At 36.9% G+C, this 144,179-nt stretch overlaps 1 long non-coding RNA gene across 3 annotated transcripts; it reads left to right on the top strand.

The window, feature by feature from the left end:
• The first annotated feature begins 76,493 nt into the window (after positions 1-76,493).
• Positions 76,494-142,513, top strand: LOC311435092. Of its 3 annotated transcripts, XR_014691930.1 has the most exons (5): positions 76,494-76,579; positions 83,539-83,589; positions 95,190-95,227; positions 95,265-95,304; positions 112,401-112,493. It is a non-coding gene; the product is annotated as an uncharacterized lncRNA (long non-coding RNA). The 3 variants fall into 3 exon arrangements; XR_014691928.1 differs by lacking the exons at positions 76,494-76,579; positions 83,539-83,589; positions 95,190-95,227; positions 112,401-112,493 and adding exons at positions 116,920-117,078; positions 142,280-142,513 and having other exon boundaries at positions 95,269-95,304; XR_014691929.1 differs by lacking the exons at positions 76,494-76,579; positions 83,539-83,589; positions 95,190-95,227; positions 112,401-112,493 and adding exons at positions 116,920-117,078; positions 119,542-119,719 and having other exon boundaries at positions 95,269-95,304.
• The last annotated feature ends 1,666 nt before the right edge of the window (positions 142,514-144,179 follow it).

Genomic DNA, 144,179 nt, shown 5'->3' with positions numbered 1-144,179 from the left:
TTTAGGGAGCTTGAGGTCTGTTCCAACCTAGAAATTCTGTGATTCTGTGAAAATAAATAAATAAATAAAATAAAATAAAAAATGAAGCCATGGAATTGCCTTTTTAGAAACAAAAATTAGAGTTTAAATTCAATTGAATATACATGTATATATATATATTTTTCTGCAGTTACTCAGAAATGAAACCCAATATATGTATTATTATTATTATTATTTCCTTTTCCTTCACAGAGCAGAGAAGTCCTAAATACTAGTAATTCAAGTAATTCAATGCTGTTCTTGTTAGTATCTTGAACTGTGACCTGGGCTCACTTTCTGAACTGAAGTATACTGCTACCATGACTACCGCTGACGTTATCTGCCAGGCAAGATTGGGTTTTGAATATCAATTTTAGTGACAATAAAAAAGATTAGGCTCCAAATGTGATGAAGTGTTTATATATTAAGTATAGAAGTGGTTAGTATGAAATAAGGATCAAGACAGAAACCTCAACTGGGAAATACAGCTTTCACTGGAAAGTACATCTTTCATTGTTTTGTGGGCAGTACTTTTGACATTTGACAAAGGAGAATTCTGCCAGCACTCCCCTTCTGTCACAGCTTCAGATGCTACCCAGACCAGCTCTGTTTCTCCCCACAAATACCCAGTTTGGAACTGCTGTATCTGAGGTTGTGCTGTAGTACTTCATGGTCACTGGGTTTTGAAGCTGGTTCGTTTAGAGCTACTGCTTCTTTCTGGGCTCATAAGACTAGTCAGAATGTCGTGTGCTCTTCTCATTGACTAATGGAGATGGTCTGGACTTCTATCTTTTGTCTGTGCACTCCCAATAGAAAATAATTTGGACAAGTCAATATTTGAAGAGATTTTTAAAAACATGTTTTTTAAAAATTTGGTTACATAAAATAAAATAAAATAAAATAAAATAAAATAAAATAAAATAAAATAAAATAAAATAAAATAAAATAAAATAAATCTATATAAAAAAAGAGCTAATCTCATGCCATTCACTTTTGCATATCCATGTGCTATTAGCTATCTGAATTACTGGCTTTGACAAAGCTAAGTGCAGATCTCTATTTTTAATTGTGTGGATATATACAGATTAACCTGTGATATTATGTTTCACATAGACTAGAGAATAAAATAAACTGATAAGTTTCACCGCTGTTTGACAAAATTGGTATTTTAGTGACTTCTCTGGTACTTCTCTGGTGATGAAATTCTAAGGTGTCTTCAATATCTTCCAGAAATTAGAGCATTCTTTTCAGTATGATCAGTAATAGATCCCCATGACCTCTCACTGCACATGTGGTAGTCAGGCTTCTTCTCTGTTAAACTGATACTCTACCTAGATTTATCCACTAACATTCAGCATACTTTATGCACATAATACCCATGCTCTACAGAGTGCCAGGAAGATACCTGGAATGTACTTAATTGAAATAAATTCTTTTTGCTAAAATTATCATTGGGTGTAACATTTTCTCCGAGTCTCTTTTACTAAAGAAAGTGAGGATTTCTAAAACCTGATGGGTTTATTTTGCCATATAGATTATTTATATATATTTTTAATTGCTTTCAATTTAACTTATGTTTAGAGCTCACTGCAATGCATCCATATTGTAAGCAACTTTTGTACAACTTTGCTCTGAAGTTATGCATTTAGAAATGTTCCAGCTGACAGACAGAGGCTTTTGAACCTTCGGCAGGATTCAACCTAAGCAGAACCTCAGTGGTATAACATTGGAGTAGTGGAAGTGGAATGCATCTTTTTCCAACTAATTAATAGATTTCAGAAGATTTCATCTGAGAATTCATGTCAGAATAAGAAAGTCAGAGTCTAAAATTGCTGTAATGCTCTGTGTGCTTATGACAAAAAGATTAAAAAATAAATAAAATAAATCTGAATGAGAGTAAGCACAGCCATTTAAGACATACAATTTATACTTCATGAAGGGAGAGCAGCTCTGCTGTACAAGTGCATTGAGTTTGGATTCTCAGATCTTTGGACTCACTGTAGAGGCAATATAGAATCAATACATCCATGAACATATGTTGCTACTCAAGTGCAGTAGAAAAAAGGAAGATTTAGTTAAATCTCCTTTTTATGAAGTTAGAAGTCATGGCAGACAGCAGTTATTTTCAATAATGAAGCTTTTTCTCATGTCCTTTAATATGGTAAACAAAATGTTAATTTTTAGACAGGTTTGAGTATATATTTTTCTTCAAAGGAAATATGTGAGAGGAAGAACTTAATTCTTACATTACAGAGTTTTTATTCTTGAACATGTGTCCTGGTTTCAGTTAGAACAGAATTAATTTTCTTCCTAGTAGCTGGTGGAATGCTGTGTTTTGGCTTAGGATGAGAAGAGTGCTGATAACACCCCGATGTTTTAATTGTTGCAGAGCAGTGCTTATACCAAGCCAAGGACACCTCAGACTTTTGCTCTGTCCTGCCAACAGGCAGGCTGGGGGTGCAGTAAGAGCTGGGAGGGGACAGACCCAGGACAGGTGACCCAAACTAGCCAAAGGGGTATTCCATACCATCTGACGTCATGCTAAACAATATATAGGGGTGGCTAGCCGGGGGGAGGGGGCCGGACTGCTCGGGGTTAGGCTGGGCATCGGTCAGTGGGTGGTGAGCAATTGCATTGTGCATCACTTGTTTGTACATATTATTATTATTTTCCTATTATCACCATTGTAACATTATTGTTATTATTGTTATTATTATTTTGTTATTATTATTTTCCTGTCTTATTAAACTGTCTTTATCTCAACTCACGGGCTTCACTTTCCATTTCTCTCCCCCGTCCCAGAGAGGGAGGGGGGAGGGTGAGCGAACGGCTGCGTGGTATTTAGCTGCCAGCTGGGTTAAACCACGACAACATGTCAAAAAGATGTTAAAAATGCATGATACAGAAATCCTTCCTTTGGTTTTCTTGCAAAGACAACCCAAAAACCTAAAAACTACCTCTAGTATTTACAGACAGTAAGTGTAAAATATTAGCAAGGAAAGGAAAGCTTTCTACACTGATGAGAAGCAAAGGTTTCTTTTTATATATACACATGCTCAGAAACTCATCTAGTTGCTGTTCTTCCTGCTGATTGTCTCATTGTAAAGGCCCTGGAACATAGCCTCAAGCAAAAGTCTCAAGTTGGGGATCTTCTACCAGATTTTGAAGGCATCAGAACATGTTCTGGTGCTGGAGGGTGGAGGACAAGATGTTGTTGGGAATTGTATGCATGTCAGAGTGGAAGCTGTGCCATCTGGCTACTCTGGGTGCCCCTGAGATTTCTGATGATCTCTGCCTCTCTGGTGGGACTGCAGGGGCAGACTGCCCTCGGGGAAACACAGATCTAGTCTTGCTTGTTGATTTCTGGCTGCACATTTGGTTCTTTTTCTTTGCAGAGATGTCAGACCTTCTGGTGGCTCCTGGTGGCTTCTTTCCTATCTAGTTTGTGTCTTGAGGCAAAGGGAAGAGCATAAAACTTCTACTTCCATGTTTTGTCCTGTAAATGGGTATTTCTGGCTGAATATCATGAATGTGACTTGCTCTTCCTCCAGATAAATAGATTTGTTTTAGAGTAAAGCTCTGTTTTATATTATTATATTATATTATATTATATTACATTATATTATGTTATGTTATGTTATGTTATGCTATGTTATACTATGTTATATTATATTATGTTATGTTTAGTTTAGTTTAGTTTTATTTATTTTATGCTATTTTATGTTTACATTTATGTTTATGTTTATGTTTATGTTTATTTTATTTTATTTTATTTTATTTTATTTTAGAGTTTCCAAGAGATCTTGAATTAATGTTCAATCAGAATTATCTGGGACATTTAAAGTATTCACCTAACTGTAATAATTGCAAAAAAAATAAAATTAAATGATGTTTCAGAATATAAAAGTCTGAAACAATATGTTCCAGTTCAAGATACGCTTTTGGTTTTATCTTTCTCTTGTGTAATGGAGGAAAAAAAACAGAAGATCTAATTTCTTATATGAGCTGAAATATTGGTTTCTTTTTTTCTGGCATTCCTTTAGCTTTGGATACAGTAGCCATGGCAAGTAATCTTTTCTTTTATCCTTCAATAGCCTCAGACTAACATATGTGTCCCAGAGTGGTGGCTTCATTCTGCCAGCACAGTTGTTGGTGGTAGACAGAATCAATTCTCAACAGCGCTAAGTTATTAGTATTTAACATATATTAACATTTAATTTATTAATGAAAACATAGAATATTAACATTTTTACCACTTTTTAAGGCTTGAAGAGAAAGGTTAACTTTTACTGAAGACTGCTTCTGCTACGTAGTTTGGCATTTCCTCAGAAATCTAAACATTGAGATTTCCCATGGCATTGAATGCTCAAGCTACAGGGTCACAATTTTTAGGATATTAAGCAGTTTTCCTACATGCTGTCAGAAGAATCTTTACTGTTTTCTGTTTTGGGACTGAACTCTAACATATGGATCAAAACACCATATAGGTATAACTGCAAGATTGTGACAGATAACTGAAGATGACAGGATAATTGTACTGTGGTTTTATGCCCTCTAGCTGGTGAATTTGTCCATTTCTTTCATGTTTCATCAATTTGCAAATTCCAGGATCACCTTACCATCTTATCCTCTATTTTGTGTACAACATTTTTGCTGATTCTCTTCCATGTTGTTGAGGCTATTGTTCACTAGCAGAATAATAATAATAATAATAATAATAATAATAATAATAATAATAATAATAATAAAACAACCAAACAACAACAACAACAAAACATCAAAAGAAAGCCAAAAAACAAACTTGCTGGTTAAGATAAATTTATGGGACAAGATAGACCTTGATTCAAATTTCTGTTGTGTATCAAGACAACATGGATTTAAGCCCAGATTTGACACCTTCCTGGAAAATGCTTTAAGAGCTTTCCCTTCTCACTAGATTAATGAATATTTAAGTAGTTCATAAAAACAGAATCAGTGGGAGAGACTGTGAACAAACCCCTCAGGAATAATACCTTACTATGTTGTAACTACTTTGCTTTAGAGGAGACATGGTTTCAGATCTTCTCAGGAAACAGAAAACAATTGTCTCTGTCTCAAATAATTTGGATTTGGGTGAATAAGTTTTTGTGCCTCTTTTTTTTTTTTTTTTTTTTTTTTTTTTTTTTTTTAATATAGTGAAACAAGTAGCTTTGTTAAAATGATTTTTTTGGGGGGATATTTAAAAACATCTGAAACAAAATTCAACACCAATTTGCAACTAGCTTGGCTATTGTGGAAATAAACTATTTGTTTCTTTGTTTGGCATATAAATAATCTGCTAAAAAGAAGCTATTTAACCAAAGTATCTGCTTTGGTCTATAAAAAAAATGCAACATGCATCTTGCTACTGCTATGGAAGTTTCATCTGCATTCACTCGAAGGATGAGTGAAGCAGTATGGCTAATATGTTTCCCTATAATAGTTTGTGACATGTTAGTTTGTGAGATATTAGATTACGCTTGAAAAGGTGATTTTTGTAATTCTTGGACGTAGAAGGTGAGCTTAGTTTTTCTAAATGGCCCAAAAGCGTGAAACAGCTTGACATTTCTGGGCAGTTTAAGCTGACACAAGGCTACACTGGTTGAATCATAGAATCACAGTACCACTAAGTTTGGAAAAGACCTCTAAATCATCTGGTCCAATCGTACACCTGCCACCAATATTACCCACTAAACCATGTCCCTAAGTACCACAATCCAACTTTTAACACCTCCAGGGACGATGACTCCATCACCTTCCTGGGCAACACATCTAATGCCTGACTGTTCTTTGTGAGAAGAAATTTCTCCTAATTTCTAACCTGAACCTCCCCTGGCACAACTTGAAGCTATTCCCCCTTGGCAGTTCCATCTTCATCTAGACTTGTCATGATATTCCCACTTTTTTTCTTGCTCTGATACATCCACAAAATAGTTTGACTGACTGGTCTGACAACCCTCTCCCCCTGCCCTTTTTTTTTTTTTTTTTTTTTTTTTTTTTTTCCCTTTCTTTCTCTCTTGGCTACTTCTGTGTTGGTTTTCCAGTCTGGTCTACTATTGTCTGTAATTCCTAGAACCTTTTGGAAGATGTACTGTCATGGACATACTTCAGCAAGCCATAAAACTAGAATGGAAAGGAGAAAAAAAAAAGTCTTTTATTGAGGAATGAATGGAGACCAAATATGGGCCTGGCAGAGCTAATACTAGTAGAATTGCACGGTGGAGCAGGGGCACAGTTTCCTTGGTGCATCTTTCTGTCTCCAAATTAGGTAGCATATCTCATTTATGTCATAACAAAGTAGCTGGTTGTGTTTACATAACCCACAACTCAGACTAAAAGTAGATATTATTATTCCTTAGTAGATACAGTTCTGGGTATTTGTTAAAATGCTACAGTTCTGCCTGAGTATTTCTCATTACAAATGTGGAAATATGTTCTCCAAACCCCTGGGATAAGCTGACAAATAGCAAATTTACTTTTCACATCCCAGTTCACTATAGTGGAGTCATTCAGACTTTCTTGTCATATCAGGTAGGTCCTGCAGGAGCACTTATGAAAGAGTCAAACTTACTTTATAACCTTGTATAATTAATGCCCCTCACTACAATGCTTCTTAGGATTCATAGTTTTTGCAGTTGAAGCATCTTTAGAAACATAAATGTAACATTTCACTGTCTCTGTCCACACATTTTTAGAGCTTAATCAGTGATGGATGATGTTTGATGCATAATATTTCTAATACTTAAATTATTCAATGTATTATTTTTCACATTCATACAGTACTTATTGTGAGCAGACTAGAAGATTATACCCAAACAATAGCAACTGTTGCTATGGTATAGTTCTTACTTATGGAGGGACATTTTCAACCATAAACTCTGTTTCAACCCTTTTCAACTACTAAGGAGAAAACACTTTTATTTTTTTATTTATTTTTTTTTATTTTGTGTGTGTGTGTGTGTAAATGCATTATATTTGTTAATGGATATTGTTAATTTGATTTATAGGGCTAGAGTAGTTCCAGAACTGATGAATACATTTGCATAAAAATTCAGTCTTCTGTCTGTCATGGATGGGCTGTGTTCATTATTAAAATAATGAGTTCTTGCAAAATCACTCAGCCTGTTAAAGAATCTCTCCCTATACACTTTCTGCCATATTTATCTGTTATTTGTATTCTAGTGGCAGGCATAACAAGTTGGATGCTGACTGCACATTCAGGATGAGTCTTTGTAAAGGAGATGATCAGACTCTGTGCATTGGCATTTCGAGTATATATATTTCAAGTATAATTTCGAGTATTCATCCAGCCATTTTGAAGTCAAGGCTTTGATTTAAAATTCTGAGCTAAAAAATCTTCTTTGCAATGGAAAGTGATAAACAAATTTCAGAAATGTTAACCTTAAGAAAAAAAAAATATATATATATATATGTATTCCCAATTTTAACTCTTTTCATATTCTTCTTGAAGACTTCATTTTGCAGAAGTGACAAGTATAACAATGAAATCTCTGACTTAGAGAAGTTTCTGTTTTCTTCCTATAGTAAGTGTCCTTTCTCAATGCATTCAGTAATGAAGTAGAAAGTAGATCATCATCTAAAAGGTCAAAATAACTTTCCTATTTTTGGATTTCATACCTCAGAAGACAGAAGACAATGACCAAAAAAAAAAAAAAAGGTTTATAAATTATTAAAACTTGGGACCAAATTGGTTAGGTATACCAACATAACTCTGGAGTTATGCTCTCAGGAGTGATTAGATTACTCTAGATTTATACTTTTATTTATACCTGAGATTATGGCCAACGATTTTATTTTTTCTTTTTTTTCCCTATTATCACATTTTTGTAATTGGCACTGTCAAAAAGAAGAAATATGGAAAAAAGAAAACATTAGGTTGTCCAGGTTTTGACAAAAACGTTGAGAGACTGTGTATCTTTTTATCAGCAATTCTTTGTTTTAAATTAAGTGGGACAGAGACCCATGGCAGACTTGTCTGCAATTGATTTTCTTTTAGGCTAGATCATAAACATTGAAGCAGTGCTTTAAAATTACACCTGTTCTTGAGTTAGAAACTTCCACTCTCCTTTCCCCATCATGATACTTTGTATCATATATGCACAAAATGTGGAGGAGAAGTTGCACAAAGATTAACATCTAAAGAAGTCAGAGATGCACTTTTTCTATAACAAGCCATTCTGTGTGAACAATTTTTACTGGATTAATCTACTAATGTGTCTGCACCATCATCAGGGATATGGTTTAGTGGGGACTGCTAGCGTTAGGTCAGAGGTTGGACTCGATGATCTTGAGGTCTCTTCCAACCTAGAAATTCTGTGATTCTGTGATTCTGTGATCATGTCTGAAGTGGTTTCTTCAATAGCTTGGCAGAAAAATACAGCAATTTACTTGCTGTGTTTCTAGATCCTCTGTATGTGGTCATTTATATTGCATCATTATAAATTTCCAATGCTGGACTCTCATACCAACCAATTCATATTTGCATCTGCATTTTTTGTTGGACAGATCTTTTTTTCCTCAAGCTGATAAATGTTTCCATGGTCACTTTATTCTCCCTTTATTCGACATTAGAATATGTGTTTAATTCATCTGTGTTCAGGAATTGACCACAGTCCTGCAGCCATTTTCTTCCTAATTCAAACATTCTGCTTCCTAAAAGTCTGAGCATTGTCACAGGCATTACATTTCTTCTTTTTGGATATATTATATAAATATATATATATATATATGTATATATATTATTATACATTATATATATATATATATATTATATATATTATATTATATATTATATTATACATATATATTATATGTATATAATATATATATAATATATATACATATAATATATGTATACATTATATATTATATTACATATTACATATTACATTATATTGCATAAATTATATACATGTTATACATATAATACATATTATATGTATTATATATTATTTTGTATGTATAAATGAATCATATCTAAAGCAAAAGAAAATGAAATGTCCTGATGGTTGGATTTTAAAGGGGACCTGGAGACTGGAATGAGAGTTGCTCCAGTAGAGCAGAAATATTGGAAGCTAGGCTGGAAGATAACCAGCTGCACAAAAGGAAGTTGGTGCATTTGTTGTAGGTAATATACCACATGATTTCAGAAATCAGGAGAAACAGCTAGAATGGGACCAGGAATTGGAAAGTAGTGCAGAAATGAAGGTATTTTCTGAAATGACTGAATTTTGTGCAAGAGAAAAAGGTACTGTAGGTCAGTGAGACACTGAGAAGAATGGTATTGGAAGGGAGCAATACAGAAACAAGAGAAGTTAAGAGGCAGAACTGATGACTTCGGCAAACGAAAGGGTTAAATATCTAGCATAGAGCTGAAAAGAACAACCCTGCCAGGGCATGTCTGAAACATATGGTGTTCCCAACAACTTGAGTTGAAGGAGCAGCTCCTTAGGTTTGCCAGTTTACACTAAGAAGATCAGCTCTCAAGTTTATTATTATCATCATGACAGAGGTTTTTAAGAGTCGGTGTTTCTGTTAAAGATACAATCACAGAGGAATTAATTAGCTCTGACAGAAGTCAGTTTGACAGTGGTACTCAAGAGATTATGATAGTCAAAAGGGAACAATGACAGCAGACGCATCAAGATTATCCCTTCTGCAAAGCATAAGAAAAACATGTTCATTGGCACATACAATGAATCACAAAGTCTTCAAAACCTCTTGGATGCAAAAGCTAAGCATATAATGTCTATTGCCATTCAGAGCAAAATCTGAATATTTTAATAGTTTGTTCACAACAAATGGATTAGTGATTGGCAGAGAAACAAGGAACACAGAAAAATAATTCAGAGAATTAAAGGATCAAAGCTATTTGGCTCTGGTGAGGCAAACAAGTCATTTAAAATTTGAAGGGGAAATGGGGGTTATGAAATAAGGACAGATGCAAACACTAACTTGAGGCAAAACTAGTAAAATATGCTTTTTCTTTCCTTGTTCTTTTCTCGCTTTAATGTGAAATGGATGGAAGGAAACTTCAAAGTTTATTTAATTTATCTTGGCTTTCCAAGACAAATCAAGGATGCTATACAAATGAAATATTTTTCATGTGTTGTTGTTTTGTATCTACAAATGATTGTTTTGGTACATGTGATGATTGAAATACACTGTGTGTGCAATGAAACTGAAAGTACAATCCAAATCTCTTACATATGTAATAACTAGATTTTAACAAGTCAGTCTCAAGAAGTTTCAAGAAGGAATAGCAGCTGTTTATGGCACAGAAAATATTCCCAAATTTGCTTTCTGGCAAAGGGTGCACATATGACATTGTAAATAAAAACTCATGTATTTCTGTGATAGCCTTGTGCTCTGTTTACAAATGATATGCAATTCATATAAGAGAGAGACATGCAGGAGGTCTTCAAATATTAGCTAATGCAGAGCTCACTCTAGAAACGAGTCCCTTTCAACAGTGATGTGTGTCACACAGTTCATGCCCTCAAGCTTCCCTCAATGTGGGGGCATTGAGAGAGAGTTTTGTCCTGCCATCCTTCAGTTTCATCTTAATGCCTGGCATGGGAAATAGGCCTGAAGAGCCATTGATATTTCCTATATTTCTGTCCAGAGATCTGCTTTCCTATCATTGCTTCCTTACATTACTAGATTGAGCCTTACAAAAATTGCTGCTTTCAGTTCTGTGCTACTGGGATATTTCCAAGTAAACAATGCTTTCTAATTTTAAGCTCTCACTGCTTTGCAATGGCCTTATTTTGTTAACTGCTCCTTTAGCTCTTATGTGTTTTGTGCTGGGAGGAATGCATACAGTACATTATGGGTCACCTGTCCTTACGGTATCAGTCTTGAAACTGTGACTTTTCAGCATTTGTGGATCACCACTACAACCTCAGTAAGCCTGATCCTTGCCACAAGTTGTGCCGTGTCAAGAGAGATTAAAAAAAAAAAAAAGGTCATAGAAGAGCAAGCCAAAATAGCAAAATAGATAGCTTCCCTTCCCTTCCCTTCCCTTCCCTTCCCTTCCCTTCCCTTCCCTTCCCTTCCCTTCCCTTCCCTTCCCTTCCCTTCCCTTCCCTTCCCTTCCCTTCCCTTCCCTTCCCTTCCCTTCCCTTCCCTTCCCTTCCCTTCCCTTCCCTTCCCTTCCCTTCCCTTCCCTTCCCTTCCCTTCCCTTCCCTTCCCTTCCCTTCCCTTCCCTTCCCTTCCCTTCCCTTCCCTTCCCTTCCCTTCCCTTCCCTTCCCTTCCCTTCCCTTCCCTTCCCTTCCCTTCCCTTCCCTTCCCTTCCCTTCCCTTCCCTTCCCTTCCCTTCCCTTCCCTTCCCTTCCCTTCCCTTCCCTTCCCCTCCCCTCCCCTCCCCTCCCCTCCCCTCCCCTCCCCTCCCCTCCCCTCCCCTCCCCTCCCTTTCCTCCTCCTCTTCTTCTCTCTTTTCTTCTATATTAAAATGACTGCTAGATGTTAGTTTCTCTCTCACTATGTGTTTTTGTTAATTACATGTAGAAATTGGTTTGCAGACAGAAGCTGTTAAAAAGGTTGGTAATACTGATCATAAAAAAATGAATTTCTCAAATATATAGAGTGGCTAAGGTCCAAAAACCAAATTGAAAATTAAATTATAGAATGTAGTAGTAAAACAAGGTGATTTCCAATATATTTAGGTGAGATAGCAGATAAAAGTATTCAGTAAGAAAATGACAATATTATGCAGCAAACAATTTTTAAAAAGTCAGAGTTTTTTATTGTCTACAGGGAATAAAAACATCTTTCAAGAAAATTACCATTTTTTTTTCTGGCATAAAAATGAAATAACTGCTAGATAACAAAAGCCACACATTAAGAATTACTTTAAAATCCTACTACACAGAGAAAAAAATACATATATTACTCTCATCCACAAAGCTAAAAAAGATTATTTTTGTTCCTAATTTTAGCAAAGATGCCTTAAATTACAATTTAATATTTTCATCATATTTTTTTCTTCTAAAACATGGAAGGAGATGCAAATGGGAAAAAAGGTCATCTTCTTGGGAGATCCCAAGATGGGGTCGAATCCAGGCATGGCGAAAGAATGGTGAAGGTTGCAGCTATAACAGGTTGAAGCCATGTAGCTGAGATTGACTGTCTCCTGGAATGGACCTGCAGATCTGAAAACATTGGAACTGTAACTCTTCATTGCAGATACAGCCACTTGTAACTTCAGCCTCTGCAATAGGACTTATCTCTTTCACCTCACCTTGTAGCACTTGCGTTGCTGTGCAACTCTGCACTGATGTTGGGGTTGCAACTATAGTGGAGGCTAGGGTTGGAAAAAAAGGGCAAGAAAAGCTGTATCACTCCCTGCAGCTGTAAATCTGCCTGTGACACCATGGCCAGGTGAGTTTAAGACATCTGAAAGTAAGTACCTACATGGATGCTAAATGTCTAAGCATCTTGTGTAGTCAGTGGAGATACAGGCAGCATTCAGCAGCATATCTGCCTAGGCTTAGCTGGCTGCACTAGGTTTCCACTGTATGGACTATAGTATGCAATAGCCTTAACAAAGGGTCTTCTAGGGTTGTTTTGCATGCTGTGTAAACCTCTGTATGTCAGTTTTATCAAATAAGCTTTAATGCATGTAAAGAGACTGTAAACATGGCAAAAAAAAAAAAAAAAAAAAAAACACTTAAAAGTGTTTTTAACTGGTCTTCTGGGTTTTTGCACACTTCTGAAAAGGAACTGTAAGGCCAGAAGGGATGTTGAACATGGATTTAGATGCCAAGGTTGAAGACCACAGAATCATGCTCTCTATAAGGTAGATGTAAATGTCTAGTACACTTATATGTGGATGCTTAAATGTGGGCATCTTAATCTTGAACTGAATCTTGCCCTAGATGCTTAGTTTAGAAGAACCACCCAGCTGCTCAACGGTAAGAATTGCCAAGATGAATTTGGGCCATAGAGACTACAATGTTGTTCTGAAGAGCCTTTACTCCAAAACCATTGTCTCAATCCAAATGCATCCCAACTTGTCTGTCACATTAGGCTTTGTTTTACTTAATGTGTGTCATGTTCTGTGCCTATTTCATTTATTCTGGACATGTTGGTTATTCATATGTTGAAGTAACATTTGCACAAGCTTTCTAGGATAATGCAGAGTGATTCCACTCTAGGCACTGTAAAATGATCTGACTTTTCTTTCTGACTTTAACAGCTGTTGTTTTTCACAGCTCTGACTTTGCATTTGTTACTAATCATATTGCATTTTCTTTTTCTGTTAGAATGTCTTCTTGTTGTAAGACTATCATTTATGATGCTTCAAACTGGGAGAAGGTTCTCTAGGCATTAAAAATCTATATCCAATAAGATGCTGGGTGTAATGGATGTAGACAAAACATGCAAGATAGACATTGTGGATATGGTAATTGCATTTCATCCCTAATATAAATGCACTTTTTCATCAGAAAACTATATCAGTGTGGTAGGTCTCTATGACTGTGCTGTTCTGTGTATATTCACAGGGAACATGTGATATGCAATCACACATGCAATAAGGCTCAATGAATATTTGTACTGAGTTGAGAAGAGACTGCTGAACAGTACATATTAAACTTGACTGACTTTAAGGACTGCTTTAGACAAGGGCTGATTTCTTTGCCAAATAAAATATTGATTTAAATATAACTATCTGTGTTTGCTAGCTTGAATACCCGAAGTGAACCTTTTAATTGTTTTGTACAGATTGCTTGGATACTAATAAAGCTCTCTGGCATAGCTACAGACTCCTTTTTCTTGGAATTGAGTGGACAACAGCAGGTACTTAGACAAAACTGCTGGGCTTCTTATGCTTAAGAATATGTCAAAACAAACAAACAAAAAATCAGAGCCCTGTCATTAGTTCTGCTGACTGCTAACAAGAAGTAAATGGAATTATACATGCTCAGATAAGGCACAATATAAAAAAATACAATGTTAACTAAAACTGAAACATTTTAAAAATTCTCAGGAAATTTCAATGGTGCAGGCACCAGCTGTCTGAACCTCTTGTAGGTTTTATTCTTTTCCAGCTTTTCCTTTCAACTGCCCGAGGGGTTGTTAGCAACCCCAGTGCTGGGGTTGTTTGTCTGCCTGAGATTCTCTGAGCTATAGATACAATCAGTTCCTCAGCTGTCTGCAGGTCATAGCATTATGATGCTAGGGACAAAGGACAGACCTGTATGAGTTTCTTGTGCCTAATTAATTAAAGATTTGCAGAAACATTCACTTTGTTAGCATCGTGTGTATTCATGTGTATTCCCTGGCTCCCCAGGGAAGTGGTCACTGCACCGAGCCTATCTGAATTTAAGAAGAGATTGGACTGTGCACTTAGTCACATGGTCTGAACTTTTGGGTAGACCTGTGCGGTGTCAAGAGTTGGACTTGATGATCCTTGAGGGTCCCTTCCAACTCAGGATATTCTATGATTCTATCATTCTATGATTCTATGTTTATACTGAGTCTGGTATACAGATGTGCCCAGACAGTAGAGTCCATCTGGGAATTTTGGGGTTCAATATCAGTTTGACTAGGTGTTTCATTAGTTTTCAGTAGTCCTTGCTTGGTATTGTCTGTTTTATTATACTGGCAATGGTGTTGTCTGTGACATTTTCTTTTTTTTCACTGCAGCACTGCCTGTATACCCAGATTGCAGGGCACAGAGTCTGTCCTTCAAGATCTTAATGGTTTTTAAATTGTGTCCTCTCTCATATTTCTCATTCATGCCAGAGCACTGTTTACAGTATTTCACCCTTTCTTACTTGTGAACCTGTTTATGTTAGTGATGTAAAGAACAATTAGCAAGAATAGCAAGAATACAACACAACAAGGAAAGAGTTTTTCTGTTCAGAAAGGGTTTTTCTGTCTTTTCTAATTTTCAGGACAAAAATTGCTTGTTTGATGATGGTGTGGAACAGCTTCATTCTAATGAAATCCCTTTAACTTGCTGACTTTTTTTTTTTTTTTTTTTTTTTTATCCTTTTTCTTATTGCTGGCCTACTAAAACATTGATATTCTGGAGACATCTGGAAAGAGATCATAGCATTCCAAGACAGTGTGTAGGATTCTCTGAATCTGTGCAAATGAAATGTTTAAAGAGGCTAACAGAATTCAGGTAAAAGAGGATCTGTCTTATCACAAGGGTGAGTCAGAAGTTGGCTACCCCAGCCAACCTATAGAAAAAAAACTTTTATATGTCCATTTTGAAAGCTCTGCTTTGGAGAAGAATAGCTAAAATCTGAAAATATGGCAGAAGTACAGCTTGACTGCTTAGCTGTAGACCTGCAGCCCTACTGCCCGCCTACCGTGAAGCTCAAGTCCCCCTGAAAAGGAAGACAGGAATGGTGTCACCTTTTCCCCTTTGCATGAATAGACAGTTATCTGACACAGGAACTGTGAAGTATGAGCTGAAGGCTGCTGTTAAAAAGAAAATAAAGGAAACTTATGAAACTCCCTGTCATGCACACTCACTCCCTGTCCTGTCTTCTCCCTCACACACACATTTCTCCAGTGTTTGGTCAAACACTGGAACAGGCTTCCTAAAAGGGTGGTTGGTGCCCTATGCCTGTTCAAGAGACTTTTGGGCAATGCCCTCAATATGCTTTAACTTTTGGTTAGTGCTGAAATGCTCAGGCAGTTGGATTAAATGATCTTTGATGGTCCTTTCCAGATGAATACTCTACCCTGTTCTATTCTATTCTAGAAACATTCTTCTGTTCTATTCTAGAAGCATTCTAGAATCATACTAGAAACATTCTAGAAACATTCTCCCATTTTCAGAAACAACCATGTTTTGGTGCTTTACATTCTTATAAGTGTTGTTTAGTGAAGAAACTATTTTGCTTGTAACAATGACAGAGCACTTGGCTTATATATTTAGACATTTTTCCTTTATATCTCTTATGCTGTGTTCCAGCAGTGAAACTAATATGGTGAATCTCATGAAGAGAATTCAGCAATGCAAATACATTCCAAGTGTAACATAACTGATTTTAGATCCTGGCTGCTATCCAGAAAATCACCATAGCTTGGCAATGAAATGGAAAATTTGCATTCTCTATGACTGAGAGTAAGAAAAAATATTAAGGTTAATTCAAGATCATGCAGATAACTCAGGTGAAATTCTACTTTTGCCTAAAACCACTTTTTTTGAAAGTCAACAATATCAGGTTTTATCAAGAGGTTGTTGTTTTATTTGTTCATTTATTTATTTATTTATTTATTTTCTGTAAAAATCATTGAATGGTCTGTGACTGTAGTAGTTTTGTTGTTAGCTATTTTTTATCAGTCTTATAAAAAGTTGATCTCTAAGTAGTGTATACAGCCCTACCTTTAGCACTGCTAATACTGAATCTATACAGGGAAATTCAGGTTCCATTATGCAGTCAATAATTCATAAACCTCCTTGAATTGAAAATCTAGGCCTTCAGAAGAAATGATATTGCTTTAAAATAACTATCAGAGAATGCCACATGATTAATAATATTATAATGAATATTTATGAGGTATAGTCTGAAAGAAGATCACTTTAATGCAATGCCTCTAATATGCAGTAAATATAGAGTAAATTAAATATTGACCATTAGGTCTAAATCTATATGAAATGAAGAAATTTGTTTGTTACAAAAGAACAATCCACAAATTTATTAATTTGAATGAATAAAGTCATGTTTATGTGTAAGTAGAGTCAGTAAGAGGAAAATTAGTACTTGGTAAGAGGATCCTTAATGTTACAAATAATTTGAATAGACGGCAGAAAATCTGTAGTGACGGCTGAAAAAAAGATGAGGTAATAATGAGAGGAAAAGTTGGTTCTCAGTACAGAAAATCATGAAAATTTTGAGCAAGTATGTTTTCTTAGTATTTGAATGTCAGCAAATGACAGTCATAGAATTACAGATTTTAACAAAATGCTTTTGTCCAGCCAAGAAAATCCGTCCAGTTCAACAATAGCTGAAATGACAGCATAAAGCTGTGATTATTTGTTTCTGGAAAAAGGTATATTTAACTTATAAGTTACTTATATGGACAAGACACCATTACAATGCAAAGGAAGATCTCTCAGCTTGAGGAAAGGTCAGTTCTTGGCAAGTTTATGGAATGCAGCTCACTCAAATGAATTGCTCACAAGTTTCTAAGTACAAATAAAAGCCTAATAAGTATATAATTAGCTGTGCCTTTTAAGTGCCTTGCAGAGGTGACTAGGCATTAGTCACTTTTGATTAGGCAGTATCAATATTGCCTCAGAAAAAAGCTGCCTTTCTGATGGTGTCCACGTGTAATGCAGTCAGATGCAGGGAACTGAGGAGCACCAGCCAGAGAGTTTGTATCCTCAGGACAGCAGATGGCACTTCTTGTTGTGTTACCATTACCTGAGATAACCTGCTCCTTCTTGAAAGCTTTTGCTGTGTTTTTTATTTTTAAAATCTGCATGTGTAGATTTCAAGGCTAAATCTGCAAGTCTTAGGCTTAGTTCATGGCTTTGTAATGCATTAGAGGGAAAGGCAAATGACAGCTAAGTTCACTTCTTTTTGCCCTCTGAAAGCAGGATTAAAAGAGTGACTTTTTTTTTTTTTTTTAATTTTTGTTTTTGTTCCATGAATGTGTGGAAAAATGGGAACGTTTTGTCCCTCTAAACTTGTCATTTGAAGCAAAGGACTGCACACTTTTTCAAAGTTTATCTCCTCTGAGCAAACAAAACCCGTGTAACACATGCAACAAAGTGTCAGATTGCCTTTAAAGACATAATTTTAGACAATTTGAGGAGTATGTTTGTTCATATAACCTTTGACTTTGTCTTTCAGCTGTACTCCACAGCTTAAAGAGTGAAAAAAGTGGAAATTAAAATGTATAATAAAAATGAAAGTTGAATTTCTCTTAAAACTGTTTATTTTATCAGCTGAGTATAAATAAAGTAATTAAGTAATTTCAGTGTTAAAACTAAGGAGTTGAAAATTCTTTATTTTCACTCTTTTTGTTTCCTAAATTACTTTTTTTTTTTTTTTTTGTAGGATCTTTCTTGCCAAGGAATACAAAGGTGATATGAATTCATATTTAGAATTTAGGTTTCATTAAAAAAAAAATAAAAATAAAAATAAAAATAAAAATAAAAATAAAAATAAAAATAAAAATAAAAATAAAAATAAAAATAAAAATAAAAATAAAAATAAAGTTGTTTTACTTTTTTTCCTCACAAAGCGAGAGAAGAGGCAGACTGGCAGTGGAGGTCGTTTCTCTTCTAGATAAATGATTCCTATACAGCAACAAACAAGAAGACAGTCTATTACTCCTCTCAAGCTGAAACTTTAGGATGTATATTACTTACAAAGGAGCAAGAACTAAAAAGTTACAGCTTTAGAGAAGGAAACAATGGTAGTAGCAACAGAATGGGATATCAAAAGCTGTCATCAAAAGAGGGCAGGTAAATGTGCATATACAAATATAAAATATATGAGAGAAAATAGTTTTATTAGACATTTATTAATTTTATGTAATCACATCATATCTTATAGTGTAATAATACATATGTACCCATACACAGTGCTTAGGAAAGACAATATATAATTATAATTTGAAGGCACTGAAATGATTTGCTTTCTGACTATTTTTGGTCAACAGCTGCATTTTTCTTTTAAAGAAATATTAATTCTGACATAATAGCACTTTTTATAACACCTTTAAAACTACAAAGCTCTACTGTTGACTTGCACATATGCTTCTTCACTTTCTCAATATTGATTTTTAAGTTTTAGCTCTGATTCCAGCTTCACTCATCTCTTTTCTGAGGAAGTGCTTCTTCTGCCAGAAAATGCAGATGAGGGAACACATTTGCTCTGCTGGTGCTTCAGTAGAAACAGGTGGTTTTCTAAGCAGTCCTGATGGGCACAACAGTGTCTTGCCAGATACTTTATCTCACCTCTAGGACAGCCCAGGAGGCTTGTATTCTCAAAACTCAACAATTTACTATGAGTTACCCTTACTCAGTATGCAAAGCATGAAATAACATTGCCAAAGTGGCCAGCTGGCTAGTGTTATTTTTAGATGTTCTTTAACTTGCTAGACAAGTGGAAGTCACAGTCTGAGCTTACAGCAGAACCATGCGTGTTCTGACGTCAACAACCTTTCTTTTTTTACAAAAGCTGCAATATATATAGCACTAAGGGAGGACTGTGAATAGAAGTGATCCAGATTATCTCTTTGTGTCATGGAACAGCAGGATAACACAAGAAGTAACAGGCAAGAGAAGACTAGCAAGGACTAATACTCTGCTTTACTGGCACAAGGTTGTGGATTTCAATGGTCTTTGGACACAGCTGCTCCCTCAAGACCACTAGGTAGATCACTGATCCTCTGTAGAAAAAGTACTAAAGGAAAATATTGGTTAACTTTTTATTCTCATTCTGCTAGTGGGCAGCACAAGCCCCTCAAATGCAGAATTTCTGCCATTTCTTCAGGAAAACAGCATAACTCATTGTACAACCCAACTCATTGTACAGTCTAACTCATCATTTGCCATTTCCAGTTCACCAGAAACAAAGACTTAGAAAGGCTAAGTGAGATAAAATTCACTTTACAGAAGTTTTTATTTGCCAGGGAAAAAAAAAAAAAAAAAAAAAGGAATCACATGAGTTAACCATAAATGAATAAATGAGTAGATGGCTTCTGAAGTTCTTGAGAAGTACATGGGGCACAAATCTGCCCCAAAATATAGCACTTTAAGTCACCTAGCTAAAACATATAAAACATATATCAGAGAAATGGTGTTTTATTTGAAATCCTTATTTTGTATTATATGGATATAATTTGCTATTTAACAGTTATATCATTACAGCATCCAGGGGCCTTACGTTCTGTACTAAGTGAGATGTTAACATACAAAGTGCTTCAGGTAGAAGTCTTTTTAGTCCAGTGTTCTATTTGCAAGACTTATTTCAAGGGAAAGGTGTTCTGAGAGAACCCACAATCAGTAAATGTTTTGTATTAAGTACTAGTAGGAAAGAGTTTTTGTGCCTTATATCATGAAGGAATAAGAGTTTATGCTTCCTCCAAAACACTTAAAAAAAAAAAAAAAAAAAGATTTACTGGTACACATCTGATATAGGTGTTACTCAAGTGACTTTCCAATGCATTTTTACTCCTGCTAAATTTATGGTTTTGATAATAACAAGTGACAATAAATTTCACAGTGTGATTATACATTGCATGGAAAATAATTTTCTTATTGATTTTGTGTTTCCTAGCCACATTTCCATTTCTATGACTAGCTGTAAGCAGGGCAAATTTCTGTTCTACCTCATGTGTGGAAATCATAGTTTTGCACATATTACCATGTTTGTTTCTGATCTCATTAGTGAAAATAGTTACAATTTTAATTTAAATATTCAGTCATGTGTCCCTTATAGTTTGCATTGGATGTTCCACAAAACCTCTCCTGCACCATTAATTTTGAATTTAGTTGATGGTCCAATTGAGGGTGAGCCACTGTTTGCTATTACTGTGTTATAACAGTTTTAGTGTTATTTTTTATCCCATTCTTCATTATTCTAGTTATATATTTTGTTTGTTTCAGATTACTGCTGCACACTGGGTGGAAGTCTTAATTAACTAACATGCAATGAGGTTCATATCTACTTTTTAACCTGCAAGCATTACTTTTAAACCTTGTGATGAAAAAGATTTTTCTGTTTCCCCTCTAGCACGTTTGTTTTCATTGGCATGGACTTTGATTTGTCATTATACTTCACTCCACTTGTTCAGATCTTTTGAAGTATTTTCACATCGCCTTCTGATTCTGGCTGACTTATTCTATATGATTATAAATTCAGCTGCCTTGATATTCCCTAGTGCTATATTTCTATATCACATATACATATATTAAAGAATACTGAAGTTGGTACAGAAGGTAAAGATACATCATCATAAAGTTTTAATGATGGTGTTTGATGGTTGAATCCACTACTTTTACCACCAATTCCTATTTAGTCTGATTAATTTGTTGTCTTTTACCTCAGAACTGCCTAGGCTTTCTAGTATCCTTCTATGGGTCACCTATTGAGGTCTACCAGAATAGTAAATATTTCCAAAAGCTTAATGGTACTACAGCATTTGTTTGAGTTTTGGGTCTCCCTTTCTAATTTTACTAATACTGTAGAGCTATTAATCAGTACAATCAGTATGTCAGAGAAGGAAAGGAAAATAGTCTGTTAGATGAATAGGTTTATATACCGGTAAAACATGATTTAAGTAACTAGTAACAAACTGTAACAAATCAGTTGTTCCAACCAGCTTATAAGCGCATATTTAAAATAAGTGTGTGTAGATGGTGAATATCACAGCATATCTAAATTTTCTTGCAAGTATAATTTTGGATATGAAAAAGTATCAGTCTATATTGGAAGTATGCTCATCAAATACATGACTAAGAATTGCATCTATGTTTATACCATAGAGGAAAAAAGAGGTTAGTCAAATTTGTTGATTTCAAATACTTCTGTCCCTGTGCTTCTGTCACTGTTCTAAGAACATGGTAGCTAACATCTTGTGCTCCTTCTTAAAATTACAGCTGAAATCCTGGTACTAATTCAAGCCAGCAAGAGTCAAGTTCGGTTGACTTCAGTTGGGCCAGTGTTTCACCTCTAGGCTTAAAAAGAGTAGTAGCTTCTTATTGTCAGAAATTTTGCTTTTTCTTTTGAGAGGAATAATGTCTGTAGAGTACATAAAAGGAGCATTATCCAATTCTGAAGAGGAGAGAACAGCTAATGAAAACAATAATTGCAGAAGATACCCACCAAGAAAAAAGAATGAGTGAATAAGTACATTTATGTATGCATTTTATATGAGCGTGCATATGTAGTTAGAAGTGTTATTTGTATCTGAAATGTAACAAACACAGTGTGCAAACAAGGCTTAGAAGGCATGTATAATGAGATTCAAGGTGCAAACCTTCCAAAATGTTTATTTTGGAGAAGATGATGAGTAATACAGACAAAAAAAAATACCTCTTGTGCTTTTTCTCATTAGGTACTGCAGAGTGAATAAGATTGTCAGAAGTGGGATGTAGAGAATGTGAGGTCCTTAGCGGATTTTTTTTTTTTCTCTCTCAATGTGGGAAATATCCTTTTATGACACCTTCTGCCCATCTCATATTGTTTCAAAGGGCTACAGTTATGTTGTCTAAATTTATATAATCCCCTGAACTACTCTTTCCTATTGTTTAGAATTGGAAGTAAATTGGTTTTATTGGAGTTTGAGGTACAGGATTGTTAACAAAAGGAGGAAAAGAAAAGGAACAGAATGTATGCTATAATTACTTGAAGCTTGTAGGATAAGATGCAGAATTTGGAAAGAACTGGGAAATGATGAGATACATATGCATTTGTGGAAAAAGAAAAATGAAGAAAGTGTGGAATATTCCAGACTATCACAGAAAAGAGGGGTTGGTAAAGGAAATTAAGGAGTTGCTGCATTTCTTCATACGGGTGTTTTGCAATTTCTGTTAATGTTGACTTGAGATTCTTTTGGTACTGAATGATGTAAAACTTGAAGCCAATGAGAGAATCTCCTTATCTCTTATGCTGGTATGAGTTATAAGAGATAGTGGTGTGTGGCTGAGCTCTACCACAACTGCACTCTCACTTCCACTTCTCAAAGAAGAATGGGGAGAAAATACGATGAAAAGGGCTAAAGGGTTGAGATAAGGACAGGGAGATCACACAGTAGTTATCATGACGGGCAAAACAGACTCAGCATAGGGAGATAGTAAGATTTATTGCTAATTACTAACAAGCTAGAGAAATGAGAAACAAAAGAAAGAAACCAAAAGCACCTTCCCCCCTATCCACCCTCTTCCACCTTCTCCCCCAGAGCAGCATGGGGGAATGGGGGTTATGGTCAGTCTATAGCACTTCTTCTCTGCCGCTCCTTCTCAGTCACTCTCACCCCCTGTGCTGTGGGGTCCCTCCCATGGGATGCAGTCCTTGCTGAACCTGGTGTGGGTTTCCCACAGGCAGCAGCTCTTCAAGAACTGCTCCAGATATGGGTACATACCACAGGGTTCATCTGTCAGAAGCAAACTGCTCCTACCTGGGTCCCTCACAGGCAGCAGCTCCTGCAGGTCACCTGCTCCACCATGGTCTCTTCCATGGGCTGCAGAGTGGAACCCTGCTCCACCGTGGTACTCCTTGGGCTGAAGGGGATACAGCCTGCTTCACCATGGTCCTCACCACAGGCCGCAGGGGACTTCTGCTCCGGCGCCTGGAGCACCTCTCCCCCTCCTTCTTCACTGACCTTGGTGCCTGCAAGGCTGTTCCTCACTCCTCTCACTCTCCCAGCTGCTGTGTGGCAGAGTGATTTTTTTCCCTGTCTTAAATATGCTCTTACAGAGGAGCAAACAACATTGCTTATTGGCCTGTCTCTGATCAGCAGCGGGGCCCTTAATTAACATGGGGCAGCTTCTAGATTCTTCTCACAGAAGCCACCCCTATGACCTCTGGCTACCAAAACCTTGCCACATAAACCCACTACATAGAGCAATACAAATAATAATTTTTTTTTTTTTTTTTCAGGAATTTTCAAATCTAAATAATTCTAATATAACAAAGAACTGGAAAAAGAAAAAAAAAAAGAGAATTATGGCGAAATGGAGCAAAAATAATGGAATAACATTGCAAACTAAAATAGACATGTATGATTAAAATACCTTGACACTAAGCAGCTGTAATATTTTCTATACCTATGAATGTATTTCCTCCATAGCACAATCTCAATGTTTCTTTCCTAATAAAGGGATTTAGGTGAATTGATTAAAATATTGTGTTAATGTCTATTTTCCCTTGTGTATCCACAAGATTCTTGTTATGAACATTAAGTGGATTTTATACATCTTTAATGATGTTCATTTTGATGAAATTCACTTAAAAGTGAGTATACTTTTTGCTTTTCTGGCTTTTTTATTTATTTATTTATTTTTTATTTTTATTTTTTTATGAATACAGTTCCCGAACTCCAGCCTTATCCCACATGCATGTATCTTATAACATGTTTTAAGAGAATTTTCTGATCAGTTCTCATAACTTTTTAAAATGAAACTGATTGACCTTGCCTGCATATTCTCTACTTGTGTACAAATGGGAAATGTTTCACCTGAAGCCCAAACAACTCTTTTTGATGATTTTCCCCCTTCAATATAACCCTATTCTGTGTTGCAGGTTTGCAAATAATGAAAATTTTCATAAATGCTAAGCATTTTCCTGCTCCTAGGGTATTTCTCTTGTCACACCTTCTCCAGGTCATATGTTCTTTAAAGCTAAATAGTATTTGTTGTGAATTGTTCCTGTGTCTGAATTCATAAACTTCTTAAAAATTCTGCAACACTGTGACTGTTAAAAAAAAAAAAAAAAAAGAAAAAGTAAGAGAATTATTTTCATTGGATTGTATTATGTAAACAGTAGTGTTGGGAGAAACCCTGTGACAGCACATATCCCAGAAAGGCAGTAAACTGTAAAGAGTCATGCAGCCCTATTTATTAAATTTATCTAGGACTTAAAAAGAAGAGGGAATCCAGCTTTGCTGGTGATTGACCAAAAATAGAGCATTTATTTGTCTAGAAAAGAAGGTTGCATAAAACAGACTTTCAAGTGAAACTACATTTCAGAGTCTCTCAGATACTCTAAGAAAGCTGCATTTTATCAGAAAGGACCTAAATTGTGTTATCAACTGGGATCACGAAACATTCTTTTTGGTAGATGTTGCAAGTTCTCTAGGAGTGATACAAAGATGTTGTAGGAGTCAAATGTGACTCCTACATCCTACACTTACCTCAGGTCAAAGCTCTGGGAATGTGATATTGTAGCACATTCTGCTATGAGGAACTTGAACTTCAACTAGAGAGACAGAGGGGACACAAGTAAAACCTTCTGCAACACTACAGCAGACCATGGAAAAGCAGGGGTTGGCTCTAAAGGGAAAACCACAATAAGCTACATATTCCCACCTTGCCAGAGAGATGCTATAAATTCTTCTGTGATACTGAGGTGGGTGCAGGAGGTTATCAGAAAAGAGTGGTGGAACTGGGGGAGGAAAAAAAAGAAATTATTGTTGCTACCAGTGACTGATTTATTTATTTATTTGTTTTTGCTTTTGTTTGTATGAATTTATTTATTTATTTTGTAGTGTTTGCATGATTCTGATGACACTGGTTCTGGAATGAAAAGTGATCTTGGATATAAGAAAACCAAAATCATGTTTTTTTTGTAGCTTAGTGCTGTCGATAGGAGAGTCCATTTTATAAGCAAAGAGGACTGACAGAAGTTAGTAGAGGTTTTTCCCCTTTGAAGATTTTTATGGACAAAGCTCATAAGGTCCACAGAGAACAATATGTTAATCAACGATGTGAAATATAAAGCATGCTTGACTTCCTTTCCAACAGCAGAAGTTGTGACAGAAGGTAGACAAAAAATTATCCCTTTTGTTACTGTCTTTTTCCTAGCTGCCTCAGCTACAGATAAACTAGTTTTTAAGATCAAAATGATTGTCCAAGTCTAACAAATGATGTCAAAGATGACACCATTTCATTAAGTGACGCATACTTTTTCTTGGGTTGATAAGGACATCTGACTGTATTCTGATGGACTGTTGAATGATATACTGCAACAAAAGAAGCAAAAAATCACTTTTATTTCATATGGAAGAGTAGAGGGGTGGATGATGACTGGATTTATGCAGGTAATTAACAGAGTAATAAGAAGCTTTGTCAATGTCTCCTCAATGACAGCTGGAGATTTTCTCAAATTCTCTTAAACTTGATGTGTATTGTACTATCTAAATAATTGCTTTTTTCTGACTGTAGAAGTGAGGGGATTTCACTGACTACTGGAACAATGATGAAGTGACAGTAACTAACACTGAAAACAATGGGCAAAAGCCAAATTCCATATTGTGGATGCTGTGAGCATCAATTGTAGCTCTGTTGATAGTGTTGCTTGTCTGATGTTCAGACTGATTTTCCTATGTAAAATATTGTGCCACCATGAACAATCACTTTAGGCTGCTATTTTTGCCCTTTTCATACTACTGTGAAGATGCCTAGTACTGCTGCCAATGATGTTTGTGGTTAATTTTCTAAAAGGAAGACACAACCTGAGTGCAATTAAATGGACACTGCTGATGTATCCTGGAGTGACAGCTGACTGGCAACCTGCTCAGTCTCTAGTTTTCAAGTGCTGTCCACTTCTCTCATACTCACCTGCTAACCATTTTCTTTCCTTTATCGAGGCCTACTGAATCACATAAAAGATCCTGGCTAAAAACATTTCAAGACACATTATTCTGTCATCTTTTTATGACTCTTACACATAAGGCTTATGACAATTTTGATCTATAGACAAAGTCATAAGTAATTATGCATATTACAATTGCTCAGCAAGACACTAGTTGATGTGGGCGTGTTGCAGTTCTACACAAGATTTTATAACTAATATCTAAGCTTTTATGGTTGCTTCCCATAGAAGCTTACATTCCTTTAGAACTAAAATTAAACTAAATTTTATGTTTAAAAATATTAAAAAAAAGTTTAAAGACAAGCACCAAACTTCTTACCTTGCAGCATATGACTCTTTAAATTAACAACTTGCTGCTTCATTGGGAAACTTCTGGTGTATGAAGTTTACACCCTAACTGTAGGTATTAATGCTGTATTATTCAACAGCACTCTAGCCAGCCTAGGAAAATAATTAGACTCTTAAACTGGACCTGGTACACATCTGAATAGTGCTTCTGTTTTTGCATATAGCCCCATCCTACCAAGCAGCAAAATAATTGCCTTTATAAAAACATAGTCTTTTTCCCCCACCTATCTCATGTGAAGGTCCCGTCTCTAATAGACAAGCTCAGAGAACAGCTCTGCTGTGTATGAATGCCATGCCAGGGGTTCAGGTGGTGGAATGGTAAGATAGGGAATACGGTGTGGGTCTAAAAGATACAGAAATGAAAAACAGTTGACATGAATAAAGAAGCAACAGGAAAATCACTAGCAATTCAGCTTTTTTTTTTTTTTTTTCTTTTTTTTTTTTTTTTTCTTCCCCTCATGGTTAAGTCCTTACCTGATTGAGGTTTGAGGATTGATAAATTAATAGTGTTCTATAACTGACTTTATCTCCCAAATCCAGAGGATTGAGGCTACCATAGCACACTGCATGCACCTCACATTTTCTGGAGTGGCAGGATTTAATCTGCTGGCTACTGGAGCTGGCTTCTTTCTCTGCTCACTGGATAGTTCAGGGTCACTTCCAACGTGCTTCCAATAAACTACATAAAATAGGTATAGCATGGGATCCCATGAGTTGCAAGTGATGTGAGTATTATGGCACATAATTTTGTTTCTGCATCTAGAGATCTGGCATACATACAAGAAGCACTGAAGTGATACTACTTCCAAGGAAAAACAAGGAAGCAGTAGGCATTAGTAATCTTGCTGAGTAAAAGAGGACTGGTTTTGTATTCATGGGAGGGAAATGTAACTTTCAATTCCATTAAAAACATAATTCATAAAAACTGAAATTAAGTACATTTGAAGTGCATTCTTTCTGTCTTTTGCACAGATGTGGTGCATCTCTTCAAGTCAAAGTTTTGGCATTATTTTTTTTTGCGAGATTGTTTCCAGCACTGTCTTGGAGACCTCCAAGATCACCTAGTCCAACCTCTGACCTAACACTAACAAGTCCTCCACTAAACCATATCACTAAGCTCTACATGTAAATGTCTTTTAAAGACCTCCAGGGATGGTGACTCCACCACTTCCCTGGGCAGCCCATTCCAATGCCTAACAACCCTTTTAATAAAGAAGTTCTTTCTAATACCCAACCTAAACCTCCCCTGGTGCAACTTTAGCCCATTCTCCCTCATCCTGTCACCAGGCACATGGGAGAATAGACCAATCCCCACCTCGCTACAGCCTCCTTTGAGGTACCTATAGAGAGTGATAAGGTTGCCCCTGAGCCTCCTCTCCTCCAGGCTAAACAACCCCAGCTCCCTCAGCTACTCCTCATAAGACTTGTTCTCCAGGCCCCTCACCAGCTTCATTGCCCTGCTCTGGACTCACTCGAGCACCTTGATGTCCTTCTTGTAGTGAGGGGCCCAAAACTGAACACAGTACTTGAGGTGCGACCTCACCAGAGCTGAGTACAGGGGGACAATCACTTCCCTAGACCTGCTGGCCATGCTGTTTATTATGCAAGCCAGGATGCTGTTGGCCTTCTTGGCCACCTGTGCACACTGCTGGCTCATATTCAGCCGACTATCCACCAATACTTCCAGGTCCTTCTCTGCCAGGCAGCTTTCTAACCACTCATCTCCCATCCTGTAGCTTTGCTTGGGGTTATTGCGCCCCAGGTGCAGGACCCATCACTTGGCCTTGTTGAATTTCATACAGTCAGCCTCCAGCCTATCCAGATCCTCCTGCAGAGCCTTCCTACCCTCAAGCAGATCAACACACAGCTAACTTGGTGTTGTCTGCAAACTTACTGAGGGTGCACTAGATCACTTCATCCAGATCATCGATAAAGATATTAAAGAGGACTGGCCCTAGTACTGAGCCCTGGAGGACTCCACTAGTGACCAGCCTCCAACTGGATTTAACTCCATTCACCATGACTCTTTGGGCCTGGCTACCCAGCCAGTTTCTAACCCAATGAAGTGTACACCAGTCCAAGCCACAAGCAGCCAGTTTCTTGAGGAGAATGCTGTGGGAAACGGAGTCAAAAGCCTTACTGAAGTCAAGGTAGACCACTGTAGTGGGTTTACGTGGCAAGGTTTTGGTAGCAGGGAGCCATAAGGGTGGTTTCTGTGAGAAAGATCTAGAAGCTGCCCCATGTTTGGGAAGGGCCCCATTGTTTTCCAGAGCTGAGCCAATAAGCGATGTTGTTTTGCGCCTCTGTGAGAGCATATTTAAGACGGAAAAAAACGCTGCACCACACAGCAGCTGGGAGAGTCAAGGGAGTGAGAAAACAGCCTTGCAGGTGCCAAGGTCAGTGTAGAAGGAGGGGGAGAAGTGCTCCAGGCGCCGGAGCAGAAGTCCCCTGTGGCCGGTGGTGAGGACCATGGTGAAGCAGGATGTCCCCTTGCAGCCCATGGAGTGCCATGGTGGAGCAGGGTTCCATGCTGCAGCCCGTGGAGGAGACCACGGTGGAGCAGGTGGCCCTGCACTGACGGAGGCTGCTGCCTGTGGAAGACCCCTGCCGGAGCAGATTCCGGGCCAGACCTGTAGCCCGTGGAGAGGAGACCACACAGGAGCAGGTGATCTGGCAGGAGCTGCTGCCCGTGGGGGAGCCAGGTTGGAGCAGTTTTCTCCTGAGGGATGGACCCCATGGTACAGACCCATATCTGGAGCAGTTCTGGAAGAGCTGCTGCCTGTGGGAAGCCCACGCCGGATCAGTTCATCAAGGATTGCATCCCGTGGGTGGGACACCACAGCACAGGGGACGAGAGTGACCGAGAAGGAGCGGCAGAGAAGAAGTGCTGTAGACTGACCATAACCCCCATTCCCCCGTTCACCTGCGCCGCTTGGGGGGAGGAGGTGGAAAAGGGTGGATGGGGGGGAAGGTGCTTTTTTTTTTTTTTTTTTTCCTTTGTTTCTCACTTCTCTCGCTTGTTAGTAATAGGCAATAAATCTTACTATCTCCTTATGCTGAGTCTGTTTTGCCCGTTACAATAATTACTGAGTGATTTTCTCATCCTTGTCTCAACCCTTGAGCCCTTTTCACATATTTTCTCCCCATTCCTCTTTGAGGAGGGGGAGTGAGAGAGTGGCTGTGGTGGAGCTCGGCTGCCCACTCGAGCGGAACCACGACAACCACATCCACAGCCTTTCCCTCATCCACCAAGCATATCACTTTGTCAGACCAGGGCGGTTTAGCTGTAGGTGGACAGCTGGTAGATGAGCTCTTCTCCTGAGTAGGGAGGGATGCTCTGCCCTCTCTAAATGCGAACTGCTACGCAAACTGTTGCCCCATGCCCTGTTTCACCCATCCTGGTTGTCCATGCTCCTGGTTGCTTGCGCTCGCTAGGGGCTGCTTTTGAATGGCTGGGAAGGGGGCACTGTTGGCCCCGCCTATGACTCATCAGCCTCTCTCATGAGGACTGCCAGGCCCTTGTGGCTCCCTCGAATGCCTTGAGTGACCTCAATGCCAGAAAAAAAACCCTGTCCCGGAGCTGATTGCCTCAACAAGTCCCAGTGAATTTGATCTGGGGTACAGACATCTGTAGCTTTCAGATGAAAACAGATTTCTAACTTCCAGTGAGTTTCATGATTCAGGTTAGTAGGCTTATAAAAGCAATGAATGAATTCCCACAGTGGTTAACTGAAAGTAGAATATTGGTAAGTATATGTGTGGAGGTCTGAAGAACAGTGGAGGAAGGTAAGACTTGCAGCCTTGTCTTTCAGTTTGTACTCTAGATTTGTCATTGCCACTGATGTACGCTGAATGACTTCACTCCATCCTCAAGTTTCCCAAATTTTATTCCTAACCTCGAGATCAACCTGAACAGCTTTCAGACAAGTCTTTTGACTCAGCTGATGAGAATAATAATAATATTATTTGATTTTTTTTTTTTTTTAAGAGTGGCTAAGATAAAAAAAAAATATAATCGTAAGATGGATAATTTCTGGGCAATAACAATATCACTTTACTCAACCTGGTAAGACCTTCTGTATACTGCTACAAACAAGACTCTGGGTAAAAAACATGGTTACTAAGATATCAAGGAAAAAAGATCCTAACATGAGGAGATTGAAAGATCTTAGAAAAACATGTACAGAAGTGAAAATGATTGTTCTTTGTGAATACTTTGTAGCATAAACACAAAGAAGAGAAAATAAGTTTTTAAACTGAAAGACAATACTGCCACCAAAACACCAGGTATAAACCAATTATTATTATTGTAGGCTGTTATATCAATATTTCAAATTATTTGAACAATGTGGCTTGAGAACAACTTTCCAAAATAAAAGAAGCAAAACGTAACCAATTTCATAACAGAGCTGGTTGAAATTCTGTAAATGATTATACAGTATGAATTATATATATGATTATATGACTTATACTGTATATATGAGGTATGTTAAGGGATGATATTATATGATATATACTATGTATATGGCATATGTTAAGGTATGAGACATATGTTGTCTACCATTCCTTTATTCTTAACCTTTAATGCTATAGTTAGTACAATTTGAGCACACAAATCTCATTGTGCCTTCAATACTTGCTTAAAAAACTTTGTTAATGTAGTTGTAGTAACCAAATATCAGAGAAACATGCAATCTTCTATTTGTATATTTGACACATACTCAATCTGAATGTCAGATTTGAATATATTTTCACATCAGTGAAAGGAAAATAAGTACACATTGTATCAAAAAATATATAGCAAGGAATTTTTATGGAATACATTTTGAAATTTGACTATACTATAAATGTTATGGTTTCATTTTGTTGAAATTCTTTTTTCTCAATACTCTCTGTAGTTATTAGGGTGTATTGAAAGATCTTTTACAAGATCACTGAAAGGAGTAATTTCATGTGTCAAGGCAAGTGAATCCTGGAGAATGTTATTGATACAACAATTCCTGTAGCAGTCTGCGTGTCCCTTTAGTTTTACAAGGATCTAATGCTTTCTCTGAGTAGAATTTTTAGTTAGTATTTTTTTGTTTGTTTGTTTGTTTGTGTGTTTGTTTTTTAAGCCTCATAGTCAGTGAACTATTCAGCTTCTGAAAACCAGCTGCTGAACCAGTAGATCATCATGACTATTTTCATGTCAATACGTGATTGTTAGCAAAAAATGTCTACATCTGTATTCACAAACTGAGCTCTGGCAAGACCCATCCTTCAGCACTGAGCCCAGCTGGTACAGAATAGTGGATATCTAAGTTAACAACCATTAGCAACCTCTCAGAAAAGACAGACATAACCAAATTTTATAATAAGCATGGTTCCTGGATTGTGCTAACCTTTTAACTATATGAGTTGTTTGGGATTGAAAATAATTTGTCTTTGTCACAGAATGTCCAGGGACCATTCTAAAAATTTAATGGTAAAAGGGATCACATAGCAATGCCAAGGACTGGATCTCAGAGGTTATTAAAGTATTGGTACAATGTGATGCCCATAAGTCCTATTTTAATCAGACATTTCACATCCTATAAGTTATCAAGTAGTGTCTGATTTAAGTGATGCTTATATTGCTGATTACACTACAGCTAAAATTAAGCCATCTCCTTAAGTAGTTTTAAAAGATTGCTTACTTTCACCCTAATGCATCCTCAAGGCTCATTCTCAACTAATACCATTATATTTCATATTAATGATTTTAAATTTTTATAGTAACTGGTTCACTGAAACCTTAGGTCTTCAGTTGCTAATTGTTACACCGTGTTTACTGGAGTAATTGATTGGAAAATATGACTTGATTTCTGCTGCTGACTTACTGCTTTCTGCAAACCTGTACTGATTGAAGTGTAGCTGATGACTTTATTTTCTGATTTGGATAGTGGTATGTTTTCCTTAGGCTGAATTTAACTTTCTTATATGTAAGCAGATGCACTTATTTCACTTGATACTTCTTAGACAGTAACAGTAAAAAAGAAAAAAAGAAAAAACAAGTATGCACTGCAGGAGACTCCAGTACTACAACCAAACCATAGCATACAGTCACATAAATTAACCAGGTGGTAGATACTGTAAGGTGATATCATCATCTAAACTCACTTCATCTATTGTTTTTTCGTCAGAAATTTCCCACAGAGATATTGAAATACACTCCTATCACTGTGTATACAACTGAATTTTTTGGTGTATGCTAAATCTTTCTCCCCTTACTACACTTACAAATGGATTATTTCCCTTTCCTCCCTACAGGTGTGTAATCCTGTCCATCTACTTTCATCTCCTATAACTGTGATCTCTGACATAATAAACTCTAACAAGGGAAACAAAGGACTATTAAGAACCTTAGTTTCTGAGCAACTGGTCAATAGTAATATTTTTTACTGTCAGCAGCCATTTATTAATATAATTATGTTGTTATGCTCATACTCATATTGTGTTCTTGTTATGCTAGGTGGAAGGGTTCTTTTAAAGCAAAAGAAAAAAAAGTTTATAAAAAAAATATTTTTATATATTTATGTCCTGTGAAGCTTCTGAGCCACTGGGAATATGAATGATGCACAAAATTCCGCAAACATATGCAGGAAAGGTATGGGGCAATATGACAGCAGTAATTCCAGGAATGCGATTTTGCTACAGCAAGGAACTTCCTTGAACTTCTTTGTTCAAAACAGGGAATACACTGTCACAGGTTGCCTTGGAGATGTAGAGGGGGGGAAAAAAGGGGACTAAACGCAATAAAGGGCTTAGGTGATTGAATTAAAGTCTGAAGTTATGGTACAAAATGCATGTTACTGCCTAACTGAGAGCTCAGCTTGGCCTCTTTGGTGGCTTACATTTTAATTGCAAAGTTTCCCAAGCAGTTAGAGCTGTGAACTTCTATATGATAATAAATGGTTCAGTCTTTCCTAGGCTGAGCATTTCACACATTCAGACCAAAATCCACACAGCACTCCACCTCCAGTCATTCCTTCATTAAATCCCTCAGAATTGCTTAAGAAAATAGTCCCAATATATCTGAAATTTCTGCAACAGCCTTTTTAAAAAGTAGGAGGGATTGGGATGTTACTGACCTTTGCTTATCTAATAGCTTATTTTTATGGGAAGTGAGAAATCTTGTTTCAGTCCCCTCTTCAGCTTGAGGGGTTACAAAATCATCTGCTTGGAAGAAAGTCTCTTTTCTGTAAGTATCTATACCGAGTGAGGCAGTTAAGGATGAGCACTGAGTATGGCTTATTATGGAGCAAGGGAGGAAATGAGGGTATTACCTCCTCCTTTCTGCTTGTACAATAGCTATGTAGTTTCAGCATTTGTGTAGCCTAGAACATTCATTTCTACTTCCACTGCATTTTATGGTCTCCTTGTTGAATATAATATGCATCTGAATAAACCCAAGAACTACAATTCTCTTGTACTTGAGTTTGCTTGGTGGGAGATGCCTAGATCTGTCATAGTGTCCCACACTAACTGCCCCTACACCCACAACTCCATTTGGCAGTTAGACAGCTTCACTAGGAAGAGATGGATCAACTTGAATTAAGATATGTAATAAATAAATATTAAAAGGGGGAGTGAAAATATTTCAACCTAATATTGTTGCATCTCTGCCATGAAGAAAGGCTGAAAGAGCTGGAGCTGTGCAGCCTAAATTAGAAGAGAAAGCTCCAGGGTGACCTTATTGCAGCCTTTCAGTACTTGAAGGCGACCTTCAAGTACTGGTGTCCATGTGGTTATTTTGCCACAAAAAGGGGCTTATAAAAAAGATGGAGAGCAATTCTTTGCTCAGTCAGATATTGACAGGACAAGGGGGAATGGTTTTAAACTAAAAGAGGGGAGATTTAAATTAGAGGTTAAGAGGAAATTCTTCACTCAGAGGGTGGTGAGGCACTGGAACAGGTTGGCCAAAGATGTTGTGGATGCCCCATCCCTGGAGGTGTTCAGGGCCAGGTTGGATGGGGCTTTGGGCAGCCTGATCTAGTGGGTGGCATCCCTGCCCATGGCAGGGGGGTTGGAACTGGATGATCTTTAATGTCCTTTGCAACCTGAGACATTCTATGATTCTATGATTATGATTGTAAGTCTAATTGCTTCTACTTTATGTGGAATTTATTCTAGTTAGTCTTTTGCCTAATATTTAGGATCTTTAAGCTAATTAAATACCAATATTATTTTTATGATTACCAATCTTATTATATTATTACCAATATTATTATAATCAAATGAATGTAGGGAAGGCTATATTCTCAACCTAGATAATGATTTTGGTATTGATGCAATGGATTTTATTAGGCTTCTGAGGCAGACTACAATTTGATATCTACTTAATCATTATTCTACAGTGATAGGAGAACAGTAATTATTATTTGACTTAAATACAATCAGATTTGTGTAATCCTATTCCATATTGTGGGTGTCAGAGATATTTTACCTCTCTAAATAAACCATCTGAATTATTAGTGACTTTTTTTTTTTTTTTAATTATTATTTAGAGATTATCTACTATGGTTAAATCATATTTTATTATGAAATGATAAAATAAATGGGACAAAAATACATCTTGAAATACTTTGAGAACCTCCTGCTTATAATCTGAGATATTGTTTTTTTTTGAGAAATGGAAATGTTCACCTCATGAAATAGCCAATTCGTGAATATTAGTAGCAACCATCACCTTCTGAAAATCACATGCTGGATAGGCATTTGATTAATAATGCAATAATACAAATCACAATGCAAATTAAATTCAGGAAATAAGATAACAGATGGTAAGCTATTCCTCTCCTCGGCAGACTGGCATTCTGTAGTTGCAGGATATCATAGTTCACATCTCTTTTATCAATATATTTAACTCTACATTTGCAATGAATTTTGGGAATGTAAATATAGTTCCCTGCTTTTAAAAAACAGATGTATGATTTGTCTATGATTGTATTGGCTTACCTATATATGACGGATATATGAATATTCAGAAGATTAAAAATAAATTTTCTTTGGAATTACTGATGCAGCATGAAGAGCATTTGTTGGAGTGATTAGGAATGTTACATACATCATCGTGAACTAACTCAGAATGTATCTAGAACTGTCAATCCCCGACTTTTATGTAATTCACCAGTTAAATAACATTAAAAAACAAAACAAACAAACAAACAAAAAAAACCACAAAACCACTTTAATTCTTTCCTCCTCTTCCCAAACCTATAAACCCCTGTTGTGTTACAGTTCTGTAAACATGCATAGCAATGGAATGTACCTTATTCAGAAGTTTCAGATACTGTTATTACCAAACGTGTACAACAGCCACACTTCAAGGCTTATCAGGTTTTGATTAATTCCCTAATTATTAGGGAATTGCAATATTTTGTTTATTTACCTTAATGCAGTCATCAAGTGCAGACAGCTGTTGTCAGAAAAGGAAACATAATCTTTATGTTTAATTTAGAGTGCAGAGGAAAGTATGGCTTGCTTTCTTTCAAGCTGCCGTAAACATTATGTGTGGGATGACCATTTTTCTAAATGATAAATCCAACAGTGATAATAGATTTAGAAAAGTAGTCACTTCACCTACATATTATATACATATTACATTGGATAATCTAAAAAGTTTTTTCCACATTAGATATTATTCATATCTTCGAAAGGAATACAACTGGCTTTTACAACTGGCTGTTCTTTTACATGTTGATGTTAGTTGAACATCAATTGATTAAGTACTCTTATCTCACAAGAAAACACACAGATCCAGAATCATAAATTCCTTCTTTCTGACAGGATGTTAGGGTTCAAAGTTTAAGAATATATATAATCTGTGTGAGGGGTACAGACTAACATAGAAACCTTAACTTTTCTCTTTCCAGTTCTAATATCTTGGAGAATTTTGGCATGTGCTTACAGACTAGAGCAAGTCCTACAATGGCTATCCATTTCCACTGTTTTAGAGCAATAGCTATTGATCTGTTTTTCCTTTGTCATCAAAGTCCGAAGCTTTAGCTTCTGGTGTGTGCCTGTGAACTTTCTAGTTGCATCCTAAATTGTCTCCCCCAGCTATTTTACTGCAGTCTTTTTTGCTTCCAAAGAATTATTTGACTTATTTTAAACGTAAATATGCATGTAACTAACAAGAATCATCTACTTCCCAGCTTGCTATTCTCATTTCTGTCTTCTTTGGAACATACAAACTGTCACAGAGGATCAGGGTATAGCTAAACATCAGCTGCATCTGAAAGAGGAAGAAGGTTTTTGTAGGTGTTGAATTTAACATACTGCAAGAGAATTTAGCTGGAAATCTTAGTGTGAGGATTCATACACTTTATTAAACTTGTAATATATGTACTGAAACTCCGGATGCTGTTGTCCATTTTTTTTTCTTTTTTCTTTTTAATTATTTTTATCTTTTATTTAAGATTTGATATAGTTAAATATTTGACCTCATGTATATATACATAGTAATAAATACCACACATTAACATTGCGTTACAGGACTCCTTCACTGGTTATTGTTTGCCAACGCATGCTTTATAACAGTTTGTACTACCATCAGGTAAGATTTCTAATATTTCCTCTCTCAGTTTATCTCCTTCCTGTTCTGCTTTATTCCCTTTTAGTAGTTTATGCTGTTTCCCTCCTTTCACTAAGTCTACCTACATGTTTAAACTGGGATGTAAACCTTTTGCTATGGCACAGTGAATTCTGACATGGATTCAGATTTTTTTCTAACGTTATAATTTCTGCATCATAACCAATGACTGCTGTATAAAACGTCTCTTTCTCTGTTGCAAGAGAAAAAAAAAAAAAAAGTGTTCAAATGCTTTAACAAAGTAATTTATTTATTTATTTATTTATTTTGAGCTGGGATAGAAGAGCAGAGAAAGGCACTAGTCTCTAGGGAGGTGACAGACTTGACAGACTTTGTTTTAGGTTGTGCCTAACCTTACCTAACCTCCTGCTTGGAGGTTACACTTACACTTACACTTAGCCTTACACTTACCCAAGGATGATAAGGATTTGGAGACACTAGTGCGGGATTCTGTAATCTAGATTTAAAATATAATCTCACATGTTGCAAGGGGCCTCTAGAGGTCTTCTGATGCAATTGCCTGCCCAAAGCAGGTCTGGTTACAAAAGATACTTAGGGTGAAGCTGCTTCTTTATTTGAATTGTCCTTAGTCTTTCAGCCACCTTTGATACAACACTGTCTGAGATCAAGGCTTAATACTCTTTCCAATGGTTTCTTTAGAAGAGGGTCTGTGGAAAGATAGAAAAGGTGTTACTTGCATTTTTAATCGAGGAAAAAGAATCAGGAAAAAAAATCTAGCATTTTTAGGTGTTCCTCTTCATGCTATAACAGGTAGCTCATGCCAGAATTTTATTAATATTACAGAAACTAGTTAAGTCTGGGAACTCATGACATTCAGAAATCTTGTGGATATGTTGTCCTGCATACAGAAGGCAAAAAAATTAATCCACTTTGGAGGCTCAGCAAGTTTTTCTTGTCTTTTCTGAGCCCTCCTTAGAATGTAGGTCTCATGAATGAAAATTGCATTTGGGTTTTAATGCCATTATAGGCTTCCTCTTAAATTGCTTATGAAGGATACTTATTGCTACTGAAACATTAAAGTAGACTTTTTATTAACAGTTGTGTCAGGTCACCAGTTTTGCATCAGAAGCTCTTTTTCTGTAATGTCAATGCTACATCTTTCATAACAATAAGCTTTCAGAACAGAGTGAGATTTGTATCCAGGATGAAGGCAAGTCACACATAGAGTTGGATGACAGCTTCCTATTTTTGTACTACCAGAAAAACTGCAGCATCCTTTATATACTCAGAATTTTCAAAGTATTTCTATATCTTTATATATCTACACTGTGCAGTTCAGCTGAAAAGGGGGTTGGGGGTTGGGAAGTTTATTAATACTTTATTATACAGCATCAGTAGGAAATTGATGCAAACCCCTCTGATTTCCTAGAGTTAAGATATGGTAAGTCAGGAACATACAAAACCAACAAACCAAACAAAATCAAACAACAACAAAAACTTTAAGCTGTAATACAAGAGATCTGTTATGGTAAAAAGATCATGCATATTATAAGAGAAAGTCAATAAAACAGTCATTTACTCCTTTGTTCATATAATCCCTAAATCTTTCTAGATGGATAACCTTTCATTATTCCCTGCTGAGAATTCCTTCCTGTAGTGACCTATGATGGCACTCTTCTCACCCACTACAGTGGATATGTTTATCCAAGATAGTTGTTATAGAATCATAGAATCATAGAATATCCCAAGTTGTAAGGGACCCACAAGGATCAAGTCCAACTCCTGGCACCACAGAGGTCTACCCAAAAATTCAGACCATATAACTAAGAGAACAGTCCAAATGCTTCTCAAACTCTGACAGGCTTAGTGCCCTGATTATGTCCCTGGTGAGTGTGTTCCAGTACAACAACCCTCTCAGTGAAGAACCTCTTCCTGATATCTAGCCCGAACCTCCCCTGTCGAAGTTTGACACCATTCCCTATTATTGGTCACTAAAGAGAACAGATTGGCACCTGCCCCTTCACTCCCCCTCGTGAGGAAGCTGTAGACTGCGATGAGGTCTCCCCTCAGCCTCATCTTTTCCAGGCTGAACAGGCCAAGTGATCTCAGCCGCTCCTTGTACGTCTTCCCCTCTAGGCCCTTCACCATCTTTGTACATGTAGCCCTTCTCTGGACACTCTCCAACAATTTCACATCCTTTTTGTAACTGGGTGCCCAGAACTGCACACAGCACTCTAGGTGAGTCTGTACCAGCGCAGAGTAAAGTGGGACAATCACTCCCCTCAACTGAGTAGGGATGCCATGCTTGATGCACCTCAGGATACTGTTGACCCTCTTGGCTTGCAGGGCACACTTCTGGCTCATATTCACCTTTCTCCTAACCACAACCCCCAGATCCTTCTCTGTGGGGACACCCTCCAGGGTCTTGTCGCCCAGTCTGTACATATAGCCAGGGTTGCCCCTTCCCAGATGCAGGACCTGGCACTTGCTCTCATTAAACTTTATGTAGTTGGTGATTGCCCAGCTCTCCAATCTGTCCAGATCTCTCTGCAAGACCTTTCTACCCTCAACAGTGTCAACAACTCCTCACAAGTTCTCCCAACAGCTCCTCCTATATGTTCTGTCTATAGTCATAGGAGAGAAATGTGCTTTAAAACGTATTTCATCTGATATATTTTAGGTGAGATAAAACAAATTATTCTTTGGAAGAATTTATTTGTAAAGGAAGTATCAGGCAACAAGTGAAGATGTTCTCTCGGATGAATCCCATCTCTAACTATTACTATGCAATTGTTAATTGCCTTTTCATACATATAGAACTCAGTGGATTTGGATGATGAAAACCTTAATTTCATAGAATTTTAGCTGTCTTTACAAATATAAAATGTCTTACATAATGATTACCTGAAAATTTCCTTTCTTGGAATATTCAGATCCATAAATTCAAACCACCCAGAACATGTTGTTACTTAAAACGACACTAGATGAGTAATTGACACTCAGTTTGCTACTTCTTTTTCATCAAACTTCTCATTTTCATTTTGAGGGAGGTCTCTTTTATTTTATCTTTCTGCCTTTTTTTTTTTTTTTTTTTTTTTTTTTTTTAACAATACTGTTGTTAAAGCTCCCCAAATATATAGTTTTCCCATAAATGGCAGCACCTCAAAAACGAAACTGCCAATCTTTTGCTATTAACTAGTTTGTCCTGCCTTGGGGCTTTGCAGAAGACAATTGACTGTCCTGATATTTCCAGGAGGAAAATTTTCAGGCATGGCACAGAATGGAGTTTTCCCGCTTGCTGAAATGCTAAACAAATATAAGTAGCAATAATGGTGAGTATCTCTTTATTCTCGTAAAAAAAAAAAAAAAATCTATAAGAGGTGTGTATATGTCATTTTAAAAATATGCACAAAATCAGAAAAGGAAAGTCTTTAGACATATCAGATTTTGGTGAACAATCAAAATATTGACTCCACTCTAGGATATTGGTTATGTGACCTCTGTTGTGGAGCACTGAATTGGTGGAAAGGATTTTGATTTAATGAGTGTAATATACTGCTGTGTTCTTGTCAAGGTCTTCTACGTTTCTGTTTACAAACCACTTGCAGATATCTTGGATTTAACATTTTATTTTCTCCTTGTTTTTAGTAATTATTTATTGCTTTAAAGTATCTACAAAACTGAGATGTTCGGGAAAAGACATTGCCTTTGATTAAGTAATAAGAACTCATTACTTACTGAAAGTCCTCTTTATTTTATTATCATTAATATTATCATATAGAAAATATCTATGTTTCTATGTTCTATATTCTGAAGCTTTGAAATTCTTTTCCCCCTTTTCCTTCCCTTTCCCCTTCCTTTTCTGAGCAGTTTAGAAAACTCTATGCCTGGGAAAGTAGAAGTAAAAGATTTCAGGTATTAAAGAGTCTCTCTTGTCGACTCTGTGGACATCTATGAAACAGTCTAAATGGAAACCTGGAGAGCAGTAGAGCAATAGGAGAAGCCAAGCAGAAAAATCAATGGGTCAGGAAGTTAAGCTTCTCTATGCATGCTTCCTTTTATAACAGTTAAGTATGTTGTTTCTTTTCCTCAACCTGCTTGGAAGTGCTCTGGAAATAAAACAAAACCAAAATATTTACACTGTCATTAGCAGGTAGGGTTATCAAGATAGGTTGAACTCTAGTTCTGCATCAGTGAATAATTAAAATGAGGTCCTAGCATGATGAGTGGGGGCAAACAACAGTGGACTGAATCAAGCAGTCAGAGTTTGTTGAGCCCAATAGCTCATTTTGGCCATTACCAGAGAAGGCTGCTCCTTACCCAAGCCAGTTAATATGTGTTTAACTTTCAGTATTCAAACAATATTACCGGAGTTGATGATTGTAAGCAAGATAAGGAAGCTAAAGGATTTTAGAGAATCATAGAATGGCTCGGGTTGGAAGGGACCTTAAAGATCATCCAGTTCCAACCCCCCTGCCATGGGCAGGGGTGCCACCCACTAGATCAGGTTGCTCAGGGCCTCACTCAACCTGGCCTTGAACACTTCCAGGGATGGGGCATCCACAACATCACTGGGCAACCTACCACCCTCTGAGTGAAGAATTTCCTCCCAGCCTCTAATCTAAATCTCTCCTCTTTTAGTTTTAAACCATTCCCCCTTGTCCTGTCAATATCTGACTGAGCAAAGAATTGCTCTCCATCTTTTTTATAAGCTCCCTTTAAGTATTGAAAGGCTGTGGTCAGGTCACCCTGTAGCTTTCTTTTTAGGCTGCACAGCCCCAGTTTTCTTCACAGGAGAGGTGTTTATGCCCTTTGGTCATCTGTGGGGCTCTTCTGGACCTGTTCTAACAGTCCCACGCCCTTCTTGTGCTGGGAGCTTCAGACCTGGATGCAGTACTCCAGGTGGGGCCTCACAAGGGTAGGGCAGAGGGGGGACAATCACCTCCCACCCCTTCTGGCCACTTCTCTTTTGATGCAGCCCAGAATGCAGTTGGCCTTCTGGGCTGCAAGTGTGCACTTCTGGCTCATGTCAAACTTTTTGTCCACCAGAACCGCCAAGTCCCTCTCCTCTGCAGGTCTGCTCTCAAAGAGTTTTTCTCCCTGTCTCTACTCATGCCTGGGATTGGCCAGGTCCAGGTACAACATCTTGCACTTGAACTTGTTGAACCTTGTTTGGTTCACATGGGCCCCCTTCTCAAGCTTGTCCAGGTCTCTTTGGATGGCATCCCTTCCTTTTACTGTATCAAGTGCACCACTCAGATTGGTGTCATCTTCAAATTTGCTGAGTGCACTCGATCACACTTTGTCATTGATGAAGATACTAAACAGTATTGGTGCCAGGACAGACCCCTGAGGGACACCACTCATCACTGGTCTCTACCTGGGCATAGAGTCATTGACCACCACTCTCTGGGTGCAACCTTCAAGCCAACTCCTTATCCACTGAATGGTCCACCCTTCAAATCCATATCTCTTCCATTTGAAGACCAGGATGCTTTGTAGGACCACGTCAAAGACCTTACAGAAGTCCAGGTAGATGACATTGGTCAGTCTTCCCTTGTCAACTGATGCAGTCACTCCACAACAGAAGGCTACTAGATTGGTCAAGCATCATTGTCCTTGGTGAAGCCATGCTGGTTGTCTTGGATCACCTCTTTGTCTTGCATATACCTTGACATTACTTCCAGAAGGATCTTTTCCATGATCTTGCCAGGCATAGAGATTAGGCTTACTAGTGTGTAGTTCTCTGGGTCCTCCTTTCTACCCTCTTTAGAAATGGGAGTGTTGTTTCCCTTTTTCCAGTCACCAGGGACTTTGCCTCACTGCAAGGACTTTTCAAATGAGAGAGAGGCTTGCAACTACATCAGTCAATTCCTTCAGGACCCTAGGATTCATGTCATCAGGCCCCATACACATGTACCTGTTCAGTTTCATCAGATGCTCTTGAACCTGCTTTTTGCTTACAGTAGAGGGAACTTTGCTCACCCAGCCTCCATCTATGGGTTCAGGGAAACAAAAGATGTAGGAAGCCTGACTGGCAGTGAAGAATTTGATTTCCAAACAGACTGCAGGATGGCTGCTGAAGTCTTAATTCATGCCACTTCTTGGGCGGAGTCAGTGAAGAGAGGGACATCTCTGGATCTTCACTTAGATCTCCTGAGGCCCAGCTATTTTTCTGTATTTTCTGTTCTCTTGAATATAAAGACAGACCAGAGTGACTTGGCTTCTAGTGTAGAGAACTGATTCAAATGCTGGAAGATAAGTGGGATAAATCCTAGCCTAAATCATTTATTTGGCTTACTATATAAATGTGCATTTTATGATTCATTGAATTTTGAGGAAAAATGCTATAAAGGAATTTTTCTTAATAGTATGAGGAGCAGAGTAATGAATGAAACATTATCTTGAAGAATTACTTAGAATATGGTTATTTGTCTTCTGGCAGCCTGTGGGCCTTAGTGATGACTTGCATGATGTCCTCATTACTGTTTAGTGGGAAAATGCTAGTAGGCAAGACTGCCCATGCCAGTAAGACAGACAAAGGTAATCTAAAAATGCCTTCAGAAACATCTGGCATGTATGCATGTGTATGTGTCTTTACATCTATAAATAACCATGACAACACTAGTATTTCTGTATTCATTCTATAAGGACTGTATTTCCTGACTGTGGATGCAGAACTCTGGTTTCCATTCAATTAATCAGCATTTGTATATCTCTGTTTTATCTTCTTAGGGTAATCATCATATCATGCAGTTGTGTGTGTAAGCATAGCACAGCATGCTTCACACAGAAACTTTTGAAAAAAAAAAAAAAGGATATCATTGGATAAATACAAAGATACCTGTTTCATCAGCACTAGTTTCCAAATGGATATAACGTTTTTTTTTTTTTTTTTTTTTTTTTCTCCCCTGTATCACAGATTTTTTTTTTGTTTGTTTGTTTTGATTTGATTTTTTTTCTGGAGCCCTATCTTGCTTTAATTATTCTATTCTGGAAACTACATATTTCTTCTGGCATGAATTACAGTGGCATAAGGTTTTCACAGATGCAGCACAATGTCAGAATAAATCTTTCTATATGACTAATCATACTACTTTTGTACCGCTCTTCACCTGCACCAGCCTCTCTGTTAATCTTTACATCCTTTGTTGCTCTGGCATCATTTTGACAGATTGTTCTCTTTCTCTCTTAAAATGCTTATATGTAGTCAGGTGCAACCCTTACATCTATAGCTGGTGGCAGGCTCAAATATGACAAGTCCTATGTGTCTTATGGCTGTCCTTGTTTGTTGTTCCCATGACCCCCTTGTCCTACAAGGAGAGGCATATGTTTTGCACTACTGAACAGAGAATCACTGTTCTATTTGCACATTTCAGAATGAAACATATCTTGAAACATAACATCTCAGACTGTTTCATAGCTTGAAACAGATTTCCAAATTTAATAACTTTCAAAAAAAGCTAATTTAAAGTTGATAAAAATATTTTATTTTGACAATAAAACTCTGACATTTGACAATTTAAGAATTTATGTTACCACATTTCATACAAATAAAACAATTAAAAAATAATTACATATTAAAAATGACAAAATATTTTGTCAGTGTCTAAACATCTCTGCCTTTTTTCCCCAAAAAGAAATTTCAGGAGAACCTGCAGGATTTCATGATTTGATACAATTACATTTCTCAGGGGAAAGATATTTCAAATGTTTTTTCTGGTTAACTCTAGACCAAACTGAATAGTTATCTATGGAAAGCCAAGTTCTGTCAGTAAAGGCCATGAAAAATTAACTCGTTATATAACTTAAAAGCTGTAATAAATGGCTCAGTCTTCAAAATAGGACTATAATCAAAGTTTACAATTTATTAAAGGAATAGAGGTAAGCAAACAGTGCTGGGTGCACCGGGAGTCTCTGCTCCATCAAGACGCACACCAGTTACATCAAGCAGCTGATTTTTATGCTCCTAGGCTAATACATATTCATTACTACTTCTAAAAAAAACAGGGTTATTATAATCAGTTTCCGGAATTCAAACCCTCCTACTGGAGCATGTGTATCAGTCTCTGGTCGTCCCTCTGAGGGTCTCTGGGGGTCTCTCGTGCTGAAGGCTCATAGTCTTTCTCCCTCTTGTCCTTCTCCTTTGTCCAACTTGGCTGTATGTCAGAGACTTGTGCAGCGTCCCCTGCAAGCTTTGTCTTTTAGTCGTTCTTCAGCTCTCCCCATCTCCTTAATCTCCTGGCCAGATATCAGAGACTTGTATAGTGTCCCATGCAATAGTCATAATAGTTAGCAGTTATTCTGAAACTCCCCAGATATCAGAGACTTCAAGGAAAAGCCTACAAACACATTTCCCTTCAAGCTCTCTATTGACACAAATTGCTAAAACATTCCTTTGCAAGATACAAGAACTATATACATTAACCACTCTGTTTTTCTTAGACTTGTGGTTATACAAGGGTATGTAAGACAGAAGGTCACATTCATCATATCATGCGGCCCTAGCGTTGTTCCATACTGACACGAATCAGATGAACATATTTCACAAAGCCATTGACATTGACATGTCTGTCAAATGTCTGCCAAAGACATTTGTGGAGACCTATGAAGAAAAGTTGCCTCACAGCTCTAACTAACCTCTGGTAGCCTTGCAATATCTTCCGCCCTGGCTCCTCAGGTACCCCTTCCAGCCACTGCTGTGGACAAGCAGCTCTTTTTTTGGATGTCAGTCCCTTTGCCTCTCTCTCCTATGGCCCACAGTGGTGGCTGGATAAGATCTCTCTTGCTTTGCTCATCTTCTTAACCTTGCCTGCAGTTTTTAGTAGGTAATCAGTCTGATTTTCTGATAATAGAATACCTCCCTAGAAAATGGAACCTGAAGCCATGGACAAGGAAAAGAACTAGCTTGTCCCTGCTCTGTTGAGCAAATGATGTTCCTCTCCTGTGTTATTTTCTAGTCACTATTGTGCAGGTGCATTGTGCTCCCAGAAGTTAGATAGACACATGAAAACAGTGGCATCATGTGGCTGTAAATGTACTTTGTGCTGTATTTTTCACTGAGCATATCTGAGCAGGGATCAGTGTGGTGCAGGTCTTGGGACAATGTAACCTTTATAGAACAATTTCAGACCAGATGTGGAAATTGCGCAAGAATTTGTTTGCTTGCATGCCCTGCACAGAGTGGTTTCTGATTAGTGGGAAGCAAGTTGTATCAGAAGACAGTAAACTTGCTTAAAAAGGTGGAAGGATGAGTTCAGTGGATTCCTGGTATGCTTTATAGCAATTATCTTGGTATCTGACATCTCCACTGTCACGTGAAGATTTCTGCTCAAGATTTCCTACCTCATCCTGGAAAACTGGTAGAGACTATGGTGCTGTGTCTGACTGGGATGGAGTTAACTCCCTGCAGCGGCCCATAGAGTGCTGTGCTCTGCACTTATAGCTAAAACAGACCAGTGTCTATGGCTGAGCAGTGCTGGCACAGCACCAAGACTCCTCCAAGCCTCAAGAGCCTGCAGGCTGGGGAGTGGGCAAGTGATGGGGAGGGGACACCACCAGGGCAGCTGACCTAAACCAATCAAAGAGATATTCCATGCCATATGATATTACCCTCAACAATAAAAGGTGAGAAAGGGAAATGGGGGGGAGCTCTTGTGGAAGTGTCTGTCCTCCTGAACAACCGCTATGCGTATTGAGGCCCTGCTTCCCAGGACGTAGTCAAAATTCGAACATTGTTCATTGATAGCAAGTAGAGAGTAACTGCTTTTCTCTCTCTGTGCTTCCACACAGCCTTTGCTGTGCCTTGAGCTCTTTGTGTCGTACTTTCTCCCCCTTCACCTTTGAGGAAGAGAGCAGCCATGGTGGAACTTGGCTGCCCACCCAAGTAAAAACACCACATTATGCAGAGTTGGGAGGTCAGGTAGCCACAAATACAGACAAATTCCATCACAAGGATGTTTCAATGAAAAAGGACTGTACAGGGAGATCTGCTGGGAGTGCAGCCACAGCTAGTTTGCCTTTTCCAGAGCTAATCCAGGCCTCTCTTAAATCACTCTGAGACTGTAGAAAACCATGGAAAAACAATTTTTTACACAAAGTCATATCTTCAGCTGCTCTTACCTGAGTTGGGAGTTGGCGTCTTTCACACTCTCTGAAGTTCTTTGTGCTCATTGTACATCCATACCAGTTTATCATTTGGTCTTAGTCTGTCTTCATTTTCAAGAGGGTGAAATTCAAATGACTATCCAACAAACATCTACTTTAGTGTGTTCTGAGCACTTTCCAGGCTCCCTTGACTGCACCGAGTAGCCTTCCATTCAGTGTAACAGGTGCTTACACAGCTAGTGCACATACAGAAAACTAATTTCAGACTCCTAATTTCAAACTGAATCTCACTCAAAGCTTTTCAATAGCACATCTTCACATCTTTAAGCTTCTTTCCTTGCCCTGTCAACACTCTGGTTCTTCATATTTGTTGCAACAGATCAGAGTCATTAACTGATTGTTGATCTGTTGTCCAAACAGGGACAAAATGATAACAAGTCTAGGCACTTTTTGTTGCTGATCTTTCCATAATTATTTCGAACCCTACTACTGCTACAAACATCCATATCTCATTTTACTTAAAAAAAAAAAAAAAAAAAAAAAAAAAGTTCTAGGAAACAGTGATAGCGATCAGACAGACAGAGTAGCAGCCAGAATTTATACAAAATGGAAATTTTTCCCATGTGCTTTGCATTTGTATAACAATTTTTGGTCTCCTTGGATCAAAAGGGAGATAATGAATAGAACTACAAGCCGACATCCTTTCCAGGAATTCGAATGAATTTGAGATGAGCAAAAGGGAGAGGTGAAGACTGAGTTAACTTGTCTGACATCTTCTCCATTGATTTAATGGGTGTGAGATCTTCATCTATATTTATATATGCATATTATGAAAGAGGATAAGGAACAGAGGTTGGTAAATTGAGGGACCTTTTTTTTTTTTTTTTTTTTTTTTTTCCACAATTAACATGGTAACAAGTTTTCTCATCTCTTAAACAAAGTCATCAATAATTCAAGGACATTTCATAATGACAGCATTTCAGAAACAACAGAAATGAAGATGCGTCTCTCTAAGTGTCCATTTATGGTCATATTACATCTGTGCCTATGCTCCGACTCATTCCAGTAATTCAAGGGCTTTTTTATTTATGTGCGCAGATAAGACCCTCCTGAGACTTCTCTTCTCCAGGCAAAACAATGCCAGCTACTTCAGCCTCTCTTTTTATGTCAGAGGCTACTGTACCTTAATTATCCTCATGGTCTTTGATTTCAGTATGTCCATGTTTCTTTTGTACTTTAGAGACCTGAACTGTACCCAGCACTACAGACGTCTCACCAGTTCTGAGTAGAGGGGAGAGACCACCTCCCTTGCCCTGCTGGTGATGCAGCCCAGGATACTCTAGACTTTCTTTGTTGCTAATGAACTTTACTTACTCATGGTCAACTTATTTTTCACCAAAACTCACAGATCCTTTTCAGCCAATATGTTTTCCAGCCAGTAGGCCCCAGTATATACTGCTGTAACAGGTTATTCCTCTCCAGGTGCAGGATTTTGCACTTCCCTTGTTGAACTTCATGAGATTCCTGCTGGACCTCTTCTCCAACCTTTCAAGATACCTCTGAATGGCAGCATGACCCTCTGGTGTATCAGCCACTTCTCCCAGTTTCATGTATTCTGCAAACTTACCCATGGTATACTATGTCTTATCATCCAGGTCATTAATGAAGATGTATCAACATGTACCAAAACCCAGGGTACCACTGTTTTATGGGTTTTAGCTGGAATTTGTGCTGCTGATCAGAGACTTTTGAGCCCTGCAATCCAGACAATTTCAGTCCTTCTCATTGTTCATATATCTAGTCTGTATTTCATAACTTTGTCAGCGGGAATGTTACAATAACAGTATCAAAAGCTGTCCTAAAATTAAGACAAATAACAACTCTTGTTCTTACTTCATCTGTTGAGCTAAGCATCTCCTCATAGAAGACGGTCAGGCTGGTCAGACATGCTTCCCCCTTCATAAATCTATGCTGACTGATACCAATTATCTTATTTTCCTTCATATATTTGAAAACATTTCCAAGATTATTTGCTCCGTCACCTTTCCAGGGACTGAGGTGAGAATGCCCGGCCTGTTCCTCTTGCTTGCTTTCTTCCTGTCCTCAAGAACTTTGCCATATCACTGTGACCTTTTGAAGATAATTGAAAGTGGTCTTGCAATCAGGCAGCTTCCTCAGAACTTGTGGGTCTATGATATCAGGCCCCAGGTACTTCTGTGCAGTTTGTTTAAATGTTTCCTAATCTGATTGTCCTCCATCTTTCTTGCTCCTGGCTTTCCCACTATCCTCAAGGACCTGTGATTCCTGAAGGCTGGTATATTACCTGTAAAGACTGATGCAAAGAAGCCAATGAGTATATCTTCACCATGCCATTTGTCACTATTTTCCTCACTCTATTTTTCCTTTTTCCTTCCCTAGTTTCCCTTTTTCTGTTATAGTTACAGAAACCATTCCTTCCATATCTGACTCCAGGTGGGCTTTGGCTTTCCAGTTTGCACAAGCAGAAAGTGTCTCTTTATTCCTCCAGAGTCCATTCTCCCTGCTTTTTTTTTTTTTTTTTTTTTTTTTTTGTCAGGAGGTCCTTGTTCACCCCTGCAGACGCTCTGCTACCTTTGCCTGATTTCCTGCTAATCAGAGTAGGACACTCTTGAGCTTGGAGAAGGTGATCCTTGCAAATCAACCAGGTGTCCTGGCCTCTGTTTCCTGATCACATCCCATGGAATTAATCCATGAATGTTCCTGAATAAGCCAGAAACATTGACATTATTACAAAGTATGAGTCTCAATCAGACACTAATTCAGAAATTAGCATGTGACAAAAGATTCCTTTAAAAGCAAATAATTTGAAAAGGAAATTGTTACTGACACACAGTTAAACACTCAAGAGACAATGTGATAGTTAAGATTAGCAGAGGAATATTAATGCTGCCTCTTAAATGCAATATCATAAATGCATTTTATGATAAATATTTACATAGTAAATACACATCATCAAATTATGCAGTTCCATGCCCTAAGCATCCTTAAATTATGCAACTAGGTATGGCACTTTAATATGTGAAAATTGTGTGAAAGTCATCAGTGTGAAATTTACAGAATAAGTTTCCTATGAACTATCCTGCAGATCCTTTAAGATGTTGTGGAAAAAAAAAAAAGTCAAATGATACTGGAGACTGAAAATAATGCAGAAAAACTAATGGCACAGAGAAAGCAATAAAACTGATGCAGAAGCTCGGAACCACTTCTATAGAACTGAATACAGTTGGAGTCCTTGGCTTGAGAGAAGATGACTGATGATATGACATCAGCCTATAAAAATAATTATTTTTATTATTATTGTTATTATTTTTGTAATCTAAGAGGCAACATCCAATGACGTTGCTAAACAATAAGAGGCAGTTTGCAAGCACTGTATAATTCCATTGTGAAATTTGTTTTTAAGGATATTAAACACTCTAAAAGTGAAAGCAAATATTTAAAAATATTAAAATATTAAATATTAAAATATTAAAATATTAAAAAGTGAAAGCAAATATTAAAAGAAGCAGGCAAACTGACAGAGACTAGGTCTGTTGGTGAGTCTTCAGGCATTCTGGTTTGCCTCAGGAAATCCATGAAGCTGGCCACAGTAAGAGTTAGAAATCCAGGCTACTACAGCCTACATCTTATCCACTACCACAGACAGTAGTTTCTTTACAACTTTTTTTCCCAGTCACATATACTTTGAGTCTAAGCTAAAAACTGCTATTTAGGTTGTTGAAGGATAAGAATTTCTGTTACGTACAGATGACAGAACCCCCAACCCATTTTATACATTCAATGGAAAATGCCATTAGTAAGAAACTCAAATTAAAGTTTTTCAGGTGAAAACTTAACAGCCTCAATATCTCAAGATTAAATGTGACCAGCAAACTTCAATCCTGTCCCCTGCCTGCCTTCTAAACATAAGTGGATTAAACTGTCTGGTCTTGCAAGATGCTGAAAGAAAGTAGTACATTCAAGGGTAGATTTCAGCTTTGAAGCCCTAACTCTGGAATTAATTTTCCCCTGGTAGGATGAATATATTTCTTTTAAAGTAATGTTTCCACTGTTTTGTGTCCCTTGGAAGAGAAGAAGGCTCTTGCTTTGAATTTTTTTTTGAATTTGAATTATTTGATTGAAGTAGTGAATAATTGAGGATTTGTGTAAAACAGTGATTGAGAATAATTTTTAGTTTATTGTTAAATCATGGAATTTTATGTTGGAGACAAGAATTATATGTGTGGGTGTATAGATGGACTTAGATTAATATTTTGTGTACAAAGAACACAGGATGAACTTACTTACCACAGATTTACAAAATCCGGGTAAACTATCAAATGGCTGTTATTCTAGAATGAGTGTGTTGGAGTACTCTTAGAGAGAGAGAAATACTGTGCAAAATTGTGTCTCTACAAAATACTTTAGCTTTCGAGGTTCAGCCTGGGGATCAAATGTTTAAATAAAGCTATGGCCTGTTTTGCCTTTATGTGACAGGTGACAAGTCTATTGACAAAAACAGACCCTGATCCAACTGGATGTGATGCTCCTTTAAACTTGGTTTTGGTCAGTAGTTAAGACATTAGAGAAAACTTGATTTTCTAGGAAAAGAAAATTAGTTAAATCTAATTTGTTCCAGCCTCAATAAAATGCTTGATCCGTTAGCTATAAAGAAAAAAAAAAAATGTAAGGTTTCTTAAGAAAGAGAAGGTGGTTATAATTGCAGAGTAATTGCAGATTCAGGTTTTCACATGGAATGCCAGATGAGCTAATACCAATTACTGATGGTGCCAGACACTTAAGAAGCATTGTCATTTCAAGAGAAAACTGGGCTGGCATTCAGGAGGAAATGTGTGAGCTTTAGAAGTGAATGAATTGAAACAGTAATTCAAAATATAATTTTATGAAGAAAATATAAGTCCCTAAAGATGAAACATTATTTGTTTATAAAAGTAGTTATTTGGTATGTTACCTACAGTAGCTCTTAACAAACCTGAGGCCTGCTCTGGTATTCCTAAACAGGCCTTTCCCTGATTATAGGCTTTGTTTAGCTAGCACAGCACCACACGTATAAGTAAAGATGCTGTTCATACAGGAAAGGCTTACATGAGTGTTTTAGATAGAAACTCTTATAAGTGCACGAAAAATCTCTGTGAGTTTACATTCAAGGTATTCACAGTGATAGAACATTAAATATTAACCATCTTTGGGTGGCAAAAGGACAAATGTTTTGCCTAGACTGAACATTGAGACTTTGGACTATTAGGTTGTGGTATGACAGTTCACAGGCCAGACTCTACAGGGGAGTGAGATTTTAAAAATACACTTTGATGTTACTGTCTTTAGTGATATCCTTCAATACTTGATGTCTCTGCTGGGTAGAGTCATTGTCTTCAGTTCTGGTACTGGGCACAGTACAAGTGTTTTTGGGCACAAAGGGCAGTAGCTGTTTCTTTGCACTTGCTCTTTCCCTAGCAGTGGAAGTAAATTCACAGGGAAGGTGGTGGATGATGTACTGGGTTCTGTCTGAATTGTCTCTAGTGTTTCTCCAGGAGGACCCTCCAGAGATGGCCTCCCAGTGCATGGCATTTGCACAGGGTGCCCCTAGCAGAGGTTAGAGACTTTTGTGGTTTCTCAGATCTTTGCTGTAGTAGCATATCATTTGATTTGAAGAAGCCATTTTGGGCATTAGACATAGGCAGTTTTGGGTCCAGCTGGCAGGTTTCTGTAGCACAAAATACAACCAGCACTACTTGCAGTCTCCCACTGCAATTCCTCTTTTTGATTGTGCCCTCACTGGCCTTCTGTGGACCTAGTCAAAGGACTCTGCACACTGTATCCTGACATGCCTCTGACACCACATTTCATGTAGCACTGCCTCTGCTCTCAATTCTGCCACTTCAACCACCCGGACCCATAAGGAATAAATACCATTTTCTCCTGGAAACGTTCTTCATTTCACCAAAGATCAATCAATATCATGGCCATGCCACAGAGGACTGTAAGTTTCTTTCACTGTCCAAAGATAAAAGTCTCCCTCTCTCTCTCTCTTTTCTCTCTCTCTCTCTCTTTTTTTTTTTTTTTTTTTTTTTTTTTTTTTTTTTTTTCCTATAAAGAAAGACTGTTTTTACATAAGACAGTGGCAAGGAACACTTGTCCAGGCATAGCCTAATTTACTTTCTCCTTGAGAAATATTTGTGCATGAAGAGAAAATTGTCATTGGTTTCTATTTTGCTGTCCTTTTATCTTCAGTCTGCTTGAAGTTACAAACTCTAAATGAAAACAGCACCAAATTAATATGCTGTTTACTGGTATTTTTTCAACAGTTACTTTCTCATATGGCATACAAAAGAGGGTGAGCCCTTAGGTTTGGCTGAAATAAAGAATATATGTAAACATGGCAAAGTTATTCATACTTAAACCTGGATATCTTTCAGGTAATTTTAAAAGCTGAAAACTTTAATTCAGTTTGAGCCTGAGTGTCATGAGAACCCACATCATGCAAGGATGAAGAAGCTGCTTCAGCTGGATGTTGTAACACTGCATGCGGAAGATGCCCTCCAGTTCCTGGTTCTTCAGGAGCAGAGCTCTTGCATGCCCACTTGGCCTCCCTGCAATAGAAAGCACTTGGCAGGATTCCTACATAACCCTGAATTCTCTTCCAGAAACCTCACTTTGTCCACTGCAGTGTGTTTGCCTCTTGCAATGTGAGATCAGTTCCCTCAGTTTCTTCCTCTGACTTCCTCCTGTACCTGTGTAGAAAACATCCCTTCTCCTTTAATAAGTAGAAAGGGTTTTATTGCTTTACATGGATTATTCTCCAGTGACAGATATCTGTTTTACTGCACTGTGAAAGTCATTAATGAATAGAAAATGAAATATGATCTTTATCTTTATTCAAGCAGAGCTCAAAATTAAAGCAGTGGATTTGTTATTATCCCTTTCAGAAAGTAAGGGCTGAGGAGAAGTGGAAGGACTGAGTTATGGATGGTGGCTCCCAGACTGAAATGGCACTCCCACAAATGAGATGCTGTGGATTAGTATGGTTTTGGTGATGTTACAGTCACATTCTCAATATATGCTTGAGTTTCTGATCTTCATGCTCTTCTCAGACCTATTTCATGATGTGGAAGAGTGATCTGGCCCTTGAAATGTGTCCTGATTTCAGTTAGAACAGAATTTTCTTCCTAGTTGCTGGTGGAATGCTGTGTTTTGTCTTGGGATGAGAAGAGTGCTGATAACACCCCGATGTTTTAATTGTTGCAGAGCAGTGCTTATACCAAGCCAAAGTGCTTATACCAAGCCTTCTTGCTCTGGCCTGCCAATGGGCAGGCTGGGGGTGCAGTAAGAGCTGGGAGAGGACAGACCCAGGACAGGTGACCCAAACTAGCCAAAGGGGTATTCCATACCATCTGACGTCATGCTAAACAATATATAGGGGTGGCTAGCCAGGGGAGGGGGCCGGACTGCTCGGGGTTAGGCTGGGCATTGGTCAGCGGGTGGTGAGCAATTGCATTGTGCATCACTTGTTAGTACATATTATTATTATTAGTACTATTATCACCATTGTATTATTATTATTATTATTATTATTATTATTATTATTATTATTATTATTATTAATTTTCCTGTCTTATTAAACTGTCTTTATCTCAACTCACGGCCTTCACTTTCCATTTCTCTCCCCCGTCCCAGAGAGGGAGGGGGAGGGTGAGCGAACGGCTGCGTGGTGTTTAGCTGCCGGCTGGGTTAAACCACGACAAAATGATATAATACATTAGAGAAAAACAAAACAAAACAACAACAACAAAACTCTTTTTTTAAAGAAATAGCATCCATAAACTAAACATATATTGATGTTGACACATCTTTATTTTAACCTCTGTGTAATTTCATTTTTTAGAAAGGGTCATCAGGCCTTGTGAACATATAAACCCTTCCAAGGACAGACTATGAGAATAAATTAGTGTGATTGTAGGGAAATTCTTTGCTCCTGTCCCCTCATTCTGAGACTCTGCAGCTGAGGATAAAGAAAAGGAGCAAAATATCAGGGAGCGACACTGTTATGGGAGAGAATAGATCTCTCTGCCATGCTTCAGGAGTCAACTGAATTTGGATCATAAATTTCTGAACTGAATCAGGTTAGGAATCTCTGAACTGGTGCACTACACAATTCCAACCACAGACGTTTTTGTTAAGATGGATATTTAATGTAATTATATTAATAAGAAAATATTTATTTTAGCATTTTCTTTCTAAGCTCTTTCATGTGCTTCTTCTAGCACAGTGTCTTTGGCTTCCACTTGCCTCCTGTGCTCAAATAAATGTCATATTAACCTTCAAGATGATACCTGTGGTGACTGTATAGTAAGAACAGGCCTGATGCTGCTGTATGCTCCAGGCTGTTTATCAAGTCCTTTCATGGAAGCTGATGCAGTGTCAGGACACGTGCAGTTGAATGAAAAGCCTACCAAACAAGAAGCTAAGAAGAAAACACCCTATTCTTTTCCTGCTAATACCTGCTAGACATTTTATACCTTTGTAGCACTTTGCAAGGCATTTCACAGAATAGTTTATTCTGTGTGTAATGTTGAAGAAGAGGTACCTTCTTGTTCTTAAAACTGAATATTTCTTCCCTTTGTTTTTGTAGAGTCAAGAATCACCCAGAACTTCTTAATTCTTTCTGGTGTGAACTAAAATCATAAAAATATCTAACTGGTGAGGAAATATTTGAGAGGATTTGAGAAATTCTGGGATAGCAGTTAAAGTTTTAGACTTGTCAAAAGCTCCTTTAATTCATAGACAAAAACCCTTCTGCAAAGAAGTGAAGAAGGAATTCCTCCTTCATAGAAGGTAACAGAATCAGTGAAAAGGAAAAAGAAAAAGATAGAAAAAGAAAAAGTTAAAGAAAAAGAGGAAAAAAAAAGATTCAGTGCAAAAAGCAGACTCCATTTGGCTATTGTTTAATGCATTTTAGGACTGATGAGTATTGTGTATCTATTGATCCTAACCTTCCAAAAATTAAAAAAAAATAAAAAAAATTAAAAGGAAACTGGATTTCAAATAGGCTAGCAAACACTGCTATATCACATTGGCACTTCTAAGAACTTCAGGCAGCCTTCTCCAGGATGGACAGTGCCCCAGCTGACCACCAAAGTCAAATACAGTACATAAATTCCTCTTGCTTTATGTATTGAAAAGGCTGATATAAATTAGCCTCTGAAACGAGTTTCATAAAGCAAGCTCAGAATGTTAGCTGGAAGCATGAATGCTCTTAAATCAAAGTTTCCTGGACTCTTGCTTTTTGAAGCATCAAATCATGAGAAAATTACAGCAGAGAAGGACAGGTAATAAAACAAATGCTGCCTCAAAATCCATTTCAGGGTCTTATGTTAATTCTGTACTTGCCAGCCTACTTTTGTAAGGACAACTTTCACAAGACTGAATAGAGAGGAGTGATTAAATAGCACATCTGGCCCTGAAATATCATTTCATGAAGTTATAACTTGAAAAGGACAACTACAAATAGCAATTGTGGCATAGTTACTGTGCAATAAATGCTGCTTATGTGCCAGCTCTTACTGGGCAGGGAGAAGGGAAAAGTCTGAAATGAGCCTTCATCTCAGTCACACAGTGTGATTGTACATGAGCATTAAATCCAGCTCTCATTCCATTTTATATTTTCATCTCCATTCAGCTTCCAATGAAGTTTTCCTGTGTTCGTGAGAGAGAAAGGGGAAAAAAGGGAAAACAAACAAACAAATAAACAAACAACCAAAAACAAACAAACAAAAAAAAAAAAAACAACACACAAAACAAACAGGACCTGATTAGGTAGCAGAGTGAAGGATGTGTTCACTTACAGAAACCAATATAATCTCTGACCTAAATCTAATTAGTTATTGTTCCCTTCAGTAGCACTAACTATGCTCATGTGCTTTGCAATTCAAGCCATAAGGCATAGACACTGGCCAAATTCCAGAGGCAATCACACTCTGATGCCATGCATAGTAGAGCATGAAACTGCTTCAGGGGAGATCCTCCAGGGAGCCTGGAGCTCTGGCCCAAGTTTTCCAGGAATCCTATTTCTGAGCTTTTTTAATGGCACTGCTGTCTGCCAGCTCAGGCTCTTTCTGTTGGCCAGTCTTGGTGCAATGTGGGAAAGGAAGCCTAAACACTTGCATCACAAAATTTGTAGTGTCCTGAGTAATTCATTCCCAGCAGCATGATTTTATACAGTGGGGGAATATAAACTTAACTATAATTATGTTTATCTTGTGATGATTTTACAGAAGTATCTGTATGCTAAATTTGTTTCTTCTGACCAGACTGTTTGTACCACAGCAGACACATTTGGAGTTTTCATTCAGCACTGCTCTGTGGGAGCATTTCACATTTTGCATGATTTATTGTGTTAATCACCAGTATCATAACAATGAGAGGACAAGGAGACAAAGGACAAAGGACAGTCTCCATGGTCAATCTCTTCCTGTACGTCTGTTTGAAGTGAGCCTTTAGGTAAAGTCAATGATCTCCAAGGGAAGCCTCTTCCTTTGTTAAAAAGAAAACAGGTGTCTGGTGCTTTGGCGCTCCTCAACAAACTGCCTTATGTGTCTGCCTGAGCAAAGAGGTAGAGTGTACAGCAGCAGCAACTGGGGGAGAGAGTGAGTACACCAGACTGCAGGAGCTAAGGGGCCATTTGGGAATCATCTATGGTTTCCTTCCCTCCTCAGGGTGCCACAAGGAGTCCTAGTAAAAAGACTTCTCCCTCACCAAGGATTGCTGAGAGCAGCAGTGAGCTTTCTGAGTCACATCTTGGTCATAAGACGTGAGGAGGGAGCTGTGAACAGACAGCTGGGGGACTCTTCCCGTAGATACTAGTAAATTAAAAAAAAAAAAAAAAAAAGAGAGAGAGAGGCCATGGCGCTAAAAAGGACGTTGAAGAGCTGTTAAATAGTAGGTATTAATACTTGAGTATATTACTCAAACGGAAATGCAATGGCATGTGGTTATTTTCTTTTAGTGTAAATGGCTGTACTGCTCAAAAGAGTTCTTTGTGAGCAATTAATTGCATAAACAAGATGGCCTGACAAGATAAGCTATATCCAGACATTATTTTATGCAGCAGTTCCTACAGAAAGTTCATCAATAACAGATAGATCATACTTTGAGATTTTGGTCCAGGGTCTTTAAAATGACTGTAAGTAATAAATTTAAATAGTGCATATCTGTATAAAATTCTAAACAAATATTTTCTGTCAATGTGCATAAACACAAAATAATTTTATGCAATCTAAGCTCCTAAATTCCTAAAAAGAAATTTAAGCAATATAGTTATTAGCACAGTTACATCTAGTTAATAATAAATGCAATATAATCATCACCAAAGACAGACAAGATGCTGTTTTGCCCCAGAGGGCTTGGAATCTTATCTATGAATATGCTGGCTGAGAAAGTTCTTTACTTTCCTTTACTTTTCCTAATTTTGTCATTCCTTATTTAGTAATGTTATATTACCAGTAAGGAACAAGCAAAATTGAGAAAAGTGAGTATTACACAGACAGGACTATCTAGTTATTTAATTGAGACAGAAGCATGTCGTGATAGTTCTTTTTTGAAATAAGCTGACAATGAATATTAATATGTCACAACATACTGGAGATTGATTTCTACTCAGACAGCCTCAGACACAGTGATTACTACAGATGATAGCTAATACTGCAATTTACATATCATAGATTAATGCTAAACTTGGGTAATTACTGTAAGTAAGCTGTGCATTTCTCTCCTTTCCTTCATCTGCAGATATTCAGGCACAACTTTAAACTGGTCCCCAGTGTGCAATACTCACTACTGTGTTCAGCAGTATAAATGAAATGTTAAATCCAAAAGAAAAGAATCAGCATTTTCTTTATGAATTTAGCATTTAAATCAAGCAACCTGAGTTATCAAAGCCTGAATTGAAAACTCTCTATTTATTTATATCTCCATGTGAAACTTTCTGCTCTTGTAAAGTGGCTAAATGACAACCAGTGAATATTACTCATTTGACAACCACAACCCAACCTGAGGTTTTACAGTAATTAATTTTAGTTATGACATGATGAGATGCAATATCCTTGATTTTCTTTAACATTTATAAAAGCTTAGGTTTGATTCTTATCTTCTTGTAAAAGAACTGTGGAAATGCATATTCCAAGAAAACCAAAACAGATTACTAGATAGTATTAGTGATACAGAAAATGTGATGAACGTGGTGAAGGGATGGAAACTTTGGTAAATTATCCACATGTTTGACAGAAGAAAAAAAAAAAAACACAAAACAAACAAACAAACAAAAAAACATACTCAAGCTTTTTATTTACTGCCTGTAATGATATGTGATAACTATTAGTGTAGGAAACCTAACAGCTACTTGAACTTTGAAAATATTAGCTTTGAGATATTTAGGATTTTTAATAGTTGTATTAATATATTTTGTGACATTTGGAGAGATCCTTTTTAGGGTTTTCTGGTAACATATAGAGTTCTGTAACAGTGCTTGCAGGACGCATGCCCATTTTGTAGTTATGATCAGTCATTAGGATCTATAATGCCTATTGTTCTGTAATTTCCATCTTTTTTTTTTTTTTTTTTTTTTTTTTTTTTTCCCAAAGAATTTGCAGTAATTTATGTAACAAGAAAATTATAGGTTCAGGTGTATGGCTACCAATATTCAAAGATCCTAAAGCCCTTTCTGTGCTATTTACATGTTTCAAGCCCCTGAATCTTTTATATATGATTGCCCTCTTCTTGAAACTAAATACTGACACTTTAAATATTACCTCCAAGATACAGTAAGTGTTATATTTTCAGAGATACCTTATGTTCCAGAAAGGTGTTCTTCAGGTGACGCCATTTCTTTCTGTAACATTTTACCGTGGGTCAGGGAGTAGACTCACAAGTATTAGAGAGCAACAAAACATTGATGTTTTGCATTCAGGTAACCTTGGATCACAATATACAGACTATTTCAGTGATTACAGCCCTCACCTGTACTCTTTGAAACAGAGTCTGAGGACAATCTCCTCTTATTGTAGCTTTTAGTGTGATGACATCAGTGTTTAAAATAACTTTCTGTGTGTTTGTTGTAGAAGTCTTGTTGCAGTCCTGATGAGACATTGCTGGTTTGATGTGGCAAGCCATGGAACATTCTTGCTCAGACATGCCACTTCTAAAGTAGATCCCCAGACTCCTGTATCTTTGTACTTCAGAAAGACTGAGATCAATATATCTACCAAGAATCAATTCCATTCTCACTGACACTTTACAGCATGTAACTTCATGTTTCATTCTTCTCACTCATTGTATCTGTGCAAATTCAGTGAGCTCTAGCAAAGCCAGCAAGTAGGAAACAAGAGCTTGCTCTTTGTGTCCAGTATAATAGTTTGAATGAGCAAAGACACAATGAAATATCTCTGTTTATAGACTTCCTGCTTGTAGAGAACCTTGCACAATTTGCTGCATGCATTCTAAGGAATTTCTTCACCCTGGGAAAAGGCAATTTTAAAGAAAAAATGTTCAGGCCTTCTGTCATTTGAAATACTGTTTTCCTTATAAGAAAACACTGTGGTGTTCTTTCAAATCAATAGCTCTTAACCCACAGTTAAATTAGGAGAAAATGCATGTTAATTTAAAATGTATCTTATTTTTTTATTTATTTATTTCTCTTCAATGTGGGCATTGCAATAATTATTCTTTTGCAACAACGACAAAAATTTTAAACTGTGTTTTAAATCTGTGTTTCCACTGACAAAAAATAAACTTCCTTCAGATCAGTTCCAGCTCCCTCAATAATTGTATGAAGATATGCTGTTTAATTTTGTATACAGTGTAAACAATGTATAAAAGCCAGTACTAAATAGACATGGATTCATATGAGATGTTTGGAAGACTTTGTTCTGTTTGATACTGTAGTACGGAGTAGTCAGACTCAGTTTGGAAAATAACTTACTATTGTCACAATGTTTGCAGCTGGAATAGAATTGAGTCAAACTGCCAAGAACAAAATTGGTTTTGGAATATACTATGGGAGTATGCCTTATTCAGTCAAAAATGATTACACACTGAGAAACTGCTGACTCTAACATTATGTATGTTCCTCTCTTTCTTTCTTTGATAACAGAATCTTAACAGTTCTCCAAACTAGCACTTCTCAAAATTTCATCTGTTGTAAGAACTGTATCCAGAACCCCAACTTGCAGATCTATGTTTCTTAATCCAGTTGTATGGCTCAACGGAAAAAAAAAAAAATATATATATATATATATTTGTTTAATTTTTATTTTTGGTGCTTTTCATAATTATGTTTAATATGAACTACCAATGTAAAAGCAATCATGCTTTATGCACATTCATTTCTTCCACAGATCTTCCTTATTGTCTGTGGTGCACTTGTGTGTGGTGCACAATGTGTGTTGTGTGTGTGTGGTGCACAATGACAAAATGCTTAATGAAAGAGGCCATTTTTGAAAGCCAGTGAAGTCTTGACATCCATCATTGTAAAGAGTTTTTTGTAATGATGATTTACACTAGGTAAGACTGCTTAGACTATACCAGGTTCAGTAATAGCTAAATTAATTTTCCTCCAAAATCTTCATGCTTTATTCTGATTTCTCTGATCATTCTTTTTATGCCACAGTCCATGTGAGAGAACATGAAAGAGACAGAATGGAAGTATGAATGTTAATGAGAAAGTTAGTGCAGAGAAAGCAAAAAGGACTCTTAAAATAGAGCCCAGCAATCACCAGGAAACAACTTTATTTCTTCTAATATATATTTTGCCTGCCACACAGTAGTGTTGAGGGTAAATTGATTGATATTTTAAAGTGCTTTCTGTTCCTCTGATGGAAGTTGCTATGGAAATGGAAAGCATACTTATTAGATATTTGCCATCACTTTTTGTTAAATCTAACTCTTCTAGACTCTCTTTATCTCAGAGTCTTACTGCACTCTTCAGCATCATATGTCATTAACAGACCCAACAGGAGCTCTTCTGTGCTGTTCTGTGCACTTGCTTTCCATTCTATACATTTTAGTTGGATTTCTGATTTTATAGCTAAACAGAGCTATAAAATCAGAACCATTTTTAGCCTTGGAGAACTCTGGCAGTCATTCTAGGGATTTTCATCATAATGAACAAAGTAGTAGTTCAAAGGTTGAAAAGGCTCTCAATTCTTAATTTAAATATTTATATCTATTAGTCTCTATATAACAATATGTAAATGTAGTTAAAACATTAGTGTCTTCTAACAACTTGAATCAGAGATGCATCAAGGCATTTGGAGCCCTGGAGTCATGTGTATACAAGTATTTACATAACACCTTTGTAGTCATTCAGTACGTTATGTTGCTGCTACTACCTCAGGACTCTTTCTTTTTCCTGAAGTATGACAACAACACTTGACAGAAGAGAGGAAAGCATCCATTTTTATCTCTGTTTGACCCCACATGTAGACATTCCCTTTGTTACATCTCTAGCTATAAGTTTTGATTTTTTCTGCAATTACTTTTTTTTACTTGAGAGAAGAAACCCATGCATTAGTCATCCAGAATAATGAAAGTATTTGTTTGCTGCTTTTTTTCCCTGATATATTTTAATGCGTCTTCAAGACATAAATTTTCCCATAATGCTTCCAAAAACGATAAAATAGTATGATTAGAAGGAAAAAGAGTCTAGCTCTTAAACAGGGCCTAGTTTACAGCTCTGAGACACAAACATGAATGTTGTCTTGTGATACCTATAAACATGGATGGAGAATAGCTCTCCAGGAACATATGAAGAAGTAGGTGAAACTTAACTTGGAAGTGAACTGGGAAAACATATCCCCAATCAAGAAATGCCTTTGCTGAACAAGCACCAGTTATTAATCTGGAAGGGAGAAGTGCTGGCAGTGCTACTGCTTGGTTTTAGCCCTACTAGAAAAACGTGTATGTGCAGCTGCTGCAAAGCTGAGCAAAGGCAGTTGGAGGTCCCTTTCCCCAAAAATTGAACTTTTATTCTTTGTAACCACTCTTGTCTGTTGGGTCTCTGTTGCCCTATATTGGTGGGTGTCATTGAGGAAATAAAAATAGGTAAGTGAAAGTTATGCTCTGCTATCACTTCCTAAATCTTTCCTAGGAATAAATCAAGAGCCCCCCTGCCTTTCTTGCTCATCTGTTAAAAATCTTACAGTATAGTGTGGGGAATGCAAATGTTTTGGTATCTCTGCTGCTGGGACTGACAGTTTCTTAGCAGTTAGAGCACAAAAAAATAAACCCAGTCACAATGAGGGGACAATATAATAAACAATGACCTTCATCTGTATTTCATTTTCTTTAAAGCTTCAAGAGACAAAGAAAAGATTGTAGCTGGGTTGTCACAAACAGCCTGTAGGACTGTGTAAAGAAACTTGCTTTCAGGATTTGTTTCTGCTTCTAAGATTCTAAAAGCTTTAATATTTTAAAAGATATTCAAATCTTTGAAAGAATTGCAGAGACTACTAGAACTTGACCACAGTTCTCTGTCTAGGCAAAAATAATTTAAATCAGGTTGCTTACTATTTCTAAGGACTGAACAGTAATGTTGAAATAATTTCCAAAGCAGAAAAACAACTATTCTCTAATTTTTGTTATAAACATTTGTAGCATTTTAAGAGTCATTTAGGACGGAGCAAAGGCATTGTCAGCAGGGTGGGGTGGGGTGGGGAAGTGGGGGTGGGGAGAGTTCCTATCAATTAAGTACCATTTTCATCAAATTGTGAAATACATAAGCACTTTATTTGTGCTGCAGAAATGATCCTGAGTTGTAGTTAAGGGTTAAAAGGGCAGTTTGAGCAAAAAGCAGGAAAAGAAGAAAGATTGTGGAAAGGTTGCACAGTGTACTTAGTGCTTTGACATGTGCCAAGCATCTATGGGATAATGTCTTCATGTGTAGAAGGTCTCCCTTTTCCCCCTTACAAATTCCCTCTTACAAGTTTTGTTTATTGTGATAGTAAAAAAGAAAAATAATAAGCAAAGGAAAAACATCCCACTTTTCTCTGACATCAACTGGAAAGCAAACAGTTCTTCGCTGTTATAGACAGGATACTTTAAGAAGAAGTAATGCGTTCACTGTTCTGAAACATCTATTTCAGTACCAACAGATCATTAAAAGTCACCCAGATTTACTTCAGCATCAGAAGATATTGAAAGACGCATGTCTGAAAGTTTTATGTCTTGACATGTTTTTCAGATATAACTTATTTGTAAAAGAGAATGGCATTTATATGCTGAGGGTCAGCACACCACAGTATTGTACTACAGATTTTCAATTTCACTTGAGTTTCTCCATCATCTTGCCACAGCTCCTGTGACATTTTGAGCTCTAGAAGCAAATATATCAAGCAAATTACCTTAACTTTGTTCCTCTGTAAAGCCATATAATAAAGAATTTTTTTTTGAGTAAGGGAATCACTCAATAAAAGATGTGAGCTGATGTTATAAAAAGTACGTCTGTAGGAATGTCCTAAAAATGGTGATAAAAATGTAAGTATTAGTAATTTTTCTTTTCATGAGGCCTAATAATGAGATTTTAAAAATAAAATTAGACATTTCAAGTGAAATAAAGAGATTTTAAAATATCATGAGGAGATACAGTGGTAAAGTGCCAGACGCAGCTCTGATGTTGAAAATATTTATATATCTGTGTACGTTTACTTGACTGAGGAGTCCCACTAAGTAATTAAACAAATGAACAAACCCACTTTCCAGTGTGTTATAGTTGCAATTAATTTCATACTTAAGATATGAATCTATCTTTGTTAATAAGTAATAGATGAAAACTATTTTTCAAAGGTTAGCAGCAGCAATGAATGTCTTTTATTTAACAGTTGCACTTCCCTCAAAACAGGAAAACAGGTCTAATTTTTTTGTTTCATCTCATACAGTATTTTTCATCCAATGAATGGGAAAATTGATATTTTTTATTTATTTTTATTTTTTTCTAATGCAGTTGGTACCTTGAGCCAGAACAGCAATAACAGATTACACTACTTGTGATTACTGGGCACAGTTAGGAATACTATTTGTATTTCACCTGACAGAGTATGATAAGCAAAAGCCATTACAGGTGTCATTTTTACAAGAACTGTGGAAGTGCTACATCTTTCTATTTTTGTAGAGCTAGATACTCACTTAAAAAATGATGGAAGAAGCCAGGAGACTGGTTTAAATCATGAAAGACTTTCTTAGGCAAAAGTACTTTTTTTTCCCCTTCCCTTCCCTTCCCTTCCCTTCCCTTCCCTTCCCTTCCCTTCCCTTCCCTTCCCTTCCCTTCCCTTCCCTTCCCTTCCCTTCCCTTCCCTTCCCTTCCCTTCCCTTCCCTTCCCTTCCCTTCCCTTCCCTTCCCTTCCCTTCCCTTCCCTTCCCTTCCCTTCCCTTCCCTTCCCTTCCCTTCCCTTCCCTTCCCTTCCCTTCCCTTCCCTTCCCTTCCCTTCCCTTCCCTTCCCTTCCCTTCCCTTCCCTTCCCTTCCCTTCCCTTCCATTTTCTTTTTTCCCTTCCATGTTGCTGTTTAATCTATGGTATGAAGAAAGTATGAACTTTTGGTGCTGAAACTGTAGCTTTCTGAGTTTTCCTTTCTTCCCCTTACAAAATTTAACACTGTTAGGCTATGATGGATTAAACTTTTGGGGATACTCAAAATAATAACCAAAATGATTTCTGCATTAACAAACCTCTTCATGTGATGGAGCACTGGCAAATTGCCCAGAGAGGTTATAGAGTCTCCCTGCTTGGAGATCTTCAAAGCCACCTGGACATGATTCTGGTAACCTTCCCTGGGTGAGTCTGCTTTAGCAGGAGTTGTACCAGATGTCCTCCAGAGGTCCCTGCCAAACTTGGCCATTCTTTGATGCCGTGATTCTGTGCAGAGACTTTACAAATGCCTCCATGTTATCCTTTGTTCTCTGCTGCATCTCTAGAGCTTATACAGACCTTTTGACTGAATTTGAATCAGTGACCTGAAGAAAAAAAAAAAAAAAAAAAAAAAAAAGAAAAAGAACAGTAAATGCATCTAGAAAAGAAAATACATTGTTGTAGTCAACATTTCTGCTTTTTGCTTGGTAGATGGCATTCAGATAGGGTGAACAAATCCATCAGTTTAACCTTGTTGTGTTACAGTGATAAGTTTTTAATCTGTTTTTCTTCTTTAGTATCCCAAGGGGGGAATTTATCAACCACATAATGAATGAGAAAGTTGTTTCAGTATTTTTATTGGCCAGCAACCAAACTAGTTTAACAGATTCCAGGACTGAGTACAGCTTGAAGGCTGAGAGCTTAATAGTTTCTATGTAGCTGCCATATATTCTAAGATTATTTGATTGATTAATGATTTTTAGTTAATGCGTGCATTTTTCCTATTGCTCTGTTACCAAAATTCTGCATTTACATCTAGCCAGAGAATGGAATGTATAAGAATTTTTGTAATAGATATGAAGAACTACATTGTGTATGTGTACATAACTCTCTAAATCAGTTTGCATTATAGGTAGTTTATCTGTGTCCTTACCATAGGTAAAATAGAAGATCTGTTACATCAAATCTGTTAGATTTGATAAAATACAGACGTATTGATGTTTCTTCTTTCTGTGTTTCCATCTTCTTCCTTGTTTGGTATTACAGCAGCAAACAACATAGAAAAATCCATTCTGAATAACTGAAAATGTAAGTGTCCTCAGGGTATACAAAACTAAAGGTTATTTTGCATGCATAAAGTTTACAACATATAATGCTCTACAGTATGCATGCATATGCATGTGTTCTCCAGTTGAAAGATGACATAGCGTATGCTTACATATTATAGATGATGTATATGCTTACATTTTGTCTTTGGTTGTTAGTTTTATGGTTTATACTTTGTATTTTACATACTTTGTTATGAGATTCAGAAGCAACACCCAAGTAATTGGAATAAAATGGAAAAATAATAGATATCTAGATTCTTGGAAATGCATTTAAATTTTCTGTTACAAAACTATATGATAAAAATAATGCAGTACTTAGTGTGCTTTTGGTTACAGTAAAAAAGGGTGTTTTTTTGTTGAAATAAAACAAACAATTAAACAAACAAAATTTGGATCAAACACAGGTGCTAGATTGTTCTGGCATGTGCCAGATATAAGCCTCTCAGTATAAGCCAGAACAAAAGACAAACAAATTCTAAACATACATTTTAGCAGTCATGTCAATTTTACAGTAGTTTACCAATTTTGTCTGTCCCCCTACTTATACAGTCATGATGACGCATGTGAGACATCTTTTAGCATATTAAGATATAAATGTGATATTGAATATTGATCCATATTCAATTATCAGGTTAGCAAAAATCTCTCTATATATTCCCTGTACCACTTGCTAATATGTACTGCAATTTTAAAAAAATATAGTCAAAATACTATTATCTCCTAAGCTCTTGGTATAGCTCAAATAAAGTAAACATGACCTTTAAAAAATATATGTTTTACTACTTTATGTATACTGTAATTAAAAAAAAATAAATAAAAGTTATTGCTGTTGAAATAGCAAATGATTATCTAAAAGCTGAGTAACATGTAAAAAGAACAATATAGTTTCTGAACATGCTTCTGAATCAAAACATCTTTGTTTCTTCTGGAGGAAATCTACTAGGGGCTGGAGCACCCAAGAACTCAGTCAATGAAACACTGAGCCCAGACTGAAAAGCTGTAGAAATTTATATGTTTTTTTATTTGTTTGCCTGTCTGTCTCTTAATTCTTGTTTGGCCATACCCAGACATACTTACCAGAAACATCAGTGAAGTTACAGTTAGTAAGTTTCTTAACTGAACACCGGTCCCAGTCACAAAAGGTGCATTAAGATGGCAGAATTTTCTTAAAATCTGTTGTGCTGATATTGTAGAGCTTAGGGAAATGGTTTAGTGGGGACTGTTAGCGTTAGGTCAGAGGTTGGACTAGATGATCTTGAGGTCTCTTCCAACCTAGAAAATTCTGTGTGTGTGTGTGTGTGCTGAGTTCACAGATACCAATCTGCAGTATCAACTGGTCCAATTTATCAGGTTTACTATACTCACAAGACAAGTGCTACACAATATTTTGTGCAAGCGTCAGAAATCCTGATATATGTAATACTTCTCTGCTTTTCTGGCATTTGTCTTCCCCTGAGGCAGGAGACAGGTTGCACAGTTCTTTAGGATGTTACTGTGCAACTAAAATCTTATTGGAAATTTGTTTTTAAGGTATTAATGTATTCAATATCCTCAAGGCTTGTCTTTTTTAATTCTTGTCATGTTTAGAAACAAGGGCACGTAATTCCACAGACCGAAGATCTGTTCACACCATATAGCTGTTCTTTTGCTTTTATCACACATTGTGGGATAAATGGGAAGAAATTAAGAAATACATGCAGAATCCATTCCTGTGACTTGCAAGGCCTATGCAATTTAATGGGTGCAAGAAAGTCCAGCATGTGCAAGAAAAGAACACCAGTGAAATTATGATTCTTTCCATCTCTACTTTGGCTAGAAATATCAGTTAGGGGCCATTCCTAACTGAAAGCTGTGCTTATTAAGTTTATAAAAGCTCAGATCTGACAAAAGACTAATAACAGCTCTTAAATCCAACACACATTTTTTCAAAGCTTGTTCCTGAAGCTGTAAATTTATCATGAATAACACATAAATAAAAAGAAACTGATACAAAGAGTTCCATACTCACTATAAGGGAGCTGTTTCTATCAATAACAGTGAAGGACCTATCCAAGAGCCTGTTTAGAGTATTAGTTTGCATCTTCATCTACTTTCCTTGTCCTATTTGTGACACTCTCCCTCCTGAAGATCTGTTTCATTACTTAGGTAATAAAGAATTCCCTTGTGTCAGGAACAGAAAGGAATTAGAATTTATGTGTCACAGAAATCACAGATTTCTTAGCATGGCAAATTATTTTAGTATACTGGTTTCTATATAGCTGCTGAGAGATGTTACAACTTGTATGCCTATGCAACATAAATGTTTATTATTTTTCTTTTCAGGTATGGAATAAAAATAGTCACAAATTTAGATTGCTACAGAGGCTCTCAGTTGAAACTCAGCATCAATACTATTTCATAACAAGATGTCTGGCTTATTCCTTGATTAATAACCTTGACTATTCCAGGAACTAATTGCCACTGAAACTACGCAATGCTGACCCACTGATTTCTGAATATTAAAAATCTGACATGGAAGGAGAGAAGAACTTTACAGAGAGCTCCTTTAAAAGTAAGTAGGCAAAATATCATCCTTTGCACTTATCCAAGGCAGCTGCACTGAGGGACAATGCCATCTGAGCACATATTCAAGTATGGTGAGTCCTTCGAGGTCATATTCAGAGACACGAGTAGGACAGTGTCTGCAATACAGTTTCTTTTTCTCCTGAAATATTTACTCCAAGACATAATCTGTGAAAAATAGAGCTCTGCTTTCACAGTATATCTCCTCTTTCTGTTCGGTAATTTACTCAGGTCTTAGGATAAACTTGTTGTAATTTTTAGAGAAAAAGTAAATAAACAAAAAATATTGTACTATTATATCACAAGCAATTGGAAATGCTGTTGTTACTTAGACGAAATATATGTTTTCCAACTGTTATATTTCTTCTTTTTTATTTGGAGCTGATGAATGTTTGTGAAAAACAAAACAAAAAAATGAAAACAGTCCCCAGTCTATCAGTGGAATATACAGGCAGTAAATAGATAAGTAAATGAAGTCTGCTTATAGTATGGTCAGGCTCCCTCTTAGCCCCTTTTGAACAAATGTTCAGTATCACTTTGCTTCTACTTCTTTTTATTTTTATTTTTCCTTTTTTCCTTTTTCATTTTTCCTTTTATATTTCTTTCCTTTTTCATTATTTTTGTCCTTTTGCTTTTTCCTTTTATTTATTTATTTCCCTCCCCCCCCCCCCCCCCCCCCCCCCTTTTTTTCCTTTTTCCTTTTTTCAAGTGAAGAGTAGAGCTCCTTTTTCAACCTTGGGTAGAAATGTTAGCCCTGACTTTTGCAATAAGCTCTTTTGGACTGCATACATACCATGCCATAACAGACATCACTGTCTTGAGAATGAAGTGTTCTTGTTTATTGAAGAGCAACGTCTATTAATAATTATATATATATATATCCATTTTATCTAATTACTCAAAAGATAATCTGGCAAACACAAATATTCACAGATTTATTTGATGACTACTGACCCAAACTCAGCTCTTCAAAGACAGCATTTACCTTTTTGTTTTTTTTTGCTGTAAATATCATGTTTATGTGCATTCATTTATGAAGAGCAGCAAATCCTCCCTGCCAGAGGGAAGCATGATCCAAGCAAAGAGGATGATCTAACTTATGAGAGTCAAGTGAAAGACATATGCCTTGTTGAGTGTCCTTCAAACTGTAACTCCAATAAAAAAAAAAAAAAAAAAAAAAAGTATTAAAACATGCCAGTTTTATTAAGCAACATAAATCCACTCTATATTATGTGGGTTAAACTCTGCTACACCTGAACATTACTGCAGCAGATGTCCCTTGCTTTATAACATCTCAGACACTAGTCTGTAGTGACAGGTTTTTAAGCTGCCTCAATTAAGGTGTATTTAATTTCTTACTCTACATTTAAGAAAAAATGCTAAGATGTCCTTGCAGAAGAGGAGAAGAAACTAGTGAGACAAGTAAAAAGAAAAACAAAACACCTCCACCAACAGCAAAAACAACCTACTACAGTTTATATGATTTATTTACTTTGCCCAAATCAGAGTTTCAGAGTTAAAAACATTGTCATTGTTTTTAATAACACAACGTTGATTTTTTTTTTTGAGGAAAAACTGTATCTAGTCATGTACCTGTCATTTTGCATCCCTACTTGCATTATTCTGTAGCTTGTTTTCTTGTTACTGTTCATATTCAGAAGCTTCACAGTGGCTTGTTTGCTTTTCTTGGGTTGAAAAGAACAAATCAAAAAATGGACAACTATATATTACAGGCTTGACAGCTGTTACTGGTTTTAATGTTTTATTATGTGTATGTCTGTGTGTGTGTGCATTTATTAACACCTGCTTGTTGTAATTTTACTCTTTTTCACTGTTGGGGTCTGTAATCTCATATATTCATGTCATATTAATTCCTAAGATCTTTAACAATGAACCAAATTTATCAATGGATTCTCATTATAGTTTGCATTAAACAAGCACACAAACAAACAAAAAACTCTACACCTCCCCTCCTTTATTTAATTATGCAGAAATTGTCCTGTGGACAATATGAATTTATATCAATTTATATTAAGAGAATTATTACTGGAAACTAAGTATGATCAAAGGGAAATATGTGTTATGGCCAACAGATACTGTAATGACTCATGAAACTTGAAGGTTATATAAAGACTTTGCTTATAGTAAATTAATTATCAAAATTCTGCAGAATAAAACTGCAAAATACCTGGAGAAAACAAACTAACAAACGAGAAAATAAATAAATAAATAATCAAACCACCCTCCAGTGAGATTTTGACATCAGGTAAGAATCTGTTTTATCTGGCAAATTGAAAATTCTGATTCTATTTTTTTCAATGAAATTACACCATTATGAGAACACTGATTCAAGAAGATTTCTTTCCTAGTTTTAGACTATAAAAGATTTCAGATTGTAGTGTACATTTTTTTTCCTTGGCTGGTGTAAGCTCCACACCATGAGACTTTAGAGACAATGAGACATGGAACATTGAGGTATCTCCAACAGCTGTGCACATCAGTACCTACATAGCGCCATTTCATTTACCCTGATTTCAGTTTCAATGATTTATATTTGGAAATACTGGAATAAACAAAGGGGCATTTAAACAGATGTAATGGCAAATACATGGATTCCTTACTGTAATGGCAACCCATATAGGGTTGTTGATTCTGTCTGGGGAAGCATAAAGTTTCTCTGTTTATTCTTTGTTTTAGAAAGTTTAGACTTACTTTCAAAGTAAAAGTGTGTAAGTACTCAATGAAGGTCCTTCAAAATCATTTTCCAGTCTAATTTTCCTTCTGTAGAATAGCTGAATGATTAGAGTTTTGTCCACTTCCAGCAGATTTGTTGGGATAATTTTTACTTTCAGCTGGTGACAGAAACCCTTATCTCTATAGTGTTATTCCATTTGTACAGCATTTAGTTTGCAGTTTGAGAAAACACACAATATTCTAGGTACAAAATGAGTAGATAAATGAGGACATGACTGTTGATGGCTCTGTGCTTTCATTAGAGAGGAGAAAAACACACTGAAGGATGAACTGAATTTTATGAAGTTATATTAAGTAGTATTTCAAATTTGCCTTTTTTTTTTTTTTTTCTCCACAATGATTTTCAGTTTTCATGATAAAAGATAAGAAAACAGGAAAGTTTTGCTTTTACAAGTATATAAATAATGACAGAGGTTCTTTATATTTATTCTAATGTTGGTTGCAGGCAGCTGGGTTTTCTCTTTGTTGAATCTTAACGTGTAAATTAAACCATAGTGCAATGGACTATATCACCTATTGAGCACTTTTGAATCATTTCTTTTACATTGCCAACTCCAGTCACTTTTTGCAGGCAAAACTCTTGGCTATTGATGCTAATTTAATTTATAATATTGAATTTCTACTATTTTATTACTAAAAAAAATCCATCATTTGCTGAATAGTTTAATATATTTAGTAGCACACATTCTTGTAAATTCTGAATAGATTGCAAATGATTTGATACAGAAGTTAAAGAAAATTCTCAGTGACATGATTTAAACAAAAGGAAAAATGTTAATTGAGTCTGTTGAGATAAAAGATGACTTGGGTGAAAGTGATGATGAAATCACTTAGACCATGATACTCAGCAGTAATACCAGAAGCACAGAAGTAGCCATTCTGCAGCAGAAGTAAACATGCAGAGCAAAAAAAAAATAATAAATAAAGGGAAAAATAATTAGATTTTGGAAAAGTAGACTCAATCATTAACTAGTAAATAAAGATCCCTGGGAAACTGGCTTAAGGGAAATGAACAGAGGGAGCTGACTGTTTCTCAAGGGAACAATAATTTAGTTGCACAACTGCAAATTAGCCGTTTCAGAAGAAAGACACATTATAGTAAGAGATTGGAATCCAGCAGTTTTTAGAGAACAATATAGCTTGCGCACATCAGTACGTCAGAGGGATTACTTCATATTAAGTCATAGTTTATAGGTAAGTCATCCTCTTTTCCTAAGTTCAGTCAAAGTTATTGCAATTCAAGAAGTACAAGGCAAATGTATTCTAGCACTGTAGTTCTGCAACCTGACTGCCCTAAGGACTCACCAGCATCCCCTGAATGCACAGCCTAGACCCAACTGCTTGGTTCTGCAATGCAAGTTCAGGGGGCTGCAGGCACTGCTGGCTCTCAAGTACCAAGGACATTCTTTGTCACAGCTACTGTCATGACAACATTTGTACTACAATATATCCTGTATAGAAGAGAAAATATATTTCAAGTGGACTTTAAGATGTAATGTATTTCAGTGAAGAAAGTAGCAACACAGAATTGGGAATGAACGGTGGTAATTGAAACAAGGTGGAGGCAGCTGCTGGAAGCAACCCATTAAAATTAACACAAAGGCTAAAGATTGGACATTGTGATGCCAGGATTTAGAGTATGATTTGATTAGATGTGTTTTTTTCAGTAATTACATGTTGTCCATGTACTTCTATGAATCATAAGAAGTGTTGGCCAAACTGCTCATGGCTTGCTTTCTTTCCTGTTGTTTACTAAACCAAATCCAGTCTCCTGACTTACAACACTACCAAGCTCGAACTCTGAATCTTTTCTTTGTATCCTTCCCTGTTTAGTTAGGATTAGCGTGAAGACTGTGAGTATAAATTAAGAAAAATAATAATAACAGTAATAATATTGGTGGATTGTACAGCTATTTCCTTCAGTGTGCTTTATAAATACAAACATTGAGTTAGAGTTTTGGTATAAATCACCAGAATTTCAGGAATCTAGAGCCCATGCTGTTTATTCTGAAATGAAGGTGGTGGTTCCCCTCCCCTCCCCTCCCCTCCCCTCCCCTCCCCTCCCCTCCCCTCCCCTCCCCTCCCCTCCCCTCCCCTCCCCTCCCCTCCCCTCCCCTCCCCTCCCCTCCCCTCCCCTCCCCTCCCCTCCCCTCCCCTCCCCTCCCCTCCCCTCCCCTCCCCTCCCCTCCCCTCCCCTCCCCTCCCCTCCCCTCCCCTCCCCTCCCCTCCCCTCCCCTCCCCTCCCCTCCCCTCCCCTCCCCTCCCCCTCCCTTCCCTTCCCTTCCCTTCCCTTCCCTTCCCTTCCCTTCCCTTCCCTTCCCTTCCCTTCCCTTCCCTTCCCTTCCCTTCCCTTCCCTTCCCTTCCCTTCCCTTCCCTTCCCTTCCCTTCCCTTCCCTTCCCTTCCCTTCCCTTCCCTTCCCTTCCCTTCCCTTCCCTTCCCTTCCCTTCCCTTCCCTTCCCTTCCCTTCCCTTCCCTTCCCTTCCCTTCCCTTCCCTTCCCTTCCCTTCCCTTCCCTTCCCTTCCCTTCCCTTCCCTTCCCTTCCCTTCCCTACAGAATATTATCAGCTTTCTTCCACATTGTGTCTGGAAGGGAATTTTTTCCCTGTTATGTAGTGTTCCTTTCCCGTTAGGTTTTGCTAAATAAAAAGTATCCCCAAGTGAGTAGGCATTTGCTTTGTTTCTTTACAGACAAACTCCAGGAAACATACAGTTAGGGATATGCCTTTTAAACTAGGTTTAAAAAGAAAGGAAAAAAAAATTTAGAATTGTATTTTTCTTATTTGAAATAAACTTAGCTATATAACCTAAAATTTGAGAAGGGAAGTACGTTTTGATGCAAGTTTGTTTTTGCTGCTGTGAACTATCTTTACTCTTTATCTTGGGATGATCAGTTCAGACCAGTGTTTCAGGAACAGTAACAACTTAGTAAGGGTAAAAAGTGCAGCATTTTGGCTTAAAGCAGCATTGACAATCTCATAAACATCTGAAGCTGCTCCCTCCCTCCCTTCCCTCGTGAATAAATATAATGAGTACAATGTAATCTTTTTTTCACAAATAATTGTGCATTGTGGAGGGACCCAGTGTAACCATATGAGCAGTTATGCAATTACACTTGCTTTACCTGACTGAAATCTTGACTGCCACACTGCAGGAGCAAGTCAAAGAGACTGGTTAAAGTTGAGCTGGCTGAAGATTAGTCTATTCTTTTGCAGGGAACTAATTCATTCCACTGCTCTGGTCTTTGAGTCAACTCCTTTCCAATAATTCCTGCATCCCATACCACCTAGCTAAGTGGGGAAAAAGCAATTTTTAATTAAATTCAATATTAGGCACAAGAAATTAGCCCATTGTTGTTAATTTTTCCCATGAGCTCAATATTATATGTTTGTGTAAAGAAAAGAAATTAAACCAATAATGATAAAACTTACCCCTTGCTCCTGTGTAAAGCACTAAAAATGATAAATCTTTGTACTGCTGTTGTGAGTTACAGAAGCAACTAGAAGGCTTAAGGAATTGTTTTTCCCTCCATGAAGGCAAAGAACACACAGCCCATGCATCTACATCTCCAACCATTGTTGTGCATTTGCTCCAGTGGGCTGAAAGAAAGGTTGCTGAGAAGGGAACTTGCAGGAGCTTTATGTTTTTGCTTTTGTGACAGCATTCTGCACAAAGAGTATACTGATACATAAATTCAAAAGCTAGTATGTGAAAATTCAGAAGCCCCCCAGGAAAAGAAAACAAACAAACAAACAACTTTTTAATTTCTGATTTATTTTTTTTTTTAAATTTTTATCAAGCACTTGGAATATTGAAATGAAAATAATCTCATTCTTAAGCATTTAAGTAATCCTGCCGTGTTGTCTTCATTTGGTGTCATCTGTGTCAGAGTAATGTCTCCCTTTTTCCTTTTGGAGATAAGCAGTTGCAAGACTGAAGAGAGACAAGTAGAAATTGGTGGTCTAGACTCTGTGAACATGTTTTGAGTGTTGCAGGAAAGAGGGAGTTCTAATTTTAATGAATTTATTCCATAGGTGTGGAAGAACTACATGAGCACAGCACAGCTGCAGTGGTTGGCAACACAACTCCAGAAGAAACAGTTTTGGAGATCAGCCAAACTGGAAGGTCTCTGCTTTTCTCCTTAACTCCAGAAAGTCTGCATAGAGCTGTCTGGTACTGGAGGTTAATATTGTAATTCTTTAGAGAAGTGGGAGTGCTCTCCTTGGATGAGTTTGGTATCTGCTCTGCATGGCACAGAGATGAAGTGGTATCCACTTATACAAGTGTTTCCTTCCTTCCACAAATGTGTTAAATTCATTTATTTAGTTTTGTACCTCAAGCAATGCCAAATAGAGCATCCTAAAGGGTGGTTTCAGGTGGGGATGGGCTGCTGATTGGATAGCTAAGAGGCCATGGGCACTAATGCTTTTAGAAGTTTGCTTCCTCTACGTTTCACATGTGGTCCAGTGTTTAGTTGATGAGAAAATTCAAGTCAAACTGAAATTTTCTGCTGGTAAGATTAGCAGAGATACTTCCTGGGGAAGGATGTTTCTTTTGCTGTTGTAGTTTTCTGCAGTAGAACAGAATACAGTCTATCTGAAAATGGTTTATGACAAATTTCCAACATTACAAGCAAAAAAGTTGCTGATGGTGCTTTTTTTTGTGCGGTTCTCATGGGTGCTGCTGTGCTTTAGTATTGGCTTTATATTTGCTATATTGGGACACACAGTGGATGTTATCTCATGCTTTGGAGCTATCCAATTTTTATTTTACATTTTTCTGTGAAGTACCAAGTGTATACTTAAGAGCACTTGTAACAGATAAACCTTGGGCATTTTGAAGCTGTTTGTACTACATTTCTGTCTTCCAAATACAGATAGACTATTTAAATATGCAAGTATTTTAATATCTGAACCTTTCCGTCTCTTACATTTTGTTCTCCATTTTCATTAGATTTTATTTTTTTTTATTTTATTTTTTATTTTTTATTTTTTTTACATACAATCAGTGTGTCTTTCCGTGTGCTCTTTTTAGTTTTAGTAGGAGCAGAATAACTGTAGAGCAAAAGGATTTAGATGTGTGGAATGTGAGTTACAGAAGAAAATGCTTTTGGTAAATATGCTAATTTAGGCAGTTTGTTGCAGTTCATAGGGACTGTCCACACATTGCAACAAACAGCCTGTTTTTTTTTTCCCTCTGCCATAATTTTCCTCATTCGGAATGTGTGGAGCATGGCAATAATTCTTTGGTATAAAAGGTCTCTCTTTGAAATTCAGCCTTCATGTGCTACTCTGGTTTAACTGATATTGTAATCAAAAGCTATACGTGTGTGTGGAGCGACTTTGAACTAGCTGTGGCTGATAGTAAGGATACACACGTGCTGGTGTCCTTGATCCATTCCACATGGGCTCAAAGACAACATCATGCCTGGGAGAAAAAAGGAACTTAATTCATGGAGGCCTCTGTTGTGGTTCCGCTCGAGTGGGCAGCCGAGCTCCACCACAGCCACTCTCTCAGTCCCCCTCCTCAAAGAGGAATGGGGAGAAAATATGTGAAAAGGGGCTCAAGGGTTGAGATAAGGACAAGAAAATCACGCAATAATTATTGTAACGGGCAAAACAGACTCAGCATAAGGAGATAGTAAGATTTATTGCCTATTACTAACAAGCGAGAGAAGTGAGAAAACAAAGGAAAAAGCAAACCAAAAGCACCTTTCCCCCCATCCACCCTCTTCCACCTCCTCCCCCCGAGCAGCGCAGGGGAACGGGGAATGGGGGTTATGGTCAGTCTACAGCACTTCTTCTCTGCCGCTCCTTCTCGGTCACTCTCGTCCCCTGTGCTGTGGGGTCCCACCCACGGGATGCAGTCCTTGATGAACTGATCCGGCGTGGGCTTCCCACAGGCAGCAGCTCTTCCAGAACTGCTCCAGATATGGGTCTGTACCATGGGGTCCATCCCTCAGGAGAAAACTGCTCCAACCTGGGTCCCCCACGGGCAGCAGCTCCTGCCAGGTCACCTGCTCCACCGTGGTCTCCTCCACGGGCTGCAGCATGGAACCCTGCTCCACCGTGGTACTCCATGGGCTGCAGGGGGACATCCTGCTTCACCATGGTCCTCACCACAGGCCGCAGGGGACTTCTGCTCTGGCGCCTGGAGCACCTCTCCCCCTCCCTCTACACTGACCTTGGCACCTGCAAGGCTGTTCTCTCACTCCCTTGACTCTCCCGGCTGCTGTCTGGCACAGCGTTTTTTTCCCTGTCTTAAATATGCTCTCACAGAGGCGCAAACAACATCGCTTATTGGCTCAGATCTGGAAAACCATGGGGCCCTTCCCAAACATGGGGCAGCTTCTAGATCTTTCTCACAGAAACCACCCCTATGGCTCCCTGCTACCAAAACCTTGCCATGTAAACCCACTACAGCCTCATACTTGCACATCAGATGAATGTCCTGTAAAGGGTCTCTGCATAAAATCTTCAATGAATTTTTGCTTACACTAAACTCCATGACTGTTCTGATATGGACACAAGAGCAAGTCAATTTAAGACTACTTGATTGAGCCTACACAAATGATACATACATCTTCTGTGTTTCATTTTGGATCTTTTGACTGCTGGTTATTGGCCATATTTTTACTTTTTAGAAAAATATGTACCCTCAGGTAAAAAAAGAAATAGTCCAGACCCAAAGAACATGAAGTTTGGGTGGACAGCCTTAGGAATCACCAAAAACATATTTGTCTGTCAGAGTAAGAAGCTGAACTGGAGCAAATATGGAGGACACAACGAAGTTAGATTTCCTTGTAGCAGCTCATGACCTTATCGTCATTCTCCCAGTCACTCCTGTGTGGCCCTCTTACCATCCATTTCTTAGCTCAGCATATCTTTCCTCAAACCAGACAAAAAGTCTCTCCAAGTCTATGGAGACTCATTGTCTTAATGGACATGTAGTAATCACTGTTAAACCTGAAAATGGAGTTTGTGACATTAGAAGAAAATATTTCTATTGCCCATTTTGAGGACACAAATAAATTCTTCATTGGCATTTTCACTTTCTTATGGTTATGGTAATGCATTTAATGTATCAGAAACCTTACCACTTCTGTCTCTTGGGATCTCCTATTTTTCACATGTCTCTCCAGAGGGTCTGTAGCTATCTTTGGAAATGGTATAGATCACAAGAAACCATGATTAACAGGGATTTGCATTGGCAAAAATAATTCTAAGGGTAGCTGAGTGGAGCTGGGAGCGAAGTGAGAGTTCATTTGCTCTAGCTCTAGTTAGATGGCAGATACTCCATGATAGATGAGCATTTTAGTGTTCACTGGTGAATAGTGCATGAAAATGCTGTAGTTTCCAACATTTTTTCCAACCATTACTTTATTTTCCTGGATTACCAAACATTTACAATTTTCATTTGAAGATTTATTGAAAGAAATAATATCAGGTGGTTAAAAAAAAAAAAAAAAAAAAAAAAAGGAGTATTTGCAAATAGTAACTGAAAGGGTTCCTCCAGATTTTGGAGTGATGATGTCTTTAATTCAAAGACAACATGAGCTTTCAAAGGTAAGTAGTGGATGAGAGATGCTGTTAGGGAACTGTGAGGGCTGGCTCCCTCAAGAAATGAAGCCACTCCTGAAATATGCATTTATTTTATTTTATTTATTTATTTTTGAGAAGAATTGTCTTCCCTGTGTAGGAAATCAGATTTTTTCCTGAGGGCCACAGTAGTGTTCCAGGGGTGGGTGCCCACTGCAACCTCCCCCAGTTACCCCTGTCTCTCAACTGCTGCTTTGGCACAGTGCAGGGAAGAGAAATGCATGCATGGGCTTCTGAAGAAATTATTGCTTTTTGCTTTGTTTCAGCAAACTGAAGATAGTGTCCTACAGGCACAGAATTGAAAAGGTGGTATCAGTGTATCTCATTACAAAAAGCATTTGCAAGTAGATGAACTTCAGAATGAAAACCTTTTCTTCAGCTTAAGGAGGAAGAGCTTCAAAAGCCCATTCAGTCTCTTAGTCCTTTCATGAAACCACAGCTGCTCTCCTTTCCTGACAGACTGATTTGGCAAATGAATTTTTTTTAAACAACAACAACAACAAACAACAACCAAAAAACCAACCTCCATTGAAGAAAATTTCAACTGTTCAACTTTGTTGTCCTATGAGGCATTCCAAATGTCCTTTGCTGTTGTAATATAGCCTACCACTACTTGTCCTGTCCTCAGTTAACAGGCAGGATAGGTGTCACAGTTTTGGCCTGGATAGAGTTATTTTTAAAGGCTCATATGATGCTGTATTTTGAGATTTTTAATGAAAATAACAATGATAACACACCAATGTTTAGTTGTTGCAGAGCAGTGCTGAAACAGAGCCGAGGCCTTTCCTGCTCCTTGTGTTCCCTGCCAGTGAGGAGGCTGGGGGTGCACCAGGAGCTGGGAGGGGACATAGCCAGGGGAGCTGGCCCAGGCTGGCCAAAAGAATATCCCACACCATGTGGTGTCATGATAAGCAATAACAGCTGGGGTAAAGAAGGAGGAAGGGGGGGATGTTCAGAATAATAGCATTTGTCTTTCCAAGAAACCATCACCCATGATGAGTCCTGCTTTCCTGGCAGTGGCTGAATTCCTGCCTGCTGTTGGGAAGTGATGAATGGATTCCTTGTCTTGCTTTGTTTGCCCCATGGCTGTTGCTTTGCCTAGTAAACTGTCTGTATTTTATCCCATGAGTTCTCACACTTTTACCTTTCCTTTTCTCTCCCCCATGCCAACAGGGAGAGTAAGCAACCAGTAGTGTGGTGCTGAGCTGCCTGCTGGGTTAAACCACAACAACAGGACACTGCTTATCCTATCCTCAGCTTGTTACCTTCTGCCTTGATTCTCTTGTTGGGAAAAAATGGATATTAAAATCTCCTTTACCATGATATCCCTGCAGCACCATCTTGAATGCTGGTTTAATTTGTTTTCATAAATTTATTTTATGGAACAATCCTTTTCTGTTAGTTATGAGAAGTGCTCATACAAAACTGGAAAAAAAAAAAATCCTATGAAAATAGATGCTAGTTGATTTCCAAGCTAGATTTTAGGAACCATCCTTTATCCCCATCCTGTTTTTCCTTTGAAATGAAAGTTGTAAAAATCTGTATTGAAGACCATGGGAACAAAGAGGGAGGGAAGAATAAATGTGTTTAAATAGGAATTAAAGCAGAAGACAGATCCCCTCTAACGCCAATAGATTTCCTATAACCATCATATACTCTAAAATCAATCCCGGAAGCAATTGAAACACTTGACTAATATAGCTTAATTGACAGTTTGAAGAAAAAGAAATCATATACGACTGAGTTTATTGAGATCTGCATAAAGTTAAATATGACCAAAAGGGATTTAGACTACTAACACTACAGTTAACATAAGACTGAAAAAGGGATTGAAAAAGGCTTTGCTTAAACAAAACTGAAAGTTCATTCAAAGTTAATATTATTTAAACACACTGGGTTATTCTCTTTATACTTTGCATAACAGGAGGTATTTTCCCATGAGAATATTTGTGTCAATACTTTCCACCACCTAGTTCAATATTTAGCATGAGAATTAATTGATAGATATATCCCTATTTATATGAATTGTAAGCAGTCCCACACTGCTGTTATAGCTACCCTCCTTGAATATTTATTCAGGAAGTACTGCCTTGCCACATGGTGATGATAATGTTTGTCTACCACGTTGCTTTCTGTGATGTAGATTTCTATAACAGGAATGTGATGACACAGATTTTGTTATCAGAGGCAGAAGTGAAAACACATTTTTTTCTCAGAGTTCCTGTACAGTTAATTAAAAAAAAAAAAGGGGGGGGGGGGGAATTTAGGTGATGGGTGTTTTGTTCTAAGATGTCAAACAAGAAACAGGTAAAGCATATTACTATTTCTAAATAATTGCGTGAAAAGACTGTGTTCATTTATATCAATTATAACTACACAACAGCACTTGAAATGGTTGCTTGAGGAGTACTGGTGCTGTTATTCTTCTACATATGATGGAGTCATAAACATTTATAAGACAAAATAGTAACATAATAAAAGTAATTTTGTATGTTTGAAATTTATTTGGCAATTTATTTATTTATTTATTTGTATTTTATTTTGTTTGAAATACATTTTAATGGGTGACACATTTAAACTTGAGATATGACTTTTATAACCAGTTGGCAACTGTAGCTAGTTGCCTGCAGAGAATATTCATATTAGAGCTGCAAGGCAAAAGGAGTGTAAAAGATAAAAATTGTTTTATTTTTACAAGTAGCTCAGGGTAATTTTTACTTTATTGAGTACAGTTGAAGGAAAATTTCTTGCATGGCAATATTTACTTCGAGCTGTTTCTGTTCAATAGTACACTAATCTTCTATGGAAAATTAGAACTTCTTCAGTGGGAAAATTCAACCCATTATGTGAAATTAATTATTTTTCATATGAATTGATTTGATAACTTCAATGACTTCATGTTTCACAGATGAGCTCTCCATCTTCAAGAAACATTGACCCACTCTGTACTAATCTTATCCCTGTACAGTTAACAACATAAATTATTGTTTCCAGAATAAAGAAGGAAAGAATAGATGTATATTTTCAAAAGCCTTTATATTATTGTTAGTGAGTGTTTTGCTTGTCCTTTAAACATTCTTGAAAATCTTTACATGCAGTAGTTCTTACTCTCTTGTACAGCTTTTCGCTGTATATAATAAGGCATTTTATGGGAAAAACCTAGCTGTGTAGGTACTAGTGTAGGTACTAGTGTAGGTACTTTGGTATGTAAGTATGGCTACTAATATCAGATTATCACATTTCTGGTAGCTTTTATTTCAGAAATATTATTTAATATTTCAAATATTTATTTATTTTATTTGTGCTCTTAACAAGCCCAAGAGTGTGATGTGCTTGTGTTTTCAGGGAAGCTTTGCCTGATAGAAGTTTCTTTATGAAACCCTTTTTGCTCAGCCTTCCCTCTGGTAGGGGCACCCTTTCTATATATAGCTTTTGGTTCCCCATGAAAATAAAAATAAAAATACTGTTGCTTTCCTTTGGCTGCAGATCTGAAACTTCTGAAGGAAAATCTACTTTGGTTCCTGCAAAATCCCAAAGGTACTGTGGCTCTTGTGTTTTTGACCTTATACAGACACCTCAGCAGAGAAAGCAGTAAAGGCATTGAAGCAAAAGTGAGTAAAGGTGAATGGCCTCTGCAAAAGAACAAAAACGCTTAAGCTCAGTTAGGTGACAGTGAAATTTTTGGCAGATGATATGTTCTTTACTAGGAGTTAAACTCAATTTGGAGCTGTGTTACTGCTGGATGGAACATACCCTTATTGTAGAAGAACTGGATGCATTCCTGGATGTCACAGGCACTGAGAGAAAAAGTAGCAATAGGAGGCTATTTACAACAAACTTTTAATAATAAAAAGTACCACAGAACCTGGTAATAAATTTTATCTAGTGCATTTTCTGCATCTAATAAAAAGTATTCAGTTACTGAAGGTCTATTGTTCTTCCTCAGCAGCAGAAAGATAAACTAGTTTTATTCCTGTTGACTGCATACAAGAGCTCTGTTTTGGTTCTTTTAAAAGAGTCTTTTGTTGTTGTTGTTGTTGTTGTTGTTGTTGTTCACAAGAACTCACTTCATTTCCACAAGACTGATTCTGTCAAAAGTTTGCACCCACTAATTCTCTACAGTCCTTAGAGATGTCTCTGAGTCATTTTGTTTAATAAACTAAGCCAATTAATATAGAACTTCATAACTCAGATGTGATTCTGGCACACAGAATTCTTGAAAGAACAGACAAATTCTGGCAACACAATTTAGGTGAGATAAACTTAAGAAATCCAATGATAACATCAGTGTATATCTAGAATACAGATTTTGACAACACCAATGAAAATAGGTAACTCACTGACGAAGCCAAAGGAACACTTCTTAATTGAAAGCCTAAATAGTGATTGAGTTACATATATAACAAGTGACAATGATGTTTTCAGTTTGGAAGTGTGATCATTTCGAATGGAGTTTAAAATAAACACTGCTCCTGCATGGCAAGAACAGAAAGAACAAACAGAACACACCAAAGAACTGAACATTGCAGTTCTCTTTGTTCACACTCTGCATGGAATTTCTCTCTTCAAAACAAATTAAGAAATTTATTGTCATGAATGGTTCGTAGGAAAACATATGGAGTTTGTCTTCTTGGGACTTCACCTTAAGTGGGGGTTATTTGGGCATGCTTTTTTTCTGCAATGTTTCCTGCAGGGTGAATGGGACTTACCTGGGCATGCATCATGGTTGTCAGCCTAGTCCCCCCACTTATGTACTTTTACGTCTTTCTTTTCCCCTTTCACAACTGAGCACATAATTGATATCCCAGGAAACATTTGTCCTTGAGGGCAGGCTTAACAGGAGTGTTAATTTAGGTGTACATAATACACCTGTGTGATCAATATAAAGAATAGGAAAAAAAAAGAATAAGCATGTTTCTATGTGTTCAGATAAAGTTATCACTGTCTTGGACTCCCTATCAAACTTCCTGCAGAATTTAGTGGAAATCAAGACAGATTCAAAGACCCCACCACCCAAAAAAAATCAAACTGCATTCAAAAGTCACTCCTGCCACAAAACACTAAACACTAGAAATAATGAAGAGACTGAAAAGTACCAGTTAGTCTGAAGCCCTGAAAAAAAATTGTCTGTGGCTACTACTGTAGTGCTGCTCAGAGATGGTGGCTTGTTGTTTCTCTGTTGTCAACAAATCACTGAAACTTGGTAGCAATGAGCGCAGCTTCTTCCCATCTAGTGGTTGTCCATATCGAGGAATGTTACAGCCAGCTGTGCATTGGCTTAAAAGGTGGAAGTAGAAAATCTAAAACTAGACTTGCTGATTTAAGGGAGCTGAACTCAGTTTGTTACTATATGATTCTTCCCTTTCACTTTGGTTTTAAATGTCAAGAAGCACTGTGGATCTCTCCAGATACATACATGTTGCTAGAAAGGTGTATTTAGTAATGGTCAGGGTTGTTAGCAAAACTCAGGAAACCAGGGTTGTTAGCACAAATATAATTTAACTGTCTAACTGTGCGCTTCTTGATGATTTCTTTATTCAGTGATCACATTTCTTTTTCCAAGACAGTAGGTGAGTTTTACTGCACAGGATACATCTCTCCAGTGCACAGGGATGAATTGAGGTCATGTAGCAGAGGCTCCTGGGTCCATGCCTCATTTGATAACGAAGTTGAGTGTTATGCAGAGAATAAGAGAGGTGGCAGAGAGAGAAAAGACACTGAAGCTTAAGGAATATAAATGAAAGTTGGGGAAACTGGTTTCTATACCTGCCTCTGCCACAATGTTGATATATGAGAAAGAGCAAATTAAGCAAAAATCTTCTGAAGTGGATTAAAAGTGCATTATCTAGGGATCCAACTTATGATACCTGAAGACTTTTTAATAATTGCTGAGTAATCACAGCTGCAGGCAGATTTGCCTGCACAAAAATCTGAAAGTTGCTTGGAAATGTGCTATGAATATATAAATTGCTATGAAGATATTTTCTTTATCTTAAAGGCACCAAAGCATTTCAAACCTACTACTTTAAAATTAATAATAATTAAAATCTCATAGTTTGTTCACTAGCTGTAAAAATAGAATAATAAAATTTAATCTTTAACCATCTTCTTTTTGTATTAAAATCTGTGGCCACAGAGAAAGAGTTGATATTGTATTCACTGTTTGACTAGAGTAGCTGGCAGATCTAATGACTAATATTGATTAAAGAGTTAAGAAGGTTGATCAAGGATATCAAAAACCTTTTAGAAATCATCTTCAATTACAATATCAAAAAAAAAAAAAAGTTTGCTAATATTCAAATTGACATTTTTCAGTTTTTTGAACAGTTTGGTTCAGACACAAATATTTTTCATTTTTAATGGTCTGTGTATTATATGAAATGGAATAATAAAAGGTCTTGCTTCTGTCAACTTTGACTTGATAATGTCTTATGTTGTCAAGGCTGTGAATCAGCTATTACTCTGAATCATGGAATCAATGTATGGGAGCAGTGGCAAGTGACCTCTGGATATGGTCTAGTCCACCCTTTTTATCAAAACAAGCTCAGCCAGAGCAGTTTGCACGGAGCTGCAGTGTCTTTCTCCCTCTCTCATTTTGCCCCACCCCTCTGGGGTCTCTCCATAACCCTCAGCTACATGCTCTCAGCTTGCTCATTACCAAGGCAGAGCTCCATTCATTCTCACTTCTTTCTCACATAAATGGTCTTTGCAATCTTTCATAATTGGTATCATAAAAAAAAAAACAACAACACATAATACTCTTGCAATGTTCACATCAGCAGCATGCTTATCAGAGGGTTAGGGTTTTATGGTAAACTGTGGTTTTAAAACACATTTTCCATTAGAATGACACATTTTCCATTATAATAATTTTCTTCTCAGTGGTAGTCCCAATTTATGGCTTGTTCTTGCAAGACATGAGAAAGACTTTCATAGTGGAACTAAGAAAACTCATGACAGGGGCTCTCTGGTCTCAAGACCTAATGTCAGATGTTGATAAAATTAATTAAGCAAAAAGACAAGGCTACATAGCAACTTTTGATATAAAGTGCAGATGCATATATGATGTATGGCATATTTCTATGGGTGAAGCTTGTAGTGACAAAATTATATGGGGTATAGAGCACAGTACATTGTTAAAAGATCTGGCTTCTATGTACTTTCTGTGTTGGAAGAGATACTCCCTACAATGCATTTCAGCTGGTCTAATTTACTCAGCTAAACAGAAATGCAGATAACGGGTTTATTTAATCATTCATTCATTTATTTATGTCATAATTCCCAGTTTATTTCTCTAGCTCTCTTAGCAGAAGTATAAGGAGCTTCAAATCAATCTGGTAGTCTTTCTTTTTCAAGTCTCTTCCATCTAATAACAGAACCAGGAGCTGTACCATGCAAAATTGCTTTTGGTTTATTCCACACATTCTGGGCAAAAGCAAAACAAAAACAAACAGCAACAACAGCAACAACAAAACAACAACCAATTGGAAATATACATAAATGTTAGCAGACATTTTCTAGAATATAAAATTACACTTATAGCCAGATATTCTGGTGATGTGTTCAAGAACAGATGTCATTGTCTACTTACAATCTTTACACAAGCACCAGCAAAGCATGCTGCAAAAGTAGATAAAATGGACAACTTTACACAGGATCATAGGAAAAATCAGATTGGAAGAAACCTCAGGTGTCCAGTCCAACATCCCCCTCAAAGCAGGAGTAGGTCTGAGAGCAGACCAGGTTGCTTGTTGCTTTATCCATTTAAGTCTTGAAAACCTCCTAGGATGGAAACTGCACATTCTTTCTGTGTGATTTGTTCCAGTGCAGGGACATACAAGGAAGAAAAAATCAAAAGTGTTGCTGAATTTTGAATAGCAAATAGAAAAAATTTATATTGGTAACTTTGTGCTAAGCTCAGCCCAGTGTGCCATAGCTACATGCTGTGATTTTTAGAAATAGGTATTTACACTGAGATTATTGTAGTTTATAAAATGTCAAGTGTTCCAGGCAAGATCAACAGATACATTCACCCCCTAAATTGTACCCACTTTATATGAAACTCCACTTTCTTTAGAAAAATTATGAAGGGCTAAAATCCTAGAATCATAGAATATCCCAAGTTGGAAGGGACCCACAAGGATCATCGAGTCCAACCCCCGGCTCCACACAGGTCTATCCAAAAATTCAGACAATATGACTAAGTGCACATTCCAAATACTTTTTGAATTCTGACAGGCTTGGTGCCATGACTATGTTCCTGGGGAACCTGTTCCAGTGTGTGACAACCCTCTCAGTGAACATCTTCCTGATATCCAGCCTAAACCTCTTCTGTTGCAGCTTGACTCCATTCCCTTGTGTCTTATCACTGGTCACTAAAGAGAACAGATTGGCACCTGCCCCTCCACTCTTCCCTCATAAGGAAGCTGTAGACCATGATGAGGTCTCCCCTCAGCCTCCTCTTTTCCAGGCTGAACAGGTCAGGTGACCTCAGCTGCTCCTTGTACATCTTCCCCCTTAGGCCCTTCACCATCTTTGTAGCCCTTCTCTGGACACTCTCCAATAGTTTCACATCCTTTTTGTACGGTGGTGCCCAGAACTGCACACAGTACTCGAGGTGAGGCCACACCAGTGCAGAGTAGGGTGTGACAATCACTTCCCTTGACCGAATAGCAATGCTGTGCTTGATGCATCCCAGGATACAGTTCTCCCTCCTGGCTTGCAGGCACACTGCTGGCTCATGTTCTGCTTGCTATCAACCATAACCCCCAGATCCCTCTCTGTTGGGCTGCTCTCCAGTGTCTCGTTGCCCAGTCTGTAAGTATAGCCAGGGTACACGACCCGACACTTGCTCTTGTTTCATGTAGTTGGTGATTGCCCAGCTCCAATCTGTCCAGATGTTCTCTCTGCAAGGTCTTTCCACCCTCAACAGAGCCAACAACTGCTCCCAGTTTACCATCATCAACAAATTTGCTCAAAACACCTTCTAGTCCTACATCCAAATTTTAAGAAATATAAGACTTAAAAGCAGGAAGTAAAATCAGCAAGAATATAATCCCGTTTCTCTTGGAGGGAAGTAAGTGTAATTCCAACCACTGTTTCCAATACTGTTTTTTTTCTTTGTTTGTTTGTTTGTTTGCTTTTTTTTTTTTTCAGATTTTTTTTCAATATTGTTCAGTTAAAATGCTTAGCAGCAAGGGATGAGACTAGAACCTGTTGTGTCTCTATGAAACTGAGAGAAAATACATCCTTTTTTGTCCCCTAAATTTTGAGGTTAAATGATGTTCAGCCTCAACTGTAATGATGGCAAGTAGTCCCCATGCAAGTAGCAGAACTGTGCAGTAAAGTTGCAGTACTCTCCTGATATACAAAGTAGTGATTTTCACCCAACAAATAAATAAATAAATAAATCCCCAAAGTAGGTTAGAGTTTAGTGTAGGGTTATGAGTTGTATTTCTGGAGTCAGGCCTAAGTATTAGGCATAATGTTGAAGAACAATCCCTTACTTATAAAGCCTACAGAATTGTAGAAGAGGTTAGAAGTGACCTCTGGTGGTCATCTGGACCAACCCTTCTGCTGAAGGCTCAAGCACAGCTACATAGAGCAGTTTGTCTGGGGCTACTTTCAGAAGTCTTTTGAATATCTCCAAGGAGGGAGACTCCATAAGCTCTCTGGACAACCTATGCCAGTGGTTGGTTACCCTCACAGTGAAGAAGTGTTTCTTGATGTTCAGAAGGAACCTCCTGTGTCTGAGATAGTGCCTGCTGTCTCTTGTCCTGTCACTGGGCACCACTGAAAACACCCTGGTTCTGTCATCCTTGTTGCACATAATTTAAGACATTCACATAAAAAGACATCCCTTCACATAATTTAAGACATTGATATGGCCCTCCCCTCCCCCCACCTCTCGTATTCCAAGATAAACAGTTCCAACTCTCTCTCTGCCTTTCCTTGCAAGAAAGGTGCTCCAGTCCCTTCCTCATCTTGGTAGCCCTTTTTTGGGCTCTCTCCAGTCTGTCCATGTCTCTTATGTATGAGGGAGTCCAGAACCAGACACAACACTCCAGATGTGTCTCACCAGTTCTGAGAGGAAGGATCACTGCCCCAAAACTGCTGCTGACACCACTCCTATTAATATGGCCCAGACAAGTGATTCAGGTTCTTCTATGGTCAATCTTTGTTCTGTTGTTTTTCAAATTTGGTTGATCTTACATTAGAAGATTGAGATCATGATGTGGAAGCAGATGCTTCTAGATTTATTTTTTTAACCCAATAAACTCTCCAAACACGTTATTGGGAGGGGACTTGTTGGGGAAAATACAAATCCAAAATAATCTGCTCCTCTGTCTTGTTTGGAATTTGCTTTAGTGATATTTAGTGCAGTTGGATTCAAAGAGCATAGTGACTGCCTTGTTGTTGCTTGAATACTTCTATGGTGTCTCTTCAAGTGCAAATGAAATTCGAAAAATATTAGTGTGACTAATGTTCCTTGAATTATTTCAGAAATAGATGTTTTAGATCCCAGTCCTGCAAATATTTAATCATGACTGTAACCTGATGTTTCCAAGGATTGACCATTTCAATGGCTGTTCTGTACAAAGGCTTTTCTTTGTAGGTATCTTGGCCCACGCATGAAGCAGCCTCTGATTTACATTTTTGTTCTTCCTTTTTTGAAGATTTACATAAGGATATAGAGCAGCACCCTCTTCTATTATTCCTATGGTTGTCTTTTTAATCTTTTGTAGAAAAGCTATAATAATTAATTTTAAGATAGTTTTCTACATCTATCTAATGGTTCCAGTCCTTTAGTCCTCCTGGTATTAAAAAGTGGGAGTCTTAAGCGTTGATGATATAACAAATGTAAAAAATGGAGAAGAGAAGGAAAACTCATATAAGTTGCTCTTTGATTTTTGATGACTTTGAATCTAGTTCAAATTCTCAGATTACAGCTGAACAACAAGAAGATGGGGGAAATGCATTTGCATTAGTTGTGTCTAATTGTCAGTTCTCTGTTTTCATTCAGGTTAATGGAATTAGTTAATTAAATTGGAAATTGATTGAGAGAATGTGATTTGGACACCGTAAGAGACTGGGAGGATAGCACTTTATTGCAAAAGTCTTACTGTTACTAGTTTTGTTGTTGTTGATGTTTGTTGTTTTGTGTGTGTGTGTGTGTTGGGGGGGTTGGTTGTTTTGGTTTTGGTTTTAATTTGGTTCACTTTCCATCTAACTGAACTTGTTTCAGAAGTTCTTGGTTGACAGCTGTTTGCAGGGCTCAGGATGGAGTGGTTTATCTGTAAATATAAAATGAGCAGAGTTCTGATGCTAAAGCATAACTGGAAAGTAGTATTTCACTTTGTATTAAGGTATGTGTGAAAACATACTTGCAGAGAAAAATGTTCTGGAGAAATGCAACTTAGATTTCCATGATTTCCTTTTCCTTAACAAAATGATACTTCTTCAAATCAACTTCCTTATGAAGTCAGATTGTAACAACAGACCATATTTCTGTGCATAGTTTATGGACAATCCAACTCAAAAAAAAGCAAACAGGCTCAGCTTCCTCTCAGTGCTCTTACAATACAATGATTTGTAGGCTCTGGCTTTCTGTAGAACCCTCTGAGTAGTGTCTGCCAAAATACTGTCAGTTTAAGAATGTGCAGCAATTTATGTGGTAGTACTTAAACCCCCTGGGATTCAGCTAATTGTACTCATTCCTTGCCTACACAGTAGAATGGATTTATAATCATTGTAACCTGAGAAAACACTAATTTATTGGTGTTGAGAATGGGTTGTTTCACATTATGTTAAAGTAACTAAAACTAAAGTCAGCAAGAGACTTTTCTCTAAAGGTCCAGTGAATTGAGAACCCCTGGATAAATGTAAGTATTACAGGCACTTTGAACTGTCTTTAAATGGTGTAAATTCTCTTGTGATTTGTTTAGGAACACTTACTGCTCCTGTAGAACTCCACCTATTTAATTTCCTCTTTCTATCTGAAAAGAGGGAGTATGATTCTTATGATTTATTTATCTATTGGAACTTTCCATGAGTTTGAAAATAGAAGCATTATTGAATCTGTTTTTAAATTTGGGTCTGGCTGTATTGATCAGGTAATTGTTAGCTGAAACCAGGTAGTTGCTTTCTTACTAGAGAACCTCCAAACACATCCTTCACCCCTACACAGAAGTGACTCACAGGATGTGCACAAATGTTCTATTCTATTCTTACAGATATTTTTGTTTTCTAGACCACACTAGAATAATATCTCCCCTTCCCTCGGGGCTTTCCTCTGTTAAGAAACAAAAGAAACACAATCTTAGCTTGTAGCAGCTTTTTAGCCCTTGTCAGCAATTAGCTCAGGCAAGCTACACTATTTGTTCAATAACTCCTTCATGTACCTTGTGATGTAGAACTTCCTTTACTTTATAGCCAGGTTACAATTTACAGAGTTCAGAATTCTAATACCAAGTTAAATGCAGGGGCACTTTCATCCATCAACAGTTAGGTGACATTTTAGAGCTACTGCGGTTTGCAAATGACCTTTGGGGTGGTAAAAATATCTGTGCAGACACCAATGTGCTGTCAGCTCTGCTGCAGCCCCAAAATCCCATTGCCTTAAAAATATATCCCAAAAGACATTACCTTTTCCAGGAAATAAATTGCTTGAATTTTGTATTCATTCTCTTTCCATTTTCCTTGCAGTTCTCCATTGAAAATGGCTAGGTTGGTGAAACTTTCAAAAGAGAAAAGTTTGACCCTAAATTACACTTCTGCCCAAATGAAATAACTTAGCAATGAATGTCAGTAAAAGCAAAATAAATATCTGGATATCCTTTTAGAAAAGTTAAGTGCTTAAGGCATTTGTAATGCATTTCCACACCTAAAGTGTCCCAGGTGCTTCTCAGAAAGCACAACAAATTTTAAGAGTCTGGTCTCAACCAAGGAACTTCCCTACAACAGAAAAAAAGAGTACTGTTCCTAAAGCATCAAACCCACCAGAAGATTACTGCATAGAAGGTATACAGAAAATTTTATCATATGATGTGATAGAAAGGAAAAAAGTTGAATCTGCCTACAAAGAGAAACCATCTACTGGGTAGTGAGCATGTCTTTCTCTCTCTTTTTCTCTCTCTTTTTTTTTTTTTTTTTTTTTTTTCCTCCCTTCTCCTTTTGATAGTTTAATGATTGATAGAAAACATAACTTTATTAGAATTTCATGAACAATCTATAGAGACTGAGCAACCATGTCAGTTTTACTAAGTAGGGGTGGTGGTGTCTTCTCTTTTCCTCTTTTCTCAGAGACACTAGTAGGAAAGAGTGCTACATGAGAAGTAGGAAGGACGTCTTCAAATCTCAACTCTAAAGCCATATCTTCTCTAACACAGACCAGGAAAGTTCTTAGATAAGCCTTATTTTTAGGCTTTCCCAATGAAGTGGAACTGCCCAGTTTCCTTTAATAGACAATGTATGTATGCATAAGTATAATAAAATGTAAAAATGCTTAGAATTTTATTGTGATTCAAAGTATTTACAGAGGTTTCCAGTCAGGACAGAGTTGTGAGTTGAAAATTTAAGTGGAATGAAACTCTAATGTGGAAGTATTTTACAGTAAAACAAACTGCCAACAGTAAGGTTAAGATGGGCTTATGCCTTAGTACTCCAAGAGGCTGGGGGCTCTCCTGTAGGACCCCACCTTAATGATTCAGGAACATTATTTTCATGTCTAGTTGGAGAAAGGAGAAAAAGTGCAAGTCTTTCCCCACACTCTCTTCTGTATGTCTTGCCAGCTTGCCATACTTCTATACTTTAGTCTTCACAGCCCCGTTCCCAACGTTAATCTCACAGGTCTGACCTCCTGATTCTCTCAGGATGTCGCTGAGAGACCCAGGCAAAAAAGTACAGGACAGTCTGACCACATAGTCTTGGTGATGTTAGGCAAAGTTAAAATCAGAGCAATCTCTTTATTTTGGATGGTGAAAAATATTGCAGCTACTAAGAGCAGCTAGTGAGTAGAACTTGGGAAATAATGTATTTTTGTAATTTGTCTTTTCCTTCTGTCAATAGCTCATGAAATTTACAGAAATGTACTTAAGCTGTTTTATTTTTATTATTACTATTATTATTACTACTACTACTATCATTAAATTATTAATAAAATTATTTAATAAGATATTAAATTAATAATAATAATAATAAATGTAATGTATGGTTGTGCTGGCATACAGGTAGGTGCTATAAGTACTCTCATCTATCTGTCTAGCAATAGACTAAACTGACTGCTCTCATTTTTAATTGCTTGAAAGCATCCTTAACTGCTTCTTGATTAGTTCAAGAGAAACACCAAAAATCACTTCTGGGTTTTGAATCTCTATCTGGCCAAAGAACTCAAAAGTCAGTCTTTAACAATACCTCAGATTTATGCAAATTTTGAAAAATAAAGGTACATTATTCTCTTATGGAAATACAGCTGTCCTATAATTTCCCTATGATTTTTAAATTTGAGATCTTTTTTTCAACAAAAGCAAATTTTGAGAGATGAAATCAGTCCATGACAGAGGATTTCATGTGAAGGTACATATTTCAGTAGCTGCAATTTAAGTATGTCTCTGTGAAGAAAAATTTAGAAATTAAAAGTATACTTTTTTCCAAAATTAGTAGGTAGAAATTAACCATTATATAGCTGCAATAATAAACTGCATTGAATTGGCATATTTATGGAGTTTTAGGGCAGATACTTTGGCATTCTCTATCCATTGTAAAAGAATGAATATGTATCTACTGGCCATGTAAACGTAATGTCTTCTGGCAACAGAAGGCTGATTTTGTTACATTTATTGTATTTAACCCATTTAACTTGTTTAAAAAAGATTAAGTGTTGATATGCAAAGGACATAGTTAAGATGCTCTGGGGACTTGCAGACCTCGAGACTGTGACTTATTTGCAAGGCCTCCCTGAGGTTTTACAAAGTTTTTTGGGTAAAATTATGTAAGAACACTTATTATCATTTTGTTATTTGAAGGCATTGAAGTTTTTTTTTTTTTTTTTTTCTTGAAAGAAATACTGTTAAGTAATGATATGCAAAAGCTTGCATTCATATGGTTTCATGATTTTTTTATTTATCTTTTTTTTTCAGAGCAAATCACCAGAATCTACAAGTTGAAAAGGAAAGATTGTAACTGTAACACTGATTCAGCTTCACTGCTTGGATGTAATATTTTTATTTTGTTTGGCTATGGTACACAAATCAGGTAACGCAATGCCAAAATATTAGTTTTCTGTTTGATTCATGTTAAGTTTGCAGCCTTGATAATGCCATGTGGGGTTGTATTTGAATACAGTGCATGTTCTGTAAATGACTTTAATAGTTTTACAAGGTCAGAGTGATTCAATTAGCTACATGGTCATATTTGTAATCATGTTATTATACCTCAGATAATATGAGGCACAGATGAATAAAAGGTCATATAATCTAATATGCTCTTACACCAGTTGAAAACATCCTCTCTAAACTATGCTACCCTAGGTCTCTTATTCTGGCTTTATTTTAGTACTACCTATAATGTGATGTACTGAAAGAAAATATCATGCTTTTTTCCTCTTTGTAGTGGGTAGCTAGTTAGTGATAGCTAAACTGAATTTACATTGAAGAATGGTATGCCTACTTTGATTTATAATCTCATATCGATGTAAAATAGATTTCGTCATTGGTGCTAAATGTCACTTATGTACATAGTAGCAAATCTCTGCTGCACCAAGGTGGGAGTATAAAATAGTCCTTGATTCGTGTGCAAAAAAAGAATATTACAGGTACACAGTGAGACCTAAAATGTACATTTATGCTGAAATGTACAAATTGCCTCTTTGAATACAACTGAAACTATCTAATGTATGACACAAGAAGGTCTAGATTTCTTATAGCAGTTTCCACTGCAGTTTCCAAAAGCATCTTTTGTATTTTTATTTTAAGTATGAAAACTAAAATAAAAAATAAACAAAATTGTGTGAGTTACTCACAGAAATACTAGGTGTACATCAGTACCTTACCACCTGTATTCATTTTCCACTTCCTCAATGACTAATCAATTGCAATTTAACTTAAATATATGACATTGTTCACAGACGTTTTTTCTTTATGCTGTTCACTGTTTGGTACACATCTGTCACATTAAGCTGTATACAAATTTGATTGAAAAAATCTAAGTAAAAATCTAAGATTTTTAGCAGAATATTAAGGAGGTTAATGTAATAAAACCCATTGTAAGAAATTATGGAAAGGGAGTTGAAAATTAATTAACACTGATTTCTGTCATTCATGCTCATTTTCTCATGTGTTTCATTCCATATTTCATATATTGTTCTCACAGACACGTGGAGGTGTATGTCTAAGCAGTCCATCCAGGACAACTTCTCAGATGTAGAAATATCAGGAGTGTCTGCTTGAGATCTCTCACATGATAACAAGGAACAAACTCTTTTTGGAAAGCCTTTTATACCCTTTAGGAGTCAAAAGATACAATGATCAAAGGATTGTGATCAGTAGTATCAAGTCCAGCTGGAGGTCAGTCTTGAGCGGTGTATGCCAGGGTTCAGTCCTGGCACCAATACTATTCAATACCTTAACATGGTGGGACAAAGTGCTCTTTCAGCAAAACCGTAGATGATGAAACTAAGAGGACCAACAAATACACTAGATGGTTGCACTGCTATTCAGAAGGGTCTCAACAGGCTGAAGAAGTGGGCTGGCATGACTCTCATGAAGTTCAACAATGGGAAGTGTAGGGTCCTGACCCTGGGGAGGAACAACCCCATGCACCAGTATATACTGGAGGGGAACTTTCTGGGCTGCATAAAGGGTGTGTTGCCAGCAGATTGAGGGAGGTGATCCCTATCCATGGCACTGGTGAGACCATACTTGGAATACTCTGTCCAGTTCTGGGTTCCCCAATACAAGAGAGAAACGGACATACTGGAACGAGTCCAGGGAAGGGCCATTAAGACTATTGTAGGAATGGAGTATCTTAATATTAGGAAAGGCTGAGACATCTGGAGCTGTTCAGAAGGGTGATCACATCGATGTTTATAAATTACTGATATGGGGGGGGAGAGTAAAGAAAACAGAACCAGATTCTTCTTAGTAGAATCCATAGAATTTTAGAATCACAGAATGTTTTGGGTTGAATGGAACCTTAAAGGTCATCTAGTTCCAAATCCCCAGTGCTGGGCAGAGAGAACTTTCAGTAGACCAGGTTGCCCAAAGCTGCATCCAACATGGCTTTAGGTCATCCAGCTACAGGACAAGAGGCATCAGGCACAAACTGAATTTCAGGAAATTCCATTTAAGCATAGAGCAATCACTGGCACAGGTTGCCCAGAGATGTGGAGTCTCCATCCCTGGAGACATACAAAAGTCAAATGGACATAATTCTGGGCAGCCTGCTCTAGCTCACCGTGCTTTGAGCAGGATAGCTGAACTAAATGAGCTCTTGGTATGCCATCCAACCAATATGATTCTGTCCAATAATGTGATCTTATACTCAAAATCTTGCTTACTCAGCCTCATAAATCTGAAACAATGTTGCTCCTCAGAATTTTATTTTTTTTTTTCCTCTTCTTTTTGTTATCTTTCCAGGTAGTCTGTCTTTATGGCAGATAGCAGGAGGAGAAATGGCACATGCAACATGCTGCAATTAATTTGTCTTCCTCTTGTTACGAGAGCACAAGATGTGAAGAACTCACTACTCAGTGTGAACTAGTTTTATTGCAGTCACTTCCCTTGTTATCTGTAATAGCTGTTCTTCTAACCTTATGTTTCTACATACAGACTATTCCTTTCAGACTTTATGTATACCAAACTTAATGTTTCTGTCTGTACATGTTTAGCCCTGAGGAGGTACAGTTCATATGTCTCTGCTTCTAAAACTCTCTCATTTTACCAAGACACAAACATGTACTTCAATGGCCCATGCTACCAATCTTGCCTATAATGGAAGACCATTACCTTCCTTGTATGGAAAGGACTTGGGTCTCTCTCTTCTGATGGGGAACTCTGTGTGCACTGATGTAAAGCACTTGTCCATACATTTCCAATGCCTGCTCTTTCTTTCTTCCTTTTTCTGCAGACTTCTTTTTCTACAGGCTTACTTATAAGGACTTCTGATTCTCTGATTCTTTTTTTTTTTTTTTTTTTTTTTTTTTTTTTTTTTTTTTTGGGAAACTAACCAGCTATCATTCTTCTAATTCCAAAGCCCTGCAAACAGGACCTTGTCCTTTGTTGTCCCTCTGCTGTTTTATGAGAGAAAGCACTACTACACGACATGGAGTCTATCTTCCTCTATTCCAAACACTACTGTATATACCTGGAATTTGGTGGGTTATCTTACCTGTTTGCTTGATCAGAGTAACAGGATGAAAGGGAGATTTCAGGTTAACATCATGAAACCTAAAAGCAGTTATTTCCACTGCAGCTGATGTACAAAATGTTCTATTCATCCATTTGAAGCTTTCTGGACCATCCTACATAGTCTTCCATTTCTGTGTAAGTGCTCAAAATGTATATTCATCAAGTTTATACTATTTTCCCCCAGATGATGACCGAATGAAGTTAAAATACAAGTTGAAATACAAGTATGCAGGCTGCCAAAAAGAAAACCTTAAACCTAAATGTGACTTTAGAAACGAGAAAATGATACGTGCAGGAACAACTTTTTCCTGGCATTGATACTATTCTGCTTCTACCACTTCTTGCAACTGTATTCACTGTGATGTTGGGGAAGACCTCTTGATACAGATTTGAGAAGAAATTGTGGTACTATCTGCAGCTGATACTGTCTGCAAGATCATTAGTGACAGAAGTCTAGACTGCTGAGAGGAAAATGGCAAGACCCTAAAAAAATGCAAAATGATACAACCACTTGTTGCACAGTGACTTCAACTTTGTAATGCTAGGGACTTGCTGCTCACAAATGTGCAGCCCTTCAGAGGCATCACTGCAGTTTTCTTGTCACTTAGTAGCCTTCCTGCTCATGCCCCAAGGCTGCTGAAGCAGTATTATCTTTCTTCATGTGTTTGGAACTGCTCACTGTTTTGGTCTTTCTTTCCTCCTTTTCCACCACAACTTCATAACTTTTAGTTTCTAACCTCATGTTAGGGAACAAATACATTTTATCAGATAACATCAGACTACATAGCAGTCTTTAGGTCAACTGTAAGAATTTTCCAGTAATGCACATACATCAGGATGATCAGCCAAGTAATCAAAGCATACCCCAATCACTACTGTAAGTATAATGTGCAAAAGCAACCAATAGAGAAATTGAGTAGGTCTTGGATCTCTATATTTACAGTTGAAAATGTATTGGAGGAAAACAACTGCTGCAGTGGAGAATATACCCAGAAGAGGATGCTTACCTGTGGAAACTTTTCCCAGCTACCTACTGAGGAAAGTTTACCTTCTTTTCTCTTCCCTCCCCACTCCCCAGTCCCCAAAACAACCTGAAAACTTTTGTTTTAGTAGTACTCTTTGCAACTGTCTTTATTAGCAGGTGGAATTCCATCTGCATGTTCTGATAGAAAGCTAACTTTGCAGAACTGCTTCATTAATCAGAATGTGATTTTTGCGCTTAAAATTTTTTGCTTAATTTCAAAAGGTTTCCTAAATGATATTAAAAAAAAAAAAGTGTTCAAAGCCAGATGGTGATCACAACTATAGCGTTTCTCCCAAACATACAATATAGAATTATACCTGGCCCAGTTCTTTAAGAAGTACTTTAGGATTTGTAGAGAATTTTTGATGCCATAACAGACACACCATTATTGGCAAGTTATTCTCAATATTCTAGACCATCTAAAGTTTAAAATCTTCCCACACTGTGACAAGGTCTGAAGATTAAATAAGAAGGAGTAAGCAGAAAATTCCTAAGATCAAATTCCTTCAGCACATGCTGATACAGGGATGTAGAAAAAGAAAAGTGCTAATGCTAGGTATTCTTATTCTTACTAGGTATAAAAAGGTCTAGTTTAGACCTTTAGGTTTCCAAATTAAAAAAAAAATAAATCCTGAATGAGGTAGCATAACAGACAAAAGTGTAATCAAACAGGCTGCTGATTGTAGTAGAACAAAGTCATTAAAGATTGAACGTTAGTACTGAGACAAGAATGTTTAGTGAATGTCTTCCAAACTATGTCATTAATAGAGATGTAGACCTTACCTTTGACACTGAAATGTTGTGAAGTCCTGAAACAGAAGATGGCCAAAACCTCTCAAAAAATAGTATTTTCATGAACTGGATGGAAAAGAAGAAAATATTTGTATTTTACTTGTAAAAAAATAAACTTATGAGAGGTGTGTCTATGTGGGTTTAGCCTATCATAGAATCATAGCATAGTTTGTGTTGGAAGGCATTTTAACAACCATCTAGCCCAACATCTGGCCATGGACAGGCACATATTTCAGTACATCAGGTTACCCAGCCTGGCCTTGAATACTTCCAGGTAGGAGCTATCCGCAATTTCTCTGGGCACCCTGTTCCACCACCCTCATCATTAAGAATTTTTTCACAGACAGAATCACAGAATTTCTAGGTTGGAAGAGACCTCAAGATCATCGAGTCCAACCTCTGACCTAATGCTAACAGTCCCCACTAAACCATATCCCTAAGCTCTACATCTAAACGTCTTTTAAAGACTTCCAGGGATGGTGACTCCACCACTTCCCTGGGCAGCCTGTTCCAATGTCTAACAACCCTTTCGGTAAAGAAGTTCTTCCTAACATCCAACCTAAAACTTCCCTGGCGCAACTTAAGCCCATTCCCCCTCGTCCTGTCACCAGGCACATGGGAAAATAGACCAACCCCCACCTCTCTACAGCCTCCTTTAAGGTATCTGTAAAGAGCAATAAGGTCACCCTTGAGCCTCCTTTTCTCCAGGCTGAACAAGCCCAGCTCCCTCAGCCGCTCCTCGTAAGACTTGTTCTCCAGGCCCCTCACCAGCTTCGTCGCCCTTCTCTGGACCCGCTCAAGCACCTTGATGTCTTTCTTGTAGCGAGGGGCCCAAAACTGAACACAGTACTCGAGGTGCAGCCTCACCAGAGCCGAATACAGGGGGACAATCACCTCCCTAGCCTTGCTGGTCACACTGTTCATTATATCTAACCTAAATCTACCCTCTTTCAATTGAAAACCACTACCCCTCACCCTGTCTCTTTGAAAGATTTTGACTGAAAGATATTAGAAGGGATTGTGTTGCCCTTCAATTACATGGTAGCTCCTGTGTAATAGAGTCTGTGGGGCACAGAGTCTGTTACAGAGGCAGTTTTCCAGAAGGAAGTCTTTATATGCCCCTGCCATGCTCTGTTACCATTCTGTAACAAACGAAGTAGGTGTTGTGCATGTGAGACTTCTTTAGGACATAAATGTCACTTATTTCCATAATATTAATCCAGTGGGACAGTGAGTGAGGCAGCATCTTTTTTAAAAAACAGTATGTGGCTGCAACATTGGAAGAGGCTGAATTTTCATTATATGAAAATTCATACACTATATAGATATAAATGCCTGGTGGGTTCTCATCTACAAGTATTTATTTCTGCAGTCTTTTAAAAATACATAATTTACTACTGCAAAAGCTATGTTAGGCTTTTAAAAGACTAGTTGTAGGAAAGGTGAATAGAATTAAAACAAGTTGGAAGCCAGACATAAGTGGTGTCCCACATGGTTCAGTACTGGGGACTGTTCTCTTCAATATCTTTATCAATGATCTGGATGTGGAGATTAAGTTCACCCTCTGTAAGACAACAACAAGTTAGGTTGGAGTGTTGATCTGCTTGAAGGCAGGAAGGATCTACAGAAGGATTTGGATAGGCTGGGCTGATAGACCAAGGCCAACTGTATGAGGTTCAACAAGACTAAGTACTGGGTCCTGCACTTGGAGCGCAATAACACTACGCAATGCTACAAGCGGAGGGAAGAGTGGATGGAAAGCTTTGCAGCAGAAAAGAGCCTGGGGGTATTGGTCAACAGCCAGGTGTGCATGAGCCAGCACTGTGCTCAGGAGGCCAACAAGGCCAACAGCATCTTGGCCTGTATCAGAAATAGTGTGGCCAGCAGGACTAGGGAAGTGATTGTCCCTCTGTACACAGCGCTGGTGAGGCTTCACCTCGAATACTGTGTTCAGTTTGGGGCCTCACTACAAGAAAGATGTTGAGGTGCTGGAGTGTGTCCAAAGAAAGGCACTGAAGCTGATGAAGAGTCTAGAGAACAAGTCTTATGAGGAACAGATGTAGGAACTGGGGTTATTTAGCCTAGAGAAAAAGAAGCTCAGGGGCACCTTATTGCTCTCTACAACTACAAATACAAGTCTCTACTGGGGTGGGTGTCAGTCTCTTTTCCCAAATAACAAACAATAAGACAATAGTAAATGGCTTCAAGTTGCACCAGGGGAGGTTTAGGTAGGATATGAGGGGAATAGTCTTCACTGAAAGGTTGTGAAGCATTGGAACAGGCTGCCCAGAAAGTAGAGTCACCATCCTCGGACGTATTTAAAAGATATGTAGATGTGGTCCTTAGGGACATGGTTTAGTGGTTAACTTGGTAATGCCATGTTAATGGTTGCATTTGATGATCTTACAGGTCAAATGATTCTATGATTCTATAAACAAGTACTCAGCTAATTAGAACATACGGTTTTGTTTTGACAAGTTCTGGGTTCACTAGTAGAGCTGGACACTTCACATCTGAAGATACTTTTCCCACTTGAATTAACACAGTTGCTAATGGAATACAACAAACTGTCATCACCTTGCAGACCATCTCGAGGGGGCAGGATGCTATGTTCCTGGATGATATTGTATTGTATTACAAAGTCTTCATGCATTGTTTCCTCATGGGCTTACTTGCCAGGGCCCTTCCTTTTTCCATAATCCATATTTCTTTCTCATTTTTCAGTGTCTCATCCCTTTCCCAGTCTTTTTGTTAAGTTATATCTGTTCTTATTTCTCCAGGTTTGGAAGCCCCATTTTTTTTTTTTTTCTCCAATCATTCCTAGATTCTCTCTTACTTAATGCCTTTTATTCTTCTGTGATAGACTTTTTTTCCCAATCCTGGTTTATCTCTTTCACTGTCTCGTTCTTACCGATAGGTCTTGTTCCCTCTCTCACCTCATCAGTTTAGGTTTCACTACATCCTCTCCACATTCAGCACAAATGTCTTTTCCTTCTTGCTTCCACCTTCATCTTGGTTTTCAGGCTTTCTCCTTCTTCCTGAGCCTGCTGCAAAAGTTTCCATTCCTTCTCCTTTCAGTTTTTCTCGCTCTTGCATTTCCAATTTGTTTGCATCATCTCAGAAGCCAGTTTAAGAGAGAGGGTGCAATAAGTTGGAGTTAGACTGGAGATATGAGGAAATTAACAACTTCTGTTCAAACAAATATTCATGCGCTCAAACTTCGGATCTAGCAAATCTTGCATAAAAACAGTTGCAGTGACAGCGAAAGTCCCAAGGTATCATAGTTTGCAGAATGCCAAATTCACCTAGTGCCTTCACTGACAGCTGACACTTATAAGGAGGAAAATGAAGATATGAACTCTGAATTTATAACTTGAGTGATCTACTGAAGCATTAAAAATAATCTTAAACTGTCTAGAAATGGCAAGTGAAATTTTGTCCCAGTTAAAGTCTGGCTCAGTTTTAAGCAGCTAAAAATAAGGTCTTGGAAATAGGGGTCAAAAACATATACCACTGCTTTAAAATCTTACCACCTTATAGTTTAAATTAGTAAGAAAAAATGCAGTGTATTAAGCTTATACAGTGTTGAGAGAGATGGGGCTCTGATTCAAGGGATTGTAAGCAATAGCAAAATACAGACAATCAGAAGAATAGGAATTGACACACATTAAGAGATTGCAATTCTTAGTAAAATAAGTTTATTCAAGCTGTAAAAAAAAAATACCAGTACCTGGAGGGAGATGAACAATTGATCCTGACTTGCAGAGCTGTACATCTGTAGAATTTTCTTCAGTCTTTATGAAGATATGTGTTGTATCCTATACATTTAGACAACATATAAACATATAGGGGTAAGCTAAAGTAGATGAAGAGAAAACACAGGTGAAATACATGTAAATGCATGCACATTGAGCTGTAAGACCAAGCACTGAAGTGGAATGGAGAACAGGAGGTTAGTTCATTATTGTACAGAGAACATAGAGTGCATATGTGTGGAGTATTTTTATAATATATACCATTTCTACTCTATTCAAAAAATGAACCCTTTTCAAATATCTATAATTTTCTCACAGCCAATAAAATAAAACAACAAATTAAACTACACATACTTCCTGTTTAATTTGTTTACTTAAAGTATGAAAACAAAAACAAACAAACAAAAAACTTTTCACTGACTTTTCAAGGCTAGATGCATTAAACATTCTTTTCTTTCCATATATGCATGCATATGTCCCTGTGGATATTTTGAAGTAACACAGCCAGTTAATGATGCACTTTCTTGTAGACACACCATCTTTTCAAGTTGTTTTATTTTGTATTCATTGAGGTCATCTTCTGTCTCATTTTCGCAAGCAGCTCTCACTCATGTCATAGGCAGTTTAGCGTGCTTAAGCTCCATAGCATCTTTTGGTCCCAAAGGTCTTCTCAGAGAGCACAGTAACAATAAAGTTACTGAGCTCTGCTGCATATAAAATTAGTAATACATAACACAGTAGATAACTCTGTAGAAAGAGATAATAAATACAGACATACAGTCACAGAAGAAATGTGACAAAGGAATTTAGAGCTTGTACTCATGCAGTACTATTTCCTTAACATCTCCTTAAGGGTTCTGTTTTCCTTATGGACAATCTTGCTTTTCTCAAAACACCAGTGTGAAAGCACCTGAATCACAGATGCTCTTGCATGTTTCTTTGCGGACAGAAGGTATCCCCCATTGGGCTTATTGTGTATTAGTTACATATGGTGTTACCTCCACTGCCAAGTACACAAGAAAGGAAACAATAATCATTCTGTGAAGCTCCTTTCCTGTACATTCTACATGATCAAGGCATCCATTAACTTTAATGATAGTCTCTAGTATGCAATCATAGAGTCATGGAATAGTTTGGGCTGTAATGGACCTTAACATTAAAGATGTTTTTAAGATGTGTAAAGATGATTTAGTCCACCCACCCTGTCAAGAGAAGGGACACCTTCCACTAGATCAGCTTGCCCAAAGCCCATCCAACCTGGCCTGGAATACATGCAGTATCCCCATCTTTTTGGGCAACCCGTTCCAGTGCCTCACCACCCTCATAGTGAAGAATTTCTTCCTTATACCTAATTTAATTCTATCATTTTTCAGTTTAAAACCATTGCTCTTTGTCCTATCACTACATGTCCATGTAAAAAGCACTTCCTTGTCTTTTCTTTAGGTACTGGCAGACTACAAAAAGTTCTCCCTGGAGCTTTCTCTTCCCTAGACTAAAAACCCAAGCTCTCTTCACAGCAGAGGTGTTCCTCTCCTTGTGGTCATCTTCACAGTCCTTCCCTGCTCTTGCTCCAATAAGTCCATGACCTTCTTATGTTGGGGGTCCCAGATCTGAACACAGTACTCCAGGTGGAGTCTCACAAGAGCAGAATAGAGGGGGAGAATCTTGCCCTACTAGCCAAAGGTCAGGTAAAGGTTTGATTCCAGGGTGAAGAATGGGAGCTGTCCTGGCCCTCTGCTTTAGAGTCAGTACTTTCAGTCACTTTTTTTCCACTGTAGAGGTAGCCTGGGGGATGCAGGCAGGTAAGTCAGTCTGTGGGGACAGGAGATTCTCACAGATTAAATCAGTTGGAATGAGAGACGGAAGGTTAGTGAGAGATGTTAAGGAAGCTCACCTAAACTTCTCCCCAGTCTTTCCTTTTCATGTATTTTTTTTCTTTATTTCACTAATATATCACTCTCTTGATATAGAGAGTGTCTCTCTGTGTTTTCACACAGACCTCCTCATTACTCACAAAAAAAAAAAAAAAAAAAAAAAAAGCAAACATCAAAATCTCACTAATAATCTCACTAATACTTTTTGGCTTCCCTCTAAAACCCCTGGCATTGCTTTGTCCCTTGGCCTCCCCCTCTTCTCTCTTCCACTCATGTCAATTCACAGACACTTCTGTGATAAGTGTTGTGGAAGTTGACAGAATTTGCTTTTGTTTTAGGGCAATAAGGGTGTAACTTTATATTTCTGAAAAGCCCTGTGCTGACTACAGGGATGGTATTTAACCTTATAATTGCAAGCTACTTTATTTATTTATTTATTTATTTATATTCTGCTTGGGATCATGCTAACTGTCTACAAGATAATACAAGATAAACCATGCTTTAAAAATGAATCAGGTTTGTGTACTGCATGATGTTCCTATCTACTTCTTTTTAAAAGCATAGAAAACTCAAACAGAAACAATAAATAAATAAATAAATACAAACAAACAAAACAAAACAAAAAGTCCAGCTCTTTCACAGTTGGACACTAATTGAGTTAGTTTTTTATTCTGTGTGCTCAGCATGCTATTTCCAAGAGCAGATTTGCAGAAGCACATACCTGCAGGTGAAATCACCTAAAATTGTGCTTTGAAAATACAAAGTCCTATGAAATGCTAAGTGTTCAGAAGGATCATGAACATGTGCCCTTTAATAATGCTCTTAAATAGTTCATGTGCTCTTAAATTAGGTGCTTCACATTAGTGGTTACTTTTGACAGTTTTAGCTTTTACATCTTTTGGTCTTATTTTCTAGAGGCTAAAACAAAGATCAGACTGAGTAATTATCAATGCTGTCAAACTCAAATAATTCTCTGAATTAAGTCTCTGAAACACTAGGTTTATATTGGAGAAGACTAAGAAAAAACATGATGAGGGCAATATTTTAGTGTTCAAACACTAACACTAACTGGCTAAAACTGGCTTTTTTTTTTTTTCCTTCAGAAAGAGTAACTATTATTTCTCAATTCTAAGGCTCATCCTTTTTAAGAAATGCATGATGTTTTCCTCCCTGAGATCTGTGAATTATTCCTAAAATTTCTTTGTTGAGATCTGCGTGGTGCAAACACCTGATATAGAAAATCAAAACTCAGTTGATTTAAGTTTGGAAAAATAATAAGAAATGGGAAACAGGGTTGGACAGGCAACTGTCAGCTGTTCTTGTGCCACATGCTGCTGCTCTATCTTATCTACCTGCGTACTAATGGTATTATTAAGGATTATAAAATGTGTGCCTGTGAGCCTATAAACACACCATCCCTATTTGTTCTTTATATTTTGGCTGGAATCTTAGCAGAGATGGAATATAAACACTCACAAATGGCTTCATATGGGTGAAACCTACTCTAATGTAGAAGCATGGATTTTGAATCTTTGCTCCTGACAAACTGCTCAGCTGACTCCAGTGACCTTGTGTTAGATCAAGTCCCAGGTTACATGTAGCACAAGTTCTCAACAGATGGAGAGATGAACTCTTCATCCTCTAATTAGCACAACACATTTACTTGCTATGGTCTACTGACACCCCCAGCCCTGACGTTCTCATATTATGACAATCAACTTCCAGTCATTCGATCACAATCAGTACATATGAAGGTGGCTCTGGAATTTTTATTTATCTAATTTTCAAACTCACTTAACTGTGAGTTTTGTTTCTCAGAAACCTGCCATTTGATAACCAAGGTAAGATATATAAGCTTTACCTGATAGTAGAGAGACTTTAAAAGGGAGGATCTACACTGCTATGTTCTATTTCTGGAAGAGATTTCTTTTCATGGATTAGGGTTGCCAGAAGTACATTAGGGACCACTAAAATTTTATGGCTTCGAAATTAAGTGTTACTCAGCAGTTTTTCTAATCTTAACATCCATTCAAAACCAGATAATAAAACACAATATACTCAGAAAAACTATGAGAAAAAAAAAAACATGCCAACTCGAGGAACAAATTTTGGATAAATCTTAGCACCTGAACTACAATATTTTCAAGTAGAATATATTGCTCATTTTCTGTTGATATGTGGAAGCTTGCAGAATTATTCCCAGTATTGTGAAATTGCTCCTGTCAACACTTAATTCTCAGTAAATCCATTGATACTGACAAAAGGGATGACATGTATATCTGTGATAAAATATAAAACTTGCTAGCTGTATGTAAAAAACATTTCTGATGTTTAGCACTATAAAGCTGTAAATGTAGCTAGAGTAAATTAACAAAATGGTCAGTTACAGTCATATCACTTAGGTCTTTCATTTGAAACAGCAACATTTTCAATTGTTGTGTTCTTCAATCAAAATATGTATACGTATATATATTCATCCAAATCTAGTTCTGAATGTTGAACAAATTGTCTGACTAAGTATTTCATAAAACAACATCTGACCATCTACTTACTTTAAAAAGCATATAATACTGGATGAATTACAATAAATCAGAAATTATTTTGAAAAGTACACAGTTAGGCCAGAAATCCTATAACACATATAATGCTCCCTGAATAAGAATTGTTAGCACTTAAACAGTTGTCTGAAAAAAAAAAAAACAAACAAACAAAAACTATGAAACAATAATAATAATAATAAATATATAAAATAACAAAAAACAGCAGTTGATGGAAAAATACTTTTTTCATGCACTGTTCTTTCATATTATCCATTGTTCCATGTGGCTTATATTGTAAACAGGATTTTAAATAAAGAAAGAGTACTATGACTATAGCCTGATAACCTCTTTTTTTTTTTTTTTTTTGTTACTCACAGACAACTCCACCATGGTTTAATGTACTGCAGCTTTGCAAATGAGCTTCTGAATTAATTTAGAAACCCTTAAGGTAGCTGTGCTGTACTACTTTAAAAATATTTTTAAAGGTTGGTGTGGCTGTACTGTGGGCAGGAGTAAAGTATTATGGGAAAATTCCATTGGACTTTAGTAGGAATTACTAAGTTTCCTACACGTACCTCTGTCACCCAGGAAAACGAGTAGCTTAGATACTCCAGGTAAAGGAAGAGAAATAAGGCAGTGCTGTCCTTTTTGATTGGATTTAGCCTCTCTTGTGCAGCATTCCCTCTGAGCTCAAGACCGATCTGTAAGCAAAATAATCACATTCATGGGGCATTGTGTTTGAACTAAGTGAGTTTAAACCAGAATGCCTTGTTGACCTATATTCACCTGACTTAAACACATGTAGTTCATCCAGATGCCATAGATACTGCCTTTATGATATGATATGAACCTGATCATGTTTTTGGAGTTCTATCTCCCTTAATTTTAGAAACAAAACAATGCTATTTTGGACTTGGGGAAATTATAAAGATTGCTTTCTAGTGCTTCTATTAAGGAGATACTTTGCATCTCTTTATAGAAAACAATGTTGGCAGAAGGTTGGAACCTAAAATTTTAAGGCAGCCTCATCACAGTGCCTGTCTTAGTAAGAAATTCTTTGTCTTGTTCCAAAGATAAATATGTCCCCCAGCTGTTGCTGCTCTTCCATCTTGGTAAAAACTGTTTTTTTTTTTTTTTTTTTTTTTTTTTTTTTTTTTTTCCCTAGAAATTACCGAATTTGAAGAAAAAAAAAAAAAAAGCAAGCTTACCTCAAAAAGGAGTTTGAGCTGTCTTCTGAAGCTGAATATTCTGTAGCAGTTTCAATATAAGGAGAAAACAAACAAACAAACAAACTAACTAACTAACTAACTAACTAACTAACAGTTCTGTAAAAACTGGCTTCTCTAATACTTTTCTTTATTTTTGTAATTTTTCCAAACAGTGTACAGAATTTTCTCTTCAAGAAAAATTCTAAAAGCCTCTTTGCGACTTGGTGAAATGTTAAATATTAGTCTTGTTAAAACTGCATTTTATTGGCTTTTTAGTGTCAATATATTAACAATTTCAGTTTGTAACCATTGTTGATTGGATAGGAATTTATACCTTTGGCAGTTTAGTATGGGTGAAAGAGTACATGACTCTCTTACTGATTTCTAGAATTGTTGTAAAATGTGACCTTTCCTTTGACTGAGAAAATGCCCTCCAGCAAATTAAATATTTAAAACTGAATTTATATTGAAATTCAGTAAAGTTTACACGAAATGTTTTGGCATAGTTATACTGAAAAATTAGTTACATTTGCATTTGAATATGTGTTTTTTTTTTTCTTATTGTGAAAAAAAATGCCATTTTTTCCTCTTCATTCTCCCTCTCTCTTATATCGTTATAATTTCTATTTTCCTTGTTCTTTTCTTGTTTCAGAATTCCATGATTCATTTTGAAAAACGCAAAAGCTGTTTGTTTTGACTGACAATGGCTTTTTGTTTTACAGTTGTGTATATTTTTGGACAGAGATGAATATGGCAGATGTATTGTTTTACAATATGTTTGTTTTCACTTTTTATAAAGATCTGCTGTGAGCTCAGAATATGCTACCACAATCAGCATGAGACTTCTAACAGAAGTATAAGTAACATGTTAATAATATCAAAAAATCTTTTTATTTCTCATCATATCCAGTCATCTCATCCTATGTACTCCAGTGCAGGAAAAAAAAAAAAAAAAAAAAAAAAAAAAAAAAAAAAGTGAGAGACTGGCTTTGTAAGAGACATAGATATTCTTCTCCAACATATGCATCAACATTTTCTCATTATAATCTTTAACTTTCCTCCCTCCCTCCCTCCCTCCCTCCCTCCCTTCCTTCCTTCCTTCCTTCCTTCCTTCCTTCCTTCCTTCCTTCCTTCCTTTTCTCCCTCACTTCCTCTTCTCTTTACTTTTCCTTCTCTTTCTGTCTTTGTCTCTGGAACAATGATAAGAAATTAGCAGACTTCAAGAACTTATTTGTGCACAGTGCTTACCATGGGGGCTACCAGATACATCTAGAAGTAAAGCTCATGTTAATGTGGTGTTATCCTTGAATTTTTTGTTCAAATCAAATAACTGAAGAATGAAGCAAGGGAAGTAGGCTGAAATGTAATAGCATTAATTGTAAGCTTACACGCTTACAAATAAGCCTCTGTTTTATAGCAGGAGGTGTTATTAATTGAAAATGACAAAGAAGCTGTGAGTGTACTAGTCAGAACGATGACAACTCACTGATGTTATGCGGGCATGGAAGAAGACAGATTTTAAGAAGTATCAGAAGCACTAAAACATGTTGAGGGTAAATACTATTTGGGTCTGTAAATTGCCCAAACTGTAAAGATCAATATTTACTCAATTCTTACAGGCATTAAAACAGTTAATCTACTTTCTTGTTTTCTATCACATCACTACATATGACTTATTTGGAAAGCCTGTGCAAATTTGCAATACCACATTCAAGGAAGATGACTTGGTTTAAGACAAATTCAAAAAAGCACTTCTAAATTGACCATATCACCAGTTGATCATCCTACTTTAAAAATGCGATATGGTGTATGCTTTTTAGCAAACAATCAAGTCATTGTGGTATATTAAGTTCAAATTCATTACATGATCTATTGAGTGGATCATGAAAGCGCATCCTAAGAAAAAACTGAATGCTCAGCAGATTAAAACAAAGCTTTTCTTTAGTTTGATAACCAAGATGATGTTGAATACAAGAGGAAGGATGAATTCAGATTTTGGTTTCCATTATGTTATGAAAAAGTATCAAGATTTTAGATGAAATATATTTTGTATTCAAACAAATAAGTTCTTAAAATTAATTTTAGTTAAGTTTGACAATGAAACAGCATTTAATAGGGAAAAATATACCTATGATAAGATGAGAAACAAAGCTGGTGAAGGGACTAGGAAAAAAAACATACAAGAAGTTCCTTATGGGATGTTTGGTCTGATGAAAAGGAGGCTGAGGGAAGACCTCATTGCTCTTTATGACTACCTGAAAGGAGGCTGCAGCAGGAATGATGACGGTCTTTTTTCTCAGGTGACAGCTGATAGAACATAAAGCAATTGCCTCAAGTGGCATCAGAGGAGGTTTAGATTGGATGTCAGGAAGAATTTTGTCATGGAAAAGATGATCAAGCTATCCAGGCTATCCAGGGAAGTGGTGGAGTCCCCATCCCTGGAGGTGTGAAGAGACATGTAGAAATGACGCTTAGGAACATGGTTTAGCAGTGGAATCCCAAAGCAATACATATTTTGTACATATTATACAGACTAAATTATTTGTGATTGGCACTTGCTTTTCTTCAGCTCAAATGAAGGAACAATTTTTCAGACAGTTTAGAGATGTGCCTCCTCTTAAATGGAATGATAGTTTTTGCAATATTGCATTGGTATTTCAGCAGCAGCTTAAAAGCAGATTTTTTAATTATTATTATTATTGTCATTATTATTTTTTTAATTCACTTATGAGGCTCATTGTCTTACAACAGCTGCAGGGACACCAACTAAAGATGCAGTCTCTGGAAAGGATCACTGCTATGGATGGAAAACTCTGAAGCAGCAGGAATAAGGGATGAAGCAACGTTGTCTCTACTATAAATCATATTATAGTTAACCATAGTTTCCTCTGGTGAACTCATGGTTTCTAACATCAGTTGTGGGATTTTGATTAAAATGTTTTGTTTTGTTTTGTTTTGGTTTGGTTTGGTTTTTCTTTCATTTTTATTTTATTTTATTTTGTGTGGCTGTACAATAAAAAAAAATAAAATAATACTATTGGTAGGAAATATTCAGGATTTTGAGAAACATTCAGTATCTGATATTCATTATGCTTATTTTATGATAATTGCAACACAATTACACTAATCACAACTGAAGTCACAGTTCTTATCGAAGACCGAGATTTCTAGTTGTTTTGTTAGTCCTCACACTCTGGACATGATGTTGTCAGTTGCTTTGATTCATAATATATTTTAATATATTTTCAGTATTTTTGAAAGAATCAAATTCAGAGGAAATATCCAAGATATCTCTCCCTGTTAAAATCTATATGAAAACCTGTAATAAAAACCTTCATTTTAGTACAATAATTGTTATTGATTTACTGACAGACTCAGCATTTGCTCATCTCTTAGTCAATATTTAAGGTCTTAAACAAATAAACCTACTGATCTCAAGAACTGACAAAGTTCTGAAAATGATACAGGTTTCTGTTGAGAGTAAGAGGTTTGGATAGCTGATGCTGGAAGAACTGTGGTTAGTGCTTTTACAAATGGAACTTCATCCAAAATCTGTTTCATTTACCTGAACAAGCTTGAGAACAAGCTTGAACGTTTACTTGAACAAGCCTTAGACTTTTTTTCTGAGCTTTAATACTTGGGATGTGACATGCAGATACAAGGTTGACAGTAGATGGGTGAGGGCTAGTGCTAGTTTTATCCCTCAGTCTTGTGCTGCAGCCACTCACTGCCTACCTTGTTGTCTCAGTTCTCCAGCTGCAGAAGCATCGGTACTACATCCTTTTCTGATTTTTGGCATATTTAGATTTTCAGATGTGTCTCCTACTCTTTTTTTTTTTTTTTTTTTTTTTTTTTTTTTTTTTTTTTATGGCAAATTCAGGGCTCGTTTCTTAAACATCTTTTGCTTGAAGCTGAGAAGACAGGATATTTGAGGGAAGTGAAAAGCCATCCACCAAAGGGAGTCATGTAAATAAGATTCATGTGATGGTCATGTGATAGCCCAAAGGCAAAATCAGGTTTAAGAGGTGGTTTACTCCACTCTTACAAAGTCTACACATGGATCTTGCATTCAAACCTGCCAGCAGCCTGCAGCAGGCAAGCTCTTCTATTTAAAATATGCATTCTTTTAAAGTCCAAAATTGCTCTTCAAGGTTTTGTTTTGGTTTTTGATTTTAAATGGGATGAAGAGCAGTTCTTCATGATTGAGTAGTCAGTTTTTCCTTGTCTTATGCCTCTATTTTGAGTAAGAGTTGGAAAGAAAAGGAGCGACATGTAGGTGGGGACTGGGAATGCAGGTTGGTGCACATCAAAGGAAAGCAGAGATGAATAACTTTCACTTGTTCTATGCAACTTGTTCTTTTCTGTTCAGCAGCAAACTGTGAGCATATTTTAAATCAGTTAATAAGATAACTGTGCTTTATCAAGGAGGTGCAGTGAAAGTAAAGGGAAAAGTGGAGTGGGACAGCAGTTTTAGCAAGGGCAAGTAACTGAGAGAGGTGCAGACAGTTGCTTCTCAAGACCTGAGTGATTAGCATGAGCACTGAAGAGTTAATGACTCCTTTGTGAAAACTTTAATTTTTAGCATAGCATCTTCTGAAGCAGAGATAATACCATATGAATAAACCCCATAGGAAATCTTCATTAATAATCTATCAAGCTTGTAAGATTTTCCTCTGTGCATGTGCATGCCTCTGTGTGTTTTTTCAGAGCTTGCTGCCTCTGGAAATTATCAGTGAGTGTAATTAAACATCACAGTGTTATCACTGGAACCCACAGACTCCCTGGTACCATTTATTTTCATGACTCTTCTTCTTGCCCCCAGTCTTTTGTTTGTTTAGAAAACATTGACAGGATAGTGGAGGAAAAATATTTGTGTCCCATGGCTATCTCTGGAATTTATTACATCCCCCCACAGCAGTTCTGAAGGAGCTTTGTGTCAAGTGCTTGACTTTTGAATATCATGCAGTGTAATGCTGTGTATAGCACTAGGAAGGCAAAGACTGTGCCATGAAACTGTACTTTCTCAGGAAATGCCAGCATTGAGGGTTAGCATCCTAAGTGCTCCAGATGTATAATAACTAGAATAAGTCCATCATTGAGAAAGGTTATTATAAAAGTAACACTGACTCACTCAAATTTTCTGTAGAAAATTTTGGCTTGTATTGTGAACAAACCTGACCATCATTAACCTCTTTCAGAGAGTGAGTACTAAAGCTAGAGACTGCATTTCTTAGAAACATGAGGTGGATTGTTTGAATGCTTTTTTTTTTTTTTTTTAAATTAATTAATTAATTAATTTTATTTTTAATTTGTTTGTTTGTTAGGTTACTTTAAGATTCAACTATTAACATTTATTGATGAATATCACCTAGTAACAGTATAACAGTTACAGAAGGAAAACTAGGACATCACCCAGGTATTGCATAGCATATTAATAATCTTAAATACTTCAGAGAGGAACGTTGCCAAATAACCTTTCTGTTGCCATGTGTGAGAAAGGGCATTTTCTGATTGTAAGAGCACTTCACTGCAGATCTGAACCCTTCCCTGCAAACTCCAGCTGCAAAATGTAGTGTCTGTCTTTCTTTGGGGCACAGCCAATTCTGTTAGTGGTGGATGAGAAAAAAGGTGCCCCAGTGGGTAGCTTATGCTATTACAGTAGTCCACTTCAGAGTGCATTATAACAGATACTTCAGAGAATGTTGCTAATTGTATTCAGAGACAGGACAGAGAAAAGAAAGCCTGGCTGTGACCTGTACCTATTGAGGCAATTCCGGTTAGTGGGTCATTGCTCTGCACTGTAAGTAAAGGGACTGTGTAGTCTCTATACAAAACATAAGGTGAAGCAAGCAGTATTGTTTCTAGGATATTGTATTTGGCAGATGACATGGATGTAAAACAGAGATCATAGAAGACCTGAGTACAGGTATAGATATAAAGCTCAGTGTGATTCATTCTGGTTATTTTTGGGGGGTTATGAAACATACTATGGCTGTCTAAAACACTGAATACTGAACTGAGGGTAAGCAGGTCATCTGTTACTCTAAGGGAACATTTTTATCTCTTCAAACTCCCATCTTTTTACTGTGGCATTTCCTGCACACTGTTTTTGTTGCATTCCTCCTTTATTGTCCCCACTTTCCATGCTCCTTAGGGACATGTTGTGTGTGGAACTAGTTATGATGGCTGTAATCTCTAAAGTCTTTGAGTTTTGCAATAGACTCTGGTATCATGAAAGACATCCTTTCACTGGCCTCCTGCCATGCCTTCCAAGGAAGCACAAAGGTGAGAAAGGTTAGTACTTCAGTACGGATAATAGCTAATGTGTCTGAAAGGAATTGAAGGTTTTGTGCCTCAGCACAATGCTTATGTCCTTACTGTGCTAGAGTGGCAGTGTTTGTGCATTCTAATATCCCAAGAGCCTGCAGCAGGCAAGCTTTTCTATTTTATTTATAAATCCTCTCTGAATTCAAGATAGCTGAAATCACAGGATTTGCTTCCTGGAGTTTGAATAATTTGAAGTTTCCCCACAATCACATTTGTCAGTGTCCTCATTTGCTTGCTGCTTTATCTTTACAGCACAATCTATTTCTTTATCTGTTTGAAGAATGAAATATTATCCCTGACATTACCTAGCTTTATTCAGGAGTTCTAATTATGCTGGTTTCTTCAGTCGAGTCAGCCAAAAAGCTGAGACCTTGCCAGAATGCATATGAGCAGACCGCCTTTTTCATAATGTGCATTTCCTGAGGTATCCTTGGATTCCTTGAGTCAAGATAATTAGTGCTTTTTATCAACCAAATCCCCATTCTGTTTTGTGGTTTGGAAAAAGAACTAAAAATATTCTATTTGTTTTACTGTTTACAGAGCTGATATTTAACTGTTTCTATTTGGCTGCATTTTATTGTCACATTTGTGACATGCAGTTAGTTGTGCCTTTAATAGAACTTTGAATATGGGAATGTTATTGAAGAGTTCATTAAAATGTTTGTTTCTAGGGACAGAATCTGCCAGCTCTACATGACTATGAATCTTGTAATTCTTCTTTCTTTGGCAAACACAATCCCACTCTCTCAAAGTAAGCAGAGGTAATGTCTCAGAATGAGGCCAAAGGTTGCTAAAAATTATCAGCAATAAGTTCTTGACCTTTTCTTTCAGCTTCTGGGATAACCTTTGTCATCCACAACCATGAACCTAGATTTTTGAGTCCATTCACGTGCCAGTTTTTAACTTTGTTTCCTTTTTTTTTTTTTTTTTTTTTTTTTTCTAGGAAGAATCCATATGAAGGAAAGAGTTTTGAATTAATAGAAGACTTCAGTTAAGCTTACCTCCATTGAGAGCTAAATCCTCTACACCAAAGATAAAAGGTCAGCTCTTTGTACAGCAAGGGTTGGGTGAACCTATATCCTCTACCCACATCATATTACAGGTATTAATACTTTATTGAATGTTCATGCTCTCTGTAGGTGTCCTCAGTTTACAGTAGTTATTTGGCTCACTTGAAGGCTAATTCCAATGCCTTTGTCAGATTTCTTATATTGCTGAAATTCAAGGGGGAAACGTCTCCCATCTGAAATTATAGGGCGGAAAATTCTCCAGTTTTCCGTTTTGGAATAAAACCTTCTTGAAAAATGCAGAGGTCCTTTATTGCAGTGATTCCCGATCTAAGAGAGGAAAGGAAAGAATCTAAGAAGTGGAATCAAAGATCTCAAGACCTAGAGAAGTAGAAACTACTGCACAGTGGCAGACTCCTTGTCCTATCTCTATTGATGTCTGTAATTCTTTCTCTCAGCCAACACTCCTCTCTTCAAGGAGCTCTGCCTGATTAGCCCAAGATCTTGTGGTCCTTAGAGGGAATTGTTTTCATATTTCCTTTCTATGCTGGATGTTTTCCAGGAAGCGTTAGCCCTTCTGTATCCTGACCGTGTTGTCATCTCTCCAGTTTCTTTTTCCAATTTATTTCCAAGTTAGCATGGAATGGTTGTATCAGTATCTGGCTGTGGTGGCTGTCTTGTATTTCCTGACAGAGTTCATTACAAGTGTGATGCCACCTACAGTGTCATGGTTTAACAGTGGTACTGATTGCTTGTGCACTCTAGCAGGCAGTTTTGCCTCAAAAGCAAGGAATATATTTTTTTTCCTTGTTATGTTTGGATAAAGTGTTGTAGTTGTGGGAGAACACCTAAAGGAAATCCCTTCATGTCATTTATGTTTGCTCAGTGGAAATATAAAGTGAGATGACTTCAGCATTGCAGTTTTTCATCTTACAAAAGATGCCATCCAAAAATCATGTTTATTAAGCATTGTGTTACATTGTTACATATGGATCACTGTTAAGATCCTAATAAGGATTCTTAAATTCCTGTACCCTCACAGCAGAACTATTATTGAAAAAAGAAAACACAAATTCTTCCTGGAATCATCTCTCTGTTCTGATCTTAAAAGTAGATGATATCTTCTCTAATTTACTTTGTACTCCTAAAAACAACTAACAAAAAGAATTTTAGCTTCTGTTGAGCTTCCAAAGTTCCATCTTTTTACATCTTAAGTCCAATATTTCCCATGCAGATAATGAAATGACAGGAGTATTTTCACTTCTTAGATTTATAGTGTCATTAAAATTACTTTGTCTGTACCTTCTGGAATTTGAGGAAAGACAATAAGTCTTTTTATAAAGACCTTCTTTGAAGGTTCAGAACCTGAGAAAGCACAGCCTTATTTTTTAAGGTTATTGTCAGTGTCTGTTTAGGAAGGCAAGATGGAAGACTTGTTCGAGTATATGCTTAAGCTGTGAAAGACTTTTTTTCCCATTCTACAAAGTTACCCTCTCCTTCTGCCTATATACAATGCATATCTTATCAAAACTTTTTATTTATTTATTTATTTAGTAAACTTAAACTCTCCTAAAAATTTAGAGTTGGAAGACATTCAGTGAAGCTTTTAACATATTACTTCCAGAGGTGCCAGCCAGTAGGCCTTTCCCAGGGTTATGACAAATTAACCTTCTCTGATGTTATCTATTCTTTCTGTTTCCATCCACAACTCTGCATCAATTCCTTGTGTCTACTGTGGTCCAGCTTTGTTCTTCCTTTGCACTTTCTGTGGCAGCAATGACAGGTCAGCTATAGCTCTTTGAGTTTCAGGGCCAGATATAGATAATCAATCAGCAATCTAATAATGATTGTCATGGCTTTTCACATATTGTGAGTCCTTATACTCTCTTCCCAACACATAAGCTCTAGTCTCACAGATGAGAGCGATGATGCATCCACTCACTGAGTGTACGTCATCTACATTCACCAGATACTCTACTGCAGATCTCACCATGGACCTGCAGTGCTCAGGACTCCAGTATGGTCTTCCATTTCAGTGGAAAGGAGAAACCCATGGAGCACCTTTCTTTAAAAAAAGATTGAGAAAAATCATAAGTCAGTCCAACATGATTGCTGTCCTGTTCAGAGTATCTGGAAGATTATTCCAAGGTGCTATGTGATGTCTTTGAAAAACTTTCTTCACTAGCTGATATCCTGCTGATTTACCAGCCTCCTGTCATGAAAGTACATTGGCTAAACCATGTAACCAGTGTTGTCGTTCTCATAAGAATGATATTTAAAAATAGTTATTTGCCCTTTGGAGATTCTTTCTTTATTTTCTACAGTTTTGTTGTTCTATGTTAATGAAATCAAGCAGTTCCATCTCCATGAAAAAAAATCATCTTTGGCTGAGACTATTTGTTACTTGCAAAGTTGATTCTACACACATCCGGTTGCCATACAGTTATTTTCTTACTGCTAAACTCTTTCTGGCAAATGGTTAAAGATTTAACTAAAAATAGTGAATAAATATAGGGGTTCTATATTGACCAAGATAACTTTGTGTTTTCTCCTTGAAGAGGTCACACAAAAGTAGAAAACTGCCATCGAAACTCAGAAGAATCTCATATTTTATGTGAAGATGAATTATGTCAATGAAGAACTAATTAGAACTGAGAGAACACAGGGCAGTGAGTAAATCAAAGATAAATTTGTACATCATTTATTGTCAGATGAGTTCTTTCTCTTTGGGGTTGCTCTTCCAAGGGCTTCCCACATGCAACAAAATGCACAGACGCCTGTGAATGTGTTTTATGAGTCTTTATTTTCATCATTTCTGGCTGTGGGTTTTCTCTCTGCCAGCAGCCTCTGGCTCTCTGTTTCCTTGGCTTTATTCTGGCTGCCTGTCTGTCCCTGGGAAGCTGTTTGCTCTTGGCATGCTCTGTTTCAGGATAGGCAAACTCTTACACTTTGTCCATGAGGATTGACTTGTTTCAAAGCACAGCTACCAGCACAGGCTTCCTCCTTGCTGTACAGTTTCTTCCTTGAAGAAGACAGAATACAGGACAAAGCAAACAACAAACAAATTAACTAAATGCCATCCATGACAAATCCTGAAGACTCAATCAACTTGACGTACATGGGTTAAAAAAAAAAAAAGTGTTATGAGTTGCATTACATGGCAGACTGAGACATACCTTATTTTGAAACAGTATCAATCTGGAGAAATATTACATGCATTCCTACCTGCACTGAATGATTGTACAGAAAAAAAGAACAAAACAACCCCCCTGCAAAAAGAAAAGTAACAAGCAATTTTCCACTGTGTTGTTACAGCAACTTAAAAACACGTAAGTGTAAAAATATCTATTTGTTACTTATTAAGTAGATAATTTGCTTCTTGAGCTATCAAATGTGAATTAATTTTAAGGATTTTTAAAGCTGCAATCCTCAAGCCATTTAGGTTATACTGCACTGTTCTGAGGAAAAAAAAAAAAAAAACGATTCTTCTGCTGCTCACCCATTCAGAGTAATTGGCATCTAAGAGGTTGCTGATAAATCTGAAAGCATGTGTTCATTATAAGATCTTCCTAGCTGACACCATCCAACATAAAATGGGTTTCTATTCTAAAGGGAAATGCAAGGTAGATTGTGTGAGGTTGTTTTTCTCTCTATTTTTCAATGTTTGTTATTGATTTGAATGTGAAAAGAAGCTGTGAATATTTTGAAAATAGTAAATCCTCATCAAAATAGCTATTGAAAAAATTCTTCAGAAAGCAAACAACTAAAATTCTGAAGATTCAGGCTAGTTTTGTGTCAAAGGTTTAGAGCAAACTAGCTAATGATTTTTCCAAGCCATTGAAGATTTATTAGTGCTTTTTTTTTTTTTTTTTTTTTTTTTTTTTTTTTTTTAATTAAGTAATAGCTTGTTAGAGATACACTAAAGCACTGAAACTTTGGGCAACTAATCATACTGACTGCTGAGTTGTATATGCTTGACAACTACCATTCAGTAAATACAGCTTGAAGTTAAATTATATGTTTTGAAAAACAGTGTTTCTTTTCAGGATTTTTTTAATCCATGAAACCCTCTCTCAGGAAATATCACTGATGCTGAGTTTACTAGATATCAAAAATGATTAAGCATTTACGTGGATTGAGAGAACATCCATATTCTCCTTACTCTGGACTAAGATTATTGTTATTATTATTAGGGATGTGATATTTGATCTTCTAGTTAAATCACTGAGAATGGTATATTCTCAGGATGATATATGCTTAAGATATGTTTAAGAGAATAAACTAGCCACCAAATTTTTGGGCCAGAGGAAAAAAAAATGTAGTTATTCTGCAGATGTTTACTGTAGGATTTCTTGTGACTTCCTGAAAATAATCAACCACTACTCAAGTTTAGGAGGTGTTGAATTAGCATTATCTATGAAGTTACTTTGAACATATTCAGGTTTTTCTTACCTGTAGCATGTGAACTTCCTTTTACTTTTTTTTTCTTCATTATGATTTGCTCAAATATTGTGTTTTCCAAATTCTAAGTATTCATGCTGATATTGCTTACTTTTACATTTTACATATACATTTACAAAATGTCTGAAATATTTGCTAATTATATCTCTTCTGATTTTAGACTCATTCTCCCTATTACTCAGACAATTTATGGTTTTTGTTTTGTTTTGTTTCATTCTTCTTTTCTTTCACTGCTGTAGAAAAGCATTTTATGCAGTCATTAGTTTCGAAAGGATTGAAATCCATTTAACAGAAGAGGAGAAATGAAACTGAACATCCTTATTTTTTTCCCCAAAATAATGATATATCTTCTTCTTTTCCCATTGTTGTTCTCATGCAGCATCCTTGCATTGACAACGGTAACAATACTTGTTAGTACACAATGTTCCTGTAAGCTTATTATGGTTAATAAGCTGCAGTTTTATGTTTAACACAGAGTGTTTGTATATCTCCTGTGGATTATTTGAGCCTCTTCTTTCACATGCAGAAAGAATGGAGGACATCTGCCTATTTTTTTGATAGATAGAATTTATTTTGCAGTTGTCTCTCACAGAATCTCTTCAAAACTGCTGTTTTATAAAGCTTTTTTATTATTTTTTTTATACAGTAGAAAAATGGAAACTTGGGAATTGCAGTGATTCTAGTTCAATTTCCCCCAAAAAGTGAGTTTGAATACTGGGCTTTGGTGCTGAAATTGGAGAGGAGAAGAATCCAAAGCAAAACAGACCTCTTGTATTGGCTTTTTAGCTTGTCTTTTCAAACTGTGTCATTTTGCCTTGTCTTCTGTGTTCTTTGTAGAACATAAGTGAGGCCTTTCTGCCATGGATACCATGGAGAAGGGTTTATTGATGCTGTTCTCCCACTACAAGAATGAGGAGGTGCCTAATGGCATTCTGGAAACAAGCTTATAAGCTTTTAAAAAAGAATGTATTTAGACACACAAGTAACTGTAGTATCACAAGATGCTGCAGATGGGGAAAAAAAAAAAAAAAAAGAATTCTCAGTATTAGACATGTTTTTAATAATACAGTTACTGATGAACATTTAAAGGTGGGCCTGAATAAATCTTCTGGTTCAGGAAGTCCCTAAGCTACTGACGTATGTATCATAATGAGGATAGCTCTATACTTATGGTTGTTTTTTGGTTCATCTCTGTCTTCTACCAGCTACACTCAAAAGCAGGAGGCTGGATGTATGGGCCTTTGGATTAACAGTTGCTAGACCATGTTTCGAAACTTTCATGTTGACCTTCTTTTTGGTCTTCTTCCTTTATCAACACTTATCCTATGTTCCTGGTTATTCTTTCTCTAAATGCAGACTATGACGGTAAGTGGAAAATAGTACAGAACAGAATTTTTGTGTTTGGTATCAGTAATCAGAGCTACAGGCTGGGAGATGAGTGGTTGGAGAGCTGCCAGGCAGAGAAGGACCTGGGAGTGATGGTTGATAGTCGGCTGAATATGAGCCAGCAGTGTGCTCAGGTGGCCAAGAAGGCCAACAGCATCCTGGCTTGCATAAGAAACAGTGTGACCAGCAGGGCGAGGGAGGTGATCGTCCCCCTGTACTCATTTCTGGTGAGGCCGCACCTTGAGTACTGTGTTCAGTTTTGGGCCCCTCGCTACAAGAAGGACATCAAGGTGCTTGAACAGGTCCAGAGAAGGGTGATGAAGCTGGTGAGGGGCCTGGAGAACAAGTCTTACGAGGAGCGGCTGAGGGAGCTGGGCTTGTTCAGCCTGGAGAAAAGGAGGCTCAAGGGTGACCTTTTTGCTCTCTACAGATACCTTAAAGGAGGCTGTAGAGAGGTGGGGGTTGGTCTGTTCTCCCACGTGCCTGGTGACAGGACAAGGGGGAATGGGCTTAAGTTGCGCCAGGGGAGGTTTAGGTTGGATGTTAGGAAGAACTTCTTTACTGAAAGGGTTGTTAGACATTGGAAAAGGCTGCCCAGGGAAGTGGTGGAGTCACCATCGCTGGAAGTCTTTAAAAGACATTTAGATGTAGAGCTTAGGGATATGGTTTAGTGGGGACTGTTAGTGTTAGGTCAGAGGTTGGACTCGATGATCTTGAGGTCTCTTCCAACCTAGAAATTCTGTGATTCTGTGATTCTGTAATCAGGTGCTTCTAAATTGGAAAACGCCACGTACTTGGGAGTATATCATCACTATTTGCATTCATTAAAGGACTTTCTGTTGCTTTCATTACCTACAGATCTATGTTGCATCACACTGTTCAAACAGCTTCTGAATCTGCTAGTGAAAAAATGCTGTCGATCAAAAATGAATGTATTCTCCTTTTTGGAGAAATTGTGCTCCTTCTATTTTTATGCCCTTGTAATATTACTACTGTTGATCTTCCATATTTACAGTATTTTGAGGTATGTGGAATTATTTATTTCAATTTATTACCATGTATCAATCATAAAGAGTTGTGTTTTTTTTTTTTTTTTTGTTATTGATGTTGTTTTTGTTTTGTTTTGTTTTCAGAAGGCTAAGTATCCTATATGTTTACTACAGGTTACTCTCTTGTTAAAACAGTAAAATAATGATACCGACACATAAAAGGCTGATTGAGGCCTAGGGTGAGACTAGGATCTTCTGAGTTAGAATAAGATCTTCAAATATGGAATGCAGCCACTGAATTTATATTCAATACCTACAGTACATGTTTTTTTGTTTTTTGTTTTTTGTTTTTTTAAAGGAATCAAATTACAAATTTGATTAGAATTAAAATAATGCAAGGAATGTACCAGAGTGACAGATATTGTTATTTAAATGGCATGTTCCATAAAGAAACTGTGATGGAAAGACTAGGAAAAGAGAATGGTTGTGGAAAGTAGTTTAAAAATATAGTTTGGTCAACTAATCATATATCTATACCATATGCTTCCCAGGGTAGTGGTCATGGAACCAAGCCTGCTGGACTTCAAGAAGCGTTTTGAAAAATTTCTTAGACGTCGTTTAATTTTTAAGTAATTCTGTTTGCAGCCAAGGGTTAGACCTAATGATCCTTGTGGGTCCCTTCCAGCTTTAGGTATTCTCTTCTTTTCTACTCTGTTCTGTGGTGTCATGACTACTCCACATGAAGTAGAAATTTAAAGCAGCAATTTGCATGCTTCGTAATGTGTTGATGGACAATGTTAACCCACATTTCAAGCAGCATTTAATCATTGTGGACTTATAAGATGAATAGTTGAACAATTGAAGTGAGGTTCTGAAAAGCCACCAAATAAATCTGTGTTATAAGCCCCCATGAAAATTAGGTTTCTTTACTAAAGCTACCACAGAAACAAAGTGATTGCACAACAGGATCAACATGGATTTGATGGTCTGACTTAAAATTAGGTATTTAAATTCAGATTCTTTTTCCAATTGAGTGAAATCACTACATAATCAATCTGTAGTGACACATTTATCCTAATTGTATTTCTTGAGAGGTTTCCCACCAAATATCCTGTCTACCTTGATCTCAACAGGTCCATAAATTTGCTGACACATGCAGAGCACCCTGCAAAAAATGCATGTCCCAGTTATCACACAAGGAATTTTTTCCACACAGTTTGATTACAGCTAGACCTAGCAACAGCTCTGGGACAATGTGGTACATACAGACCCATTCCATTATACTTGGTCTTGAAATGGCTGAAGTGCTGCCCTGAGGAAAAGCTCTAATGCTTTGTATGAAGGGAGTTCACTCAGAGGGGATGGCCAAAGGGATATGGGCTGGTGGAGGCCTCCACTTCCCTGTCTGCTGCCCACCTTTCAGAAGCCACTGGTGTTACTGGGCTGACCTGCACAAACAAAGCTGCTGAACAGGAAACGCTTGACATGCGTCCTTGGCCTGCCTTCCCTAGCTGTGTGAACTGGGATCCTGCAAAGTAAGGTGCCCCAAAAGAGCCTGCTGAACCTCTCAGATAGAGACTGGAGGGTGAGTTCTCTCTTTTTGGCATTGGAAGAAAGAATCTCTAGCACAACCTGGCACTGTGTTTTGCTCTACAGATTGAAAGAGGCATAAACATGGGCACCTCCTCATCAGCTCACAACAGGGCATGACCAATGTCAGTGCTCAATGGAAGCTAATTTCATGCCAGGTGGAGAGGTGAAAGTGTTGGATTTAGCTTCCCAGACAGGCTCTTGACTTCATTATCACAGCTGCTTAGCAAAGCATCCTACCAGACAAGATATGTGAATCTAGCATCACTCCTTGGTCTTTCTTGAGCCATATGGCAACACCTGTGTATAAAAAGAATATAAATGTAGGAGGAAAAGACATAGGCTGATTTTAATAATATCTCCAACTTTTAGTTGAAATACAAATCAAAGGGAGCCAGAAATACAGGAACTGAATGAACAGAAAGCGATCAGTGATGCATGTAAATGTCAGCTTGTCTTTGTCTGCTGCTCTATGAAGTTGTGTTTGTGCAGTGTGAGAACAAAAAAAAAAAAAAAAAGGATCTACATAGGGCTGGAGGAAGAATGAATTTCCACATACAGTAGATTTGTAAATTGGATTTTTCTTGAATATCTCTAGGTGATTTTCATAGGGTTCAAGAAGATGAATTGAGCCAAGAGCAGAGTCTCTCACCTGTCTTCTATCCATCTGTTATTCAGTAAATTGGTAATATCTGCTTAAGAGAGATTAAGGAAAAAATTGAAGAAATGTTGTCTTCCTCACTCTTCATATGCACTGCACTGCTGAGATCAGGATATACATCGGAAAAGGCCCACTCAAAACAAAACCATGCTTGCAGGATCTCCTGCAGTAAGTAACTTAAAAATGAGTCAGTCCTGCAGCTGCAGGAGATGTGGTTTCTAAATGACTTGAGTGTACAATCATATTTTGTATTAAAGAAAGAAGTGTCTCCTCATTAATGAGATAACCTGCTTTTTAGGCCTGTTAGTATCTTTCCTTCTTAGGAAAGATACTTAGGAAAGATAAGACTGTTTTTAAAATGTCACTTAAGATTGACCTCTCATTAAACTCACATTTTACTTGAAGATGTAGTTCAATACAGGCAGATTACTGCCTCTGCAGTAGTAAATACTGCAGGACATTTGTATTGCATCTCAAATCTTTATTTCCTAGGTTCCACTCCTGTGTAGAATAATTCGATTCATTTCTGCAATGCATCAGATTAAATTCTGACAGGAATTATCTGAAGATATTCCCAGTACTGTCTTTCCCTCAACTCTCTCATGAAAGACTGTATTTTTCTCCTGAAAATTCTCAGCTCTATAGTCCCTGAAACAGTTGCCCTACAGATACAGTTTTAAGTATGATTTGATAATCTGACTAATGGAAAAAAAAAAAAAAAAAAAAAAAAAAGCAAAAGTTATCTCCAACAACAAATGAAAGCTTTCTCTATGAGTGTTTGTAAGTTAACTTCCATTCAAGGTTACATTCAGTGCACAGTCACCATTGCCTGATTTTTTTTTTCTGTGAACTGGGGAAAAGGAAAAAATGTGTTTTTGTTTTTTTTTTTTTTTCTTTTTTTTTTTCAAATTTGTTTTGAAGTTGACCTAAAGAGCGAAAGGGCAGTCTCAAGGGACCTGTGGCAGCAGCTTCTTGAAGTACTCAGATGAAAGTCAATATCAGTGCTGAACTTGGAACTGGAAAGGTAAAGTTTGAAGCTGAAATCTTGTACAAGAGGAAGCCAAAGTTTAAACTCGCATGAGTTTAGATTTGGAGGAGGACTGTTCTGAGCCCTAGCAAGTATATGAACAATGTTTGTTAAGATTTGAGGGTAAGCACAGAAGACTGAAAACATAATGACTTTAGGGATTTTTAATCCAGCTTTATGAGTTGTTTTTTTGTTTGTTTGTTTTTCTTTTTTTCATAAAAGAAATTTTAAAATAGCACCCATTAGTCTTTCTAAATACAAAATTTACTGAGAAGATCTATTTTGTGTGAAGAAAAACATTCTAATGTTCACTTTGTATTTATGTATCTGTCTGTCTATGCATGCATAGCTCTCATTAGAAAGATGAGAAAATATTATTACATCTAGAGTGCAATTTGTCAGTCAAAGCATTTTAATGGTATTTAACAGGATATTTATGGAATGAAAAGATCAGAGGTGGAAAACCTAAAGCAGAAAAATGTATTTTACATTAGTAAGAACACCTTTTGTTACTAGTATTACATCTTGGGTTCTCATCTTCCATTTTACTTTATATATCACCTGTCTCATGAATGCCCATGTAGGAAGGTTAGTGGTAGGAGGAAGACCATTGTCACAGGGGAACCTCTGGAAGAAAGACAGTTAGAACAAGCCACTTGCTACCATTAATAAACCTTTTCTGTTGGCAAGGAAATCTCCCCCTCCTCGTATAAAGTTATTGAATGTACATTAGTAGCATGCTATATAGACAAATTATTAATAGTTAAGCATCTTATAAGTATAATTTGATGAACTTTAGTTCTATAAATATTGATTAGCCACTTATCAAAACCCTTCCTTGAATTTATTTGTACAAATATGTCAATCTGAATAAAATTTTATCCTTGTCTGAGAAAAGTACAAATTATTCGATAGCTCACCTCTGTCTTCTTTAATTTCATATGCATGAAAAATGTGTGGGAAATGTTATTGAGCTTTTATTTAAAACCAACTTCAGTTTTCATCTACTGTAGGAACCCTTTCTCAGGGGCCATGCCGACCATTTGTATAGGTTTGTGTAAAACAGTCTCTAATTGACAATCCATCATTATTCTCAAACAAGGCATGTCATGGAACTGTTTCTCATTTCTCTTTTTTTGGAATTTTTTCTCACCATATGATTTTCATTGCTTGCTTGACTAAATGTATTCATTTTCTTCAAATATATGTATATATATTCAGCAAAAATCAATCCTGAAAGTCAGAGATTAATTGCAATTTTGCCACAAATTCATCAGATATTTTTTGTTGTGGGGATTCTTTTAACTACAAAATAAATATTTCATTTCTACTTTTTTTTTTTTTTCCCCTTTTCCTTTTAGCACTGCCCAAAATTCTGCATAAAACCTGTTTCAGTTCAGGACAAGCCACTCTTTCCTCTGTTGTAAAACCACCATACTGAAGTATCCTGTATTCCCTCAACTCTGTCTGTTCACAAACTCCAACAGCTTTCACTTCACTTTTCAGCTTCACTTCATCAGTTCATACATTTGAAGACCAACAGGGATTATTAGATCACTTAGTCTGAGCTAAAAATAACACCAGCAGTACAATTTCACTTAGTTAAGCTCTGTAGTAAGCCAAATAACTTGTAATAGCTCAAGCTTATGTCCCAGCACAGCCGTCATTCTTGATTTGAAGATTTGAGGAACTGGAAAAATATCATCACTGTCCTTCATAGTTCTGATAATCACCACTGCAGTTAAAAAATTTGCCTCATTACTATTTTGAATATGTCTAGCTAAAAGCTCCAGCCATTGATTCTTGTTATACCTTTCTCTGCTAGTTGAAAAAGCCCATTGGTGTCTAGGAGTTCTCTTAGTTCTGCACCTTTAGGACAATCTATGCTGCAATAATACAATAAGCCTCAAAAGATGTCCCATTTGAGAACAGTTAGGCATTGACATTTGGATGTTCTCTTTTCTATCTATATTCTGCAAAGACTGCAAAAACAGACTACTTGGAAGTAGTAGCATCTAGTTAACTAATTTAACTACTTGCTATCTAGTTAGAAACATCATTGCTGGTGATATAATCAATAAGTATTGATTATATTAACCTTGTTTTGCAAGGAAATGAGACTTTTTAATCATACCGGTTTTCTGTCTCTCTCATCTTCTCTCACCTTGCAGGGAACTTGGGAACATATTGAATATTTTTGTTTGATAGGTCAGTAGAAATCATAATATTTGTTTTCCTTTATCTTCTTATAAAGACAGGGGAGCATAGAGGCCTCTGTTCAGTTTGTTCCTCTCTGCCCATTCCTCACCCACTGAAAGAATAGCTGCTCTTGCCTATTTAATTTGTGCCAGTACCAACAAGCTGGAAAGTGTTCGAATGGTTCAGAACCAGCCATATTAAATGCATCCAGCAAGAAGGAGCTGTGGGAGCAGTTTAAAGGGTGGTTATGGGATGGTAGGTGGGATTCCTGCAAGCAGGAATCACAAGGGTAAATGAAAGAATTTCAGAAATGGGATAGGCTAGAAGAACTTATAGGGTAATATGATATTCCCTGGAGAAAACTGCATTTCTTTAGTTTAGTTACTGACACAAATTGTGGCAGCAATTTTTTTTTCTGTAAGCACTCAGTATTCTAGCTCTGAATATAACAACAATCCCTGCGGTATATGTATCAGAATCACAGTAAACAGTCTTTACATTATATTGTGCAGCTTCTTGTTCTAAAAGGAGTATCAGAATTTTATATGCATAGTTTATAGGCAGAAGACAAGTTTCAATGTCCACTTGATATGCAATAAGGTTGTAATACACTGTTTAAAAACAATTCTCTCAGCTTTAGTCCTGGTTTTGTGGCAGAAGAAAATATCATTTGTCTTGTGCTGTCATCTTCAGAAACTTCTTTTATCTTTTAGGACCAAAATATAACTTCATAAAGCCAAAAATCAGGTTTCTTGCTACTTTTCACCTTTTCTTTAAAAGTCTTTTATCTACTGTCAGGCTTATTTTACAGGCGATAATTCCTCTTCACATCTAAAACGTGAAAGGAAAAATAACCTTTCAGAACTAATTAATGAAGATTATAACTCAGTAGGTTAAAATATGTTTAAAATAATTAACCATGCCATTTACTGGTTGGAATTCTCACAGCTTTTTATTAAGGGTTTTCAGTAAATGGTTAGCCCACAAGATATGCTAGAGCATAAATAGGTGTCTGCTGTGTTTCTGACAGAAACCTATAATGACCTTATTTTACTTCCAATTCAAAGCAAAGTTTTCTTTCTAACAGTCTCTCTCTTGCTGGAACTCTGACTGGAAAAATGAATGAAAACTTTAAACATATAACAAGTTTCTTTACTGAGGGAATCCTCTTTTGTGGGAAGAGGACACTACACAGTATTATCTGGTGTGTGTAAGGAAAAACAAAACAAAACAAAACAAATATGGGAACAGAGAACTGGATTTCTGACAGAATTGCTACTTGGACTTTTAGAGAAAATCTTTTAACTTCAGGGTAGTGTTCTGGGGGAACCTCAAGAGAGATAATTTCTCAAGATCTTTTTTTCTTTTTCTTTTTCTTTTTCTTTTTCTTTTTCTTTTTCTTTTTCTTTTTCTTTTTCTTTTTCTTTTTCTTTTTCTTTTTCTTTTTCTTTTTCTTTTTCTTTTTCTTTTTCTTTTTCTTTTTCTTTTTCTTTTTCTTTTTTTTTTCTTTTTCTTTTTCTTTTTCTTTTTCTTTTTCTTTTTCTTTCGTTCTCTTTCTCTTCCTTTTTGAGCCTCGTCATTCTTATCAAAGATTTTCTTCAGCTTGATCCTTCAAAAAAATAGTGAACCTTTTAAAACATTTTTTTTCAAGAGATTTAAGAGATTTCAAAATAAACTTGAAAGGAAAATTCATATTTGAACTCTACTGATGAAATTATACATTTGTCAATGGTCAAAACCTGTAAAGGATGATTAAATTTTAAGGAAACTAAGGGGAAAGGCAAACCTCTATTCTTAATATTGTGCATAAATCTATTGAGACATGTATGTGCTTAAAAACACTAAACTGAACAGATTAGCTGAGATGTGTTTTAAACTGGCTTCTATTCCCCTTTCTCAATATTCATAGCAAAAATAAATTCACTGACAGCTATATCAAACTCTAGAGTCTGGCTACTATGAACCAAAATAATTTATTTATTTTTTTTTTAAATCACTAGAATCTTTTTTGTTAACTTTATTGCTGATTGGCCTAGTCCTTAATTCAAGTACCTCCTAATTACAGAATACCATTGGCTCAGATAATATGGAATAATGTGTCCCATGTTAATCCTCATTATGCAGCTTTCTCACCCTGTGCAATGAAGAATAAATAAACAAAACTTTAGTATTCTGTTTGTGAAACAGTCTCTACCTTGAGAAAAAGTCAATTTCACAATCTTAAATAGTTGCTAAAATTCACCCTTCACTTTTCTAAGCCACTCTGTCATCTTTTTGCAGTGTGTTTAACTTAACCAATATTTGTATTTCAAAAACTCTTTTTTTCAAGTTCCTTATTTCAAGTTTCTCTTTTCAAGTTTCTATTTTTATTAACTTCTCTGCATCACTTATTTCTGATTGCATCCATAGGAGTACTGGAGCCAGACTAAATGATGGCTGATCATGGAGCTTAGTTTAAACGGGACATAAAACCACCATCAAAACAAAGAGTAATTTAAATGTGACACTGGATAAAGTGATATCATTAAACGGAAAATAAGAGATCAATGAGGAAGACAGAACTATCACTTAAAACAACAATGACTGGGCTGCAATGCAATTAGTGCCTAATCAAAGATAGGCACTATCTGACAGGCAGTGGTCAGTTAAACACTCCAGTGCATAAAGTATTTGTAAAGTAATGGCAAGACTACAGGCAACAAATTGGAAAAAATAATAGGAGGGGCACACAACGTGAAGTTCAATACAGGGTGGGCTAAAAGAAATGCAACTGGACAAAAATGACTGAAACAACAATAAAATGTATGTTGCTTATGAAGAATGAAATGGTGAGATAAATATTCTTCTTTTCTGTTTTCAATTGGCAGTACAAAACTGGGTGTTTCCATTGTTAAATCGAACCTCTATGAAGTAGAATAACTTTGAGTTGAGTTGAATAAATTCTCTTGCAGTAGCCATAGAGCTTGCTATTGAACAAAACAGATATGGCACGGTACTGGCAAATTTTTCAGCAGAGAGAAATGTTACTGGAAATTTACTAGAAAAGTCGCTAGCCTCGTATGGCCCTCTGATTATTATCCGTTATTATGGATTATTATCCATTATTGTTTTTTCACAGTGCCAGAGATGAAGTAACAAAGAGTGTCACTAGGGCTTTTACAAAACCTGTCACCAATCTGTCAGTTGTTTGGAGCAATCAATGTGAACAAGCAGAATCCAGTTGATATCTCCTTCTCTGAGTAGTGACTCAAAATAATACTTAAAGAAACTGGAGTTGATAGAGCATATCACTGCATAGATAAATAATTGAGAACTGGAATTGATGGTCAGCTTTTTCGATAAAGAACAATGTACAGATGCCTGCAATTATTCAGAGAATGAAAAATGAAAACCTGTTGCAGAGTTGTAGAAAAGCTTTACAATGCTGACTGACTGAAAGAAATAGAATGGCTGGTGGAGCATAGCAAAGATATAGGCAAGATATGGAGGGGAAAAAAAAATCGTACCTTTTACATAGATAATGCTGGAATCTGATCTGTCTGTTACCATTCAGGAAAGAGAAATTGAAATTAAAATAAACCATTCGTGTTAAGGATCTAGCCTAGTTTCAGTTGGGATAGAGCTAGTTTTGTTTCTAGTAGCTGGTGTGGTGTTGTGTTTTGGATTTAGGATGAGAATAATGTTGATAACACACCAATATTTTTATTGTTGCAGAGCTGTGTTTACACTAAGTCAAGGACTTTTCAGCTTCTCATGTTACCTTGCCAGTGAGGAGGTTGGGGGTGCACAAGGAGCTGGGAGGGGACAGAACCATGACAGCTGACCCAAACTAACCAAAGGGATATTCCACACCATGTGACATCATGCTGAATAATAAAAATGGGGGGAGTTGGCCAGGAAGGTGGTCACTGCCTGGGGACAGGCTGAGTATCAGTTGTCAGTTGAGTATCAGGTGGTGAGCAATTGCATTGTGCATCACTCATTTTGTATATACATTTCTTTGTTATTATTATTATTATTATGTATAAATATCTGAGGGAAGGGTGTCAAGAGTGTGGAGCCAGTTTCCACACTATTTTGCCCAGTGACAGGACAAGAGGCAACAGGCACAAACTGAAGCACAGGAGGTTCTGGCTGAATATGAGGGGACACTTCTTTACTGTGAGGGTGGCAGAGCACTGGGACAGCTTTCCTAGAGAGGTTGTGGAGTGTCCTTCTCTGAAAACATTCAAAACCCACCTGGATGCCATCTTGCGCAACGTGCTCTAGGTCACCCTGCTTGGAAGGGGTTTGGACTAGATAATCTTCGGAGGTCCCTTCCAACCTTGGCCTTTCTGTGATTCTTGATTATTACTACTATTATTATTTCACCTTCTTTTTCTGCCCTATTAAACTGTCTTTTTATCAACCCATGTATTTTACTTTTTTTTTTTTTTTTTTTCCCCAGTTATTTCCCCCGTCCCCGTGTAGGGGAGTTAGCGAAAGGCTATGTAGAGTTTAGCTGCCTGTTGGGTTAAACCACAAGAGGATATTGTGTAACTGTTGAATGCAGTGGAATCTGGGACCCCAACATCCTCTTTCTCAGCCAATGAAGCCCCTAACTGCACTCTAGACCCAGGAGGCTTCTCAGTCCCCACAGCAAATTTTACATAATCCCACAATCCCATAATCGCCTATGGAAGTCTATTAGAAATTTCACACAAGTCCCTTGAAAAATTCCATAGTGTTCATGATAATCATGTCTCTCTCCTTATCAGTTACACAGTTCAGGGTGATTCACCTCAAGGCTATGCCTGAGCATTTCCCTTAATGGCCATCAACCACTGGCCAAACAATTTTTCTCTTTGCTATTGCTCACCTTTTTCTATATATATTTATTTGTCTGTTTAATTTATTACTTTCCTTGTTACGTGTTATTTTATACTGAATAGACAATAAAACAGATGTGAACTCACAAAGTACCCATGCACTGAACAATGTTGTTGGTTATCTAAAGGATAAAGATACATAGAAAATTCATATGGATGAGATGAGTCTGTGGAGTGGTATGAGAGGAAAGCCAGGACTCAGTATCCTGTAAAAGAGCTGATGATGAAGGTCTACAGAATCACAGAGAAATTGAACAGGGAGATTGTTCATACTTAATGTGGGGCTGAAGTGAATTACTGGGTGAAAGTTTTTAACGAGCAGATGGAGGTACTATTCCAAACCACGCATTCTTAAACTATCTGCTTCATTCAACATACTATGAATGCAAAGAGTTTGCATAGATCCAAAATGCAATTAGAGAAAGCAGTAGAATAAAAAGCAGAGAGGAACAGCCTTCCATCTTGCTACATTGTACAAGGAAAATTATCACGATATGTTTACATTAATCTTATACCTTCTTTCTACATCTGATGATGATTCTTTTGGGAGTCACCATACCAGGTTAGGGTAACAGCTTGTTGGACCTATTACAGCTATTTTATATAATTCTGTGAAAAAATATCTTGTCTAAACTGACACCAGAAAAGATTTCTTATTAGCAGCCTCCAAACCAAACCATGAATCAGTTTAGTGTCTTAGTTATCAAGGCAATAGGTTTCTGTAGGTTGCTCTAAGTCTCTTCCAGAGTTATCCAAATATTTTAATATTCAGGACTACTCCAGTGGAATAATTTGTTATTTATTACTCATCTGGAAAGTATCCATAACTCAGGCTTGGATAAAGTAGAGGAAAATAAAATTATTCATTTCCAAAATCCAAAATAGAAAATGAAGGTAAAAAGTCATGCAAAGACCACCACCTGAAAAAAAAAAAAAAAAAAAAAAAAAAAGAGGAAAGAATCATGATGAATTTTCTTATTAAGTAACAAAGATGAAATCCAGAATGACTCCCTCTTATGAATCCCTCTTGCTACCCCTCTTGCTATGTATTCAGCTATTCTGTTTGGCATGCAATATAGTCAAGAACTGCATCTTTGCATTCTCCATAACTCTCTGGCTTCCCTCACAGAGATTAATAGAGAATATCGGGACTATGCTTGTTTCTTATTTTCTGGTGGTTAATTTAATGATAAAAGAGTTGTTAACCCAGTGTAAAGAAAATGTTATTTGTCTTCTAAGTTATGCATTTTAATACCCTAGACTTTAAACTTCATTTGAAACTTTTATCTTGCTGCTGAAATATCTTTGGAAAACTTCAATAATATTTAATAGCCTGTCTTTTCCATGTAAATTGTTTCAGCAGTTCAGTTCTGAACAGGATTTGATTTCATTCAATTGTTCTCTAAAATTCAACAAAATAATGTACATTAGTAGAATCTGGGGATGCTGACCCACAATTTAGAAGGAAAAACAGATAATTTTCCACACGTAATGAAGAATGCCTCATTTGTGATAATATAAAATGTCTGTATGGAAACTGTTGACCATCATACTGAATTGCTTGTGAACTGGCCCTTATTACAATTATGTTTCAGAAAATCTGTAACTGTAAATAGGATCCAAATAGGATCCAAACTTTGACATTGCCCTGAAAGTGCCTTTAAGCTTATACTTAAATCAGCAGCAGATAAGACCTCTTCCCAAAACAATTTTATTTTTTTTTCCTATCAAGCCTGGTCAATATAAACAAAACAGAAGCAGCAATAACATGATTGGTACAATGATGTGAGGCATAATTCACTGAAAGCAACAAATGCTGATTGCATGCATTAGGAACCAGTGCAGCTGACAAAAAAAAAAAAAAAAAAAAAAAGGGGGGGGGGGATTTCGAATCAAGCTTTTCCATTGTACCACAGGAGGTTTCTAGTAATTTGCAGATGTTATTTTTCATCATGAAATATTTCATGTTTAGAAGATATCTTTCCATTTTATTTTACTGATTTTGTGTTTTAAAAGATATATCTCAGAATCAAAGTGGAATGCGGGCAATGAATGTAAAGGGAGAGAACTGCGTGTGGATATGTTTGTGCCTACTTTAGCATCTACTGCTCACTAAGATCTTTTCATTTAGAGGCACCTCAGATATCTGTACTTAGTCAGCATAAGACTTATGTGTTGCACAATACTGTGAGGACCTGAGTCTGTGCTCTTGGGTGCTGTCTGTCTGCATGGAATAGGGACAAATCATTTAACTGCATATATGAAGCTTTTAGAAAAGCACACAGAAAACAAATTAAGATATAAAAACATTAAAGAAATAATATTAATCCTTTCTTGAAGTTTTAACTTTCTTGACATGTCATTATAACTCTAGGTGGAGTTTACTTAAAACATGGTAATATCCTGAAATAACACACTACAGCCAGACAGAGTGCAGAGCATCTTTCAGAAATATGGTGTGGTCTTCTATGCACTACTAAATTTTTTCCTGGTTTAGAACCTCCTGTTTTAGTTTGCTCTCCTAGAAGCTATAGGCACTTATGAGGGAAAGAATTTTCCTAATACATGGAATATCGTGTAACGAATTAGTGCCTCCCAAAAATTAACTGTGTAGACCATATTCTGGCCCTGAACAATGTGATCTAACTTCAATGTTTGATCTAACTTTGAAGATAGTCCTGCTTTGAGTGGTATGGTACAGCAGATGATCTACAACTGATTAGGTTTCCAGCTTGGTTATTTTGTGATCTTATGTTTTAAATGTTAATATAAATACTCATTATTGTGGCTTACTGCATTATGACTTAGGACAAAGTAAAATTATCAGTACAAAGTTTTCTGTTTTCAATGTTAACTGTCTCACAGTAAGCATAGGAATATGTTTCAGGGTCAGCCATTCTCTTCTCATTGTATTAAACCAGTTAAAAATTATCTGTATACCTAAAAACTTTGTTATATTTTATGTATTTTGCTAGCTAAGAGGAGAAGATCCCCAAGATATGTTACAATAAGGTTGTTCCAGGCTTAGTTTATTGCACTTCGGTTCTTAGAATTTTATTCTTGCAAGGAAAAAAAAAAAAAAGATAGTTAAATCACAGAGTCAGCCTAGGACGTTCAGACAAAAGTTAATATTTATATTCATTTACTCTTGAATCTCAGCATGATCAGGACTTCTCAGAAAAATACTTCTAAATCATTCCCTTGGAGGAAGATGGGGATATCTTTTTCTAGACGTTCCTAGATTTCTCTGAGACAAAGGTCAGAGTGGGCAGAGGCTCCTTTTGTGAACTCTTAACATGTTTTCATGGGCTTACGTAAGCTATTTATTTATGACAAGAGCTAAACCAGAAGGAGAGACCACTGTTCATTTCACAGAACACATTTATAGTCTAAAAAGCTCTGTGAGGTAAAGCAATTCTATACTTTATTTCATTAATTTCTGATCAAAAATAATTGCTGTAGGATAATAAGAAGATTTTTTGAATGATGAAAGGATCTTGGAAGAAAGAACACACAACATTACCATCTGTATCACAACTAAAAAGGCTATTGGTAGGGAGGTTATGATTATTAGGAGAGATTTTAATGTGTATTGATGCCAGTTATGAAACTAAACACAAAGTTGGGTTGCACAGAAAAAAATGAGACTTTGACCTCCATGTAATTTGAGCTTCTGTTTTATGTCACAGCAGTTCATACTCTTCTCCCACTGTTCCAGTTATAGCACTTTCTCCCATGCTGATATACTTTTCTGATATTGAATAAAATGAGTTTTTTCTTCCTATATTCACAATAACCATTTGTATAAAACCCACTATGTATTCTTTCTTTTTTCTTTACACCACAAATAATAGCCTTTTCTCTCTGTTTTAGTTTACAACTTAGTGTGTTGGTATTATCCATTACGTTTAAGAATGAGTTTATTATTAATGATTCCAGTGAAAAGCCCTTAATGGATTTATGAAGCTTCCTCCAAACCCTCCCAGAAGTTTTGCTCATGTGTTGTTGTGCTGTTGCTTTGTTATATTCTGGGCAGAAAGGAAGAGAGTTCGGTGCGTATTATGCATTTGTGATTGGTCTTATTACAAAAACATAAAAATAAAAAATCTCTTGCAGAGAATTATATTAACAGCAGCAGTTATAATGACTGATCATTAACAATAGAATATTTACTGTTATGCCATTATTTATCTCCTGATGTAAAAGCTTCACTTTAGAACACATTCAATTTAAGTTTGATTAATGTTGTTATAAATAAAATCCAAATTTTAGCCAAATATAATTAAATATTTTCACCAAATATGACTAACAGATATACATCAATCACATCTCAATAAACTGCTGCTCAGTAATCTGCTCAAAAGTAATAACTTCAAAGTTAATCGGTTGCCTTGATGTGATAGGTTTATTCTTTTAGACATTACTCAGCTAAAAATCCTTCTAAAATTAACATAATGTTCACCTATGCTTTCCTATTTATTTTACGATTATACGAGGCAAAGCTAACACGAATGTTAACTGCACAATGACTGAATACTTGGGAACAGACGTGCTACATCTTAGAAGCAGAAATACTTAATCCAGCAATTAATATATATTCTCTGCACAAATGTCTTCCTGTGATCCTGTTCTATTAAACTCAAAGGACTGAAGAAAACAAATTATTAGGGCTAGCTCATGATAATCACCTTACTTCCCACCGGAGTTCCTTAGGACAACAGAAATTGAAATCAATGGGGCTTTTGGAGGTGTATGTAACTACTCAGAAGAAATAGAGATTTCCAAGGTTAGACATCAACTTCTCTGAAATTGCTCCCTTTCCTGGTAGTCCATCTGAATCATTAATTTTCTTAAAGACTTCCTGCTTCTGAAAATATGAAGTCTGTCTTGTATTCTCTCTTGATGTTCTCAGTTACTGTCTTTCAAATTACTATTAATCTTCTAGCTTGGATCTGTTCCTGTCACACTCATTAATGTCATCTTTTTTGTTTTATAAAAGTTGGTTTCTATTTCCTGAAGATTCCTGTCTCACTCTCTAACAACTTGAAAATCACCCTTTATTCTGATTTTTATTTTCCATCGAATTTTCACTTTCCCATTTCATTTCTTTCTGTTTCTCTCTTATGTGTTACGTTTTGGTGGGATTCTTCAAGACAGCTGTTGTATTCAGTGTTCATTGTTACAGCTGTCCTTGAATCAATTGTTGTGTTCTATTAGGCCATATATTAATAAAGAAACTGCTTCATGAAATACTTTAACTTTTTCAGCTTGCAAAGTAGAGGTATGTTTTCCATGCAAAGTACTGGCCTGTTTTTTTTTTTCTACTTTGAAATATCAATACCTATTGTAGCAGCTGTTGCACTGAATTTCTTCTCATTTTAAATTTATACTTAGTTCTTCCATCACACATAGGGTTCTCATGTGAATAATATGTAAGGAAAGAGAATTGGTTACATAGCTTAATAAGTATCACAAAGAGTATGATACATGAGTATTCATGAAACACAACATTTAGAGTTGGAACCTGAGTCTGAAAGCTCGGAACTCCAGGAAACTCAGATCTGAATATTTACCCTTGTCCCATCTCACATCAGGATCTGGGTGGGGGAAGTAACAGGTAGTCATGGAAGGGTCTCAGGTTCTCTGAAGAGGCTGAGATAAGAGCTGTAAATAAGATTGCAAAACTAAAGAAGTTATCCCACTACCATGGAAAACCACATGGATAATAAATCTAGAACCTTGCGAAAGGGTACAAGCAGCATGAAACAGCATGTGGATCCCTAAGGTCTTATTTTTAATCCTGGAGAGGATGAGCAACTTGTGCCCTGAGAGACACTTGTGCCCTGTGATAGAGAACGGTGTCCCAAGAGCCCTAATTTGACTTAAACTGTGAAGATGAACAGATACCTGATGAAAGGGATGATTCAGTATGTTTTTTATTAACATGCTAATTTTGGCAGAAATCATCTGCCATTTTTTGTATAGCTGTCATAGGCTGCAGAAATGTCTCTAGTTTTAGTATCTTGACGTTGAAAATGTTTTGCTTGCTGCACTCTTCTGATGGTTTCCTTAAACCACCTGGGCTTTGTCGACAGCTAACAATTTTAGTTTTCCATATATAATCATTCAATGACTAGTTCTATCCCTCTTTTCAAGACACTTTAAAAATAAAATAAAATAAAAATTAACAAACTCTTTCATACAGAAAATAGGTGCAGAAAGAGCACTTTCTGATCACTCTGTCAAGACATAACTGTTTCATAACTCAAGGTGTTGTACAGCCCATATACTGCTCGGTACCAGAGATGTAGGTAATCTCATGGTTACAGCTGCTTTGTTATCTCTCACTGTTTAATTAAGATTTTTTTTCCCCATTCCATTTATTTTTCATCATGTTGTTCATTGTTTCCATGGTTGGTCCATTTTTTTTTCTTGTCCTTGGTGCCTAATATTTATTTATTTATTTATTCATTCATTCATTCATTTATTTCTATAGGGTTTCATTAAATTACTGTGTTTTCCTGTTCTCCATCTTTAAAGAAAATGTTTATTCAGGTGACGCCTCTGCCTTCTTTGGACTGTGATCTGTCAGTACCAGCAAGCTCACTAGAAGTTCACCTGATTATTGAAGAACACTTGGTTTTATTGTGATAATGCCTCTCTAATTGCCCTTATCAGGACAGGGCATAGAGAATTCCCAATCCACTTGTAACTCACAGATCTTATTATCCTCTGCTCATTCAAATGTAATTTTGTTTTCACTGCCTTTCTCAAGTCACATAAATGAGACAGCAGGTTCTTCTTTTCATTACATTTGATGTTTTGACCTCTGTTGCTTGAGGCAGATAATACGCTAAAACCAATTAAAGCTTCATTAGGCTTGTGGGGGAGCTTCAGCAGAGGATACGGGGACTTTTTTTTCTTTTTATTTTTTTTTCTTTCTTTTTTTTTTTTTTTTGTGGCAGGTAGGTTACCCTGCTCCCTGCCTTGGCTACCTGGAGCCCAGGGAGCTGTCACAAATGCCTCCTCCTTAAAAGTGCTCATGCCAGTTTCTCTTTATGAACAGCAAAGCAGTAAGCCCTCAAGGCTGGCTGTTGTAGAGCAGAGATGGGACATGCTGTTGCCAAGGTGGCTGGAAAAGGGCAGGCTCCCAGCTGCTCACCTTCCTCCAAGAATTGGGATCAGGGCTGATGGGAAGGTGTCTTTTGGTTAATCACATTTTCTGCCTGTTGCTGGAGGTGGCATTGATTATTCACAAACAGCACTTTAGCCTTTTAAGTCGGTGCTGACAACACGTTGCAGCATGAAGCTAGAGTGCATGGGGAGGCCCTTTGAAAGAGAAAGAAGGCTGAAGCCTAACACAGTGGGAGCATTAAATACCTTTTGATAGAGTTTATAATAGCATCGTCAAAAAGAAAGATTGTTTTCCACAGCAGTTTTGAACAGACTGGGGAGTTGATGGAAGGAAGTCCCTGCAGAAAACAAAAACAAAACAACTTTCCTGCTTAATTTTCAAATGTTATATATTTTAGCTAGTTTTATGTATTCAAAGCCACTTTAAAACTTTGTGATGTTTTAAAAGGATATAGAAGGTTCTTTAGAGCAAAAGGAAATAATATGAGATTATTGTGGAGAAAACTCATTTACATCTTTTACTGTTCTGCTTTTAATGAGGTGGAAAATTGTGAGGATTTTTTTTTTTTTTCTGCCTCCTGAGACATAGCTTTATCCTACTATATCAAACTTCCTCACGTGTGAGCTGAAAATTGGATTGAAGAATAGTAATTGAAAACTATTATGTCTATTATGTGAATTCTGGAAATATCCTGGAATGTTATTCTGCAACTTTTAAATACTAGCAATTTAGGAGTTATCAAGTGCTGTTCCTTTGACTTTATGCTTTCTGTGATTGCACCTCTAACATTTTAAAAGATAAAAGGTTCACCCAGCATGATTGAACTTGGAAATATATGAAAAATAATGTGGCACTAGATTTCTAAATGTCAGCAGAATGAGGAGAGTAAATTTCTTTTCACTACGTTGGAAACTATGTAGGAGAGAACAAAACAGACTAAGGAATGGTGACCCACTGCTATGTGTTCTGTGTTTCTACAGATTGAGGAAGTTCAGCACTCGAGAGGAGCACTGTGTTCTACCATCTAGAAACAGGAAAGAAACCTGTATGGTGTGGCAGTAAATGCAATCTGTAAAAGTAAACATCAGAGGAGGAATGTTCCTTTAATACACCGTATTAGTTTATACAGCATTTTATAAAGTATGTCTTAAAAACATGCTGAGTGAAAAATTTTATTCCAAAATTAAATAAAATCTAATGGATCAGTTCATATAGCTATGTGGGCTTTTGTCTTTATGTGGGAAAAGATCTGTACCTTATAGGTGTATGAAGTATTGTGAAAACATCATTCAAGCAGATAAGACCACTTTGGCATGTCCATAATAAACTGACTGTTTTCAGATCTCTTTTGATGCATTCTCCCTAGTGAAGTCACTGCAGGCAGTACCTCCATCTCCTCCTCTCCACCCTTTTCTCCCCAAGGAACCTGTCAGTCATCCTCCAAATTCTATAAAACACAAGGATTTCTTCCAACATCTGCAGGGCTTCATGTGCCATATCTCCTCCCTAGCAGCAAGTGTCATTTCATGTATTTCCATCCCCAAATCCTTTCTTCCTTCAATCCCTGTGTCTCGCTGTGTTTTTTGTGACCTCCTTTCTCTCCCCCATGCTGATATTCTCTTCTCTGCTAGGGCAGTATTAATACCTGAGAGGTGGTGTGTTAGTATCTTTCTTTTTGTGGTGTGGACTGGCTGTATGATATAGGGGTATTGCTATGCAGCAAGGCATTAACAAGATTCAGCAAGTGGTCAGCAAGATTCTCAGACTGTGCTGCTTTGCGAAGCAAAGAGAGGGATGAAATATGTACGCATGCAGACATGGTGTTTAGGCTGACCAGAAGAGTTGTGGGTATTTTCCAGTTCAGTTAGCAATAGTACTCCTTTATCCTGGAGGGTTTTTTATCTAAGGGACAGGGAAGAGGTGAGAAATTGTTGTCATCTCCTTTTTATTTTTATTTATTTTTATTTTTATTTTTATTTTTATTTTTATTTTTATTTTTATTTTTATTTTTATTTTTATTTTTATTTTTATTTTTATTCATATTCTTATTCTTATTCTTATTCTTATTCTTATTCTTATTCTTATTTTTATTTTTATTTTTATTTTTATTTTTATTTTTATTTTTATTTTTTAATATACTAATTAATTCCCTCCAACACCATCCTAAATCAATACATTTCTAGTGATCTAAGCCTGGAAAATTTCCAGGTTTGAACATATGTGTCTTTCAGAAATTATGGACAAACAGAGCGGTAACATTAAATTTAGCACGTGTCCTCATCGATTTACACAGCAGCACACTAAAATTTAAGATTTTTTCTTGAATATTTTTTTTGGTAAAAATGAAATATTAACTATAATTTTGGGTAGCTTTTTTTTTAGGGAGATGCTGGGGGAATGAACAAGAACATGTCTCTGTGATTGGCACTGATGTTGCTCCTGCTGAAATATCATGGTCTGGTAATGGGGCCTATAGAAATGCCAGTTTTAAAAGATGGTGATAAAATTTTGCAAAATGTTGAGAGAAGAGCCACTGAACTGGAAAATATGCTTTTTTAGTAAGTCTTGGGAGATTCATACACTTCAGTCTGTAGAGAAAAATTTAAGGAGCCTTATTAATACATACATGGGGCATGGAAAAGTTCTACTCTAGAAGATTCTTTAGTTTAGCAGACAGGCAGAAGACACTAGTGGCCACAAACTGAAGCTGAAAAAATTTGGACTAGAAAAACGGAACATGGTTTTAGCAGTTGTGACAATAACTTCTTGGAAACACTATGTGTGCAAAACTTTTTGTTATAATGCATGTCTTTTTTTTTTTTTCCTTCCCCTGAAAGTCAAGTACATCATTGATCAAACAAGTTAAATCAAGGATGTCTT

This window comes from Aythya ferina (assembly GCF_964211825.1).
Source record: "Aythya ferina genome assembly, chromosome: 3".
NCBI lineage: Eukaryota > Metazoa > Chordata > Aves > Anseriformes > Anatidae > Aythya > Aythya ferina.
This window is presented reverse-complemented; position numbering and strand designations above follow the sequence as displayed.